Below are 117458 nucleotides of genomic sequence, written 5' to 3'. Positions count from 1 at the left end.
GGAGGGAATCCAGTCGGAGAAAGTTAGGTGTCCCATGATGGAGCAGTGTGGGGAACGCTGTGGCCCGTGGGAGGGACTCACGTCGGTGAAAATTTGTGGAGGACTGTCTCCTGTGAGAGAGGGACCAGGATGGAGTAGGGGGAAGAAGTTCCAGAAGCTACCCCCACCAAACATGGAAGAAACGGCAGCACTGCCTGCACCCCCCATTCCCAGCCCCTGCGCCACTGGAGGAGGAGGTAGAGATATCAGGAGCAGAGCTGAGCCCAGGAAGAAAGGAGGGGTGGGGGAAGGTGTTTCTCAAGACTTGGCAATGCTTCTCACTGTCCTACTCTGTTAAGTGTTGTTGTTAGTGTCCGTAATAAATCTATGTTCTGTTTTTCTTCCTCTGACGAGTCTGCCTTTTGCCCATGACCATAATGGGTGATCTGCCTCTCCCGCTCCTATCTCGAACCCCAAGCCTGGCCCTCTGTCCCTTCTTATTGCTGGAAAAGAAGGGAGGAGTGAGTAGCTGTGTGTTGTTTGACTGCCAGCCATGCTCAAACCATGACAGTACCCTTGTGCACAAGGTCTCTCTTACTTTGCATAGTCACTTGGCATGGAAGACCAAAGACTTCCCTTTTACGATAGAGCATTGCTGCAGGGAGTTTTCCCTTCTTATTGAAAAGGGAAGGGCTTGAGGTCTTGACCTTTTCTTCTTTTGTAATCTTTCCAGAAATAAGATAAGAACATATATACATGGTTTTCAATTCTACCACAAAAGGTGGTTCAGGGATGAGAACTCCCATTAAAGGCCAAAGTACGCATGCAAAGTACAAATAGAAGTATTACAGTAGCAGAGAACAGCACATTGTTACCCAGCTTGGAACTAAAGACTTGCATAGACATGCTATAGTGTGCATTGCTTTTACCAAGGAGAAGGGTCTGAGTAGCCTCATACATGTGAGCTGAATGGACTCTGGAAATTTAAAACCTTAATCAGGCTCAGATGATGCACTCAGGTACTCCAAAATGAACTAGTCAGTTTTTAACAGTGATGCAAATTTCTGACACCAAAATTTAAAAAAGCAACATACTGCAGGGGAAAGAATAAAGCTATACAGAGAGCTCTACCATGCTTCTGCAGAATCAAATGTTTAAAAAAAAAAAAAAACAACCACAAACCAAACAGATGGAAATGTAGTAATGTAAAAGAAATAGTCCTTTAATGCTTAAGCTAGCAAAAGGTTGGTTTTGAATGTTAACGCCAAAGGGATACCTACACACATACATCAGTTGTCAAAGTACCTTGAACCTCTGCTCCTTAAAGTTTCTAAGAAGCCATCTATGCTTAAAAATGTTAAGGATTTTTATTCCTTTGGAATTTATCAGAAACAGGTGTTTCATACATTTATTTTTCCTCTACACAATGGATGCTTAACAGCAAGGAGAGTCAGGGAGTCAGTATCTACTGCTAAGATAATTATCTAGTTCTTCTAGGAAAATCAAATTAATGGTGCTTTCTATGTCCTGTTTCTATACTTGCAGTAAGAATCTATCCTTTAGAGAATCAGGTTTCATAAATTTTATTAAGTATAAAAATACATAAGCTTACAGCATATTAAGTAAACTGTACAGAAGATACAGTAGCAGAGAGGGAAATGTGTCCATACAAAAGCCAAAAACAAAGTTACAAACAATTCATACTACTGAGATGTGCAGTGGTAGATTCTGAGAGGTGCCTGTGAAAGGTGCCAGCAGTAGATTCTGATTAAGACTTTACATTCTGGTTAAAAAGAAACAAAATCAAAACAAGAGCAGTAATTTTGTTCTGGTGTCTGTTGTCTAAATTTAAAAATCATATCCCAGAACACAAAAAATAACTGACTACCTGACTTCAAATATCACACAGGAACCATTTTCAAGAAGCACTGAAAAATTATGTACATTTGAAAATGTGAATACTTATTACCCAGTAAACATTGGCTGATGTTAATCTATGTTATATTATGACATAAAAATCCCCACAGTATTTTACAAAACCTAGATCAAAGCCTGAGCTGGTTCAAAAGTCAGTTTAGTTTAACTGACATACAGACCAATAGTTCAGCCCAATAACCAAAGCATGTTGCCAGCATTACAAATGTGACCTTTTTATTGCTTAAATTACTTTAATTTCAGAATATAACATTTGCCAGTACATGAAGAAGGGTGGTTGTGACCTTGATTCTTTAACCCGTTACCATTGGGTTAGTATTAGTCCTTGGAAGTGACATTTATTTTGCTTTCATTTACTTAGTCAACTGACTGCTCCACATGGCAAAGAACCTGCAGATACCAACAAACACAAGAACAGTCAGCTATAGAAGCAGACAAACAGTACTGGGCATCCAAGAGAGCATAGCCCCTAAATAAGCATATTTTAAAAAAACCATGATTATTCTGTCTGGGTTACAGTTTTGCTTAATTAGAAGACTATTGCTCCAGATAACAAAAATATTAGAAAGATGATGACTAGGCTGTTACAGAAAAAGAGTTCGTAAAGGTAAAATGAAAGAGGACAACGGAAGAAAGGAGAACTACTACTCACCTGTCAGAAAACTTATAGCCATCAAATTAAACTTAGAGTACAACGAAAGAACATAAAGTTAGAAGCTTAAATAATGCCATCATAATATCCAAATCAAAGTTCTCATACCCGAGCCTGAAGATTCATGCATCAGACAACTGAGTTTTATAAATGCTCTGCAAAAATAGCCCAGATTTAAAGACAATTCAGTTTTTATTTGCAGCCTCTGTTCAGATGGTCCAACTCAAGTTTAGTTGTATATCCTAAGGATCTGCAATTTATTCAAATATTGTGTCTAATTACAGAATTAAGGGGCAACTTCATTTAGCTATTGGCTGCTAAGAACTTTTGAACAGACTGCAAAGTTTTTTTTTATCATTGCATATTTGAATCAGTTATATTTACTACTGAACTCTTAAAAACACTCAAATACTTCAATACTTTTATTAGGAAATACCATCATAAACTAAATATCCAAGACATAAATGGTCTTTTTTTCTCTTTTCTTAAACACAAAGGTATATACAGAGTATGTAAGAAGATACTACTTCCACATAGCACTGAAGAAAGAAGTACACATTCATGAGGTGGGGTTACATTTTCTTCAATGCATTTGAACGGGAGCTCCCCATACACAAATTTTACTGCTAATTTACTGAGGAAGAAAAATCAAATAGAATCTGTCCTACTGGTCTAACAAGAATACAGACTCATTTTAGATCATTTTACTGTATCCAACATTAGCCAAATCTACAACTGATTAACTACTGTTAAGCTGGGATGTGACAACTATATTGCCATGATTCATATGTCTAAGTCCTACTTAGAGCTATTGCTGGTATGCATATTCAGGCAGCATAGTGAAGTTTCATCTGGGACTGTGAGCAGTTATATAGACAGAACTTTGTCTACCTTTCTTTCTCTAGACTATTTACAAGACGACTGTATAACTACTACTGATTTTTTCAGAGTTTTTTTGTAATAAAAAAGAAAATTCTTACTGATGTAAGAGGGGTCTCTGGGCAGTTTCATGGATAACTGAACAAGCAGCAGCCTGAAAGACATTTACATTTGATCTTCCTACTAAAAGACTTGGGGAAAGATGTGCTCTGTCACGCATCTGCACTAAATACACACGTAAATTACAAAATACACAAACTACTCTCCAGAAAGGAAAGCATAACTTTTCTCAGTTAGCAGTCTTACATGTTTAAAAACCCACTAGTTATTTTTAAGTAGCAGTATTTCAAGTTGTCCATACCCTCTACATTTGTGCTGTCACTGTGGTTCCATCTTTAATTCCACTCTGGCTCGTTACTTTAACAGGTTAACTGAACTCTTGTCTTACTAATGTTTCTAGAGGAGCACAAATGATTTGATTATAAAGAAAAAAATGAAATCGAGTTGTTCCACGGCTGTCTTGTCACAGATGTTTGGAATCATGTATAATACATTGCAAGGAGTATGTGTAAGCAAAGCCTTTAAGAAAATGCAAATATATTGTTTAATTCTTTAATATATTTGTGTCAATAAAACAAAGGAAGTTCATAAACATTTCCTTGCACTTAAAACCAGTTTCACTGCTAAACGCAGGAAGTACCCATCCTTTTAGATGGCACCATACCAGAGCTTCAGAATAGCAAAATTTTCATCTTCACTTTTCTGGTAATTACAGACTTTCAGCCTTCTTTTTATAACTATCTAGAATTCTGCTTAAGACTGACAATAGATCTTCAGACATGAATTCTTCATAGTCTCTGTCAATTTTCACATTCTGTTCATCAAGATATTTCTAGAAAAAAATTACAGAAAGTTTATTAGAACTATCATGCTCTCTCTTGTACTCACTCTGCTAAAGCATGTTAAGCAATCATTGCACAGGTTAAGTGATTTCAGTTAAATGCTTCTCTGAAAGACATCTACCAGAAGCACATTAAACCTGATGGGGTGTTACTGCTGAAATTTAATGATCAATTCTGATTATTTATACCAAAGGTTTTGTCCAAAAAATGTATTTAACTATAATACAGTCAGTGCAGCATCCTTAAATAATTAATACATCGGAAAGAGTAAGTTCTAATTTCCATGTGTTTAACTGCAGTTGCAAATGTCCTTAGAAAGATTTAATTCTGAATATAAAATTTTAGCTTACTTCTATTGATACAACATGAGTAGCAATCACTTCTAAAAGACGATTCAAGTTATCACCAGCTTTCCTGCTTTCTTCTGTTGTTGTCTGCATAACAACTTGGTATCTAAAAAAGACACCCAAAGTCATGTCTTTAGTTACAAAATTTGACATGTAAAAGAATCACATCACCAAGTCTGATGTATTGTCATGTTTAGCCATAATTTTTTCTGTTAGTATTAACTTGAACCAAGTTAGATTTGTATGTTAATACTCAATTTAGAAGAAGGATGTGCTAACCAGTAAGAAACAAAATACCTTAAGAGTCAGAATAGTCTTTACAGACTTCTGGCTGTAAAAATTTAGTTGTCATGTAAGTTTGGAAACAAACTAAATTTCTTTACTACAACCATACATATATATGAAAAAAAATTACCTGGAAAACAGGCGTTCTGATACAGCAGACAAATTTTCTAGCAAAATATTAAATGTCGAGGAAAAACATCTTTCAATTGCAATTTTGTAAAATTAATATACTGAGATGGATAGCCGCTCACCAAAGAATTTTGTTAGGATTCAAGAAAACGTCTTTATCCTCAAAACACATACAAACCGAAATAAATGACACAAACAAAGTATGGGCCTTACTGTCTTTGAAGATCATGTAATTCATTTGTGGCTTCACTGAGGCCTTCATTGACACCACTCTCAAGTAATTGTTTATGCTTTTCTAACAATTCCAGTTCATTTGCACATTTTTGCTCTTCTTCTTCTGCCTCCTATAAACGTAAGGAAAGAAGGAAAAATAAAAGTAAATTGCATAACTCAGGAAGTAATTAGGTTTTTTCTCCTTTAAATTACCTGATTACATCCTGATACTCAAATTCAGAATTCACACAAGTAACTCCAAACTCAGAACTTAAAAACCCCAAGGACATCCCCCCAAACAAAGTTTCAGGTATTTTCTGTATCATCTTCCACCCAAACCCAGCCTAATCTTCCCTTTATTTCTCTAACTGTATTTCAATGTCTGTTTTGCAATGGTTTTCCCTTAGAAGTTCATCTCAAGAAGTGTTATCGACCTAATTTAAGTATCTTAGAAATGGAACATCATGAACTATTTCTAGGTTAAAAAAACAAAATCACATTTGACTGAGAAAATTGCTTTTCCCTTTTGTGTCTGAAAGATGAGTACAAAATGTAAGTAATCATCTCCAAAGAGAATGACAGTGTTGACACTATACTTAGCACAATAGCAGACTAAATTCTACCATCAACTAAACATACAATTCTGGTAAACTACAGAAACACCATCCTTCAAAAATAATTTTAATACTGAAGTCTTATGGACAGCATCTTCAAAATTACATGAGGAATTACATGACTGTCTTTTTATAAACTATCCAGCTGCAACTGAGTATTTTATGAGCTCCCTTTGAGAAAAAAGCATATGCAACAGCATAGATCAAACAGCATAGGAGTTTTTGGAAGCAATAAACTAAATTAATTGCCTTCGGCCACCTAAGCAGGTATTCACATTGAAATAACCCAGTTTCACAGTTACAGCACAGAAGTTTGGATTTGTAAGAGCAGATATGTTAAACACTAGCTTAATTCAAAGAGCATTTTTTGCCTGGGCACCCCAGCCCCAGCAAAGCCATGCTGTTAGAGAAACTGGGACATACTGAAGCAGCTGCTTAGTCGTTAACTGAGAGGGCTATGTTTTGTTGCTAAATTAGAAGTGACCAAAAGGATAGGGACTGCTCCCCCACTGGGAAAGAAAAACAAAGCAAGCAACAATTTTATATCATTAAAACATTCAATATCCTTTTAGTTAAAAACTAAAGAAAACATTATTTCATGTGATTAAACATGTTTCCTAAAGCCTGTAAGTATATTTATTATATAAAAACTGAATAGACAAGGCATATTCTGTTAATGCTAAAATCTCCATCAAGCACATGCTTTAAGACATCCTGAGGTCTGGAGATGATTGCCATTGGTTTTACTGCTGGATGTAGTAGCTTATGATTTACAGGGTCTGCCAAATTATGATGCCAAATTCTCTTACAAGAAAGTGAAAGCTGATTCGCTTAAGGCAGCACTCAAATATTTCTGAAAAGAAAGACAGAATCCTGCAAGAGGAGTAGGAAGAGGCAAGGGCAGAGGTCCAACCAAACTAAAGTACAAACCAAAAAATTAATTATAAATACAGAGATTAGGGATAAGGATATCATTAAGGATAAATTGTCACCAGCCTATAAGAAGTTCTACCTTAAGCTTTTGATGGTAAAGATCATCCAGCTTTTCAGCTTCTTCTTTCAGTGTTTTCACACTGCTTTTCTTGTCCACTACCATTACATTCACCTAGAATGAAAACACGACCAAGGAAATAGAATTCAAAAAGAATTCCAACATATAAATCCATGCTGTCACAAACAACACATGATAGCCCAGAAATATTTAAACTGGGCCAGGCTGGGATGGCATTAATTTTCTTCATAGCAGCCTTTATGGTTCTTTGGTTTGGATAGGTGGCTAAACCAGTGTTGGTAACACACCAATGTTTCGGCTGTTGCTGCATAGCGCTTGCACTGCATCAAGGCTTCTGCTCCCTCCCAGGGCCCCTCAGTGAGTAGGGTAGGGGCAGGCAAGAGGTTAGGAAGGCGCATAGCCAGGACAGCTAACCACAATTGGCCAGAAGGATATTCTGTACCATATACTGTCATGCTCAGCTATAAAAGCTGAGGTAGGGGAAGAAGAAGGGGGAAATTTAACATTCTCCTCCTAATCCATTCTCAGCCCAGTGTTGTCAGTGATGGTAAGCCACACAACAGACTGGAATCGGCAACTTATTAAAAACAAGTCTTTCCAATGTTTATTGTCAAATATATGTAAGCTGCATAATCTTCAATGCAGGAAATACACATTTCAACCAATGGTAGGAGACCCTAATTCTCAAACAACTTTTAGGTTACATCATAATTAAAGCAATCTTCTCACAGCTTCTCCCCCACCTGCCAAAAACCCCAACAAAACCAACCCAGACAAAAAAACAGCCCATGAAACTACACTTCAACCCTGCAAAAGATCAAATGATACCAGCAGATATTATAGTATCTTAGTCCTAATCTTCATTAGCCAACACACCTGTTCCAAAGTATCTTCCAATGTCATTTTCCGCTGAGTAACTTTCCTAATTTCTTCCTCAGTCTGGTTTATGATCTCCATAAGGGGAGCCTGTAATACACATACAAGAAGATCTGGCTAACGCAATTTGTTACTTTGAACTAACCCCAGTACACCTATCCCCTCTCCTGTTTTTTATTTAAGCTGGTGTACCCTCCAATACAAAATTTCCTTTCTATACTATAATGTAGATACAGCAATGAATCACACAAGGTTTTCAGTGAAGTTTCACAGAGAGGTTGAGAGACCTATCAACAGTTCCAAAGAAACACATTTTTTTTGTGAGTGGTAACAGAAACGTTCAGTGTTAACTTTACTTACCTTGATCTGAGTTCTGTATTTGACTAGGCAATTTGGTCCTGTCTCAGGATTAAAATGAATCTCAAAGTTGTGGCCTTTGGAATTCTCAGCACTTACTGGAATTAATTTCAGCTTTCGAGCCATTTTGTGATACTCTGCCAGTTGCATTTCGATCTGTTCCAAGGAGAAAAGGGCAAAAATCATAGAAGAAACAAGTGAAAAGCTTTGCAAAAAGTATTCATATAGTACTTCAAACGGGTTTCTCAGTTGCTCTGTACAAACGTGATTCCATGTCACGTCACAGTATGCAAGAGCTGTATGTACAGCAGCCTGCATTGTTTGAATTAAGTGCTGTTTTATGATTCCTTGTTTGCCCTGCAAGGTTTCTCAGTGTGTATGACAGACTGAATGGTTTCACCTGTGGTTTTCCCTACTCATCTGTCATATATTTTTTTGCCTCAAGGTTTTGAGGATTAGTTGATAGGAAAAGACAAACATGCTTGGAAATAATATAAATAACTAAAATAACAATCAGTCATCATGTTGATATGCCCTGTCATTGGTTTTGACAGGAAATGCCACACAGCCACACATCCTAATAACAAACTTTAACTTGAACATACCTCTAGACAAAGCTTATTAAATGCTCTATGTTCTGATTAATGAGTACCATTTATATACAAACACCAAACTATGTATTTTTCCAGTTTTATGTGTTTCATACTTGCACAGTATGAGAAATTTAAGTTTATCAAGTATGTGGTATTAAGCATAACCCTGCCAAATGCAAACCATATTTAAAATTTTTTTTTTTTTTAGTTCTCCATCTAGCAAAGCTGAAATTTAAGTCTCGCCACTTATAGGACCACATCTTTTAATTCTGTTTGAGGGAACTGAATCTGGCCCTTAAAAACTATTAGAACTTCCATATAAAGGACCAATCTGTCCCTAAATGCATGCAGTGATATTTATTCAGAGCACTAATTTTGCATTACTTCCTTGCTGTGAAATCTTAACACAAGCAATTTCAGGCTAATGGTATCAAAGCTCTTGATGCTATAACAGTGAGAGCTGACAGTGGTCATATTCTAGCTAAGTCTCTTATGATTCAGGAAAAAAAAATAAAAGAATGTATCCATTATGCTCAAAACATAAAAGGGGCAAAGAAACATTTTTTTCAGAGACATTATAAGCAAAAGCCATTCTTGTCGCTTTAGCCTGTTAAGACATACCTATGCTGTTATTAGATTATTTAGTAAAGAAGTTAGTATTAGTCCAAGTCCCAAGTTTAAGCTTGCATGACAAAAACCAATAGCCACCTCTCAGTGTAGTAGGGTTTTCACATACCGCCTCTTTATTCCTTGCATATTTTAGCTCTTCATTCCATAGCTGATGTTCTTCTGCTTCCACTTCCTTAGTCAACTTGTTAATGGTTTGCTGCAGCTCATTTCTCTCGTGATTTATTCTCTCAATGTCCGCAACTGAGTACTTTTGGTTATCAAAGATGTGCTGGAGACGGGCATTCTCCTGCTTCATTGCTTCTACTTCCATTTCTAAGTTCACAAAGCATTTGTGAAAAGGATGTAAAATACCAGCTGATATAGTTAAACCTAATCTATCTATATTTTTATGAATAAATAGTATCTGTATTTCATTAGTTTACAAACAGCTATCAGCCAAAAAATCTCTGTACTAGCAATCCATTTTGGAAAGTTTATTTGTAGCATCAACAGACATTAAGTATTTCAACTCTGTCCTTAAGCTAAGGATTACAATTATTTTAAACCTATTTCTAGCTTCACTATCCCATTTGTGACCAAGGCCTTCTTACCTGCTGTCTCAACTTCCTCATTAACACCTTCCATTTTTTGATCAAGGATGGCTATATGAGATTCTAGATTAGTCAAATAAGCCTGGTATTTCTGGACATCTGCTTGAAGAGATGATTTCAGATTTCTTAGTGATACTCTACGATCCTAGTAAATGGATGGAAAAAGCAACCACTATTATGTTAATCTAAAATAATGATCTGGCCTTCCAGGCAATATAATAATTGGTTAACTTCAATAGTATAAGAGTAAAGAATTTTAATAAATTTTTATCTTTGTGACAGCTGAATCCAGTTAAGCATCCTTAAAATAAAAGCAAAAAAGGCTGAAAACGCTGTTTGTACATTAATTCTTGAATTTCAGCTTTTAGTCTTTGATTTGCATTAGACATTGCATTAAGAAAGTTCTTACTACAGGTAATTCACAATTTAAGTATAATAATACACAAAGGGCAGATTAAGGGCAAAGAAAGTTGGGAATACAAGCAGCGCATTTTGCACAGTAGGCAGGAATCTTAATTTGAAAGCTACACAGCAAATAAACCATTTTTAAACTCATGATATATTAAAAGCAGAGTCCATCTTTTCAAACAAAGTATTTTCCCTAAAATATATTGTTACCACTGAATCCCACGCTCTTGTCTCCTAAGAAGTTATCATACCAACACTTTTGGAACAGATAATGTTGAAGCTCAAAAAAAAAAAAACCAGTTCAATTATTTTAATAATATTTCAGCCAATGCAAGGTCTCATTACTGGAAAATACTTGCACAATACCAAACAAATAGTGATTGAAGACTCCACAGTAAGTGCCTTGTATTATAGTGGTGTAGTTTGCAATAACCTGGCCTAATTAAAAATCTCATATAGTACTGAAAATAATTTTTGATTTGCTGTACTGAAACATTAGTATCATTTAATAATGACAATGGTTAATAGCAGAAAATTCAACTCTACCATATAAACAAGCATAGCTACAATTTACTAACCGGCTCAGTTTCCTTTTCTTTTTCTAGTCTGGCAATCTCTTCATGAAGTCTTTTGTTGTCAGCTGCTAAACTTTCTATCTGGAATTCATCTATATTAAATAAATCCTCTGGGGAAAAAAAAATGAGGGGGATGGTTACAAATTAATCTCACTCAATATCATCACCTAATCTGATTATCTGTATTTTAGCTTCAGCACAGTAAATACCCATTTATCTAGACAATTATTTTAAACTAAAAAAAAAACAAACCCCAAAAAAACAAAGACAAACACCCAAACAAACAAAAAAACCAACCAAAACCAAACAAGAAAGCAATCAGTAAAACCCATCAAAAAAACCTTTCATTACAAAGCAAATAGGCAAAAAACTCTAAACAAACAAGAAAAAAAAGCTTTTCAGTCCTCATGTCATAAAGAGAGTTCAAAAATCACTCCTGTGTGGTCAGTTTCCAAACTCTCACACTACAGCCCACATTATAGATTAGTGTTTGTTAGATAAGATTTCATCTGTTTCAGCTTCGCAAGGTAAGTCCAATTTGTATACTTCTTTCTCATCCACACACTTCATCGCCTCTTGAGACATCTTTTCTCCTACTTCCCCTCAGTCTTTGCCAAACAGTGGCATGATTACTTTTTCCTACTAGGATCTAATAACATTCTGGTAACTTAGGTTTTCTCCCCAACTGATGGCTCCAGCTTACAACAGAAGTGTCCTTAGTCTGGCTTTTCACAGGAGGCCACAGAAAGTGAGAACTATTTTTCCTCTTTGTTCTCATACTCTGTTTTTATTTCTGTAGGTGATTGTTGTGGTTTGAACCCAGCTGGCAGCCAGACACCACACAGCCGCTCCCCCACCCTCCGCCACCTGGGAATGGGGGAGAAAATTGGAGGGGTAACGGGAGACTCACAGGTTGAGATAAAAGCAGTTTAATAATGGTAATAAAACAGTGACAATAATAGAAAGTATAAACAGGCAATGCACAATGCAATTGGTCACCACTCGCTGACCAATACCCAGCCTGTTCCCAGCTGGCGATCCCGAAATATCAAGATCCAGCAAATGCAATCCCAGAAGCAAGAGCGAGCCCCTTCCCAACCACCTCTCCTCTATACACTGAGCATGACATTACATGATATGGAATATTTCATTGGCCAATTTGGGTCCAGTCTCTGGCCATGCTCCCTGTGCACAGGCAAGGGCACGAGGAGTTGGAGAGTCCTTGGAATTTCAGCAACAGTTGAAAACAGTGTTATCAGCGTTCTTCTCATAGCAAACCCCACACTGAATCCAAACCACAGCACTATTCTCACTACTGAGAAGAACCATTACCTCTATTCCAGCTCAAACCAGGGCAGTGATGAATGAGTCAAAAAATATTAATCATTTTCCATCTCCCTGAAGACAAACACAGGTACTGTTGAATCATATATGGGAACCTTCACAAGAGTTTGGAACACTTGCAGACTGTTTTCAGAGTGTTTAGAAGCTGACCTTTCTTACTTATTAGATGTGCATCCTCTGGTAATATTTTTCTTTTTTTAATTGTTAACTTTGTCAGACAGAAACAAGAATCATCTGCATAGATGGAATTTGCATCTGAAGAACAGCATACAGCTTTTCTGCCACAAAGCCATGGAGGACAATAGGGTTACACAGGTACAGCTGACAGCAGACCATGACCTGTCTGTCTGTACCAGTGACAATGCATAAAAAGAAGAGAATTAAGTCAAAGTAACTGAGCAGTACCTGGGAATTTCTGGTTCCCTTACCACAGATTACTTTCACTTATAAACTGAGCAAAACTGATGCTAAGAGAAGAGAAACCAGTAACAATTAAACACTTCATTAAAACATGAAAACTTACTTAATTTTGACTGTACTTCTGCATCCAATTCTTCAAAAGTATCTCTCCCTTTCATGAAGAGCTCATAACACTTCACAGAGTAGTCCATGAAAAGCTGAAAACAGTTTACAAAGTTTTCATTTCAATGATTCAAAGGGCTGTAATATATCTAGATAGTCTAAATCTACTCAACCAATGGAATTAATCAGACACCAAAAATATCTTTAACTGGTTTGATTGCACTTCTGTAAAAATCAACTTTTCCTCTCTTCAAATGGTAGAATGTCGACGGATTATATCTAGGCAGAAGGAGGCATCTAGAATTCACATTGAGAAAGGCTTAGAAATACTTGGTATGTTTTTCTAGGATACCTAACAAGGTTAGTAAATACAATATTTAAGAATTTATTATCTTAAAGCATATGATCCTCTCAAGCTAGTTTATGGAAACTGTAGGTCTGTTTAACAGACCTCCACAAGAAGTAGGACCTCTACACTTCAGAGATGCAGATGTCAGAAGTGATCTAAAGAAAGTTTACCCAAAAAGAGTTTACTGGAGACTTTAAATTACAGATCTTTCAGAAGAATACAGCAGTATTGTAAATTCTGTTTCAACATATATGCGTATGTATCAGTGTATAAGCACACATTTAGTTTAAAAGCACTTTTACTTGTCAACTGTCAGGTTTGTAACCTTTAGTCCAAAACTCTGATTGAATTCAATTTTTGCTATTTTCTAATTAAATGTTCTGGCATATCATACAACCCCTTCCAAACATTTGCTTTGAGTTAACACTAAGTTAAATCTGAATAGTAATAATAATCTGTGATAAATTAGAAAGAAAGCAAGGTGCTGGATTTAACTGACTGAATTACACTGTCACCTTGTTTTGTGGCTTGGAAATTAAACATTACAACCAATTTTTAGATGGTGAACTGAGTAGGTATCAGCAGAAGCCACCACATTTATACTTAAGTCACTGTTTACACTGTACTGCTGTTAACCTTAGAAGACTCAATTACTGAAGAGAAATACACCTGAGACCCTGCTAAGACAGTAAACAAACAGCATGACTCCCCTTCTCTGAAAAAGAGAGCAGAAACAGTAGCAACTCAGAGAATAAGTAATTTCAATTTAATACCCAGTCTTCACCAATGACTGGCCATGATGCCTGCTCAGGAAACTAGTTGATCAGGCTTTTTCTACGATGCTACTATACTTCCTAGAGAACTCTGAATATAAAACTGAACAGAATATATAAATACAGTTAAAATTGTTGTCACATATTTAAATTGTGTTCTTACATCATAAGGCAAGATTCAGTTGAACAATTCTGATAAATTATTTCATGTAGTACCTTATTATGTACAATTCCATCATCTGTCTCGCCTCCCCAGCTCTGTCCATCATCAAACGATGGTGCATTTTCCCTCATGGCAGCATACAACTGAAAGGCACAGGTATAATTTCATGTTTATGCTAAGAAGCAAAGTAACATTGGATTAGGATTTCAGCAAGCAGGGTGTAATGTTGCTGCTTCAGAATGTGACCAATCACATCACGGTAATGAGCCTGTGTTTAGTTGGTGAAAAGCACAGATGAAGAGGCATTAACTGGACATTCAACACTGCTAAATTATCTTGCTAAACCAAATGTGTCTTTTCAGCATAAAGGATGGGACTTTCATGTGTGCCCAATTCAGCAATGATGACCTTCTGTCACAGATTCCAAATTTTGCTCAGACCTGACCTAGCAGCAGACTTATCACTTAAAACACAAACCAAAAAACCAAAAACAAACAAAAAAACAACAAAAAAACACCAAACCCCCACCCAAACACAAATCCCCTCACTCTGTACAACAATCACAGGACACTCAAATAATGGCTATGGAAAATTCCATCCTTAGACTTCAAATTTAATAGAAGATGGTAGATGTTACAAGAAAATCTGCACTGAAGATTCATGATTATATCAATTAACTTTTCACTTTTTTATGTATGTATGCTGTCATTCTTCCCTCCTCTCATACACAAGTTTATCCAGTGCACACAGTTAAAAAAAAAAATATAATCACAATATTAAAAACTCAGTTTAAAAGTTACTAGAAGTAAGGCTAAGGGCTAGTTCCCAGATGGCAGGTAAGAACACCTACCTTTTTATTTACATAAATGTCAAACAAAGATTATTAGAAAGCATTTAAGAGATCTGTATTGAAACTGACATTTAATCCCGAAAAGTGGAAATATTTGGCTTAAAGAAGACAAATGCTACCTTGACACAATCAATTAACCAAACCAAAGCTGTCACAATCTGAGGCCAGGTGTGTGGTGCTCCCACTGTGTACATGGAGCTTTTTGACAAAGGAAAAGGGTACCTACAAAACAAAAGAAAATACATTTTTAAAGCTGTGGCAAACAGAGATGAAAACAAAATATCACATTTTTACATGTAGATCAAGGCATAGAATGCAGAGCAGATTCAATTGTACTTTACACTGTACATCAAAGGGAGATAGGCTGAGTTCTTACAGCACTACTTTATTCACTTATGGGTTTCTCATTTTGTGATTCATAGAATATATCAAGTGGGAAGGGACCAATAAGGATCGAGTCCAGTTCCTTGCTCCTCACAGGACTATCTAGAACTAAACCATATGACTAAGAGCATTGTCCAGATGCTCCTTGAACTCTGACATGCTTGGTGGGGCAGCCACTTCCCTGGAGAGCCTGTTCCAGGGACTGACCAACTTCTCAGTAAAGAACCTTCTCCTAATGTCCAATCAGAATTTCCCCTGACACAGTTTCATTCCATTTCCTCATGTCCTATTACTGGTTACCAGAGAGATCAGCACCTTCCCCTCCGTGGTCCCCCTTGTGGAAGTTGTAGACTGTGATGAGGTCACATCAGCCTTGTCTTCTCCAAGCTGAACAAACCTAGTGACCTCAGACAATCCTCACAAGTCTTGCCCTTGAGGCCTTTCACCATGTTGGTTGGCCTCCTCTGGACACACACTAATAGTTCGATGTCCTCCTTATATTGAGGCGCTCAAAACTGCGCACAGCACTCAAGGTGAGGCTGCACCAGTGCAGTGTAGAATGGGACAATCTCCTTGCTCATTTGTCTAGCTATTGCAGAAAATATTGAAGAAAATTACTTTCTTTGCATATGCAAAGACTATTAACAATTAAGGTCTCATACAAAAAAGTGTAAAGTATTCTTTCATAAAGATCTTAACCCCTTCCTATTCAATTTAATATGTTGCTTTGGACTTGGTAGCAGCCAGATGTCTTTCTCTTTCTGAAGCTACTATGGGAGGAGAGATGGGCACTGCAGTACTAAGGAAAAAAGAGTGGGTGCCCTGTGAGCATGAGGTGATTCATGCTGAGACAAAGACCTCAAAGGAAAGGCAACAAACACAAAAGAGGGAGTAGTAGTCCAGTGGCTGAGGTTTAGGCTTCCAAATTTGTTGTACAAGCCTGAAAGATGTCCTAACATATGAAAAACTGATACACGGGAGTCCTGTTCTTAGAGGGCAAGATTCTTGCTACATGGGTCAAATACAGTTTGAAAACAGAAAAGCAGCTGACAATCAGCTTAATGTCATGCAATTAAAGAAAAGAATTTCAGAACAGCTGCATATTACAGTATTAATATTACCTATAAATACAGGACACAAAGGCTATATTGATAGTTACAGATATTCTCTCAAAAACTTCTACAGATCAAGGAACACAGAAGTGCTGATTTTATTCCATCTTTAGACTGACAGCTGCCTAAATTTATTTTAGGAACAAGAAGCTACCGATAAACTGACACTTCTAAATAAGCACTCATGGACCATTCAGCCCAAGATTTTTTTTTTTTTTTAAACATGAATTATTTATGTCCATTTTCTAACTCTTAAAAGACAACTTAAAATGAGTTCTCAAAATAAGTCTTTTTATCCATGATTACACTCTTGGTGCAGCAGCGTAAAGCTTCTTGAGAGCAACTTCCTTTTCAACATTTCAGCTAGGTCAGCAGTTTCAAAAGTTATAGGTTATAACAAAATTTTATTAAAATATTGCGAAGTGAACAGAACATACTTATACCTACATCTAAGGAGCCCTGATGCTTTGACATCATTATGGGCACAAATCTACAGAAGTAAAATATACTTCACTTTTTTCTTTTTTTTTAATGAGATTGAACATTCAAAATTATCGACAGGCAGAGGATTTTCTTCCTTGGAAAGTATTGGTGCGTTAATGATTCCAAGCACTTACTGAATAAGATTAGAAATGAAACACCCAACTACTTAGCGGTTTTCTTTTTTTTTTTTTTTTTTTTTTCCTCCACCTCAGCAGTAATTTTTGTTATTTCCACCCCATACTTTGAAAGGGGAATGAAAAATTACAGGAAAAAGTATTTTTATCTAAATGAACTTGATCCAACATTCTGAAAATGTTTTTTAGTTCTTGGATTTTAACAGAATGAACCAGAAGAGTCTGTAAAAAAAAAATTTGCGTCTGTCTTTCAAAGTTTAATACACATAAAGATAATTAATTAGATTTTACATGACAAAGCAAGCTTCCAAGAGCCTATAGCTCTGCAAACTCAAGTCTAAAATGTATAGTAGAGTTTGATAATGAGTAAAAAACTTAAAGCTAAACAAAATTGAAACAAAAGTCACACAATTGAAGTTTCAGAGTCTCGTCTGAAGAAAAAAGCCTATCCATTCCTCCAAGCTATCACGCAGAATTCTTAGCTTTTAAATTTCTAGCAGAATCATTTCTATTTAGCACAACAGACTAACAATAATGATCTTACCCAAGCTCTTTAAAAACTCTGGGAATTTCCTCTTCAAATTTTGAGTCAGGCAGTTCGTAAGTAGGGCAGAGAAATCCATAGATAAAAGTGAAGATTTTTAAGAAGTCCTTAACCGATGGAGACTGTAGTGATTTCATGGAAACATTATGGGCATAACCATTTTCAGCAAGAAACTGAGAAAAAGAAACATGTTATGTTAGTCACTAAATAAAATCTAAAGTCGAAGCCATGAAAAATAAATATTTTGATTAGTATTTTTTATACCCAATTTAGAATAAGTTTATACCTATTTTAGAATAAGTTAATAAGTTACCTCACAAAGCTGCTTGATACACTGTTGGATAAATGCCTTGTCATGAAGTGGCCTGGGATCCTTGATCTTTTCTGTACCGAACACACCATACTGGCTGTTGCGTGAGCCTCCAGCCCCACTAGTTCTAAGAACAAAAAATGAACATAGTTCTTGTGAGTATACATATAAAAAAACCCCTCTTAATGTTTAAGTCACTACAGTTGCTACCTTTATATTTCGTTTCCATGTGTTATGCAAAGGGATGCCTGAAGATTTCTCTTTATTTAGGATAACTGGAAAACATAAACCTGGAAGCCATGATGCACACATACAACAGAGGGATTACTGTATCCTAAATGAATATTTTCTTAAATTTCTTGATAGAACGTTTTATAGAGCAGAAAAATAACCCAAAGATGAAGAAACAAAATGATGGAGGTGATTGAAAATAAAGACTAAAATATTTAAGGTATATTTAAAAGGAATAGATCCCTGCAACAGCGGGGTCCTATGAAAGAAGGCAGCTTCAAGACATCAGAACACAGCAAGCTGTGAATTTAGCTGAAAGATTATAGAATTTTTGAAAGTTTGCATCTTAGAGAGAAGAAACTCAGGCAGAGTGTACTCGAGATATTGTTCTTCCTTAAACAGATCTTAAGGTCTGCAGCACACATTATTCCCAAAAGGAAGAACAGCTCTCAGATCAACTCCTTCTCCAAAGAATTATTATTTAGTGATCAAAGAGTGGAGGAAGGCAGACCTTCAGGTCTGCTGGCCTCAGATCCATTATTTCCTATAACGAAAATCTGTCAAGAGAGAAAAATTACAAAATTATGTAGGGCTGTTACTGCCTTTTTTTTTTTTTTTTACAGTACAGAGATCTAAAACTATCAGTACCTCTTCCCAAAAAAGCTGACTTTTCTGTCCAAAGTTCCAGATGTAGGTTTGCTCATGCTCAGCTTCCCAAATGTACCTCTGTCCTTCCTGAGGGATAGGGAGAAGGATTCAAGTTACTATTTCTATCGTTTCATTTTTTGCTCATGTAAGAAAACTATAAATACATGCATATAAGCCTAGGAATCTTCAGCATAACAGCATCTTAGAAAAGTCAACTAATTTTCATGCATTATTTGTCCATTATCAAAACTACTTCTGCAAGAAGATTTGTAAGTATACATTTTATACACACCTGTACCTAGCCACCTGGGTATGTAAGAAATGTGTAAGAAAAAGTATTACAATTTGAAATGTGTCAAGGGTATACAAGTAGATTAATATTTGTTTGCAGAACTGCAGCACTTGTGTAAATATCCCTGGCTGCAAGGAGCCTCCTTCTCCCTGCTCCCATTCTTTTTTTCAGTTGCTACTCACACAAATACGCTACAGTGAACCTCTTCAGAGTTAGGTTTATGTACCTATTCTTAGCAAGATGATCAGCAATACTTACATCTGAGGTGTTTGAAGACCCATCTTGTTGTTGTCCTGCACTCTCAGTGCCATCATAGATTGCCGGCTACTGCTTCCGGCAGTACTTGAGCTTCGTCTCATTGTGATTGAACTGTAAATCACAATCTGCTGGTATTGGAAAATCCAGGATCTAAGAGTATTTGCTTTTGTAACCACCACAATGACTTTCCAAAGGGTCAGAATAATCAAGTAGGAGCGTACTTTGGACTAACCAGCCCGACAGAGTTTCCAGAAATATCAGGTTCTCTTAAAAAAAAAAAATTGCATGTCAAACTCCAGAACTACATAGCAGCAGCCACAGAATTTCAAATTAGCTATTTAATTGATGAAAGTGCCAGTGCTTGTTCCAAACCTACTATTTTGCTTTTACTTATATCTAGTTGTTTCTAACCTGCAGGTTCCATATGCAGAACAGCTTAAGAAGTCTCTCAGTGCAATCAGCTGGGAGAAAGGGCACACTAACATGACTACTGTTTGTAGCACTTCAGCCATTCATCTATTCCTTAGCCACTAATACTGAGCCTGGCTATTGATTCTGCAAATGATCTCACAGTAACATACCACAATAATTGGAAAACTTATTCTGAGATAATATTATTGCTATTTTCAGACAACACACACAAAATATAAATCAAACTAGAAGTACTGAACTGTCCCCACAGAGGTATTAAGTGGGATTTTGAGGTAAATAGAATTAACTCTGCAAAAAATGCCAACTTTTGCTCTCCACATAGGATCTATTTTATCTGTGGGGTGAGCTCAACTGACTGAATTCTAGCTAATAAATAATCCTCATTACAAACATTACCAAAACAACATTATCAATATAAACTGCGTTTCACATTCTAGTTCCACTTCTCAAAAACCACGACCGAGTTTAGCTTAGGGCCACTTCATAGGGCAGATTATCCATCACCTCATTTTTTTCTGGGGAAGAAGCTGCATTCTTCTGTTATTTTACCAGGGATCCACCACAGACACAGTAAATTGTTTTCCTAAACGTGCCAAACGACTAGCCTAAGAGCAGAGTTTACTAGAATCAACACGCCAGCAATAAAAATACAGGGGCGCGGCAGACCTGGGTGCAACTCCCCCCACTTACACTAGCAGCGTGTTTAAACCGTACCTAAGGGTACCAGTGGCGTTTGCACGCCAACAGCCCCCCCGCACCCCCCCCCCATCTCCGCCGGGCCCAGCCCCCTCACAGAACCGGCGCTCCCCCGGTGCGCGGCCGAGGGCTCCCGCGGGACCGAGCCTGCCGCCCACCTCACAGACGTCAGCCCAGCCCCTCGGCGGGGAAAGGCCGCGCCGCGGAGAGACCCGTCCCATCCGCCCAGCCGTTACCAGTAGCAGCGCCGATGCCTTCCCCTCAATTTCAAATCCGCCCGCCTACTACGTCACGCAGGGCGCCACGGCTCAGAGACGCAGGATAAGGCATGAAGGGAGGCGGGGCGTGTGTCGTCACTTCCGCGTGCCCGGCCGCTCGCCCACAAACCGCCCGATTTCCTCGGGAGCTCTTAGGAGTCGAAGGTTGTGGCCGTACAACAAGATGGCGGCGCCTACAGGGGGCGGGACAGCGGAGGTAAGCGGGTGAGGCGTTCTTGCATTATGGCGAGTCCCGGGGCTTTTCTGCGCCCGCAGCGAAGGACAGGGGCGGAGGGCAGCCCCCTCTCCCTACCCACCCCCGTAACGGCGTGTGAGCCTGCAGTCCCGCGCCTGGGCTTCAGCCGCTGCTCGCCTCCGGCTCCTCGGGGCCTGCTCCTGCCGCCGCGGTGAGAGGGCGCTGCGCCGCCAGGCTGCTCTTCCCGCCCGGCGGCGGCGGGACGGGGCGGCGGGGCTGGGGGCTGGTTCCAGGGGAAACCCCGAGCGTCAGCGGCCTGGGTGCCGGCGGGCAGGGACGCGGGGGCCTGCCCTCGCTCTGCCGCCCCTGTGCTTGTGTTGCTGCTTCCGAGTGCTGCCATGTAAACTCTGGGTCTGTAGAATTACTGTGTCGTAGTGCTGTTTTCTGATTTGTTAAAGGGATCGTCTTAACCTACGCTGAACAAAATTATAAACTTATTTACGAATTGCTTGTTATAAGAGATTGAAATAGGGGTGACACAGAAGGGGAAACAGAATGGGGAAAACAGCTGAAGTCAGAAGTTTCTATCGTGTGACTTGTGTGGGTGTGGAAGTGCCTGCCAGGAGATAGGTGCTACTTTGTTAAACAGTGATAGTTCTGAAAAGTGAATTCTTAAAAAAATTTCCACAGAAGGAGTTTCATCCAGGACCGTGTGTATGATTGCCAGCTGCAGTTTCAGGGAGTTGATTTTTCTTCCTGAAAAGGGGAGCTGTGATGTCTGTGGTACATCGGCTGACAGCGGGGTGGCTCGTGGATCATCTCTCTTTCATCAACCGGTGTGGCTATGAGATCTGTGACTCCTTTGCGTACCCTGGTGGTGTTAGTCTCAATACTTCTGTCACATCTACTGGAGACTGTTGTGCTACTAATACCTTTGCTGCCACCTCCTTGTTGAGAGATGGTTCTATTCCTGGTCCTGGAGATGAAATAGAAACAGAAGGTAAAACAGCAAAAATGACATACATGTTTCGGGAGGAGTTCTTTGACATTTCTAAGCCCCATATAGCTGCAGCTCCCGAGGAGCAGCTGTGGCGGGGGTGCCCTGAGGTGAATCTCACAGAAATAAAGGCTAACAGCAGCAGAGAGGAACACCAAGAAGGAACCAAGAGTGGCATCGGGGATTCTGTTGCCAGTGCTAGGAAGGTATGTTCTCTGTAATACAGTAAAATACAGTAACGCCCTGATAAATAATATACCACTAACATTGTCTTGCATATTTTGGTTTCCTGAGGTTATGTAGGAGAGCAGGAACTTTTCCACAGTAGATTTCAAGATGCACAGAAAATGTAAGCACTCATGAGGATATTCTTGTCCCTTATATCAGTAATGTGCGGGGGGTTGCTCACAGAATCTTCTGATGTAGGTTGTGGTCAGGCACTTGAGCTGAAACTGTGGTGGTTGTCATGATCGTACAGACTAACAAGGAGGGAAGAACAGTAAGAATTTATTTTCAATACGTCAGTTGTTCAGTAGTGTTCTTTATGGACCAAAAAAAGAGTTGCAGGTCTCAACCAACAAATGTAATCATGAAGATGCAGTTAATTTTCTCCTGTTATTGGTAAACTGTATTTGGCAGCTGAAAAAATACCTTCTAGTGTGGGCCTGCAGGAGGAATGAACATCAACTGTGGCATGCCCTAGGTACCTTCAGATTCCGGCGCCATGAGTAACATAAGAGCTTTAAGCCTGTGTACTGTGAGAATGCCTACAGTAGCCTAGGTATTCTGAGATCATGTTTTTGCTTATTGGACTTACAGTTGTGACATAAAAAGAAAGGGATGGAAAATTTCTCCTGCTTTTAAAAGAGTTAATTTGTAATTCAGGTATATTTGATTTCTTTTTTTTTTCATCATGGAATAATATGAATTATTTTCTTCCATTGTTTGCTCATTCTGCAGAAACGTAAAAGGAAATGTGTATTCAACCAAGGTGAACTGGATGCTTTAGAATACCATTCAAAGGTATGTCTGAATAAAAGTATATTTTACAAGTACATGATACCTGACTTTGGCATATATGAACTGCAAGACATGACTGCAAATGAGTTCTGTTCTTGTAGCTTTTCCACTAATAGGAAGGTCGTCTCTCTAGTCCTTTAATGAATAAGTGCATACAGAGAATGTCTTCTATGTAGATATATGTGAAACAAACTAGACATGAGACTGAGACGTTTTGAAGGGCTGGAAGCTGTGTTCACAAAATACCTTTTATTGTTAGGGATAACAGCGTTATATAGTGGTGAGTTGAATATTGATTGAACAGCAAGTGACTGATTTGAAATAAACAGCGTAACCTGTTCTGAAGATCAACTCATCTTTAGTATATCAGGATGCTGTGCTCAAGTTATTCAAAGCTTCTCAGACCAAATGTGCTCCAAGATGTCTCATTCTGCTAATGAGAGATATTTTTTTTCTCTCTAACTTTTTACACTGTTGTACTAAAGCATCATGAATGAATTGGAATTCAAGCCTTTATTTAGGCTCACGTCAGTGATGGACTGGTGTTGCGGATGAAAGTATTAGCACTGTAATGGTTTCAGCAGCAAATCAAGATTTATTAATGACTAGCAGCACTTAATCATTAACCAGTGTAAAGATTTACAACATAATTCAGTAGAGTATGTTATAATTAAAATAGCGACTTAACTGCAAATTTGAAGATGACAAGATTCACACTAACTTACTATACGGTACCTTAAATCAATACATACATGCATGTGTATTCACAAATACAAGACATATAGATACGCAAACAAACAAAAGCATTTGGATCCAGTAGAATAAGTATGTACTCACACTCGTGAAAATAACTGTGTATACCCAAACACATCGATAAGCAAAGAGAGTGGGTGAAAGAGAAGCTAGCTCAAAGTTAAAATTTCCCTCTTCTCGAGTTACGTTAAATACTCACCATGCATCAGCATTCCTCAGTGGGCGATAGTTGAGACTTGACCGGGTTGACTTCACCCTGGCCTCCCGTTGGCTCTGACAGTGGATGACACTTTAAGGTTTTTAGTACTTGAGAGGCGTCCCAGCTCAGGGAAGATGCTGGTCACAGGCCTGCTGCAATCCAGGGGAGCTCAAAGGGTCTCACTTGGGGTTGGAATTTATAGGATCCAAGATAATTGAATTCTGTTAGATACTTTTCACTCCAACCCAGCTTGGATGATGAGGTGTTCTGGTGTTTTGAGCTTGATGGATGTGCAATTCTGTTATTGTATTCCTTCAACCACATCCTGGGTACGGGTATGCCAGGCTGTCAGGAGGTGATGGACTGTTACAACTGCTTCAAAGCGATAGGGGAAACAGGAACCAGGCTCATCAAAGGGGCGTCTTAACGCTCTGGTTCCCTGCTGTTAGTAGTCCTTACCTCCCCGGGTTGGTATATAACCCACGAGGGGGTTGGAATCACACCAAGCACGGAGCAGCAGAGCAAGGAGGGGTGGGGTTGGGTGGGGGGAAGAGTGTATGTGAATTGCACCACCAGAACTGCTGAAGTTACAACTGAATTACACTGAAGCATGTTAGTAAATCCTAGAAGTGTAATCTGTGGATGATGTTTGATGCATTCTTACTGCTTATCTAAATGATGATGTGAACCTGAACTAGGACCTATACTTGCTTTCTTTCCTCTGACAAAGATGTTAGTCATATTGGGCTTTTTGCTTAATTCTGTTCCTCTTGGTCTATATTTAAACAACTAAACTTCTTTTACATGGCAACAGTTTTGTTGTAAACATGTACAGTTTGCTATGATACAGCATAGAGGTCCTGTAATTATTGTTGTGAATAAGGTATGAATGTGCAGAATCACCTTAAAGGAGAGAACTTTGAAGTTCAACATCAAACAGAGGTCTCTGAGTATGAAAACCTTTAAGCTAAAATAAAGTCATTCAACAGTAGGAATAAGGGAAGAAATGAAGTTTGACATTTTGGAGGCCTGTGTAACTTCAAATGTTTTTTTGGTGAATATGCAAAAAAGGCACAGTTTTGAAAAATCTGTGATCCTAGTGTTGTGGTTTAACTCCAGACAGCAATTAAGCACCGTGTAGCCACTTACTCCTTCATCCTCCCAGTGGGATGGGGAGGAGAACTGGGGGGAAAAAAGTAAAACTGGGCGGTTGAGATAGGAACAGAATAATAACTAAAATAAAATATAAGAACAGTAATGGAATGGAATATGACAAAAAGAGAGAGAAAACCCAGGAAAAGACAAGTGATGCACAGTGCAGTGCTCACCACCCTCTGACCGATGCCTGATCAGCAATCTGCCCATTCCAGCCAACTCCCCCAGTTTATGTGCTGCATGTGATGCTCTATGGTATGGAACATCCCTTGGGCCAGTTGGGCTCAGCTGTCCTGGCCATGCTCCTGCGCAGCTCCTTGTGCACCAGTTCGGGAAACTGAAAGGTCATTAACTTGGGAGAAGTGCTACTTTGTAACAACTAAACCATGGGTGCATTCTCAACATTATTCTCAAGCTAAATCCAAAACACAGCACTGTACCTGCTAATAGGAAGAAAATTAACTCTATCCCGGCTGAAATCAGGACACCTAGTTAACCTCCAATACTATTCACAGATTAGAATGCATTATGTATTAGAATGGGCTGCATCAGGAGAAGGGTGGCCAGCAGGTCAAGGGAGGGGTAATCTGCCGTGCTACTCTGCTCTGGTGAGACCCCACCTGCAGTGCTGTGTTCAGCTCTGGGGCTCCCAACATGAGAAGGACACGGATTTGTTTGAGCAGGTCCAGGGGAGGCCATGAAGATGATCAGGGGGCTGGAGCATCTCCCCGGTGAGGACAGGCTGAGAGAGTTGGGGTTCAGCCTGGAGAAGGCTCTGGGGAGACCTGATAGCAGCCTTCCAGTATTTAAAGGGGGCCTACAGGGAAGAGGAGGAGGGACTCTTCATCAGGGACTGTAGTGATAGAAGGAAGGGTAATGGTTTTAAACTGAAGGAGGGTAGATTTAGATTAGATCTAAGGAAGAAATTTTTCACAATGAGGGTGGCGAGTCCCTGAAAGAGGTTGCCCAGAGCAGCTGTGGCTGCCCCCTCCCTGGAAGGGTTCAAGGCCAGGCTGGACGGGGCTTTGAGCAACCTGGTCTGGTGGAAGGTGTCCCAGCCCATGGCAGGGGGGTTGGAACTAGTTGATATTTAAGGTCCCTTTCAACCCAAAACATTCTATGATTCTATGATTTTTTACTGTATTTGTAGTATTAAAGGTTGTAGCTCTGTAAATCAGTTCAGATTATTTTGTCACTTATTCATATCTTTAGAATTGTTTTCCAAAAAAAAACCCCAAATTTGTGTCTGCCAGTGAAAGTAGGCATTGAATCCATTATGAATTTCAGTTAGAGGCAACATAGGGAAAGTACAAAATATGCTAAATTCCTTCAGCAGTCATTTGTTAAAACCACTGTTTAAATTGCTTGATAGTCAAGAGGCTTTGTCCGCCTGGGAATTAACACATGCTTGTAAGAAGAAAAGCCATCTGTATTAATTTACCTGTACAACTTGTAGCCTTTGCAAAGATACATTTATTCTGTTAAAGCAGTATGAAATTTTACTATAACAAACATAGGTACTAGAAAATGATGACTGTTCCCTCAGATATCTAGATGGTGGCATTATTAAAGAAATTATTAAAAAATATTTCTTCCCTCCCCCCCATTCATTTGAAAATTCTAATAAAGAGTATATTGTAAAAACATCTTGTAAAGTTGAGGATTCCATAATCAGGAGCTTTAGAAACCATAATAAGTATTTGATACCTATGACAAAGCCACTGTAACTGACAATGTGGCTATTCTAAATAAAAAAAATGCCTCATTGATAACTAAAACTCATAAAGGCTCAGTGTTTTCAGAATAAACTAGGTCTCTAAATTTTGCAAAGGGAGGGTGCTGAAATGAATGAGAGTGTATATAGATCCAAGAATCTTGTCTTCCTGGACTCACTGGCAGATTATTTGAGGTGCATCACTTAGAAAAGTTGTAAAATCAAATTGTAATGATTTAATTTGATTTACTTATTGTACTTCTGTATTACTTCAAAAATGCATAATCTATGTTTTTTTGAAGTGAATTAAAATGTGGAAAAATACTGATTTTTAGATCCCAGTATACGTCTCAATTAAAAATATGTTTAGGGGCATAGTAACTTGTAATTAGATTATAATCTTAATTTATACTTCAAATTATTGCTTTGAAATTTATGTTTATTTGGAGAAAAAATATTCCACCTCTATTGTCTGTGAAATGTTTTATTCAGTAGTCTCTCACTCTTTCTCCAGGCCTCTAATTATTGTAACTTTACCAGAAAAAACAGCAACAGAAGTTATCATGGCCTTATTGTCATGCCCTTGTAGCTTTTGAGTCAATGGTCTCAGTATTTGGCAAGGATCCTTCTCCCTCTCTGCAGATTGAAAATGTTTTGATTTCTGTCACATTCCCTGATCAAGTAGATACTTGAAAGATCATTTCTTTTTCCCTTGTTTCTTTATGACCATGCAGGTCAGGAAGCTCATTTGGGAAGGCACTTTGCATTTAGTCCAAGAAGGACTCAAAAGCGGTTTTCTTCACCACACTACTGCAGAACTCAGTTGCAGGAAGAATGTTATTCCTGGACACATTGGCTGTGGGTTGGCTGAACTATGTGAAATGGCAAAGCAGCTTCCAGCTGTGAATGAAAGTGACCATCAAGCTGTACATGTGCTAGATGATGAAACCTCCATTCCAGATCAGGATGTGCTTTCATGTGTTACAGAAAACAGCTCAAACTCTGCAAAAATAGTTGTGTTAATGGGGCAGAAGTACTTGGTGCCACCAAAAAGCAGTTTCCTTTTATCTGATATTTCATGTTTACAGCCCCTGTTGAACTGTAAGTATCTTTAAACATTAGAATTTACCACTTCTCTCCTGCCTGAGAAAGGCAGTTAATGTCAAAGCGGCTAAGGACTCAGTGAACAGATTTTAATATACAGCATCACACTGATAGGAAATGCTGCTGCAAGCTTTCGAAGTGATATTTCTAACTTTGTGCAGATAGGTGAGGGTTTTCAAATGAACCTTGAGTGGTTAGGAGCTCAAGTCATTGTCTATCTCCAAGAGTCTCTTCTGAAAATACCAGCCAGAATATGACAGTTTGTGATCATGTTCTGAGCCACTGTCAGTATAGAAGTCATGTAAATGCTTTAAACTAGCTATGCTGATGGGTCCCTGTCCCACAGGATGAGGCTTTAACATAGATCAGTCCATGCTGCTGTTGAGGTGGTGTTCCTGCTGCCTTGGTTTTTAGTTAGATTAGACCATGGGAGACGAATGAGTTTATGCACCTTAAAGCTAGGATTCTCTTATGGATCCATCCTGTGCAGTGGCGGGGTGTATTTAGATTAGCATAAACTGATTGTGAAACCAACTCCAGTGCCACCCAGAGAGGATAACAGTTTGAGAGGCTGCTGCACCCAGCTGGAGGTGAACACTGCTTTAGCAAGAACATGAGTTGACTTCTCAGCTGCTGCATTTCACAGCTGAGAGTACTGGCTTAACCCAAAATCAGTGACAGGCAAATGGTGGGATTTTAGAGATAATAACTCCTCTATAAAAGTAAATAAAAAGCTATCCAAGCCAGTATCCCCAGCCTTAACGGGCCATGTAGAAAGCTTTAAGCTAACAACACGCGGCAGTCTGCACTGTACTTCACCAATCCATTAGCTTTCAATTTAACCTTTATTATTATTATTATACTTATTGTTAGCTAAGCTTCATCAGACAGTCTTACAGGAAAGATGTTGCTTGTGAGAAAGAGCTGGGGATGAATGTTCTACCCTCTAATAAATAATTTTAGAATTGTTAGTTACATATGTTTCCTCTCTTGTAATATACAAGTTTGATGTTCACTGATTTTTGTTTTTTTTTAATTAAGAAGACATGCAGGAGGCAGAATCTTATTATCTGAATAATAATAATTTTATATTTGAAGTCCAGAATTTAGCCAGTTATTTTTTTTCAAATGTATGATAGAAGGAAGATCACTATCACTGTGCTATCACTGTGCATAGCTATGCAAGTTTGGATTCTCAGAGGCCAGAGAGCAGTCCAAGAAATTTGAGAAAATGTTTTTGAAATATCCAACAGTGAATGTTAATATAATGCCATGACTTTAGATTTTTTTTTGTTGTTTTTGAGGAAGTCTACTGTCCATTTTAATTATATTTCTTCCCTTTCACCTGCCAAAAGAGAAGTATTTCATGCTGGTCAGCCCAGTGTCAGGATAACACCTCCAATGTTAATAAAGAGATAAGATGTAGAAAACACATTTAATAAATATTAAATATTAAGCTGTTGTTCTTATTAACTATTTAAATAAGTAGCATCATAATCAATGAAGGAAAACATATATTCTGTAGAAAAAATAAAATTGGAGAGTCCTGCTTTTTCATGGATGTGTCCTGTATTTTCTATCCTCAAATAAAGTAAACCTAGCTTCTCCCATGAAAACTCTTTCAGTTCTCTTTCTCTTGTCCATTAATTTCCATTTCATACACTGGGTGTAGCTCTCTGTCTCTCTTCACTTCCATTAGTGCAAACCACAGTTTTCCAGGTCTGCTTTGGAGCTCTGCATGTCCCAGTTGGCCTGCTGAAAGATCAAAGAGGACAGGAATCTTGCATTCAGGGCTGGAGCCTTTCACTCATCTGGGTGCTTTATTGCATAGCTTCTCTTAGGAAACTCGGAGAAATTTTCACCTTTGAGACTTACAGTCTGCTGTCAGTTTTTTTCTGGAAATCCCCAGGATGTTCAAAATTTCTTGGAGAGATCTTACAGATATCACATAAACGTCCTTTCCTTAGGTAATCAGCTGAAGAATCATGGAAGTAAATGATTATCTGAATTAAAACAAGCATGCTAGAAGCCTTTTAAATTCTTGTTTGGAAAGAACAGAGGAAAGTTGCAGTTTTGCTGCATAGTTGACTCTTTAAATGTCTGTATGTGGGTAGCTAAGCCTTTATCAGTTTTAACCAGTAGTTTTATTTTTAAAATAATTTACAGGCTTTTTTTTTAAATTTCACTTCCCAGACAAGAAAAACTATGATGTAATTGTGATTGATCCACCATGGGAGAACAAGTCCGTTAAAAGGAGTAACAGGTAAATTTTATAGTAAAATAAAACAAACTTTGTCATCTTAGCTTACAAAAGGTAATTAACATTTTAATATACTGATGCAGTTGAAGACCAGTATAATTGTGACACTGTATCTTAAACTAGAAAATGTTTTGGCATATGCCTACCTTCAAGTCTATGAAATGTCTTAGGGGTTTCACTGAAATGGCTGGGTTACTTTGCATACAAAATATTTGCAAGAGTAGATCTTAAATTACCCAACTGATGAGAGAATATTAGTCCTTGAGACTTACAAGGAAAGCCTGGAGTCAACTGTTTTGTGAGGCCCAGATCATGCAGATATCAGTTTGAAATAGGGTTATTTCAGTGGGAATAAAGCTAGATAAATGTGTATTTCCAGGACTGAGGTCCTATTCAAAAGTTTTAGGCTTTTTTTTTTTTTTTTTTTTAATTTGAGCTGTAGTTTGAACTTCAGTCTGATGGGTAGAAGAAAAAGTGATAATGCAGCAGTAAAATCCTTAAGTGCAATAGGAACTGAGTACTGTAGTTTATGAAGCCATTAACTTAAAATTTTATGGGCTCCCTTCTCCACTGAGTAACATGAAGCTTATGCCAGTGGAGATCTCTTGATTACCATAGAATTGTATTCATGTGAAAGAAGGGCAGACAGGAAATATGGCCTTACAACTTTCTAGAATAGCGTCTACTGTAGCTTTTGAATCTTGTTACGAAGTAATTGGAAGATGCAGAGACTGATTAGTAGGTTTTACTTTGAAAGCCCTGCAGAAACCTCTAGAAACTCAGAGTTAAACTCATTCAAGTGTTTATCTTAACTGTGTAAGTTACTCAGAGGAAAACTAGTTATTCACAAGCATGAATTAGCCAGCAACACCCTCTCCCTTACAAAATAAAATCAAAAGGTGGAATAGCTGTCACTGCTTTTAGTTACATAGTTGATGGCTGAACTTTGTTAAGCCTTTCACATCTGGGTTGTGAATCTTGTTTTCTCTGGGCAGTCCAGGAGGTCTTTTGGATTTTGTCCTTGTTGCCTGTTTCCTACTGTTGTCACTGTTGCACTGTGTACGGATCCCAGATACCAAGACGGTGGCTCTTGATTCCAGTAGGCAGCGTGCCAATGCTTTTGATGCTGCAATGTGTAAGTTCCATGAATTGCAGCTCACTGTGTATAACAGCATCATGAGAAAAATGATAGAACAGGACAGAGTCTGAAAAGCATGCTGTATTCACTGGTGTAGCATACAGTTAGCTCAGTAATGTGCAGAACTGTTCTGATACCATGAATGGTAATTTAAAAATAATAACTTCTGCAAATAATTGGAGAAGTGATTACTATTGTGTGACCTTTTAGCTTGCCAGTCAAATCAGTGTTGCCATTTCACTTGTAAATGACTCACTTGTTATTTTAATTCGGAAGAGATACTCCTTATTACAAAAAGTGAATAATGTTACATTGACTAAAGAGCTACTTTCCACTAAATAGCTTTGTTCTGGCGTATTGAGTTACATATGATAGTTCTTAAATTACACGTGGACTTTTAGACTTCTTCAGAATAACAACTCATAATACTTTATTTGGGGGAGTAGTAGAAATATGTAGTTAAAGGTTCTGCTCAGTAAAGTACATACACGATTTTATATCAGACTCTATCACATTTGGCCACTGGGTGTCAGTCTTGATCCATTCTTAGAACTTGTCAGGCAGTAAGTCTTCAAATGTCTTGGCTGTGTAATTTGTTTATCCACTTGTGTTGCTTTGTAATATTTATATTTGAGATATGTTAACTTGCTTTCTCCCTGTATTGGCATATAGATACAGCCACTTGTCTTCGTGGCAAATCAAGCAGATTCCTGTACCAGCACTAGCTGCTCCGAATTGTCTTGTGGTCACGTGGGTGACTAATAGACAGAAGCACTTACGTTTTGTTAAGGATGAACTTTATCCTCATTGGTCTGTGAAAACACTTGCTGAATGGCACTGGGTAAAAGTAAGTTCTCAATTTGTTTTGTTGCTTTCTTGGAGACTGAGAAGGCTTGCACTATGACACTTTATATTCTTACAATTTTTTTTTTTTTTTACTACCATGGTCTTTTGTATTTGAAAGGTATAGTACTATCAGTATCTTCCTTTTTATCAAATAAAATGTCTTGAAAAATTGGATATGATAACCTTCTACTGTGTATTTTTAACTTCTTTGTGTCAGATTACTAGAGCTGGAGAATTTGTCTTGCCTTTGGATTCTTCACACAAAAAGCCCTATGAAGTTCTTGTATTGGGGAGAGTTCAAGGAGAAGTAAAGGAAACCTTAAGGTTTGCCAGGTTATTTATAGTAAATGTCTTTTTTTGAGGCTGCTAGGATTCTCTTTGTATTTATCACTTGTTCATAATACAATATAATGTCCCAAAATCTTCTCTTGGTGTCATCTTTTGGCTGATTGTGGACCTAAAAATAGCCTTATTTGCTTTGGGATAAGATACTGATTTAGTGAGATTAAAGGATGGAAACCTTTATCTGTTCCTTATATCTATCTGTGTTGGGGAACTGGCGTGTACAAAAGCTTCATGAACTTCAGCTTCCTTTGCTGACAGGTTCTCTTGGACCATGAGTCCTTGGCACAGGCTGATGCCACTTTGGGGATGCTGGTGTTTTTCTACACATGAAAACATACAGGACTACATTATTTGTTCTCAGTGGCTTTGTATGGCTATTTTTAACCATATTTTGTCTAAAGCCTCAGTGCTTTCATAAACTGTCCTTTTATATATTATGGCTGAGCAACATTTAACTTCCCTTAGTTTAACTAAGTTTGACTGTGACTTAGTTTAAGTTTGACTGTGACACATTCAGTGTGTTATCTCCCATCTGAAGTATCTCTGTGAGAGCTGCAGCATTGTATTTGGTGGTATTCATTCTCATCCTTATTTTCTTGTTCTGATCTATATGACAGGAAATCTGAAGATGTACTTCCAATTCCAGAACATAAATTAATTGTCAGCGTACCCTGCAGTCTGCATTCACATAAACCCCCTCTTACTGGTATGTTTTATTTTGTTGCATAATGTTTCTGTAGGGCATTTGACTTGGATATCTAAAATGATGTACCTAGAGTGAGATACCTTTATATATGAAGTGCCTTAATTTCCCATATGCCAAGCAATTTTGCTCAACAGGACTTGTGGTTCCTCAACATTTCTAAAAATGTTGTCAGGCACCTAAGTCTCACTCTCCAAAAATGAATATGAAAAGTAGAACTTCAAGCACTATTGTGTGAGTATTTTGGGTAGACATGTAAAAAACCTTGCATTTTAAAAATTGTTTTTTAAGCACAGCAGGAACAGTTTACAGATACTGTATGTATGAAATTATACCAAGTGACCTAAAGTACTGTGCAGCAGGCAGGAGTGAAACTTTGGGTATATATAAAATATGATGTCTTCTACTTAGTTAATAAAAGCAGAAACCTTTTTCTTTATTATGTCATCCTGAAAGAAATGTTTTTATTTCTGCATGAGTTGCTTATACACCTGCAGTATAGTTGTGCCTTTACATCCTAAAACTTCATTATTTTAAAACTGTTAATGATAGGCAACAAATAAGAAATGCCCTGCTTATTTCTGAGGAGCTGTATTTAGTTTGCTGAAATTGATGCAGTAACTCCAGCCAGCCTATTAGTGTGGGTATGAATTCAACTTTTCAGAGTAAAGTCCAAAGGATGTGAGGACTGCCATGTGATATGTTACCTTTTGCACACTGTTCTGGAGAACTCTTACTTTGACTCATTTAATCAATAGAAAGTTGTACTTCTTTCATCATTGTAGCACCTGAGTGCCTTACAATGCTGTGGTAAGAAATATATTTAATACCTCTCACAAAAATAGTTTTATTCTCCCCCAACGGAAAAAGTCATGATGAATCTGCATATATTCCAGGTGCATATGGTGTAATCACATCAGAAAAGGCAGGTAGAAGAAATGCACAATGCTGTTGGAGAGGGGAAGCATCATAGTTTGCTTCACTGACATACTTTTCTTTATCTGTTCTCAAGGAACAGTACAACTTCAGTTAGGAAGATGATCTTGACAGTTATACGTTCAAGGAGGCTCTAAAATTTGTACTTTGTGCCTGTTTTATTAAATTAACATGCATATATATATACCTGTTCAAAAACTAGTAGAAGACACATACTTTGGTTAGCTAAAAATAATAATAATAATAAACAAAGGCAATTCTAGGAGAATCTTTTTGCAGTTCTGAAGCCACATCTTTAAGAATTAGGGCTACAGCAGGAAGTATGTGTGTTGATTTAAGGTAATGAATGGTAGGGTAGTGATTTGTGAGGCAGCCACCTAGGGCCTCTTCAGAAAACCAATACTTGGAAGCACACTCAGACAGAAAAAAGGAAACTTGTGAGGTATCTAAGGGTGTAAAACAGCAGTTTGCATGTATTATAGAGCATTCTATGCCAGAATCATACTCAGAACAATTCTTTTGTAGGGCAGAATCTAGAAATCATATTGGGAGATCCTTTATAAATGATGATTCTGAATGGGTTTTGAAATAAATTGTCTGTGTTAATTTATATATTTCTTGAGTCTTTACTTGAATGCTGGGATTTGATACCATTGTGCAGCATTTGTGTTTCTATTTGAAAAATGAATATGCTGCTGAGCATTATCAGTGATTTACAAGGCTTTTATAAATATCTATGTGTATCCTACAGTTTTGGCAGCTCCATCTAGAACATGGTTATGGAATTAAAAGATAGACCATAAGACAAAAGCTAACTGCTGATGCCCTGACTTCAGTGTTGTAAAAGGGTATCACTTTCATGACTGGACAATATTCTCAAGTGGTCAGCAGAGAGCAGCTGAGCTACATCCTAGAGTGGTTCAGAAGAAAGTTGAACAGAAACAGATTTGGCAATCAGGGAGAAGAACACTTTATTTCTTATTACTACTATAAAGGTTGTATGTTGGTACATATGTAGCCCCTTAATGACTGATGCTAACAGTTTATCTCTCTGGGGGAAGAGAAAGATGTAAATTAAAGTAAGCCATCAAAAAGAGATGTTTGGGTTCCTACAGTGCATTTAACCATGAAATTGCGACTGTAGGGGTTTTGGGTGATGCATGTGCTGTGTTCAATGCTTAGAGCTTTAATGTGTCATTGTAAATGTACTTAAGCTTTTTTATGCAAATGTGTTAAATTAAATTTTATTACTCCTGGTTTTCATTCAAATAACAGCAGGTTTTCTTCCTAATTCAATTCAATGTTGCTCTTAAAAGACATAGAAGATATTCTGCTACACAGATGATGTGGAGTAATGTAGAACTTCAAACACCTTTTTTCATTTTCCTGTTTTATAGGTTCTTCTTGTTATAGCCATTTCTCCTCCAGTTTTTAAGAATGTACATTTATTGTTAGAAAATAATATTGTCATATAAGAGTATGCCTAAAAACATTGGAATTAATTCCTGGCCATGTTCTAGCCGCTTTGCATATCTCCAGCAGAAGAGTGGAATGGGAAATCTTGGGAACTCTCTTCTCCTGTAACAACCCTGGTTTGTTAGACCATGTTACAAAAGTGTTCTTGGAAGTAAAAGAAGTAAATGCCTTTTATTTCCTTATGCATCTTGTGAGCCCTTACTGTTAGACTAATCAATAGGTGCATCAACATCTAGATTTAACTTGAGGCTCAGGAAAGATGCAGAGATGTAAAGGCATCTTTGTGTTGAGTTTCAGATCTTCTGGTCCTACTCTGTTCAGGGATTAGACAAACTGGGCAATAAGGACCTCTACATTGCAAACTCTTGAAGGGTTACTATGAAACGAATACAATCATGTGCTTTGTGCTTTACATGGCTCACAAATCAGACAGTGAAAAGCTGACATTCATTTTCACTTCATGTATCCAATTTGCTATGCAGAACTTGCTGTTTAGGTAATGGAAGTTCAAAAGATAAGGGGAAACTGTTGCTTGTTTCAAAAATGATTCTTCCTTTTGCTTATTTAAACATTTTATCAGTATGCATCTTCAATATATTTCTGGGATTAAGAGTAGGCAGGTATGGCAGGTATCCTGCCTGACTGCTGGAATCTGCTTCAGAAGGAAGTGGGTTTTCTGGAAGACCAGTGTTATATCTACCAGCGGGCTTTGTGCTAGCTTCGTGTGTCGTAGAGCATTAGATGCCCAAGTGTAGGTGCCTGAGTTGCTGTCATTGTGTTTTTGACACATGCAAGTGATAAGGAATAATCTATTTATCAGATATTTAAGCTGTTTATTGTCAATGGTATCTGTAAGTGGATAGAAACAATTGTGTTTTGTTTTGTTTTTTTAAATTTTATTTAATCTTTTCATATGGTTGAAAAACTTAATATTTAATCTTTCTGCTGATGTAGATCCTCTAACCTCTTTTCAGAGGAAAAAGCTCCAGAATTTGCTTAAGGGCTGCAAGTCAGATCTATGTGTGTTAAGATAGCCCCTTCTGGTGATATAAAAGCCTAACAAAAACAAAATAATTTGTATCTTGAACACTGATTTTTCCTATTTTAAGGAAAGCAGTGTAATGAGATTTTATGCCAACAAAATGCAGCCACATTATTGCCCTCTTGATATGGTAATTTCCATTGCAGTGCAAGTTACTGCCTGATGTGATTATGTAAATATCTACAACCTAGCAGTGAAAAATCATACTACAATGTGATCTTGAATTACATGTAATCTGTCTGTTTTTAAAAAAACCTCTGACTTTAAAAAAGACCATCTCTCTGGCAGCAGGAGAGGGGGAGATTCCTGGAAATTAATTTTTAAATTCTATTACCAAATCAATTGAAAGATTGGCAGAAGCTTCCTGCTTCTGCTGAACTGATCCATTTTTGGCTACCTCTTTTTTGTTTTCTGGCAAACTAATCTTTGAGGATGGTTAAATGTCCTAAGTGTGATTTTAAAATTTATTCTCTTAGGCATGGAAGTTTTTGGTGCTTAGTAAAACTGCTTTTGATTACTGGACTTAGCACAGTGATGACATTTTTAAGAACTAATGTCAACATTACTAATGTGTTCTTAGTGAAATTTTGTCACCTAAATAACTGCTTCCTCTACATAGAAGCCTATATAGAGCATAAAATGGTTCTATTTTGTTTTTTTTTTTTTTTATGAGGGGGAAAAAGACATATAAAGCCTAACTCTGCAGTAACCTCTGCATGGTCTTATGCCCATTAGGATCAAAAAGATATCCTACAGATGTCAGGATCTGCTCACAGAGACTTTATTGAAAGCTTTGGAACTTTGCTTTCCACAGTCTCTCCTTTCTCTTATGTGGAAAAAGTGCAACCTCTTACAACATGGGCTTTCTTAGATGCTCAAGAGAATAGATTTTTGTAAGACCTTTGTTAAAGTCATACAATCATAGAATGGTTTGGGTTGGAAGGGACCTTTAAAGGTCGTCTAGTCCAAGCCCCTTGCAATGAGCAGGAACATCTTCAGCCAGATCAGGTTTCTCAGGCCCCCATCCAGCCTGACCTTGAATGTTTCCAGGGATGGGGCATCTACCACCTCTCTGGATGAAACCTGTTCCAGTGTTTCACCACCCTCATCATAAAAAATTTCATCCTTCTATCTAAGCTAGATCTACGCTCTTTTAGTTTAAAACCATTATCCCTTGTCCTTTTGCAACAGGCCCTGCTAAAAAGTTTGTCCCCATCTTACCTGTAGCCCCCCTTTCAGTACTGAAAGGCCACTATTAGGTCTCCCACAAGCCTTCTCCAGGCTGAACAACCCCAACTCTCTCAGCCTGTCCTCACAGGGGAGGTGCTCCAGCCCCCTGATCGTGTTGGCAGCAAATTGTGCACAAGAGATCCTTAACTAAATAGAACATGGAAAAAGAACATTAAATTTTACCATTTTTTTTTTTTAATATGGTGAGTTTGCAAAATGGTCTAAAAGTAACTACTGATAAGTGGTGTCTAATTAGATGAACTCCCATGACACCAAACAGCAATGTTCAGTGCAGCAAGTTTTTTGTCAGAATGTACATTTTCCTCTAAACCTCCCAGACTCTTCTCTGTAAATGTTAGATTTGTTTAAACATTTTAGCTTGCCTCTAAAAGAAGCAGGTTTTTAGAATAAGTTTCCTGCTGGTAGCAGTATTTTTTAGATTAAAAGCTGCCTTGATGATAACCCATCTGAGACATTCATTTGACATTTGTTAAAGATTGGGGGAAGGAGAATAGATTTACATGCCATTCCAAAATACAACAAAATCTGGAAACACCCATTACAAAATATTTACGAAAAAATTTCGAATGGATTGAAGCTTTGGAAGAGGCGATCATGTAAGTAGGAAATGAATCTGGGGTTGCTTAGGAGTCACTAGAAAATGAAGTGGATGCTCATCTTCCTGCAACAGGAGCAATCCATGACAGGATCAGCTGGGGTCTCACATAGGGAGTCTGTGACTGGTAAACTTAATTCAGAACTCGAATTGCACCAAGAAAACCCCAAAGACATTCCCTCTCATACTTTGATGTATGCGGATCGGATATATTTTTGCTTTCTGCAGTGATCATATCTGGAGAGACTGAGTCAAGCAACATAATGTTGGATTTATGGGCTGTATTTTTAAGCTACAGAAATTCATAAACCACTGGGATACCTGATCAAAAATGACCAAGATATCCTTTGGAAAAGGAAATGGTTTCATAGTTTTTCTTCTTTTGTCCTCAGTAACAAAAATAAAAACTTAACATGTAATTTTTAATATAGTTAAGCTTTTCAGTATTTCTGCCTCCTTTGTGTTCAGTACTCCTAAAACCTTTGATTTTTTCATGCATATTATTATACGTAATATCTTTGTAGCTATTTCCTGAAACTTAGTTAAGAATTTGACCTAGCCACAAACTAAATGGCTCTGTATGACAAGTAATGTGTTTAACAATAAACTGTTTGCAATAATAATTTTCAGGTGAAGTGCAAGATCTTTTTCTACCACTCCAAGAATACCAGTCATAATCAGTGACACAATTGATGTTAATGACCGGCATCTATTTATTTGGATTTAAGCAGTAAAAATACCCAATTGTTGAAGAAATTTGAGATTTATCTTACTGAATGAATGAACACAGTTATATAAATATTTCTTCAGTTGCCAATTTGATGTTGGGGAAAAAGAAATCCCTGCATTTTTATAGCGCTTTTAGTGCTATGCTTATTTAACTCTTGTTTCTTATGTTACCTTTTAACAGTTGTCATCAAAAAAATGCTTTTATACCCTTTAAGATGCAGAGAAAAAGAGTGTGATCTTAGTTAAGGAAAAGTTTTATTTATCTATTTTTAGAAATGTTGCCTCTGTGTTACAGAAGCTAAATGAGTCTTTATGAGATGCTTGGTTGATATTAGTGAAAAATTCAGAACTCATCTATGTAGAGCCTGAAATAAATCCTCATTCCTGTTCTCTAAATGAAAACCAATAAATCAAGGCTATTGAAGGCCTTGCGAGTATTGTTCAGTATCTCAAGGGCACTTATTTAAAATGACTTTCTCACTATAAATAGTCCAGCTGTTTGATGAAACCTCTGAAACACCCTTTTTTAATGAAACTTTCAGTTTTTTACCCACTAGCAGCACAGGAGAGGTTTTATTTGTTTACTATGGTTATTTGTACCTTTGTCACCATTCACCATTATCTTTTTTTTCTCTTGCACAGAGGTTCTGGCTGAGTTTATAAAGCCAGATGTAGAATGCTTGGAGTTGTTTGCTCGCAACTTACAGCCTGGCTGGACCAGCTGGGGAAACGAGGTTTTGAAGTTTCAGCACATTGATTATTTCACTCTTCTGCAGAATGAAAACTGAGTTGGGTGTTGTAGCTTAATTCTGAAATTCCGCACCTTCCCAGCAGGCTCTCAAAGTTGTCTTTATTACTGATGGTGCACTCAGAAGGTAACAGAAATAAAACCAACTGCACTTCAGTTAAAATTCTTGAAGTGACAGGATATCTATTTAATGGTATCTCCATTTGTATGAGCTGGTCTATTATTTTGATGATCTTGAGATATTTAAATACCAATGTTGGAGTGTAAGTCCATCTCTGTTTTTATGAAACCTCAAGAAAAGAAAGATATTTTAAACTATTCTCACTGCAGCTATCAAATCTGAGCATCATAATTGCTATAATGTTGCCCTTGTATTATTTTCAAAGAATGATAATATATTATTTTTAAAGAGTGGCAGTGGAAGTAAACAGTTCTTAATTACATGTTTCCTTAAAGAAGACTGTTTTTTACAAAACAATGGATTTTGAGCTAAAATAATTTCGAAGGCAGTGTATCCTCCTACATGTTTGTGTCTGTCTGTCTACCTTGGAGGAAATTAAAGGAGCAGTGCTTCTGTTAATTGGCAAATGAATTGCTGACTGACCACATTCTGTGTGAAATCGCACATTTAAAACAGTCAGGAATTCCATTTTTCTGTATATGACATTCATTCTTTGAATACATTGTAAATGATCAGTCTCAACATCTTACAAATTATGCATATGAAGCTGTTAGATTTAACTGAAATTAACAGATTATAAGTATTTCAAAAATTTTCTTTCCTTATGTTGCAACATGAAAAAGCCATGCCAGTGAGCTGTTTTCTTCAGCTAGCATAAAACTGATCTCTCTCTTTTTTTTTTTTTTTAAGAATGATACACTTTGTATGTCCTTTGCTGCCCTTAGATTTGCTTTGAAAAATAAAAGAATAAGACTTAATGAAGTCTCTGCCACTTACTCATTTGTAGCAGTAGAGGCAGAGCTGCTGGACAAGATGATTTTCCTGATGGCAAGCTGCTGAGTTCTGACTCTTAATAACTGGGAACAAAATGCATTGCATTATTTCCTATACATTTATTTCCCTTTTGGTAATCTGATGAGCTGTGAAGGTTTTTAAATTAAAATTTAAAATTTAGCAAATTATTTAAAAATAATTTTCTAATAAAAATTAAAATAAAAACTTGTGTCTTATTTGCAGACCCAGTTTCTCTATTACTGTTCAATTTCATGTTTTGCCTATTGGAGCAGTGGAGTTAACAGAACAAGGAAAATGCTTTTTTCTTTCTTCTTTTTTATCCTTCTGCTAGCAGTTAACCATATACTCAAAATAGGTAAGTAAAGTAACATTGAAAGTAGTTACCAGGCAAAACACTTCTTGCTGCGTGATTTTATTAGCCTACATTTTAAACTGTTAGTACGTAAGAAACCTTACCTACAACTATAAAGGATAAGAAGGTTCTTTATTTGCTTTCAGTTTTACAAGACATTCCCTACCTGGAGCTTCTGAGTTCCCAGGCAGAATTCCCCTGCCCTTCCAAGATGGTCTCATCCAGTACTAAATGAGTGTATGAGACTCCAGTATGGAATAAATTATAACTGCTGCACATACCTTGTTTTCTTTTCCTTTGTACTATATAAAACAGCACAAGAAATGACGATATTGTCAGTTCCACATCCGCTGCTACAAATGGCTCTAGATTACCTTTTAATTGCAAATAAAGGAAAGGGATGAACAATCTTAGAGATCAGGAAACCTCCTTTCTCCTTTGAGCTAAGCAGCAGGACCCTTCTAAGGGAACGACCTTTTTCAAGGTGTTTAAGAATGACCTATTTAATTTGTCTTTTCTGTGGAGTCCCTTTGCATGTCACAGCCTTCTAGCCCTTACTCTGCCTCCTGAGTTGCTGCGCTCAGAAGCTGAGCAGCTAATTCCAGGAGCTGGGAATGCAACCTCCTGAGTATGGTTTGTATGTAGAGGGCGTGTGCAGGCAGGCTGTAAGCTTCTCAGACTGGAAATCAAAATTTGAAGATTGGAGTCTAAATAATACCTGATCCCGTCATAAATAGTTACAAAACTGTGCCCTGGACAGCTGTTCGTTCTGCTACCTTTCCAGTGCTCTGGCTATGAAGAAAACCTTGTGAATATGACAGAAGTGGTGTTCTACATCTGCAGCCAACCTGAAACTACTGAGTCTTCTCAGGAGGATCAGTGTATCTCAGTTTGTTTCTAACTCTGAAATCTCATGGTGGTAGTAGCAGTTGATAGTTTCAGGCTCATCTTTTAAACATAATTATTGGCCTGTTATGCTTAATTCATAATTTAAATGGCCTCTTACACTTTTCTAGCTGTCCAAAATCCCAGCTGTCCCCAACCAGCCATTAAATCTTTCAGTGTCAGTCAGATGATTCCTCTGAGGCAGAATCTGAAGCGTATTGAAAAATCAGTGACAAGTGAAGCCAGCTAATATGAAAAGACAATTTAAGATCCAGTTTCCCTTTAGAAAAGAATAATATTATCTACATCAGTTGCTCTATATTGTCCTCTGTTGTGTCCAGCCTTGTACAAAAAAGAAAACCTGATCTGAAGAGTATACAAACTTGGTAAGAAATGAAAGAACAAGGGAGAAGGTAAAGATAGAAGAATACAGGATAGTAATGAGATGTTGAGGTGAATATGGTAAGTAGAAGCCTAAGTATTATGCACATCTTCAGTGTTCCTAGGAAATGACAGGTTTTTTTCCTCCAATTTTTAAAGAGATTTTCTGCTTTTCCATTTTGGCATATCAAAATTCACACATTTCAAGGAAAAATAGGTGAAGTGGGTATTTTACTAACAACATTGACAAAAAAGTTTTTTCCAATTCTAAATTCTTTTTGTGGCAGTTTGGTGAAGTGAGAACTGTGATTGCTCAAGAATTTTTGGAAAGTATTTTATTTGGTACATCTGCTGTTATTTTAGCGGCACAATGATCAAAATATTCTTTGGCTAGGTGTTCACCACTATTTAAGGCCTTTTAAAATTATGTCTTACTGCAAAAAAAAATCTCAGTTCATAAGGCAATAAGAAGTAATTTTAAGCTGCTTCTATACGTAGAGTACATCAAGTGTCATAATCAAACTTACTTTTATGAAGCTTCAGGTTTGAGTATGATTTTGAAATGTCAAATTAGCATATGACCTTTACTTGTATTTTTAAACTTCTATAAAGTAAAAAGAATTATACCAGTAAGATATGTTTTTGGAATAGTGATTGCTAGGCGTGAACTCCTGTGGAAACAGGAAAGGTTTTTCGCAAGATTAAACATTATTAAAAAACTGAAGTAAGTGAGCACCTCTTACCTCTTTGTAGGATTCAGCTCAGGTAGGTGTCAGCAGCAGTAGGGAGTTGACTTGGAAAATTGATTTCCAAACTGCATAAACAACTATAAAATTACGCTACTATGCCGTGAGAATTGTGTTCATTAGCCTCAACATACCAGTTAAAACTTACCTACTGCTTATTTTTGGTTGAACATGACAGTAAGGGAATAGAAGATGGCTAGAGAATAACCAAGGGATGAAGCTTGTTCAAGTTGCTGAAGAGTCTTGTGGTATCCCAGCTGGCAGGTATTTTCACAGAATCATAGACTAGTTTGGGTTGGAAGGGACCTTTAAAGGTCATCTAGACCAAGCCCCCTACAATGAACAGGGACTTCTTCAACTAGATCAGGTTTCTCAGAGCCCCTTCCAACCTGACCTTGAATGTTTCCAGGGATGAGGCATCTATCAACTCTCTGGGTACAACCTGTTCCAGTGTTTCACCACCCTCGTCATAAAAGTTTTCTTCCTTATATCTAGACTAAATCTACCCCCTTTTAGTTTAAAACCATTACCCCCCATCTTATTGCAACAGGCCCTGCTAAAACCCCCCTTCTTATAGGCCCCCTTTAAGTACAGAAAGGCTGCAGTAAGGTCTCCCTGGACCCTTCTCTTCTCCAGGTTGAACAACCCCAATTCTCTCAGCCTGTCCTCGTAGAGGAGGTGCTTCAGCCCCATGGTAATCTTTGTGGCCTCCTCTGCACCCACCTGAGTACGTCCATGTCTTTGTTGCACCAAGGGCCCCCGAGCTGGACACAGCACTGCAGGTGGGGTCTCACCAGAGTGGAGTAGAGGGACAGAATCACCTCCCTCAACCTTCTGGCCACACTTCTCTTGATGCAACCCAGTATGCAGTTGGCCTTCTGGGCTGTGAGCACTTGTGGCTGGCTCATGTCCAGTTTTTCATCCACCAACACCCCTAAATCCTTTATTGCAGGGCTGCTTTCAATTCCTTAATCCCCCGGCCTGCACTGATACCAGTGCTTGCCCCAACCCAGGTGCAGGACCTTGCACTTGGCCTTGTTGAACCTCATGAGGTTCACATGGGCCCACTTTTCTAGCTTGTCCAGGGCCCTCTGGATGGCATCCCATCCCTCAGGCACGTCAACCACACCACTCAGCTTGGTGTTTGTCTGCAAACTTGCTGAGGGTGCACTTGATCCCACTGTCTATGTCATTGATGAAGACATTAAACAATGCTATTAAACATTTTCTGAATAGTCTGACAGTCTAGTGGATCTTGCTTGACTTAAATTTTGCCACAGTAGCATGTTTGGGTTGTAATAACAGAATGTCCTAGTGCAGCACACCGCTATCCCATGCTTTTCATTCCTCACCTGGCTGGGGATTGCTTTTTGTGGAGAACATGTCTGCGGAAGGAAGCTGCTGTTTCACAGAGCCAATGTCTAAACTGCAAGACCTTAAAAATGCTTCTCTGATCTTGCTGGGTGCACCTGCCCTGGGTACACCCTGACTCCTCCACAGGAAGGACTTCCAGGATCAGGAGGAGCCTTACTGTACTTTGGTCAGGGCTGGTATTGGTAGAAGAGGTGCATGCTGTGACCTAGTGTGAAGCAAGGGCTCTGCTGTTACAGGAAAAAAACATCATAAAGTCCCTTCCCTAAAATGACTAGGTAATTTCCATTAGTGGTGGTAAGTGAATGCTGATGTTATTTTGAGAATAGTGGGAAGTTGGAAAAAGCAACCAGGAAGAAAAACTGGTAGGTGTAGATAAGCTGTTACACATACAATGAAGGGCCAGCCTTTGTCTTGTTAGGGACATGTTTTGCTTAGGGACAAAATCTGCTTTGTTGCATTGGCAAAGCCTGAGTCTGCAGTTGTTAAACAGTTAAAAATCACAATGCAGGGAGGGGTGAGTGGAAATTTTGGTTGTCAGAAGCAACTTGCATGGACCAATCTAACCAGAGACCTTTGGGAGAGGATGCTCCTGCAAATCAGAGTTCCTAAATTGTGTGTTACAGGTTGTTCTCAAGGTGAGAAGGGAGCTTCTTACAGAACAGTATGATGGAAATCTCACACAAGAAGATGTTGCTAGGGCTCAGCCAAAATTGCTCTTTGCTGCTGGAGAAGGCATCTTGGGTTCTCCAAACAAGATGGTGATAACCTGAGAAGAGAACAGGTACAATCCTGTCTGTGGCATGGTGGTCAGATGTGGTAGGGCATGGCAACAGATGCTACGTCTATGTCCTGGTTTGAGAGAATAGCATTTGTAAGTGCTGGGAGAGTGACTGGTCTGCCAGTATTTTGTAGAGAGAATCACACGCGTATGTGTATTTGTGTGTACATGCAAAACTGGTCTGTTGAAGTAGTGTGAATCATGGGTATGCTCTCCTTTGAATAACAACCAGGGTTGTACATTGCTAAAAATTTAATACCTTTTAATTTTTACTTGCCAGTGCCCTAATGTTACTAATTTATGGGGAAAAAGTACTTTTTACTTGATTAGAGATGCCCCAATAATGCACATGGTTGAAAACCTTGCCTGGGGACTGCATGATAGATAAATTTTTGCTTGGTGTTTTTTCAAAGGCCTAAGATTGACGCTAATAAGTGAACAGCAGAGCATCTGCCAGGGTAGGTTGCCATGGCCCTGGCCACATCTCAACAGTGCAGGGAGCACACAGAGGGTTGGACAGATGGGTGGTTTCACTGGTCCTATGGCAGCTTCAAGTTGCCTTAGCATCACTAAACTGTCATCAAAGCAACTCTAACCAGGCTGGGTCACCTTGCTGGGCTTAGCTATGAGGATTTTAATTGCTGGCATAAAGGAGGTGAGGCTATCACCTCATCAGGGTTGTTCTTTGGGTGGATTGAAAATTTTCTAAAAAAAAAAAAAATTAGTTTTCACTGGCAAATATTTTTTATTAAATTTCTTGAACTCCACTGGTGTGTTGCAGAGCCTAGGGTTTTAGCTTTAGATCTCAGCCTGCCACATGGGCTGTTCTGGGATTAGTTGTGGGCCTTGCTCTGTGGAGCTGAGACCTGATGTGCTTGTGGTTTCCAGGCATCCTCTCTTGGAAGCAATCTGGCTGCCAAACTGCAGGTGGTCCTCCTCAGTGGTCCTCCATTCTGGCTTTTTAGCTCCCTATCAGTTCCATAAGAAGGAGGGCTGGGAGGCACAGCTGACACTGGAATCTTGGCACTGGAATCCCAGTGTTGTTTTTCTTAAGAAATGTGGCATTTTTAATCTTTTCCCTGTGATGACAAAACTTGAAATGACTATTGCTCCTTTCAGAACACTTACATATTTCAGTTAGTAGTTTGCCATTTACTTATGACAAAATAAGTCAGACTTTCCATAAGATCTGGTTATTGCTGTTTAGCTCTTCCTTTCTCCTTTTCCATCTTCTGTTTCTCAATGGATTTGTGTCAATCAAGCATCCATTTACAGATCAGTAACTTTATTTTGTTACATCAGAGTCTCATTGGTGTTATTGGAATTACCTTAAATTTCATGTAACTGCTGGGAAGGTTTGACCATAAAATTCTGTGGTTTAGGAAAATCCAATTTGAATTGATTTATTACCTGTTCGCACAAACAGCTGTCCATAACAGAGTATAGCATGGTGTTGGAAACAAGTAGCTGCAGGTGAAGGAAGAAAGAGGGTCTGCTTAGTAAATGCAAGCAACAGCATAATTGAATGTGCAAAGGCAGGTATCCTGAGGCATCTGAAGTACTATGTGGCCACACTCCTGGAGCTGAGGATTTGAAATTGTGGCATTAGCGAAATTGGCTGCTGTCACAGGAACGTAAAAATGTACAAGCCACGTTAGAGAAAGCTGTGTTTTCTATGTTAATCCTTGTGTTGCCTAATTTGTAGGAATGAGGATAGAAAAGAATCAGCAGTAAAGAAGATAAACAGAACAACAGTACCATAACAGGATTGTTTTCCACAACTAGAATTTTATTTATCAGTTTTCTAGTGCTACCTGTGTGATAACAAAAGAACAAAGTGAGGCCTCATTTGATGACCATAAAGGAAATTATATGCCTGCCTCTGCATATAGGTAACTTTTTTCAGATCAGCTAGGGTGATAGTATCAATGGTTAACATACTTCTAATAAAATGCTATGAAGACAAATATTCAAGTAAGATTTTTTTCCTCTGACATACAATATGCAGTGGCATGTCTTCTTTTCTCCCCCTGTCAGTAAATAAATTGTCTTAAAATATAATAGCAGTATTGCTTATCAATAATTGGATATTGGACAATCTTATTCAGTTTTCCTTTCCTTTTGTAAACGCAAGCAATATCTGCTGAGAGAGAGGGAGGTCAGACATTCTTGTTTTGCCTGTAACATTGCCTCTATTTGCCTTAGATGAAACTCTGTGGACCTGACAGTCCCATAGGCACCCAGAACTAGTGGGATATGCCTTACCTTGGCCTGTTTTAGACCTTCTCTTTTTTCCATTTTCTTTCCTTCTTTGAACAGCATTTCTTTAACCATTAATGTATAAGAAAATGAGGGACTATAAAGAGGAAATAACAGACAAAGTGGAAACTGATGCTCAAAATGCAGTAGAATAATGAGAAGGGAATTGTACACTTTCATAGTCTAGTCCACAGCTAGTGCCACTGCAATGCTCCCTAAGCCACTGTTGTGGACTAGCTCATACAGACATTTGAGACTTTACAATCTGTAAAGATCCATCTCTTTTTTTGGAGGTGGTAGCATTTTTCAGCATAGAAGAGTGAGTGCATTCCCCTGGCTGGCATCGTTAGTACAGTGGACATTGTACACTGCTGGTTACAGGTCAATTGCAGAAAGTACAAAAATATGAATTCCATTTCTGACCTTTTTTTCCCTAACTTATTTTCCTTTTTAAAAAACTATTTTGCTTAGAGAAGGATCCAGGTAAACAATTGTGTTATTCATGCAAATTGCAAGATGAGGGTCGAAAAGAGAAAGATGTCATAGTTTTCTTGTTTAGCTAAAGGAGGCAGAAATTATTATATATAAGTTGGAAACTGAAAGAATTGCTAATAATGTAATAGACTAAGAATATCATCAACACAGGTCATGATTTTACAGGATCATTAACTGAATTAGCTAAATTTTACTGTTTTATTTTTTTATTTAATAGTATTGTCTTGTAACAGTTCTACACTATTAATTCAGGAGACAGCTCATTGAAAATATTTTTATGACACTGTTACTGCCCTCAAACTGTTCAATGTGTGGTTTTAACTATGTGACCTTTGTATCTTTCATTACTCTGTGGACTATAAAAGTTAGGCTGAGTTCAGAAAGAAAGTATGTGTCCTTTTCTGAGGTTCATGGTTCATCTATTGGTTCATACAGTTTCAGAGGGACAGTTCTGACATAAAAATCACATTTTCCCACATGAAAGTGACGCAGTCAAAACTTCCATCTAAAATTTTATGAGGCCTACAACCTAACTCATTAAAAAAAACCAAGAGGTTTTAGATTATAAAGAGCTATTTCTGACCAACTAATGGGCAGACAAAGTTGCAAGGATTTATAAATTTCTAATAAGGTCAAGGAAGTGCGGAACATAAGAGGAACCTAAATAGTTATAGTTTTCACTGAATGATGTAACTCACAGATATATATTATTTTTTTGGTCCTGTGGTCTTTAAGGTTAATTGTGATAACCCTCAAAGTAAAAAATGCAACAGAAATCAACAATGTTAATATTCCTCCTAACATTATAGGAGTAAACCTTCTGTTTTTTTAGTGTTGAAAAGCCTCATTTACAGAGACTGGAAACTGTCCTGCACAACAATTTCATTTTGTTGATATAATCATGGCTTTGTATAGCCTTTTAGATAATGACATTATAGGTCTGAAAGAAAAACAGGATTATATTACTCCATAACAAAGTTACTGAGGTTTTGGTATTATATTAATACTAAGACTCTGTTTTTACATATGATTTTCATGAGAATGCTCTTTAAAGGAAATGATTTACCCATTATCACACTGCTCTTTTAGAGGTCTTAAGTAGACATCCAAAGCCTAGGCCATTTGCTAACTGTCTGTTGGTAATAGCTGGCAATTTCACTCCAAATCTCTATGGTGAACAAACTCTTATTTTAAATGAGTAGCTTGACTATTCTTGTCCCCTACATACACATAAGGGAAGGTGAAGGACAATAAAATTGAATATCTGGCTTTGTCACATTTGCTTCTTTACTGGAGGATTTGATTATTGTACAAAGCAGTGTGTGTAGAAGAAGAAGAAGATATACCACAATTTGGAACAGGAATGATGGGCAGTGAATATTGAACCGAGTGGGATTGGTCCTCTCCGTGGGGCATGTGCTTTGTTGTAGCTGATCCCTCCATAGTGGTGAGTACTCTGCTTGGAAAGGTTGCATCAATGACACAGGATTCACTTAAAATGATGTTGCCTCTGACTTTTTAATTCGCAGTCACAAATCTTTGCCAGAAATCTAAATAGCTTCAGTTTTCCAGATCTGATCATTATGGAAAGCCTTTTTGATGATGGTAGTACAAAAGCAAGTGAAAATAAATCCAAATGCACTGCTAGAGTTAAAGCTCCCTTTGCAGCCCAGAGATGTGAGATATCTGTTGTCCTCACCATTTTTTACTGTCTAGCCATTTATGAAATGCTTACCCAGTGAAGATGTAATAGTTTTCATTTAAAATCTTGGTACTAGATATTTAGTCTGAGGCCAGCTGTGACATGTAAGTATTTCCTGCTTTGATGAACCAGATGATGAAATAATCTAATTAGTCTCCTTATGAGAAGCAGTCAGAAGTATGAGAGCTTTCCTATTTATGAATCAATAAAATGGCAAGATGGTAAAATCTGTCAGTGCATCTTAACATGAATGTTTTATTATGAAAAAATGGAAGCTTCATACAGATCTGATTACAGAGGTTTAGTTATCTTCCTTTGCAATAGTCAGGGATTAGCAAACAGTCATCCTTTTGCATACTCTATGTATTTGTGTGTTTCTGAGAGAAGGGAGTATGTGAGTAGAGATTTACAGATACAAGTATTTAGTTTTCTTTCTCCCAGTGGGTATCGTAGGTGATGACTTCATTTTTGCAAGATCTTTATTCTTTCTCATCTTTCTGAATAGCAGTTCTTGGAGGTACATGTGACAGTGCTCAGCTGGCATGGACTTGGGAAGTTGCACTGAAGTTGATGAAATTGTGCTGGTCTACACAAGAAAAGATGTAGCCCTCTGCCTGACAGTTCCCGGTGTCCACTTTCCCTATCACAGATGATTCTTTCTGTGAATTTCTCAGCTTATTCTGACTGTAGAAAACAACAGACAGCTCCCTATAAGGCAGGCGTAGTATTTTTTAAGCCATCTGTGACTATTTTTTGACTCATCTTTTTCCACGTGACCCCAGCCTTTTTACTCACTGCATCAGAAGTAGCTCCTTCCATGTCTTGTAGGGGCATCAAACCAAACAATAATTACAGGCTGCATGTGTTTATACTTAATCCTTTGCCTTGAAGGAACTGAGCTGCTGCTAGCAGTTAAGGGTTTTTACAGTTCCCTGTCTTGTGGACATTGCAGCCTCATGTTATAATCTGCCTTTGTATCCCACCTCCTGTAGAAATGAACTACAGCAGCTTTTGCTATCTAACACTTTTAACATATTTTATATCTTTTATCGACCCTTAGAAACATTACAGACCACAGTTTTAGAAATACTGAGCTAAGTATCTGGCAATTTTTGCTTCTAGGTCACATGGTGTGTTGGAACTATGCTCACTCTTTTATGGTAACACCTTCACCTGCAGACATTCCCTTTTATCTGCTTGTCCTGGTATAGCTTGTTCATGTTGAGCTATAAATCTGTTTAGATTGAAAAGAAACAAATATTTCAGGAGGCTTTCTAAAAGCATCCAAAACATTTATCTCCTCTGGTTACAAGTGTTGCAGCTCTATTTAACAGAGCTCTATGTCTGGGGAAAGCTTAATATCATATATAGTTCTCCCACTGGATTGGGACCTTTAATGTATCATTTGTGAGTAGACAGAATCTTCTTTGACATTTACAGTTGCTGTTTCCGTTTCTTACCTTCTAATGGTTCCAGGCAGTGAGTTTTCCAGGAGGGCCTAAGCCGTCTCAGGCTGAGGCTCACTACCCTCCTCTGGGAAGTTGTTTTGCAGTTTCAAATACCTCAGCTATACATAAGAAAGCAATGTGACTTTCCTAGCCCTGAAAAGTACATCTGTCTCACTGACTCATCAGAGATGTTGAAAACAAATATATTTGCCAGTCCTGATAGTCGTGCTTGGTTGGTCGGCTATTTCATGCAGTTGGAAAGACAAAAGTAAGCCTTCTTGGGAAGGGCTTTGGGCAGACAGGTCATCGTGGCAGAGGCACCCGGCCAGGACAGAAGCTCAACAGGAATGAGAGCTGGACTGCTGCATCATCTAGTTCATTAGAGGAGGAAGCACTTAACTGTCGCAGGTGGTGTCAGACTGAATCTCTAGCACCTAGGAGAAGACAGAAAATTGTTGAGTATGACCAACAGGGACTCAAGGAAGAGATTGCTGGTCGAATGCAGTGAGGGAGCTTTTATGAGGATCCCCAAGAGAAAAATAAGAAGTCTACATAAAGTCTGAATTCCAAAATAAAGGATCAGTATAAAGGTTAAGATTCCTGGTGAAAACTTGTAATTCATGCCAAGCTCGCATTTAAAAAGGAAGTCTCCTTTAAAATATTTAAGGAATCTTTCACATATTTCTTGAAAATCTTACCTATGATGAAGATTCTGTTTAGCTTGTGTGGTCTGAGCTCATTTATGAGTTATTTTCTCCTTCCAGTTTATGTTGTGAGTATGCTTAGCCGTGCATGATGCAGAATTCTTAGCCACGTTTAATGGAAAAGATGGGAAAGGCAACTCAGGCCTTCAGCTGTTGTTTTTTAAAAACAACCTTTCACATGCTCGTTACTGAGTAAGAGTCTCAGAGCCTTCTATGATAAGTCACTTTTCTGGTTTACTTACTCCTTCTCTGGGAGCATGATTGCAGGTGAAGAATGAAAATGAGAGGACCAGAAAAAGATGAGAAAAAGCAGAAGTAATGGTTTCAAAACTACCATGAAGGATAACATCTAAAATAATGTAATTTAAAGGGATAGCGTTCTATTAGACAATGTTGTGGTATGTTGTGGTGGTCACAGCAATTGATCTTGTGTCATGCTAGACCTAAATTTGCTTGAGGTTTTATTTATGCTTTCACGTGATTTTGACTGCCACATAACATAGTCATCTGACTCTTGAAAATCCAGTTGAGATAAGAGTATTGTATTTCTTCAGCTCTAAATAATAAAAATGCTTAGCAGGTACAATTGGTACTTCCTCAGCTAATTAATAGAACAGAATAATACTTATTTTGCTTGAGAACTTTATTTTGCTTAACAGGTAATATAGCCATCAGTCACTTATTGCCAGTCTAAGATTATATTTGTAGTATATATAAGTTTTAAAATGTGGTCAATATCCAGAGGAGGTTTTGTCTTGCCAGACAACCAAGATGGATGGGCAGTCTGTTATTGCTCAGTTCTAATCTGACTGTTGCTTACAACAACAACAACAAAAAGTTCACAGCAAGGAAAACAGTCCACCGTTGCATGAAAGAAGATGTGCTGGTTACTGAATGAACTGAAAGCAGTTCCAGACATCACTGCTCATTCTTTTACTCTGTGCTTGAGATGAGTATCCATGGTCTCCTGTCTTACCTAGCATACTCTTCCAAAACCCCTATTCTGTGACAAAGCTGGCTGTCAACTGAAGGAAAGTAGCAAATACTGAAAACCACTGATGGTGGCACTAGAGGCCTATCCCTCTATTCTCCCAGAAAGCTAATAAAGAACATCAAAAATAGATGCTATCAGGCCATCAAGAATTAACAACATGCAGCAGATGGTAACACCTACCCTTTGCTATATATCTAATTTTAGCCCAGACTATTTACCAGCAAGTTGTGGCAAAGGTTAAGGAATCCAGTGCTGAGGAGTGGGAAGCAAGTAGAGGCAGGAGGGAGCAGAGAGGTTCTCTCTCACTTCTGGCCCTCTTTCAGGTTATCATTGTAATCAGTGGCTTTGCACACCATGACTACTCTCAGTGAAATGAATAAAGGTGATTCTTTCAACCCCAAACTATACAGCCCTTGAAATCTATGACATACCCAAGAGTCTGGAGCTGTATTTTATGGCTGAAATTGAACTATCTCTCTGAAGGTGTTATCAGGGGAAATGCAATTATGTTATGCAGTGTACGTGTGGGGTGTGCACATATGTTTATGGATGTACATATGTATTTTCACTGGTTGTATTTTGTCCTTACCTGGTATTTTCTCTCTGCTTTAGTTGTTTTCCTTTCTTGACACTAGAAACAGTGTGATTTAGGACAGTAGATGCACATTGTTGCATGCTGGATCTGCCACTCTTGTGACGAATAATCTAGACTGAGAGCATGTCTTCAATGCAGGCTTAACTCAGGCTCCCACACACATTTTAGTGCAAATCTCTCTGTCAGAAGCACACTTAAACTGTTTACCTGGGCTTATCTGAGCTCTGAACAGATATCTGCTGGCCCAGTGGGGGTCACAGGCTAAATCCAAGGTACTGCTGAAAGGTGGTCTCTGAACATCTGACTAGGCAATGTAACCATGCTGTGCCCAGTCCGGCACAGGGAATGGCTGCAAAGTGCTGGGAGAGAATGAAAGACATCAGGATTTCTCCCCCCAGGAGGAAGGATGCCACCAGTGGGGTTGGCAGGCCCTGTACCAGATGGGTTTGAGACCAGGTGGTCTGGTTTCTCAACCAGAGCAGAAGCTGGTGTCACGGCTTCAGGTGTCCATCCTGGAGGCTGCAGCCTCCCAGTAAGTCACAACCAGCATTTAACAGCCTCATCTTTGTGCTCCCTCCCCACCGCTGTGCACGGGGGCCAGACCACACTGACTTTGCTATAGACTTAGCTCATGGGTGTGCACGCTCACCTCCTGCAGTGCAAGATCGTCGTCTTGATGCTGGCCGAGGGACTGACTGGATTCTCTGTCCCAAACTGCACCATTTTCTGGGCCTTTTCTTGCTTGATCGCTGCTAGGTCTTTTGGCCATAGGCTTAAATTTGAACATGAGTCTGTATTGGGAAGATGCAGGGAGGTCTACAGATTAGAAGAGAGTTGAAAACTGGTCAAGTAGCATGCAAGCAATGGGAGGATTTTCCCCAAAGCACTGGAAGACCAAACCTTCCTTTGCTCCTCCTTTGAGAGGGTCATGTATAGATTTAATTCCTTTTTTGTTTAATTGACATATCACAATCTTAATGGGAAGACTCAAACACTAGATGGTTAAAATGTTTCTCTGCTGTGGATGCTTTGTATGAACAGCACTTTAGTGAGAAACAAGCTGCTTTAAATTGCACAAGTGAATAAAAATGGCTCAAATTCCCGGTTCTGATATACTGACTAACTACTGTGAGTTTTCTGCATTTTGTGCCTGGTTTGAAGTGCCTGAAAGTTATTGGGTTTTATATTTATTATTTAACAGACTTCTCCTGGGAAGACAGCTCTGGCCTCTCCAGTTGGTTCAGCTACGCTTTTCAAGAATAAAAAGCTCACAGACCTGTTCATTTTGAAAGTTACGTTAATGGAAAAAGGACTGTTATTTTTTTTAAGGTTCAGTTTTCACATTTACAGTTGGAAAGATCATTCATAAGGAGTAGTTTGAGGAGTTTTGCCTTTTCCTTTATAGACTTGCTACAAATTTCACAGGTACATGCATTAAATTTCTGCGCATATTTCAGCATGAATATTTTTTGAGGGATGCAAATAGTCTTTTCTGAGTAGTCATAATCTGAAATACTTGTCATATTAGTTAGGTGAAGCACAATTTGCTACTCCTGAGTGAATCTAGTAGCACCGGTGATTACAAAGTATGCAAGAAGCCCCAACGATGCCAGTAATTCTTGTAAGTGCTAGCTCATATGAGCATTTAAGAAGGACAGACAATTATTAAAGTAGCATAACTATGTATCCCAGGATTCCCAGGGCTTTAATATCTCTTCAGCTTGTATTAGCGTATCATCAAGTAAAAGCAGTTGCTGGGAAAATACTGTTGTTGCAACTGAGATTTCTGGGTTTTTTCTTATTACTTATTTAATACAAATAGTTGAGAAATCAAAGGAAAAATAACTTTAAGGTTTCTTATTCCTATGTCCCTGTAATTAAGTTCTCAAGAAGTTAATAACTTCTAATAAATTCTATAAAAAGCACAGAGAATGTCTGGCATTTGACTTCATAGCAAACCCAGAAAACAAAAAGACACATTTTTGCCTTTATCCAGCTGACTGCAGCATCCATGGACAATGAGCAATGAGCCAGAGTCTGATCTGCTTCCTCAGCTGCCTTAAACCTCAACAGGCCTTAAAAAGAGACTTTCTAGCACTAATAGTGTTGAAATTAAACTTTCAGAGGATTCATTCAAGTTGAAAGTTTGAATATGTTGACGCACAAGAGGCAAATGCCCTTTCTCTAAAGGACTTTATTCTGCAGCATGCTCAGGAACTAGCAACAGCCTTGAGTTAATTGAATGCGGCATACGAGAGAAGTATAACATAGCATCCAGATGCAATACAATATATTCAAGTATTTGTCGATATGTAAGTAATTAATTGGTTGTGTTGTTATGAAGCACAATTCAAGGTTATTTATTATCTTTAACACAAAGCTATACAATTACAAAATCATACAGGTTGCAAAATACATTTAAGGGCAAGGTAGGCTTAACTACAATGTTGCAAATGACAGGAATTTTTTTGCTTGTTTCTATCTCACTGTACCTTTCATGGCTCGGGGACAGCATCTGGTGCTCAGTGAAATCCTCGTTCTATTTAGCTTTTCTGCTAGGAGGAATGATGGTAGAAAAAACTGTGTGTGGTTTCCAAGGGCATGCATTCATGCTAAAAATGGTTCACATTTAGAGTTCTGATTCTTGACCAGTCCCAATTGTTTATGTATTATGATTTAAGCCTCTCAGAGATATGGAGATGTTTAAAAAAGCATACAGAAAAATCCTATATAAGGGTTACTTTCTTTGTCCTCTCTTTCTAAACCTTTTAAACACCTTTTCTCCATGACCATGAAGTCTAGAAACTTATATAAAAGCTGAGATTCTCCTGGAAATCATTATTCAAAGGTCTGGGGAAGTGCTGAGATTTCAAGACTTTTAATGAAATTGGGAGAGCTAGATAATCCTTTTTCTTCTACCCAAGAATCCATCTAGACTGTGTGAGGCTAATGTGAAGATGTTCGTGAAAATAACAATCCATTTTATGTTCCCTTTCTTTAGGTCCAAATACACAAAACTGGAGAGGTCTTGCTAGGCTAGAAAATTTTGCATTTTTGGATTGGATTTCCTATTTTTTCTCCTGTCAGGCATCAGTGCAGCTGCAGCCAATGTTACACTGGATGAGGAACTACCTGGTGCAGCAGGCAGAGGGGAGATCAGACCCCAGGATCTGTGGATACTCCACCAACCTATGTTACCCTTGGGGTACAATGGTGAGGAGTGGTAAAAGCATCAAAGAAAGGTTTTTGTATGTTCAGGAAAAAGCTAAACTTCATTAAAGGCATGCAGCATTTCTACTGGCCAAGCAAATGGCACAAGCTTTCTTTAATCCCATTCCTGTGCAAGCACAGATACACTTCAAAATGTACAATTTTTGTGCATGTGTGTGTGTGTCTGTGTATATCTGGGAGAAATGACATAATGTAAAATTTATAACTGTAGCTATAATTTAAAATGATGAGGTAGCTACAAATGCTGTTATACAGTATTTGGCATCTTAATTCCTTGCTATTTAAGGCAGACAAAAATGTTTGTGAAATCTCAAAAAGCTGTTATTTTTAACAAGTGACAGCCTGATCCTAGAACATAATGGTCAGGAGCTTCTTAGGTAAATAAATAGCACGATGTTCTTAGGATGAGTGCTAGATAGGAAAAACTTCCCAGGCACAAGTATGTGAGGGCTAAAAATAGGATTTAATTGGAGAAGTAAAAATTACTGTAAATTATGAGTAGCATTGGGAAAGTAATTTCCATGGAGAAGTGTTACCTTGTCTACCTTATTTATGTTAGATATAGTCCATCTGTGTCTAAGGGAATGAAAACATGCCCTCTACATCTTCAGTTATAGTGTCTGTATCAGCTAATCTCCCTGAGAGTGCCAACATCATGGTTTCCTCTAATACATTAAAAAATAATATGGATTGCATATTACTGTATATGTTCTTGGATTTTTTCTTTGAATTTGATAGAAAGATATAAGAGTTTTCACATTAGCATTGAGACCCTAAAGCACTGTACACAAGCTAAGAAATGCATCATACTTAGTAAGAAAGGAAATCAAGAAGCTGAAACAGAATACTAAAGGAAGAAAAGCATTGATGCCTGCATGATCCTGGAAAATGACTGTTAATTTCTGTTACAGAAATTAAAATAACCTCAGCAAGGATTTATTATGGAAGACAAGTAGATGTGAGACTAAAACCCAGGAAAAAAAGCAAAACTAAAACATCACCACAAACAAAAAGCCTTTGACAGAGAAAAGACACCAGTGAAGACACAAATGAGTTTTAAAACTATTTCCAATTAGAATGTTTCATTTAATATGAACAATAATACAAGGGAAGTATATTCAAAATTCAAAGAAGTTTTATTACCTATAGCAGAGCTTCTAGATGCTGGTTAAGGAGTTATGATTTATAATATCCAAAACTAACTCATCTATAAAGAAGTCTATTTGTTAATAGTTTTGCTAATGCACCTGCCATTTTGGTTCCTAAAGCATCATTTGCTCTTTTTATCTGTGGTAAAAAACAACAACCAAGAACCTGTAGAGAGTTCACATTGTTCTAGCCCAAACTGTTTTGACACAGCCACCTGCAGTAATTTCCCAGTTTGGCTATTCATTAACCATTTGTTGAATTTTGTTTCCATGACAACTTCCTATATTATACTATCTTATAAACTCAGTAGAATTCAGCCAACTTTAAACACCTAAATGTTTCTCTGAGTTGCATCGCTTGTTTCCTTGGCAACTTCCTCTCAAGTCACCCTAGGATATTTCAAGGCACCCAAGACAAATTCCGTCGCATTGATCTTTTTAATGAATTTACACTGACCTGCAGTATACACATTGTACCAAACTTAAAATATTAGATGACAGAAACTTTATTGATTTCATTCAAATGCTGCTTCTTAGCTGAAATCCAATTACTTTGCCCCAGTGAGTACGTTTTCCCCATTAAGGCTGCAAAAACAATGCTGTAAGGCACTATCTATACATATGCAGACCAATCTGAAGATTAAAAACAATTTTGCATACTAAGTGCAGAATTTCTGACAGAAACAGGGACACATTTTTGCTGCTCCAGACTAATGTGTGATTATTAAGATAAATTCTAATGAGAAAAGATAAATGCAGAAGAAAGCACAAGAAGCATTGACACTTGCACTCTTTCTGGTACATTGCAAATGCAGTAGTTAAAAAATCATAACACATGTAAAACATCCCTGATGCTAAATCCCCCACCCTGACTGAATTAAGGAAAAAAAAAAAAAAAAAAAGAGAAAACCACGTAACACTGGTTCCCTGCTGGTGACAGAATATGGCAAAAATTCGTGACGCGATATGTCTACCCAAATTCTGAACAAGCTATAAATTGTTCTGTCTCAAAGCAGTGTAAGATGCTGAAACAAACCAGATGAGTCTTGTATCTTGGTTGCAGTCTCTTCTTTCAAAGTCCCTTAAGGAAATAGTGGCCAGTTCTAAGCCAGTATATAGTCTTTATAGAGGGTAAAAGCCATTTTTATCTCCCACTTTTTTCCTTTCACATGGACTGATCTGTGATCTTTGAATGGAAAAGTGGAAAACAGATCAGACCCTAAAAATTAATCTTTTTGGAGAAAAGAAAGGGCTAAAAATCTAAGATCTATGCACTTGAGTCTTATACCCATCTGCTTTATTTAATCCTATCATATTCCGTTTTCCCAATGTAAATCCATATGCTATTATTTCTAAAACCGGCTTACCTTCTTGCATTGGCATCTGTACTTTGCTGACCTCAACCCTAGTTTAGCACCTTCCCATTTTCCCGTTGTCTGGTTTATTGAGTATGTTTCACTCTAAAATAAAACTAAAACCAAAATCAGACAACACAGTGAGGGCACAGGCTGATTTAGCCCATGTGCAGAAAAATATGAGAATATATTTACAAAGCCATTAAATTTAGCACTCGCAGCATCCGTTGCTGACATCTTTTTCAGATCTCTCCTGCAAGGCTAATTTTCTGCTTTCAGAGATGTTCTGGAAGCTTTTGCATGTCAGCTTTGTTGATAGTTGTAATGTCTCCAGTTCACTGTTTTTCAGAGGAAGAGAGAGATCTGAAGTCAAGAGAGCACTCTGCAGCTCCTGCATGTACTGCTTCGCCAGCCTTTAGCAGCATCTGCTTTTGGAGCCAGAAGAAAATTTATGTTCGTGCTCATATCCACTGAGGTTCAAGGTTTAGGAACAGGTGTTGACTCTGGTAGGATATTTCAATCTTGTTCTTAAAATTTCTTCACAGGGGTAAAGTAACCCTTCTTACGTGGCAAGAACGACTTCCTCTTCTGATTACGTGTGACTGAGGTGAGCTAGCTCAAGCCAAGAGCAATTTTCTGAGCATGTCTGAATCTGAGGTTTTAATCTGAAGCAGTCAGCCTCACCCAGGAAAGATGTCTGGGGTAGTCTCTTTTAGTGAAGATCCTTTAAGTCTAGATCCAGTCTGGTGCACATGAAATCAGAAGGAAAGGAAGAAGCAGTGGAAAGGTAGAAGGACTGTATTTTGAGTGCTGTCTGAACTGGCTGTCATAGTGTCAAGAAATACCAATATTTGTGCAAAGGAAATAGAATTGCTGCTGACACAGATATGAATGAAGGATGTTTTAAGGGAGAGTGATTTTACTGATTTGAAGTTAGGCTCAGTGCTGAGGAGCAACCTGAGAGGAAATTAACTACTTTAAGCTTTTAAAAAGCCTATCAAACAAACAGAACTTAACAGAGCTCTGAATTACATTAATGTTAATTGACAGATGTGCAACACTTGAAAAAAAGATTTGAGACATACAGTTATATATAAAAACTAAGTAACAATGGCTTTGTAAGAGGTAACTGGAGATGATTAATTCATACCCTCAAAAAAAGAATTAGTGAGCTGTTTGTCTAATCCAGAACGATCATTCCTCTACCTTTTGTCTGTGGCTTTCTTACTTTCGCCTGTCAGGAAATGATGCGTTGAAGACATCCTGACTTGTCTAATTTTCTGCATGTTAGAAGTCTCATTAAGTGTAATAAATTATTAATGCCAAAGAGATTATGGTGAAGAACATTTGTTGGATCAGAGCTACAAGTGTTAAGCCTCTCTGGAAAAAGCTGTGGCTTGTCTATGTCTGTAAAGTACCAGTTTATTGGGACTCCAAGCTTGATAGCCTGATAGCTTTGGGTAGGACAAATAAGAACATTTGTAGGGACCAGATTATATGATGACTATGTAATTTCATGCAAACTTAAAATGTTGGGCAAGTTGAATGCTATTAAACTTCCTTGTCTCTTGAGCTAAATTACATCTCTTTTTTAAAAGAATTGTACATGTTTTTTCCAAATCTCAAATGCATTTCATAGTGTTTGGTAGATGACTTGCACTGCCAAGACTTGCTGTTGTGCAGAATGCAATTTAATTAGGATTTTAATGGATTTCTTATGTCACCATTCAGGGTTATAATATGCTGTTTTCTCTGGTGTTTTAGCCTAGTGGTAAAATGTTAATTTTAAATTTTTAGTAAAAACTGTTCTTTGAAAGTATTATTTTGTTCTTGCTTTTCTCAGGCTAATTGTTTTCTGATGCACAAATATTTCAACTTTATTTAGGTGAACGTATCGATACAAGATAGACGCTAATTGCTGGAGGGGATTAAAGGACTAGGGTCAGGAAAGGCTGTGAAAGTCTTGCCAATGATTTCAGCTAGCTTTAGATCAGGCCAGAGCAAATATTTTAAGATACTTCTCTCAGTTCCATATTGACACTAGTGCTAGGGCAGATTCTTAGTGAACTGAGGTATGTACTTTGTCCAAGTATATGATGACAAGATGTATGACTAAAAAGAATGTGATCACCCATTTGTTTTAGTCATAGTGTAGTTCTGAGCAAGCAAGACAAATGTATGAGTGTCTGAAATAAAGGGTGTTTGTTGTATGTATGGAATCAGTTTTTTGAGATAATGTCTTACTACATCACTACTTTCAAGTTGTTGTCAGAAATGTGGATATTTTTGAAAAGAATGAACAATATCAACAGCAGCTTTATTTACTCTGGAGACAGCTAAAAATCCCACAAGGTTAGAGAGAGGATACTGATCTGTGCTTGTACTTTTTGTGTAAAGGAGTGTAAAATATATGGCCTTTGTTACATTTAGTTTCATTCCTGACTTAAATTCAAAGGGATTGCCAGAAACAACAAAATGCTGCAAGACACAATGGTACCTCTTTTGCAGCTGGGCATGCGTCAATGGCCTGAGGGTTACATCTGCTTTGCATATGAATTTGCACAGTATATTCATCAGAGCCTAATATGCAGGGTTAGCCTTTATATATTTGTATGAATTATAAAGCAACTGCATAAAATATGTTTCAAAGGCTGTAGGGGAAAAGGGTATAAAAAGGAAAACTGACACTTCTTGTGTCCATCCCTCTCTTCATGCATTATTTAACATGCCTTCCACTGCCAATATCCATCAGGCTGAAATTCTTCAGGAAAAAAAGCTAAAGCTTTGTTAGGAAGATAAAGAACCTCACAAGTCAGATGATATTTGTCCTGAAGCTGAACATTCACACTCCTAGGTGCAAAGCAACGTCAGAATAAAACAAGAGTTTGGTGCCAGCAGCACCCTCAAGTATATGAAGGAGTGCTCGGAATCTCTTCTAGAACTGCCCAGCCTGTGAGGTGCACCATTCACCCTCTTTCTCTATTTACTTTTGATTTCCCTAGGTGAAGTCTTAAAGCAGTGAAGATTTTGGGGTGTAGTTTTCAAATTATGATTGGCCTCAGAAAGCCCAAGTTTTGGCTTCTCTCATGCCTGCAAAACCAGAATGGATTTCCACCAAGAAGTTCCTGGTGGCTGAAGATTCTCCTCCTTCTCTAACCCTTACTTTGGAGAGGGACCGTTTGAGAATGTATGTTGAGGAAGAAGTGGCTATTACCGTTTTAAGTTGTGTTCTGGTCACTTGAGGCTTCTGCAAAGATTTATTTGGGGAACTTCCTTCTCCCTCATAGCATCTCTTGTGCTCAGAATGGGCTCTAGGGATACCTCAGGGAAAGTCTGTTCTTTGACCAGGAAGCTCAACAACATCAAATCACTTTAGAGAATTTCACTTCAGAGGCAGAAAATGTAGACATTTCCTTTTTTTTTTTTTTTTTTTTTTTTTTTTTTTTTTTTTGTTGTTTCTCTTTATCTCTTTTAAATGAAAGCTTAAATCTGCCTCAGCTGAGGTCATCATAGAGTGAACCATGGAAAAAAATTATTTTCTAATAGTACATTTTAAGGCCAGTGACCAGACAGACAAAAGGTCATCCAGTCTAACAACAGGTTAACAGAGAGGGACTGAATCTCTCATTGCATTGGTACAGCTGATGTGAGTGGAAAGCAGTGCACTGTCCTCACATATAATCTCTTCTGTTAAGAAATTGTAACAAAAGTAAGGTTGAAGTGTCAGATTCTGTGCTTGTGTCTGCGTTAGAGCTGCCCTTATCTTTGTCATGGACACCTGTTGGGTGTGTGAACACTCATGCCTGGTTGTAAGTCAGACCTCAGCCCCAGGTGAGACCTCAGTTGGAGACCAGCACCCCTGCCCCAGGCCCACCAGTCTCATGAGGTCTGAAGAAATGAATAGGTATATTCATCACAGCAGAGTCCTGCTGCTGTTAAGGCTGCACATGGTTTTCATTTGGAGAGGTCTATTTGAGTCTATTATAACCTTGTCAAATATTTGCCTTTCACTTTGAAATAGTGCATGCCTGTTGTCAGTTAAGGTCACTTTTTTTCTTTTTTTTTTTTTTTTTTTTTTGTCAGGAGGTTTGAGCTGCAGCAGATCTTCTTTTCTGTGAAGGAAATGACCTCCCCCTAAACCACCCATCTTATTTTAGTGCTAAAAGTAAAGCCTTAGCAATTTAAACGGGAAAGTGCCTCATGATTTGGAACAGACACTGTAAATCTGAAGGGAATCAAAGGTCTTGGGTTCCAGGCATGTTACCCAATATCCTGATGAAAATCCATTTTGATTAGTCTACTTGTAAGGGTTTTTACATCACACTTTCAACGCAGATGTTCCTTTTTAGAAGACATAAAGCTTCTTTATCTTTAAACCAGTGATGTAACAATATCGAACGAACTTGAGCTCTATTTATGTTTGACTGAAGTGCTTTTGTCATGGTCTGATCAATCCTTCCTGAAGCTCACAGAAGCCTTCCAGCCAGCTTTGCTGAACTTTGTACTGTCTTTTGTGTATGACTGTGGTTTGTAGGGGAAGGCTCCAAAAAGCTTTGCCTGCCTTAGATATTATTCCCCTGTTTAGATACCTTAAGAGTTATTAATCCACATGACTGTTATGTAATTGTTTTCAAATCCTTGCAAAGATTATTATTTATGGTAAGTATGGTAATAGAACAATTTTTTATAATATAACTAACAAAATTGTTGAAATTGAGTGCCTTGTTTTTGCAAATACTCTGGATAGATATTGCTGTGCTTGCTATACTTTTTATTACACAAATTAACAACATGTAAAATGATGGACGGTATAGACTAGTGACTCTATATGAATATTTGCTCAGTCAGGGTCTGTAATAATTATAGAACTCAGAGGTTTTCTTCCTGAAAAGTTACAACTAACTTCTGATTTTTATCTGTTTCTATTCCATAATTGTGTTTGGAAATCACCTATTGGCTATGGAACAATTATAACTGTATAGCCATGAAATTCTGTTGTAATAGGTGGTAGCCTGCAGTGCTACATCTACCTTCTCATGTGCCCAACAGCTTCATGTTTAACTCGCAGCAGTATTTTTTCATTTGTCTGTCTGAGACAGATGTGGATGTGTAACTAATATCACTGAAATATATGAATGTATTTCCATAATTAGTGTCTTGTGAGGATAGATTTGGATTTAATGGGGGATTCAAGTCTTAAGTATCTTGCAAATTGCAATATATTGATTAATACTATCCTCTCAACCAGAACTTAGTTTAACAGCCACCTGTTTTCAAAAAATCCAAAAATCCACAACTGGACTAGACTAGCATTTAAATTAGAAAAATAAATGAAGTTAGATGGACTGCACTGCAATTAAACTATCCTTACAAAAGAATATTATTGAAGCTGTGGTTCATAAATATTTAGAAATAATTTTGAATATTTTTATGCAGGATGTATTCAGTAATTAGAATTGGCCCTCCAGGTAACATTTCATACAGCACTAATATTATTTCAAACTGGAAAAGCTGAATTATTAAATGACTTAAGGGCATGATATTTACCGGATGTAATCAAACAGAGTTTAAGAATGAAGAACAACTAAGGTTTGCTTTGCTGTATAATTGCTTCCTGCAGTAATCATGTGAACTTCTAAAACTGAAATCAGGGTATGTGTGCTGGGCAGGGGAAAGTTTGCTTCCATAGGTCCTCCTTCATTGAATTCACCATGTATATTACACTGAAACACTGTAGTCACACAGAAGGAGCAAACTTAAACAAAAGGAAAGTAAGAATGCTGTGGAATTTAATATCAGTTCTCCTGTTTCTATTGGGCTTGCCTTTGTACGGAGTGCTTGGAGCACCATTTTATCTATTTCTTAGGGAGAATCCAGCAGCTACTATGAGAGGATTGTCACTTCTGAAAGAGGTATGCAGGAGGAAGAAAAATTAATGTTAGTATCAAGAGCTTGGGTTTTTGGTTTTTTGTTTTTTTTTTTTTTTTTTTTTTTTCTGTGGGAATGGCAGGAAAATGTTGGTAGCCTTTTACTCCATAATGAAGCAGCTGCCCAGCTTTCTTACCATTGCTTTTGCTATGTATCTCTGTGTCTTGGTTTGCTTTCGGATGGAAGATTTTTCTCACCTGTTATTTCACTAGGTGAGAGGAAAGTCAGAAGAAAATAATTACAGAGATAATGCCCTGCCAGGCAATATCCAGTTGATTTATTGATCAGGTCGGTGAGGGCTCCACTGGACCAGAATTCCTTTGATGCCCGAGTTTGCTGCCGGAGGACAGTGTCTGGAGCAACTTCCATCTACAGTAGAAGACAACATTACTTTCTTCTTTTAACTAGGTGTCTGCAAATCAAAGGGTCTGTGCAAGTCATGTCTACAAAGTTTATCCACCTCCTTGCACTGGCATTATTTGATCTAAAGTGACTGATTATGAATGACCAAAATTTCAGAAGTAGAAACATTAGGCATTTCCCTTCTGTTTTGTTAAAAGCACATCCGAAAAAGGTCTGAAAACAAATTTGTAGAATTTAATTTCAAAAAAATTTCCTAAGTAGTATAAAGAAGCAAGCATGTGGTGTGTACAAAGTCTGCAGTAATTGGCTCAGACTTGTGATTCTCCTTAAGCAGTGACTGAGTCCCCCCTTTTGGGGACTGCAGAGCAGTGAACCCTTCCCCTTGCAGACATCTGGCCTCCCACGCTTTATCTGATTGTCAAGAGAAAAAGAAAAGGAGAAAAAATTGCAAGGAAGAACTAGTATTTCTCAGAGATAGAGATTTCTGTGTCCTTTCATGCCTTGAACTTTGTTTATCTTTACTGCAACACCATCTGTGATCCTGTTGTTAAATACCAATCATCAAAGTTCATACACAGTCACAACTCTTGTACTGTCTGTCACCTCACACTGGGAAATGCCTTCTCCTGTTCTGCTATCAGCCAACTCTGAACTGTTATTGCACATCATTCTTCATCATCTTTGTGCTTTTTCCAGAAGTTGAGAAGACAAATATTGGTGTCTTTCTGTGCATTATGCAATTTGCAAAGAAAACCATAGCTTTATGTCTTTGTACTTGCAGCTCAGGAATCAAGGACCTTGACAGCTATCAAAAGTTGTGTCAGGTAGTGTGTTAAGTGTGCAATGGAAAAGACGCTTTGCCCCAACCATGAAGATCCTCCTGGTATTGTTACAGAGAAAATGAAACTAAACCGAAAACATTGCCCAGACTGCAGGCATTTGTGAATCTGCTTGGATGTTAGCTTTGCATGTGAAGGTGACATTGCTGGTGGTGTAGAGGTAGGAAAAAAAGAGAAATAGCACAGGACTCTCTAGTCACACCTTTCACAAACATTGGTACAGCCCTGAGACAAATGTGAAGAGAGGGCATAGTTTTTGTTCAGATCTTGAAAGAGGCTGGAAGCTCAAGGAGAAAAGCTCTCCTGTCCCCGTCTCAAACAGCTCTTCATCTGCACAACAAAACTCCATCCTAAGATGCTTCTCCTGGTGAAAAAGGAAAGGTTTAACAGTTGTTTGGACTTAAGTGGACAACAGTACCTTTTTGCATGTATAGTCCTAAGTACATGCATGAAATTAAACTTGTTTTTTGAGTATTTATTTTACACTGATGCCAAAAGAGTCAGCCACTATGTGAATGGAATGGCAAAGAACTAAAGCCCATCTCCTAGTGTTGTGCAGGACTCCTATTAGCTAAAATGACCCCTGGAACTATCCTGCATCTCTCTACCTCATCACCGAGTCTCAGCTCTAAACTTTGCCTTTGATCCTTCCATTCTGGTCCTCATACAAGTGTGAAGAAAAAGTACAAACCCAGTTTTTCCAAGGAACATATCAGGAATGTACTGTTTTCAATTAAAACATTATGACCCCCACACCTTATATAAGACTTTTTGGGTTTTTTGGCTTGCATATGATCAGCCAGTGGAACTTCATCCATAAGAAGAGTAATAAATCTGCCAGGAAAGCTCATTAGTTGAATTTATTCTGATTAAATACAAGGATTGTTCACTTCCCTGTTTCATCAAGGATTATAATCAAGAATTTAAATGTGGCCAGAAGGGACATTTCAGCTAGTGACTCAGTCTGTAAGACAGAAAGCAGGTTTAGTATAGGAAAACATAGTTAAATATGCAAGCACAGTTTGCCTGTGTGTGAATTTGAAATACAGTTGCATAAGGATCTTGACATTTAACATGAAAATATTCTAGGAGGGATTAATTTTGGGGTGGGGGTTGAACACCACTATTTTTCCTCTTGTTAGTACTGATTTAACATATAACCTTTTAATAGAAATATGAGGAAAGTAAACAGTTAATTCTTTGTGATCCAGAACTGACTGGACAGAGAGCTGGGTTTTAGGGAAGATATTTTTTGTGTATTACTTAAACGATCTAAAGTATTTCCTAAAGCAAATTAATGTTTTGAGGGACATTCCACATAGAATTTCAACTAGCAAACAACCATCTCTCCTAAAATTACTGCTTATAGTGCCTGTGACTCAGCATGTGTTTTTTAGCAGTGACTCGTGAGAGAAATGATCTATTGGCAGCTTAGACAAGCATCCTTCTTCCTTACTCTGTCCTTACGCATTCCCTGAACCTGTGGATTGAATTCACTCATGGTTTTGTCCTAACTTCCTCCTTTCTTGCTTCTTATTTTCATAAAACTTTCCCAAAGTAATTTCTAATTCCCATCTCTCCTGTGGGTGGAAGCTATCAGCGAGGCAGCTGTACACCAAGGACCAGAGTTTTACTAATTGCTTGCACATTTCAGTAGAGTAACAGAGGAAATACAGGAATTGCCAGAATGAATCAGACCCATGATTTCTCTAATCCACCATTCTCTGACATCAGACATATATTGCTCTGAACCATATAAATTCTCTGTACTTGTTTCCTGTTTTCTCTTTTTTAAAGGACGATTTTGCACAGTCTGTGGAAGTATGGAAACAAAGATGTAGTAGCAGAATACAACAGGATTTCAGCTGAAGGAGCAACATATTTCTGGGCTGTTCCATCTTCATAATAAATGCATGAAAAGGGATATCCGATGAAGCCTGAACTGTATAATGAATAGTGCACAACACTCCTTCCACTTATAAAGCCAGTTTGGGCACTTACCACCAGTGAGTATATGAGCACAAGGTCATTCAGGAAACACAAAGCAAAAGAAGCACAGAAAGAATACATTTTGATCTGTAAAACTCAAAGCATGTTTCCAGAGTTGAAAATCAGACTTAACCATATTTATATGAGGAAAATATGCTAGAAAAAAATGTAATTACTTGTTGAATGTTACTTAAGAAGATTTAAGACTGAAAATGAACAAAATTTGAAGAAAATACCCATATGGAAAGAAGGGATATATTACATTTATTATCAAATGGAGCACATTAAACATAATCTGTGTTGCAGAGGAGAGCTGGCAGACCAAAATCCAAGAAAATAACAGTTTGCTGGAAAATGGCAGTTTGTGAAAACTAAAATTTGGACGGCATAACTTAAAACCCTGCTTTATCAAGGCTGAAATTTTTGTTCTAAACTCAACGAATGTCCCCAGATACTGACTTGGTGATTAGGGTCCCATGAATGGAACTTCAGGTGCAAATCTCTGTGCTGGCTGCTTGGGGCTGGGGGCTTCAGCCCAAGTGTGTCACAGGCCGAGGAACGTATATTCCGTGGAATGAAGTGACCACAGGAATGAGGTGGCCACTGCTGCGGAGGTGACTTCTGGGCAGCCAAGAAGAGTGTGATTGCACCACTCCCTGCCTCACCAGAGACCTGTGCCCTGCAGCAGTGCGTGGGGTGGCCTGCCAGAGGGTATGGGGACATGCTGCCCATCCATGACCAGCTGTATTGTATGCTTCTGCTTGGACTGTACAACATCAGTATCAGGTCCTGTGCTCAGCCATCTGTCTCAGGCCCTTAGGACTGGGAAATGTGGTTGCATTACTGTAGGCTTTTTATCACATGGAGCCAGGTAGCATGCCTTCTACTGCCATTAAAATGCAATTCTCTTAAATGAATACTTGCATGCATGCAGGGGATGCTACACTAGATCATTTGCAAGTCCTGCCACCATCTGGGATTTATTCAAATGCTGCACGGTGGAGCCTCAGGAAAATAATGGCAGTGACAGAAATGTACATTGAATGCATTCATTGACCCTATTCCATCTGAAGAAATGCAGTCATTCCCAGACACAATTTTTCTATTGCCCAGGAGGAAAAAGAGAATCCATTAGACTTTTTTGATTATAGACTTTTTTAAAATAATGATTGTTAAAAAGGAATTATGTGCATTAAAGTTCATTTTACAAGGAAGAGAGAAAGTGTCATGAATGTATTGGTGAATTATTTTCAGGTTTAGGCCCATGTATCTGACTGATTAAAGAAAGCTTGAGTTTTTCAGGCAGTCTCACATGTGATGAGGCGGTTGTTATGGCAACAATACATTTTTTATGAGTTATAATAATGACAGAGCAACATCTTTTAAATTATCAAGATTTAAAGTTACAGCTGCTTTATTTTGTCTTCCACACACTACTTGAAAATATTGAAATATTTTCATGACTATGTGGTACCATCTGTATGCTTTTCTTGAGAATGTGAAAAAAAGGAGCTTTAAGAAGGGGCATACATTAAGAAAATAACAACTTTCGAATTGCCTCATGAATATTCCTTTTTCCATCCCCTCTGTGATTACTTGTTACTATTTTTTTAAACAGATTTGTTTCTCGCAGTGTGACAGTCTTAAATGTAGCCAAAGTGCTGCAAGGTTTGCTAGGTGTTCCCAAAATTAATATTGCTGCTACAGTAACTTTCAGTTAATCTTGAAGGTAGTAATTTTTTGGGGTGTTTCTGGGAAGCTCAGGAAGCAATGGACTTCAGTGATCCTCATGACTTTCCTAGATATCCTTGCTGGAAAGTTTTCATCTGAGCTGTATTCCTCGGTCCAGCCTGCCAGGACATGGTGCATGTGCACCTGCTCTGACCATGACCTCCGCTCTCACCAGAAGTCCTGATGATACTACAACAGTGCAAAGACAGACTTTTTTACAAGAGAGGAAGGATTTTTGTCCTCTTCAACTGAAAAAGAAAAGGAATTACATTCACACATAACTTGCATTTGTCACTACTCATGTATTAAGTAGAAATACCCAGATATTTCAGTCTTTAGGTTTCTTTCAGGCCCTGTTGCCCCCAACACATCCAAGTTATCCACTTGAACAGGCCATCCATCTGTTATTATTGACCAGGACAATTTTATTCCTTTGGATGAGCTAGGCTGTACTAAAGAGAAATCATGAGTAGTAGCTTCAAACAAACTAACCATGGTTCGGATACTTCTGGGGTCAATTTTCAAGGCTTTATTGTCTGTTCTGGATCATACTCCATTTATACACAGGAGCACATGTGTCTTCTCTGCACTGAATAAGTGGCTCCTCTACTTGCACCTGAAGAATAAACGTTCCAGCTCAGTACTTTTCTACTGGTGTTATTAATACCAGAAAATGGGGTTGTGGAGGAGTAACACAAATGTGAATTATATGTAGAAGTGGTTAGAAAAAACAAGTGGGATCTAGGAAGAATTTATTCAACCCTCACTTTAAGGGAAGTCACATAAACTATATAAAAAAAAAATACAGTGCATGATTTGCTTTCTGAACATGTCTTGTGTGTCTAAGAAAATATTTTGCTTACTCCTGGAAGTGTTTGAAATAATATTTGGTCCTCTGTAACTGGCAAGCTTCTTTACCTTCTTGTTGAGATCTACCTTAGGCCATTTGCTGGCAAGCATCCATGTATCATTGCTTCTAAGCACTGAAGAGTCCATTTTAAATGTTAAAAAAGTCCTTGCCCATCTGTCCTTTGCATACCTTTCAATGAAAAAGAAAGGCTTTTTCATGTAGAATTTGTTGGTAAGTGGACTGTGCTTTGTCTAGCACTGATAATTAGCTTTTCTATTTATTTTTCTATTTGAAAGTGAGGTCATCCTCAGTACTCACACTCCTCTTGGTATTTCTCTTAAATTGAATGAGGGGTGTTTGAAAAGGATTACTATTACAACCTGAGACCCATCATCATATGAATGGGAAAACATCCATTACATGTTTTTATTATGGGAGCTTTTTCTTTCCCTGTACTTTCAAACAGCTACTGCATCAGTACATACGCTGTTTGAAAATAATAATTTTCTCATTGGCTTCAAGGGACTGTCTGTCTGACTGAAAAATATCAGGAAAGGCTTTTCTTTATATGTAGTTTGGGGATGGAACAAAATACATCTTTGCCTACATGGCTCTGGTTTTAGATTAGTTCTCAGAACTGAATCAATAAGTATTGTTCTAGCATGCCTGAATATTTAATTTGGTGCAAGTATAAATGTCATATTATACACACATGCAACATCATCAGTTTGGGATTTTTTTTCTCCTTTCCAGATTTTTTGAAGGAGAAGAACTGTTAAGAATATGAGACTAAGATCTGGAAGGAATCCAAAGGTTTATCTTTGAAGGAGCACTTCATAAATTAAGGAGTTTACTAAATCTGGAACTCCTAAGGATTTCAGACTTGTTGAAGGATAAGACTAGAGGTTGTTTTTGTTCATTTGCTTGTTTGTTTGTTTTCATATTAGAGGAATGATTTAGAGAAAATAGAATATTACTTAACAAAGAGATGCAAACATAGCTAGGAATAGACATGTACAGATGCAGAATGGAGAGTGATGGCTATGCAGAAATACTGCAGAGAAAGCTGTTGCCTACAATGTCTCACAAGGTGAACATGAGTCATGGTGTTGTGGCAAAGCAAACAGCACGTCATGATGTACATAAACTAATGCACTGCTCTTAAGATATATGAAGTAATACCATCCTGTAGTGTACTGGCACAGCCTCTGCTGCAGAGCTGTGACTTGTATGGGTGTTGAATTTATAAGAATATGAATGACAAACAAATTTTAAAAGGATATGCATAAACTGTAGAGTCATGTAGATGTAAAATGGACCAGATAAACACATGGAAGTTACTGAATATTTGTCCTTTCCTACAATCTTAATTTTTTTTTCATCTTCCCACAGCTTACCAATTCAGAACTGCAAAAAAGAGCTACAAGAAAGAAGTTAAAATTCTTTTCCACATCTGCTATTTTTCTAAGACAGGGAATAATAAATTGAGGAATTGACTTCAGGATGAGGAATATTCTTTTAACAAAGCAGTGAAGCACTGAAGTAGATTGCCAGGAGAAACACTGCAATCTGTCAGACTGCCTATAAGAACAGGTTGGAGGGACATCTGTCAGGAAAGACAGTTGATCCTTAGGGTGAAGAAATAACCTAGATAACCTCTTCAGCTCTGTTCTATAGATTTCTCTGAGCATTGCAGCGTGCTGTTTTGATTTACAACACAATGCCATTCATGGTCTGTACAAAGCTAACCAAGTCTGTGTGTTTCGATTTTCTTCCACCCTCCTTTTTTTGTGAGTGTTCAGAAACAACCAGTACGTCCTGTAGCTGGTATTTCAAAAGACTGGGTAAGTGAACCTTTCAACAAAATGCTGTTTGAAAAATTGTACTTATTAAATGACACTAATACTTTTGCAAAGAGGTGATGCAGTATAGCTAGACTAAAATATTCTAGTATACAGGCATATTAGCTTTAAACTGTATCATCCTGGCTACCCCATGGAGGACATTAGGCAAGTGAGGTTTGGCTGATTTCAAGACTCCACCCTTCTTAGTATCTAGGCATGCATAAACACACAAATTCCCATCCCACAGTTGGAATGCAATAAATTGCAATAAGAGTTTCTTTAGGGTGCTGAAGATGTGTTGTGAAAAGTCCTTAAGATGAGTGCAAATACCTTATTTCAATTTTATCTACAGTGCCTGTCAGATAGGGCCAGTCCATTGCATCGTTTAGTGAACCCTTCAGTCACTCTCTTTGGCAACCAGTTTATCACTTCCACACCTTTCATTTTAGTAGCATTATTTTGTCAAGTAGCTCTTCAATGTTTTGGGCAGGTATTAAAATCATGACTCTTGCAGCACCTGGAGGGCCAGATGTCGGTATCTTCTTGCAGAACACTTTCATCATCATCATCCTTGCAATCTGTGAAATGAGATACACTGCAAAAGTAGTGAGTCGATCTCCAAATTTCGGAGCTGGGGAGCAGGCTAATGCCTTGAGATAACTGTGCGTCCACCTGGGCAGGTGTAGGTGGTGTCCGTGTAGAGCATACGACACCAAGGTCTCTCTGGACAAGACTAAGGCATTGGTTTGTCTGCTTGACATCAGCCATACACTCACACACTATACAGGTGACTGTAGAGGGTGGCAGAGGCTGTGTAAGAGCAGCTGTTGCTGATTTCCTGGGCTAGAAGTGAAAATCCATTAGGTATCTGCTAGGTGGGAATAGCATCAAGTGACAGTTTCCACAGACTCCCTTCCAGTGCAAAGGTTTGCTCATACATGGTGGGAATGTGACAGGAACTGTCCCCAAGGACTTGGCCCTTCCTAGGAAGGCAGTGGGCATAGAAGTGCCTGTGTCTGGCCAAAGCTGTTTCTGTTTTCTTCATCTATTTTGCAGTTATCTCTTATCTGGTTTTCCTCTCCATCTTTCTGATTATGCCTAAAGATACTTTACTCCAGTTCACTTTGGTGTTTGTATTTTTCCTGCAAAAAAATCTTTCTGCTTTGATTAGTATTTCTCTAATAGATATTGTTTATCTTTTTCCTCTTTACACTTTTCTGTTCTTTTTCCAATTACCTCCTAGTATTTAATAAGATCCTGGAAATTCAGACCATAACTTTCATTTTGTATGGCAAAGCTTTTGCTCCTACTTAATATAAATGGCTTTTAATATTTTTTCTCAATGGTAGTGATATAAATACATGGTTTTATGGAAATATTGGTTCATCTCAATGAAGATCATGTGGAAAAGATTAAAATAAATGTTTCTCACTATGAAAATATTAGTAAGAGACTGTTTAAAGATGGTGATACAGTTCTGTTCTACATTGAACAGGAAATCCAGCTCATGCTGCTACCTGATAAAAAGAGTGCATACAGAGGTTTCTTCTTATCTAAGTTGTGAGTCAAAAGGGATCAAAATTGACTTGTTCATTATTCCCAATGTTTAATAGTCAATAATGTCCTGTTTTTAGGTTTATCTTTTTGAAACCATAAGTAACGAAATTTAGAATTAGCTCTCAAAATCTTCTTTCATTAGTAAAATAAAGATGCCATCTTAGAACAACTTTTCTCAACAGCCTGAAAAACATTTCTACAGTCTGATTTTTCTAAAAGCTTGTAATAGTCTTAAAAGTTCTGATGCTAATCCCGTTTCTTAATTTTTTTTCTCCTACCTGGGACCACTTTTTCAAAGTAGCTCCAAAATACTGGGTCAGCCCAGCTACACATGATCTCTGATACACACTGAATTTAAAATCTCAAAAAAACCTTCCAAGTTCCTGAAAAGCAGTAAAATCACAATAGTTTTTTTCAAATTGTATAATTTATCAGTCTCACTTTTAAGCCTGCAGGCAAATGATGAAAAATGTGAGTTTTGTGTACGGCTGCCTAGGAACTGCAACTTGCTGTTCCAGTTGTCTCTAGCATGTTTTACCTGCACAGCTTATATGTTTTATAGAAATCTCTTATTTAAAAAGCTCTTTCTGCTTGAAAGAGCTTTGTGCTTGTAGACTCCTGGTAATTAGTATTTTCAGAGATATAAGTGAAAGGGAGATTTTAATCTTTAAACACTTGAGAATATTATAGTAGCAAATGTGTTACTGAGGAAAAAGAAGACTAAAATCCAATGTGATAGTCAAGAAGCAATGCCTCTGGGAAAAATAATCTGAACTATCATAGGCATTGATGGATTTATTAGTTACTACCACTCAGGAAAAAAACCTTTGAGTTGCTGTGAATAATTTCCTGAAGATGTCTATTAAGTGAGATAGCCTAGGTGCAATCAGTTTTTCAGGAAGACCCTAAAGCTGATGGCCAAAGGGTAGAAGTATATCAGAGGAGAAAACATTCAGTATTTTCTTCAGTTTTTATATACTTTTCCTAAACAGCCACAATTAACCACTTAGAGAATCGAGACCAAATAATTTGATAGTCCATCTCTAGACATAACCACTTGATATGAGAAAACTTGCAATAATGTTTCTTCACACTGCTTGTAATTACATTCAGGTTTTGTTTTTTAGTGCTGCCTTTGACTTTTGAAGGTGGAAAGTATCTTTATATGTCTTAAATGTATATAATGTGACAAGAGAAGAATGAAGAATAACACCAAGAAACTACTGGTGCTTATAAGGGATGTCACCTCTTGGGCACAGGTATTAAAATGGCAAGTTGCAGCCCATTGTTCCAATGAGTACACAAACACTTATTTAGGCACATAGGTGTGTATTCAGCCACCTATTACTATGTGCAAATATGTCATTTTTTCAACTGTCCATACATTTGGCCCACACATCTCCGATATCTTCAAAACTCCAACAGGATAGTGTATTTTTTGTGAAGAATTTTAGATCTAAGCACATTAAGACGGTAGACTTCAGTGTGTGCACCTGAGGTTTTGCACAGCCCTAAGGATGAGATTGGTGGTCATGCAAATAATCTATGTATTGTTATACCTTTGGCTGCTGCTGGGTTTGCGCAAAGTAAATCTTGTCTTCCATTCATTACTGCTTGCTTCTGAAATGCTTTTTTTTGCAGATGGCTGCATTTGTGTTTCCATTACTGCAGCCATCTTATATTAGTTTTGCCTCTTCCTGGTTGATGGATTGCAGAGGGAGGTCCATTTTTCACTAACCTTCAGTTTGACACTAGTTTTTGCAATAGTTCATGTTATTCTAGTGAGCGTGTCTGGATTGCACCATGGTGAGGCAATGGGAACAGCAGCCTCAGCCCAAGGCAACCACACTACTGAGAGTTCATAACACCTGCCAGCCAGTCCAGTTCAGGTCTGTCTGTATGATCTAAAATAATCTCTTCCATACAGATTTATGGAAGTTCCTGGGATTGACCTGAAGAAGCAGCAGTCCTTCCTTAATTCTCAGTGTTCTGATTTGAGTTGGCTGCTCACTTCCTAGAAACACATCATCAAGTGAAAAGAGTGAGCACATTGCATGCAATGGTATGAAAGGCCAAGCTGTTGATTTAATGAGATAATGGTGTGGTTGTTTGCATCTCTGAGAAAAACTGAGGAGCTTGCTGAGAAGAAGAGAGGAAAGGTATTTTTTCATTTCCAAGTTCCTGAATTAGTTCAACAAATATCTGTTTTTCTGAAGTTGTTTTGGACTACACGATAATTTTGCACTGTCATTATATTTATTCACTTAAGAAACACCTTGCTTTTTGATTGCTTTGACATATAGCTAGATCTAAGCCTCAAAAGTCATATTTAATGAATTCCATCATTTTAAGAAAAGATGATTTCCATAATTTGTTTTAAGTATAGTGAAGAACAGAACTAAAAAAACCCCACATAATGTATCAAAATAGATTTATGTTTATTAAATATCTAGGCTCAATTTCTATCCTTTCTCTTGCATGAATAAAACCTTCTACAAAATTATTGAAATCTGGCTTTTATATAGTACTTGTCTTTGTAAGATGGTCAAATGTTCTATAAACTTCGTTGAAGGAAGTGTGACTGCTCCTCTATGAAGTATCGGATCTACTTTGGTGATGATACTGGGAAAGCCTAAGGTGCTGCAAATTGTGATTTGGATGAAACTGCAAAATGAGTATGTAGCAAAGTAAGAGGGAATGTCTATAAATTCTGACCTGCAAGCCCCTTCTTCAGTTAGTGGATAACATTTCTTTCCAGCTAGTGACACCTACCAGGTTCAGCTAAGGTGTAGTCAGACAAGCTTTTGCAACATGATTTATGTGGTTTAGGAAATTCTTATCTTGACTTCCACTTATTTATCTTTTTGGTGCCAGTTACTATCATATCAATTTAATTCTGGTAACTGAATATGCTAAACCCTCCCTAATACTAGACTGACAACTTCTACTTTCCACTGTTATGTTCCATCTTCTGACTTTAGCTTCTCCCAAAAATCAGAACAAACCTCACCAGCAATAAAAAGGTCCTCACAAACACCTCTGTTATGAAAACGCCATTTACATGTGGTTACCCACTGCTGTTTGCATAAGTACATGATGTGCCCTGCTTATCAGTTTAAGTCCCATATGTATCTATTTTTTCTAGCCATGCTTGTGCATAACAAAGAGCTGATGTTTCAAAAATTCTTCAAAATAATAAAAATTTTTACTTGAGTATGATACTGGGACACAACCCCTGGAAGATTCAGTGTTCATTTTCATTTTGACCAAATGCAGCAGTGTGTAGAGATGCAGAAGATGAAGATTTCAGGTGACTTGTTTAAGGTAGACACAGACAGTATCAGAGAAACTGTATTTAGAGAGAGACACCATCAGAAACTCTGGCCAGTAAGTTTGTAGACATTTCACTCTGTCCTCCACTGCCATGTAATTATTTAATTGGTAATTTTACTTCTGGTTGGTGAAGCGTTGTGGGTAGCCATTCTGCAGTAGACCAGTAAGAATGTTCTGACTTTCCTGAATAGAGCTGCTATCTCTTATCACTGGTGCAGCTGTGAAAGCAGATCTAGGTAGAATGTAATGTTCTAGTGAAAGAAACAGGAACTGACTTTCAAAGGTGCTGAGTAGCTGAAAATCAGGCATTGAGAGGAATCATGAAAACAAAAAATATAAAATATAAATCTGAATCAATTGTCACAGGAAGTGTTTTTTTATGAAACTGAAAATGTTGCTGTGGTAGTCCCAGTGTGCTGGAATAACAGAACATTTAAAAACTGCTGTATTGAGACGTGACTTGTGGTATGGAACCTGGAATTGCACTATGGTATTGCCTTTATAAGCATGTCTTTGATGATCTGTCAGCTACTGAGGCTGTGGGCAACCCAAAGGACACTTCTTGCTGACACTAGAAACACTGAAGAGTAATTAATGAAAATCTCCAAGTGCTGAAACAATACAGCTAATAAGATTTTGAAATCTTGCATGACTGGGGTCAATACAGGTTGTTTTGACCTTCTTCAGAGAGCTAAGAGGAAAAAAGAGATTAAAGCTGTAAGGAGTGAGAACACTTGACATGAGCAGACATGAGGATTTGCCTGTCCATATCTCCCAGGGGACCAAGGAGAACGAACTAACAGCATCAGGTTTTAAGAAAAGGTTTTCTGTAAGATACTAGTCCTATGTTTTGCATCAGGTCTGGGGGGTGGCTGAATAGTAATTGACACTGAAAGAATAGACCAGGACCGAGCTAGTGTCAGATCTCTTGCAAAGATCATTGCTACAAATTCCAGGGTAGTTGCAGCTCAGAAAGTCTGTGATCTGACAGGAGCAGACCAGGGGGCACCATCCCTCTACCTTCCCCCAGCAGCAAGAAGGAAGATTGCTAGAACCTGAGAAATGACTGGGATGCTTTTCAGAGGCTGTAGAAAGATGGGTAAAAATACGTATTTTGTCAGCCTCCAGTTAATTTCAGTATTGGGTACTTGTGCTACAAAATGACAATGATTTGCTTGAATGTCATGATAAGAATATATTGTAATCATAAAGCTGACCATAAAAACTACTTACGATAAAAAAAACCCCCCTCTACAAAAAGGTTAGATAATCACTTACTAGAAAAAAAGTGTGACAGCCATAAAGTCAGATGTTGAAAAAATAGATGTGTTTTAATAAAAAATATTAGTTTTGGCATAATTTGTTATACAGAGCTTTCAGCCAAAGACAAAGGGCAATTTATCCATAGATAAATGTACCTTCATAATTCAAGTAGCAAAATCAAAGTGATGAATGTATACATGAATTCCAAATGCACTGGATTCCAAATATTAGGACCTTGAGTAATAGCTGTAACACATTTTTATTACAGAAGTATACTGATTCAAGAGAATAACATCATGTCACCACAGGTACTTGTTCTGAAAATCTCAAGGGATATAATTTCAGTCACTAGATAACTTGCATTTGTAGATTCTGTTTATGTCTAAGTTGTTTCCACCCCTTTGTACCAGTTGAGAGTCCTGTACAGTACTGAGAACAGCCTGGGATCTCTGACAAATATCTGGTAGTGACAACAGCTGGAGTAGGCAGAACAAGATCTCCCCGAAGTGGAAGTTCATGCAAAAACATGCTTTCTGGATCCTGACTCTCCTTTACTTTCTAGTAGTTAATTAAATATTTGCCATCAAAGTGAACTTGTAATGGTAAGTTAAAAATTAATGTTGATGATGTGCTTCATATACTTCTCTCTGCAGGATTTTGTATCTGTCCCTTACGGGCAAGAATCAGCTGGACCATCTATTATTTCCACAGTGATTTTTGATGTATTTTTGTGATATGACAAATATTTGTTGGCAGTTTGTAACATCTTGTCATTATGGTCCCCTGAACTTCCCACAGAGCCACAGAAGAGGGCCTGAGGATTGAAACTGGAGATCTAGAAAATGTGACTTCTGTGGAAAGATTGAATAAAGTTGGTTAATTTACAGAGAAGACTTGGATGGAGATTGCAACGGTCTTCAGGTATATAAAGAGTCTCTGCTAAGAGGAGGAGCATTTTCTTGTACTTAATTTAAACTATAGCCATGGTGATTCGGTTTAAGAATTGGTAAGACTTACATTTATTAAACATATTTAAGCTCAACAATAAAATGCTTAGAACTGGAAAATCTCCATTTGGGGGGTTTAATGAGTAGTTTAGAGAACAGGTTGTCAAGACTTCTGTAGGTGATTTGGACTGGGGCAGGGGATGGACTGGGTGACTTCTCAGAGTTGCTTTGAGCCCCAAGTGCTGTGATATTCCTCTGTGATGTCCACTGAGCAGTTATGTGTTATCAATATCAATTAATGAATTGAAGAACTCAGTGAATATGGAGATGAAACTTTGTCATCAGTAGCAGCAGATCAACATCAGATAAGAACTATGTCACTCCTGTTTCTATTTCTTAATCTCTTCAACTGTTAGTGCCATCAGTGTGCTGCTTACCATGTGTGGTGGGTTGACCCTGGCTGGGTGTCAGGTGCCCACCAAAGCCACTCTGTCCCTCCCCTCCTCAGCTGGACAGGGGAGAGAAAATATACTGAAAGTCCTGTGGGACAGGGAGAGATCACTCACCAATTACCATCATGGATAAAACAGATTTGATTTAGGGAAATGAGTTTAATTTATTACCAAACAAATCAGGGTAGGATAATGAGAAATAAAAACTAAATCTTAAAACACCTTTCCCTCACCCCTCCCTTCTTCCCAAGCTCAACTTCACTCCTGATTTCTCTACCTTCACACTCTGAGCTGCACCGGGGCAGTGGGGGGAGCAGGAGATGGTGGCTGTGATCAGTACATCACACGTTGTCTCTGTCGCTCCTTCCTCCTCAGGGGGAGGGCTCCTCACACTCCTTCCCTGCTCCAGCATGGGGTCCCTTCCATGAGAGACAATCCTTCACGAACTTCTTCAACATGAGCCCTTCCCACAGGCTGCAGCTCTTCATGAACTGTTCCAGCATGGGTCCCTTCCATGGGTCGCTGTCCTTCAGGCTGCTCCAGCGTGGGCTTCCCATGGGGTCACAGGCCCTGCCAGCAAACCTGCTCCAGCCTGGGCTCCTCTCTCCATGGGGCCACAGATCCTGACAGGAGCCTGCTCCAGTGTGGGCTTCCCACGGGGTCACAGCCTCCTTTGGGCATCCACCTGCTCTGGCGTGGAGTCCTCCACGGGCTGCAGGTGGAGATCTGCCCCACCGCTAACCTCTATGGGCTGCAGGGCACAGCCGGCCTCACCGTGGTCTTCACCACGGGCTGCAGGAACATTTCTGCTCCGGTGCCTGGAGCACCTCCTCCCCCTCCTTCTTCCCTGGCCTTGGTGTCTGCAGAGTTAATTCACTCACATACTCTCACTCCTCTCTGCAGCTGCAATTGTTGAGGCTTTTCTTCCCCCATTTCTTAAATACGTTATCCCAGAGGTGCTACCACTATCACTGACGGGCTTGGCCTTGGCCAGTGGTGGGTCTGTCTTGGAGCCAGGTGGCATTGGCTCTGGCGGACATGGGGGAAGCTTCTATCAGCTTCTCACAGAAGCTACCGCTGTAGCCTCTAGCTACCAAGACCTTGCCACACAAACCCAATACACCATGGTATTAAAAACATAAAAGAAAAATGCAAGAATAGTATGGGACAAGGGATGCTTCATGGAAGACCCACAATTTTCCATTGCCTCACTGCTTGGCATATCACAAATCAGAGCCCTTAAACTGTAGGAGAAAAAAAAATGTTCAGTCATTTTTATAGAAAGAGAAACATGAAAGTTATAAACAAGAGTTTTGCTGTTATGTTTACTCAGGGAGAGAATACATGGAACATAAGTTTTCTTCCTTGGGTGATAAGGGATCAACTTGCTTTGTGTCAACTACTTTTCTCACCACCTAACAATATGAAAAATTTCACAGTACTCTCACCACTAGATTCACTGAACTCATTGGAGCCAATGGCTGATTTCAGGCTAGTGTAATAATTAGAGAACATCATTATGTTATCATTTTATTTTAATCTTGTGAAAAGGTGAAGCAAATGTATGCTCAAGGCTGATTAGGCCTGCAAAATTCTTTATTATGAAAATGAATTGAAATGGGGAGTGGAAATGTATGTTTTTTTCAATATATTTCAATGTGCGCTGTGTGTTCCAATGCGATTTAGATTATGTATATTTAAAAAGTATCACTATTAATTTTAATACAGAAAACAGTACAATCTCTTAGTCATTTGAGCAGTTCATAATTTACAGAAAGGATGGTATAAATTAAGAAAACAATGATATCAGAAAGCTGACTCATCTCTTTTACACAGATGTGTAAGGAGGCAGAAGTCCATGGAACTCGATGGATATCTCCAGCAAAAAACTTGTGGAAGATAGAAGAAAATCAGACCTCAACTTCTTAGGAGATGCTTGTTGACCTGAGGACTTGTGCAGGTACTTGTCAGCTTATGCAAATGGATGTACTCAATTTTCCCAAAATGACAGTTCATTTGTGTGATAAATCTTGTGCTCAACAGACTAAATGTTCTAATTTCATTCTATGTATTAATTATGTACTTACCTATTTGCATGACAAATTTTAAAATGCTAGAATACTATAAGGAAACATTAAATGGTAAAGTTTGTTCCTGGAACCCTGGGGGAAATTTCTGTCTCTTCTACCCAAAATAGCAGCACACTCTGTTCCTGAGAAATGGTAAACACTTTTCTCCATTGCTGAGGACCCATTTCTTCCATCAGTTCTTACTGGATTGCTGCATGTTTTGGCCGCCCTAAGTGAGCAGAATGGATTTATCAGCTACCAAAAGACAGGAAGTGAATGAATCTTTTAGATAACTCCATGTTTCTTGTAGCCTGTGAGCACTGATACATTGAAAATTCTAACTGAATTTTCTTTATTGACTAAAACATCCCAAAAGTGGAACCCCTAAATTTATTTCCCATTCGGATGCAACAAGTAACCACAGTTTACTCCCTGTGGTGTTCCGGGTTGTCTTAAATACAATAGGGCTTGTTTGTTTGTTTGTTTGTTTGTTTTTCCCGCAAGAGCCAATACTGTGGTACTTAAGTTGTTGGTATACTGAGTACTTCTAACTGTAGCTTTCAGCATGGACTACCTCTGTCAGAAAGCCTTAGTAGTATTATAGAGTAACAACCCCTTCAGAATTTTGTAATGGTTGAAGTAACGTAGAAGATTTTGTCATTTGTCATTATAATCCAATACAGCAAACCAGTTACCTTATAGGGATGAGGATGGGAAAGGCTTTTATATGATTACATCACAAGATGATAAATGAGAGCAATTTGTGCTCATTATGAGAACAGCATCCCAAAGAGAATGTAGTTATAAATTTTGTCCTGCTCTCCCTTCCTCCACCACAAAACTAGAATACCAGCTTAGAAATAAGCAAGCAGGCTCTGACAACAATCCAGATGGAAAAAGCAAAACCAGTGAAGATTTGTCTGCATTTTACTCTAGCAAGAACACTGAGAATTAGAAAAGTAAAAGAGAAACACAGAAGGATACTTAGGACAAATTCTTAAAATATAATTTCCCCCTTTTTCTTGAATAAAGAATATTTTTCTTTAGTAAAATATTCATCCTATGTGGAAAACAAGTGACTTGTTCATGAAGTGGAACAAAATTATATTTTGCAAATCAGTCAATGGAAATATTTCATTTGATAAACTGAAACCATTTAAATTTGAACATAAACCCTGAATATTTTAGTATGTTAACTACGAATTTGAAAGAAAAATAATCAAAAAGGATGATTATTTCTAAATTTTTTTTTAATCCAGAGATGTCAATCCCACCAGCAATTTTGGGTTGACTAATTTGCATTTTCAAAAGAAAAAACATTTGATGGATAGGTTTCCAACCCACTCTGTAACCGAATAAGTACTGAGGTCAGCAATTAGCTAATCCTTTCTTTCTTTTCCCGTATGCATTACTGCAGCAGCAACAGGCTGGAATGAAATCTTCTGATGCATTTGCTTTCTCTGGCCTGGTAGTTGCCAACTCTTCAGCCATGATGCGTTAGTTTGTGTCTATGTAGTCTGGATTTTGGGAGCAAGGTCATCAGCATTCAGTCTTGTATTTTTATGTACATTGGCAAAGATCTTAGCAGATCTGTTTGCTTCTTTCCTCCCTTCTTTTTCATCTCTTCACTACTATAATAAACTCTCTATTCTCCCTGTATCACCCGTGATATTTAACAAGTTGGGTGTGGAAAAAACAATGCAAACACTCTTTGTGCTGATGAAGAAAAAATGAAAGGTGAGCTCAAACATCTGTGTCCCCTAAATCCTGGTGGATGTGTGATCAAAAGCCGATTGAAGTCATTACTGGATAGTGACTTGTCTGCGAAAGTAAAAGGAAGGCGTGTAAATTGGGTTGGTACTTTTGTTGAATAGTCAACATTAAAGCTCAAAGGTCTTGTGGTACTTTGAAAACCCTCCTATAGAAGGGCTTTTTACTCAAATTCAGAGCTTAAAAATAGGGCTGAGGGACTCTGCAAAGAGAGGAAATCAGGAGGATCCAGAGCAGCTGGCAGAGCTATAGGAATCAGGTGGTTCTTGGAAGACAACAACGGGGGGCTTCCTTTCCACCCCATGATCTCACCAGCAGCTGAGGATGCAAAGAGATTTAACTCAGGCTCCTGTATGGAGATGATGTGAGAGGAAAGGCCCAGAAATATCTCTACCATGAGTGCCTGGGCTCAGGGAGGAGTATGCAACAAGGTGGTGTAGTAATGTTGATTGAGTGTTAAAGCAAGATCTGGCATAAGACACCAGGCTAACAATAAGTGAGAGAGCTATAGGGTATAGGCGGGTCTGTGGGTGCTGATCTCCTATCAGGAGAGGATGTAGAAAAGTAAAATGAAATATTTCTGTATGGAAACCAGGCAGAATTCTTGGCTCTGCTCTTCTGCTCTGGGGCTCTGCCTGCCCCGTAGCTGAGATGGTGGGCGGGAGAGGGTGGCAGGCTGAAGGAACTTGCAGCTCCAGGGTATTCACATCTGTAGGTGAGCACCAACGTAAGCACCAGAGCAAAATGACAACTTGTACTGGAACTGGATCTGGACACTGAGGTTTATTTAAGTACTGATGAGATTAGAGCTTTTACCCTTCTTGACTCTCTCACACACTCACTCACTCACTCCCCCTGCTCAACATTAATGCTCCCATGGCCTCATTTTTCCTTTTCCACAGGGAGGTTTCTGCTGGTCAAGGAAGGCTGGACAGAGACTCATGTTGGTTCGTGTTGCATCTCTGCACCACAGATACCAGTCTTGAACATCACTAGCCAAGGGACTTTGGCAGCCCCCAACATTTGTCTCTATGCATCTTCCCCATCTCCAGGATCTTCTACACTTCTAAGATCTCTCTTTCGCTCAGGAGTTTCCTCTCCTTCCTATGACCACTTTTTCTGAGACCACTACTTCAGGCTTCTCTTCTTGGGCCCTGCTTTTCCCAGTCTGAATACTGTGTATGCAGAGGACTCCCGATAAGTGTTTCTGTCTTATGTCTCTCTATAAATTGGAGGGTTTGGGATGTGTGACTTGTTTAGTTCAGTTGTTATCAAAATCTACAACCAGCCCATATCAGTTTCAGTAACAAGTAGCCAGCTTAAGGGTGCATAAGTTCAACCCATTGGATGGACATTCACTCACCCACCTACATACACCCAATAATCTGCTGCCTTTTAGCATTCACAATTTAATGTTCTTTAGCTATGAAACTAAGCTTTGAAGGTTTTGAATGATAGTGTTGGTACTTATGACTGAATATGGAGGATAGAAAAGCACTTCTATGGCTTTCCAAATTCACATCTCCTGTTAATACTGAAATCTTGCTTCATTTACTGAGTAAAATTGGTACCTTATAATACGAATGAGCTATTATGGGTTGATTCTTCAGAGGCATATTTAACTTCCCTATGTTTCTGAGTGGGAGTATGAGATGATTTTATGAGTTTAAGAAGAAACCCTTTAGCAAAAGAATCCAGCCCATTTTGTTGCCAGTTATGTTTAAGAGAACAGCTGCAAAAGCACCATCCCCCCTTCCTGCTCTTCTGAATACACAGAAGTTGGGAAAGATGCTGCCAGTAGTGAGAACAAGTAGTAGCACCAGTGGGAGAGAGAAGACTTGTTTTCTGACAGTCTCCTTGGCTTTGTTTCATATCTACTTCATTACCAGAATGATCCACCCATCATCTTTTTATTGAAAGAAGTATCATATGATCAGTTGTCCTCCTGGTTCAATAATGTTTTCAAAACCCTATTGGCTGATGTGTATGTGTTATACACCAGGGGCATATCTAAAGCACAGAAAAATTTATCAAGTTTAATTTTAGGAGAGTTACAGGATAAAACCTGACAATTATTGACACATTTCATGCAGTGAATTTCATGTCAGTAATTATGATGATATAACAGTATTAATGAAATCAAACCCTTCATTGATTTAGTTGTATGGGTGCAAGAATGACATCTAGACTAGGTTTGATAAAAACGCAGCTCTTCCAGTGCCTTCCCGATAGCTGCCAAATCCCTTTATTAGTATTTGGAGAGGTGACTTGTGATATAGGACAAAAAATAAAAAAGATGTTAAGAGCTGGAAGGAGTTCACGCATAATCAAATTATTTCTTCTTACTTTAGCTAAACTTACTAAACCTAGTAATACTGCACTCCAAAATTTTTTCTGTGTTGTTAGAGCACACACCAATGCATATTAGGAGCTATCCTCCTCATAGTAACATTCTAGAAATAGAATTTTCTATTTGACAGGTGGCAAGCAGAAAATTGTATTAATTATACAGCTGTGAATTCTTCGAAGCCTCTCATCTCACTCTGTTTTCTTTTACCTCCATTTTTCAACAGAGTTCTACAGAAGGACTTCTCACTTTCTTGCTCCTTAAATCAGCAGAGCCCTCAGCCTTGTTTGCTACTTCAGTTATTACTTTAGTACTGTGACACTATTAACATAGGTACTCAGCTGAAGATTGTTTTCTGAAAAATCTGTCTTTCTTCTAGATTTTGGTGAATGAAAACTAGTCAACTCTTCCTCCATTCCCTGTAAATCTAACCTGATCATGAAGATGGAGAAATAAAGAAGCATCAGTAAAGAAGTCCTTTAGTTAACACTGATGATTGAAATCTGTAGAGGCAGAAATTAGCGGGTGCCTTAGGAAAATAGGCAATTTGCAATGGTGCTTAGTTGGTTTTTATTCTTTTTTGAAGGTATGTCTGGAGCTCTTATTTTCAGTAAATTGTTTCTAGGCTTATTCTTTCATGCAGTAGAATAGTTAAACTTTTGTTTCCTAACTTGTTCTTAACTGCATGGAGAGGAAGGAGAGAAGATTTGAGCCTTGGTCAATATTTCTAGGTTACTAAGGCATAATCTACTGATGTTAAAAAGGTAAAAATTGTGAACCACATCAATATGATAACCTCAGAGATGGTAATTCATCAGTTTTGCTGTGCTGAGCTCTGTGAAAACTTGATGCTGCTCTGGATTACACACATATGAAATGCTAGTGCTGTCAAGAGTTTGGGAATTCAATTTGTTCAGGTTTGTGCAGTTTTTCATAAAACCTGAATTCCTTCCCATATAGTTATTAAAATTATTCTTGTGTTACTTTAAATATATTGCTGTAAAAGCAGTTCTAGCATTTAAGATACCTAAGTTGTTTCAGGGTTGTTCCTGTTTTTCTTTAAATATTCCTCTTTTGTATTATTCCCTTCTTATCTTACCTGCCACTCATGTCTCTGCCTTAATCTTTCTAAACAGATTGATTAAGATTCTTGTTATTATAAAGACATGATTTTGGAATATGCCTTAGAGTTAGAAGCTGGGGGTCAGTAGTCCCAAAATGTTACAGCTGTTATGTCTGGCTTCAATCAACAGCCAGTAATAAGCAACAGAGAAGTATTTTTAAGTTGTTTTTATCCTGTATTATTTTGATCTATAAGTTGATATAAACTCCAGTAAAGATGCTTCCTACACTAAAGAATGCCTAGTTGTCATCAAAAATTGACAGGAGACTTTTATGTCTTACTGAAGCACAACAATCATTTATAAACAAGTTAGGTATGGAAAATGGCTCCAAGTCTAACTGAGACTTTCACATTCGTAAATTAAAAGAAAAAATGTAAATGAAGACTATGGCTGAACTATTATCTATCTATCATCTATCTATCATCTATTTATCTATCTATCTATCTATCTATCTATCTATCTATCTATCTATCTATCTATCTATCTATCTATCTATCTATCTATATCTATTTTCGTTCAGAAGAACAGAAAACAGTTTTAAGGTAAAAGAATGAACTGGTCAAACCCTTCGCAGAAGTCTCAAAAGGGGAAAGTGGTAACTGATGTGATGGTAGGAGGAGGCAGGGCAGAAGCAGAAACCCAGCTACCACCTTGTCAGAAGAGAAACACTGTGTCAGCTGGCTGTGGGAAAGAAATCTTTCTTACCTGTTCACGGTAGGCAGATTCAGTTCAATTCTTTTATTTCCTCTTGTGTGTTTTTCATATAGATATAGATAGATATAGACATAGATATATATTTCCTGTAAATGGTATGAACATGCTTGTTTTCTTTACCTTAACCTGGGTTGAATCAAATGTGATTTGAGGTAAAAAACCAAAGCTTTCTTCACCCAATGCAGTGGCAAGACAGTAACTGGGTCCCTGAAACACCTGAATCCTAAGCATGTCCACCGCTGAAGCCAAGGGGCAGCAGAGTAGGTCCCCACTGAAGGGAAGCGGGCAACACACAGGTCAGTTGAATCAGAGTCCTTTTACGCCAATTTTGGAGCATTAAAGGCTTTCAGAAGCGTGATAGGAGGTGCATGCTTGAATCTCAGTGGTCAAAAGCAGAATGCCATATTTGTGTATTGGGTAAGAAGGTACTACTGAGAGGATCAGATTCAACACTAGAGAAGAGTTTTTGTACAGTAAGTCTCCAACTCTAGGTCCTGTAAGCATAAAACAGAAATTGTTTTGAAAAGAGAAGCAAAAATAAATAGCTCTACTTGGTGCAAGTTGTAAAGCATTTTTATAACATATAATTTACCCTGAAGTAGCACCTGGTATAAGGGGGCTATCCCTGGAGCAAGGCTGTCTTCTCCTTTGTGTTCCTACATTCTAAGACTAAATACAACTTATATGGTGGTAGAGTCTTGTGACTGATACCTGAATGAAGAAAACAGGAGATTGTAATTATAACTAAGAATAGGCTAGCTGTGATACACATAATATATTTTTAATAAGTAACAATATTCACAATATAAGGTAAATACAATATTTATGGTTATATACAGTATAATGTATATGTTGTTACCACCATTGTCTTCTTGCAGTCCCAATCTCTTTCTTACTTGTTTGTTTCATCCATAGAAGCCCGTTTTTGTTTGTACTTCTGTGTTGCTGTTTATTACGCCTCTATAGTGCTCTGCACAAGACTGCCATGACCTGTTGGGAAGCCTCAAGGCTTTATTGCAATTTGTAATAAGATAGAATTAGAGTCCAAAAATAAAATCAACCAGAAACTATCAGTAAAAGTGAAATGGACTAGTCTAGTTTTATAGTGCAAGCTGGGAGCAATGCAGGATGCAAACACCTTAGCAGGAGAGAGTAAATTAGATTCTTTAAACTCTTTCTATTTTAATAATCTTTTTATAACACAGACAAACCAATTTGTTAGAAAGTATGATATTTAATCTGGCAATGTTCCTTTAATAATCTACCTACACTTGCTGTTGCTGTCATGGTCTCTTTGCTGCTCTTAAACGCCCCTGTCCCCAAAATACCTTTGCTCTCTCTGCTGTATTGAGGATGTTGCCTTCTCGAAGACCATTTGCTGCAATTTTGGCTGCAAAGCTCCTGCTTCTCTCCCTCTCTTCCAGAAAATAAAATGGCTGGGATAGGCACTAGAGCAAAGCTGATCTGCATTGAAAACTCATGGCCCGATGTCAGTAGCAGTGGCCTCAGGGGTCATCTGTCAAGGGAACTGATGAGCCTGGCACTTCATCTGCCTCTCCTGTCACATCCGTCTCTCGTGGGACAGAAGCACCTCCCTGTGTCCTGTTGGCTCTTTTTCCTGTCTAAACTGGGTGAGAAGTGCCTCTTGGGAGGGCCTTCGTCCTTGGGGATTGCTGCTGCTTCGTGTAGCCTCTCTCTCTTTTTTTATTTAAAGCTCATTAGACCTTTTGATGTGTTCTGCTAGCTGTGTACTTTAAAAGCTGCTGGAGATGTTTTACAGCAGGATCTTATTCATTCAATGCAGCTTACATCTTTCTTTCTCATTTCTGCAGTAGCTTGACAACACAGCTGTCAGAACAAATCACTCAGCAGAGCCACCTTTTTTAATGTGTAGCTGGATGTATGCATACACACACACAGAAGTACTTGCAGCTTTTGTAAGTATCCCCCCAACATCTTACTAATAAAATCACAGAAGAATATGTGATAAAGCACTGAATGCAGGCCTAGGAAATTGTGCCCACAATCAGAATATATGTCTGTTTTCATGAGGGAGGGGAAACAAGGGAGAAACAGAAGAACTCTTATCTCAAGCAAATATTAGGAGTAGATCCAAGCACCAGTTCAATTAAACTGTCAAGCATGTACGATGTGTGTAATGATTTTTTTTCCTCTATTATTTTTAATGAACAAAGTATTTTTAGAAAGGTGACAGATTTACTATTTGAATGTCATTTATTAGGAGATTAAGGTCCCATTTTGTGAAGCATTGTAAACATGTATCATAAAAAGCAATTGCTGCTCTGCCCTAAGGACTTTACTGCCTACAGAGCCAAAGGCTTGCAGGAGGGAAGTGTAGCAGTCAAAAAGAAAAGCAGAAATGCAACTGAGGCAAGGAGAGAAATCTTAGAATCCTACTCCCATTACAGGAGTTTGGCAACAGCTATAGTTCAAAATTTCTCCAAACTAAGCCCTTTCTCTGACTTGATAATGAATTTCTCAGTCTTTCTCATTTCCCACATGAATTATTTTGGTGATTGTCCTTTTGCAACTATGAGTAAATGTCCTATTACAATGTGGTGAAACTCCGACGTAACGCTTGGAAAGACTGGTCAGTAAGTTGGCTTCTGGGTGCTGGAAGACAGATGTCCACTACACTGAACCTGATTTTGGTGAGTGAGGAGCACCTGGGAAAATGTACCTAGGTCATGCACAGTAATATTTTGTCATTCTGCAAGTTCTGTAATAATCTCTTGGTATTCTAAATGGAGACTCTATCTAGGGACTACTGGTTCCTCTAAATGTCTCACCACTCCACAGGGAACAATTGGTGTAAAGCAATCAAAACTCCTAAATGGAACTTGTGACATTGCAAACTTTTGATTGACCAGGACAAGCCTTACAGTGGCCTAGGGCCTTTAGAGACAAATTATTTAAGCAAAAGATGTTTTGAAATTTGTAGGAATTTTCACACAGAAGTATACAAAAACCCATTTGATTTCCAAGCAGGAGGTCAGGAAACACCACCATTGTTCTATTGGATCCCTGTTCCATGCAGCAATGACCTTCTTTAGTGCTGTCTGTTTAGAGAAAAACAGTGTTGCTGGAACATAATTAGCCTTGTAAATCTTTCTGCAGAGTGGGTGAAACATGACATCTCCACTGAAAACAGTGGTGACTTGTCTGTTGATTGTGTGCATTTTCACCCTGAGGAGTACAGCCTATTATCTGAGGGAATTTGATCTGTAGACAGAAAGAATCTAGAATAAAACCAGAACAAAACTTGAGAAAGAAAAATACCAAAATCCACTGAGAACACAAGGAAATGGCCCTTCAGTAAGTTTCCTTTCTCTCTCTCTCTTAATATTACATGGTTTTATTTGCTGTACTTTGTACAGTCTGAGAAATCTTGTACTATGAAATATTTTACACATCCTCTACTTTCTTCTCCCTCACTGCTAATGCCTCTTCTACTGCCTCACAAATAATATTCAAATTATTTAAATATTTCATGTTGTAGGACCTAGCAGTACAGTGCAGTATATGTAGATACCATTGGGAAATACATTTTAATATAACTTTTAGAATCACAAATTATTCATGCAGTGCAAATAACAAACTCGTGGAGAGCATAATCTGTGATAAAAGCACTTGCCTGTTTTTTAACATTTTCTGGTGTAGTTGGAGTTGACAGATCATCAGATGTTTAGTGCATTATTTATTAAATGTTTTAGCATAACTTTTATATTCAGTGAACATTGAGCCCACAAAAGTCATGGCTGACTGAAGACGCAGTGATGCTGATGATGGAAGCATGTTGCATATTTTTCTCTACTCTACTGAAACTTGCATCTTGTGTTTTATAAAGGACCATTTTTCTCTTGCTTGTATTACTCATTCCATCCTTTTTGGGACTGTGGTTTATGCTTCACTGTGTTGAGAATGCAATCCAATAATTTATGGACTGCTGTGCATGGCTTTACTGTATTTAACTAAGATTAGAAAACATTGAAAGAGTCGCACTGGTTAGTATGTCAAAACTAAAGTTGAAGAAAATGCATGTTCTAGTCTAATTTGCAGTTATCCAGGAAAGCAAAATGTGAACAGCCAACAACTTAAGTAATTTAAGATAATATAAAAATACATAAGAAAGTAAGCAAAAGTGGAACACATTCCTCAGCTAAGAAATGTGTTCTATCCGCTCATTCAATTTGTCCAGGTACATTGAAATTAATAGACTGTATATTTCTGAGAACAAAATATCTTTAATTTAATCCGTCTCTGAGTTCTTCAATGTTTTATGGCATTTGGAGATTGTTTCAGAGCAATATTTAAGAACTACTTCAGTGTTTTAGGAAGCCCAGATCCCAACTTTATCCTTTACTTTTTTTTTTTTTTTTTTTTAAAAAGGAAATCCCCCATTTCCTCCCTTTCCCAATCAGATTCCTTGTTTAAGGAAGAAAGATAAATATTACACTTTATTTTTGAAACTAATACGATTTTTATTATGTAGCTGTCAACCTATGACAAGCCCAAAAGCTTGATAAGGAACATTAGAGAGGAGATGCAACCACAAATAGCAGAAGAGAAATCCTAGTATAGCGAGGTTTGTTCCTTTTGTGAGTATAAACACTGTTGTAACCTGAGGCTCCAGGGGTCACTAACTCAATTCCTAGTGTTGAACAGAAGATGATACTCGACGCGGAAGTCTCGGACACAACATACACGATCAGTGTGATCAAGTTAATGCCACTTTATTAAAGGATACACAGCAATTTATACACTAGCACAAAGCGCCCACGTTACGTTTTGGTTTCTAATAGGTTAAAGCTGCTTGTTCACACGCCTTCTTATGCTTGGTCTTGGTGTGGTGTCCATGCACCTTGCTCTGCCATACCTACATTCTGTTTCTACATCTTGTTATCTTGTTTTTTACATTCCAACCTCCCTACCTCTTTGCAACATAGGCAGTTTCTCAAAACCCCAACTTCCTTATCTCTTTCGACCTTGCATATGTCCTTCACAACAGCTGCAGTTGTGAGGCCCCTCGGTCTGGATTGCTCATAATATGCCTATTTTCTTCCAGCCACTCCACAGGTACTGGAACTGCACTGGATGGAAGGAAGCTTTGGTCTGAAATGGTGCACGTGCCTAATAGCGAGGCACATTTGAGGGATGCACGTCTACATCAAAGTTGCTTATATCAGTCACATTGAGTTACTTTCTACCAGGGAACCTCATACCTCATGACTAATATAATTAGACACGGTATGCTGCAGCCTGGGAAATTAAGAACCCTGAATCTGAAGCACCAGTCACTCTATTTAACTGTTAGTAGAAAAGGCATTAGAGCTAACTCTCTATATCCAAGGGATTTTTTTGTTTTTACCTCAGGAACAATCAAGTTTAAATTATCTTTACCTGGCCAGCATAACCATATCAAGAATAATGAATAAATTAACTCCCTCAGAGAAATAACAGTCACAGCAACACTATAAAACACTGCTGTGGGCCTTCTCTTACTATAAAATTTGTAATTTGTGAATTGAGACTTTAGTCTCATTTCCAAGGGGATGTATGCCTAAATCAAGGCACAAAGTATTTCTTAGTAGCTGTACCTCATCTTAAAGCCAGTCTTCTTCAAAGCTTTTATGTTCTTTCTGATGAGTATTGGTATGTCAGGACCTTGTAGGGTGATCCTCTGTTAAAAGAAAAAATCTCAGTGATTCAGATTGATGATTTGTTGGCATAACATGCTTAATTTCACCTGTTGAGAGTCCTTGAAGTGAGGTTGTCATGCAGTGTATAAACCAATCCCAGTTTAAATAAAATCAGTGAAAATGCCACTGTTTGATTATCGAGAAAAATTCTGTGCCTAATTATTACATGGAAATAAAAATAAAAAAAATCACAGGGCTGAAAGGCTTCAGAGGTCACTTAGTCCATGTCCCTGTAAAAAGATGATCAAAAATACAGAGAATGTCCCTGACAAGTGTCAGTCTAATTGTTCTTAAAATCTCCAAAGGAGAAAAATTCCTCAATCGTATTGCATATCTATATTTCTCTCTTTCTATGTATATACATGTGTGTGTGTGTGTGTATTGAGATATTGTCCTAGGTTCAGCTAGGATAGAGTTAATTTTCACAAGAAGCTGGGAGGGGCACAGCCAGGATAGCTGACCCAAACTAGCCAAGGGCATATTTAGTACCAAATGATGTCACACGAAGTATAAATACTGGGGGAGCCGGCTGGGGGGAGGAGAGATTGCAGCTCAGGAACGAGCTGGACATTGAATTCCAGGTGGTGAGCAATTGCATTGTACATCACTCACTTGTTTCTTGTTTCTTGTTTCTTGTTTCTTGTTTCTTGTTTCTTGTTTCTTGTTTCTTGTTTCTTGTTTCTTGTTTCTTGTTTCTTGTTTCTTGTTTCTTGTTTCTTGTTTCTTGTTTGTTTCTTCTTTCTTCTTTCTTCTTTATTCTTTCTTCTTTCTTCTTCTTTCTTCTTTCTTTCTTCTTTCTTCTTTCTTCTTTCTTCTTTCTTCTTTCTTCTTTCTTCTTTCTTCTTTCTTCTTTCTTCCTCTCCTTCTACTTCTTCTTTTCTTCTTCTCTTCCTCTCTTCCTCTCTTCCTCCTCCTCCTCCTCCTCCTCCTCCTCTTCCTCCTCCTCCTGCTCCTCCTTCTCCTCCTCCTCCTCCTCCTCCACCCCTCCTCGTCCTCCTCCCCCCCCAACAAGTTTTTACTTTTTCTTCTAATTCTCCTCCCTACATGGCTGCATTACATGGCTGCATGATGCTTAGTTGCCAGCTAGGCCTAAACCACAGCACGTAAATAACTGTATTTATCATTAAAACTCTTTTGCAGCAGGTAACCTAAATCTCCTTTGTTTTAGATGCAATTAGTTTCTTCCTGTCACATCCCCAGTAAATTTTAAAAAAACAAGAATTTTCTTCACATAGGTTTTCAAACATGGGAAGGGAATTAGTGTGCTTGCTTTCTTAGTGTGCCTTCTCTTTCCTCACCTGAGTAAACCCAGCTCCTTCAGCCTTTTTCCTAAGCTGTATTTTTCAAGCCTGTTGTCAGTCTTCCTCTTCTTGTAGATAACAGACCCTAGGGATGGGACCTAAATAACACCAACTAGAGCAAAATGATGACTTCCACTGCATTTCAGATGTGCCAGCCCTGTTAATGTATCAGGTCATTTAATGCTTTCATAGGACTGTTGTGCTGTGAAAGAAGGGACAAAGTCGTTGCTTACTGCAGCTCCCACATCTGCAGATCTGCTGCTTGCCTGCCCATACCATGTCCTATGCTTGAGCAACTGGTTTTGGGAGGAAACTGACTCAGCCTGACCCGTTGGTTCTTGATGACCCTTGACTGGTGGATTTCTTTAACTTTATTATTGTCTCGAGGATTTCAGGCCTCACAGTTTCTAGTGTTTTGTACCTAGTAACTTGGAATTAGGCTGACCAGCATATTACTTCTTTTCCCCTATTTTTACATGTATGTTGTGCTTGGCTGTCTCAAGTTCTTTGATCAGTCCATGTTCTAATCAGGCTCCTAATGATATTTGCTAACATCAGCTTGGGTAGCATTTTAAACAGAAGTGAATTGGTATAGTCTGTGCCGTGTTGAACACATCTGTTTTTTTTTTTTCTTTTTTAATATTTTCAAAACCATTTTAAAAGATTTTTTAGGCTATTAGTCTTTTAGTATGCCTAATCCGTTATCAAAATTAAGTGCATTCACAATTTATATTTAGTGGGAATATAGAAGCAAAGAATGTTTCTATACAAAGAATGGTCTATGTTTCTTTAAGCTCTTTAACAAGTTACTTACTCTCATTTCCTCTTTTGTATGAGTCCATTAATGCCTTCAGTGCTTAGAAAATTTCTGATACAGACATTTTTGTCTCCTATGATGATTTCCATCTTTTCTCCACATAGGAATGATTTACCCTTATAGTTGTAACATAGTCAGCATAGCCTTTTTTTTTTGTTTGTTTGTTTGGCTGTTTTTTTTTTTTTTTTGATTTGCCAGTTTGCCTAACATGTTATATCTCTCCGATTATCTTTCCATCTCTTCTTGCTCTCTCAGTTGCCAAAGTCCGCTTTTTTAGAAGACCATTATTTTAGTTTTCTATTCTGGCTTCTTATTATGTTTAGCCTTTTGATCGAAAGCAACCTTCTACCTGCACCCCCACTGCTTGCAACACCTTGTCAATAATTACTGTGCCAAAAGAGTAGCAATAACAAAAACAAGTTCTTCTTTCTTCGGGAAGAACTATACTAGCCTATTAAAAAACCCCCACACCTATGAATCTATTTGTGGTTTTGCCCCTGGTCATTTCTGCCCTAAAATTTTACTTTCTTTCTTTCATCTTCCAAATTCTGTGTGCTCCATGGGTCTCTGCTGACAGTATGCATGTATTTTGTAGATGTTTGCAGATATTTCTGGGAGTTTTGGTGACCAGGTTGGAATAGCTGGAATCATTGTGCAGACTGGCATTTTGATTTGGATTTTGGACTGGAAAGGCAGTTGGGACTCGAGGGATGCAAAGGGGGAGACGTCATCAAAATTGAGAGAAAACAATGCCAGCAATCCTTGAATACTACTTCTACCACTCATTCCTCCTCCTGTATCTCCCATTACATCCAATAGCAAGCAAAGACCTTATATGATTTTTCAATCCCTGACCAGCAAGTAAGATGATGCATATGGAAGGCAGAAACAAACATCAGGAAAGGTTGGCCAATGTCATGGGACCCGAAGCCAACCAGAGCCTTGAGGTGACTCTGCCCAAACAATTTATTTAAAACAAGCATGTTAGCAGCACCAGATGGGCTTTGAACAACAGGAAAAGAGTTTTACTGGAGCACACACATTTTAAGCCAGAGAAAATTCAGGCTAAATCAGAATATGAATAGGAGGGGGCTGTACAGAAAATTAGTGCTATACCAGAGACAGAGACTTACCTCCAGCTTGTTCCCAGGCTGGTGACTGCATGACCGTCTGCAGTGAAGCAGCTGTTAGATGTTACAGACACCACAGAGCTCTTGCTCTGGGTCATGAGGACAAACCTTTCCTCCCACAACCAGGACCTGCTTGTGTGTCGTCCCCATGCTCTGCTTAGGAGTCTTCCAGTCCCTGCCTGCCTCATCCTTGCTCGAGAGTAGGGGGTTTCTCCACCAAATGGAGCTTGGTTGCTTCCAGGAAAAGAGGAATCTTTCGTCTCTGGCAAGGCAAAGGCAGCTTTACTCCCTGCTGCCCGTGCACGGCATTTTGGCAGAGCAGATGCCGGGCAAATGTTCTCCTAAGCTTAACTGATTGCAGGACACAGAGCAGATGCTGTCCATGCTATTCAGCAGCAAAGATGCTCATAGCAACACAGATGTTGGTGTACAGCTATGTATCAAGTAAACAATCCTTTACAGGTTTGACATTTTACACTAGCAAGTATTTCATTAGTGGTCAAAGCGGCACAGATGTCTTACACATCACCTGTGCAATGCTCCCAGCCTCTCCTACCTGGTGTCCTGTGTGAGGGGTGCCTTGCTCTCCAGATAGCCTAGAGCACACTGACTGGCCAGTCAGTGTTCACATGCTGGTTAGCCAGCTGGATGCTGCCATCCCCTCAGTGGGTGCTCCAATTTGGTACCCACTACTGATTTTATGATGCCATTTGTCAAATTTGACTGAAAGTGGCTAGTGGGCTCAAAAAATAATTGAGAAGGAGGGACTGACAGAAAGCTCAACAGATGAACAGGCAGATGGGCAGTAAGTGTGACTGCTTAAGCTTCCTTTTTCTAGGAAGTCAGTCTGAAAATAATATAAAGTAAGACAAATGATTTTTTCTCCCTTAGAGATCTTAATCAAAATGAACAACCGTGAAAATCTTTCTCTATTCCTACGGTATTTTTTCTGCAGACGGAAAGATAACAGAAGAAAGAAACAGATATTTCAAGCCAGATTAGTACATTAGTTTCCAATGAAGTTGATAAGTTGCTTTTGAGTTGCCACAAATTATACTTTTACACTGTGTGTGATCACAGTGTAAAACACTGAGAAACCTACCTTTCTTACCACTCTAGCACTTGCCACTCTACTTCTGCCTAGGAGAACTTCAGTGAAGCCTTAACAGTGAGGCAGGGAATAGAGGGGAGGGGTGGGTGAATGATCAGGAAGTATCTGAAGAGAGGATAAAGAAATATAGTTTAAATGGAAAACCCCAGAGTCCTTGAAGGTTAAATGAAAACCTCTGTGACCTAACAGAATGAGTTTGATACTCCAGCATGTAGGTAGCCTGACTATATTCCTGTTTTAGTTATTTGTGCCGTGCTTAAATGCCAAAAACAGTAATTAAAATTCATATAAAGATTCTGATCTTAGCTAACAGGGATGATTCACCAGCAGCCATGGGACCTGTCAGAGAAGATTGATGGAGAACTTTCAAAGACCCTGAAGTACCCTGAGCATTGTACAAAGGACAGACTGAGACCTTTCATCTGAGGCAAAGGAAAATACATTACATACTGCCCATTCAGTTCAACTGAATGCTTTAATCTATGGGAGTTCTGGGTTTGTTTGGAGCTCCAGGATTAAAAATATCTGCATTTATCAAAGATCAAGGTTTATCAGATACCAAAAATTCTGTCCATTCAGCCTATATGCTTAATTCCACATAACTTTTTTCTTTCATCCAGTGAGTTATCTGCAATACAGTAGTCAGTAAGCACAGAAAAGTCTTTTGTTTCAGCATGTCCTTCAGCAGCACCAGGTTAGGAACTTGCTTCTCTGCCCTGGGAGAGGTGAACACACCAGTTCTCTGCTTGGCAAAACAGGTAATAGCAGTAACACTGACTACTTACAATATGAAATCTGTAGTATAACAATAATCATACAGAGGAAGAGGTAGTAGCACCTGGCTTTTCTTTTGCCAAGGCCCATGTGAATGAACATACACTACTTACACATGGGATCAAATTCAAGTGGAAATTGATCATGGTAACATAATTGATTGCCACTATCTACACACAGATCTTTCACTGGCATTTTCTATGCAACCTCTGGACAACAAAGGCTGGTCGCATGTGGAAATGGGCTGGTACAAGTTCTTTATATAGCTCTGTTAGGATAAAATTTACAATCCTGCAAAAAGCTTTGGAGGTGTCAAGCAAATCTGTAGGATGAGAAAAAAGAAGTCACTCTTGGGGATTTTTAAAAAATTCTCCACTAATATATGCTATTGTCTAGGGGAGCACTGCACCAAGGCCGTCAGCCTGACAAAGACAACATTACTTCAGTTAAAGTTGCTCATAATTCTTTGCTAAAGAGAGATTTTTGTGCAGTATGTCCAGGCAAATAATACCAGTGGTGCTTATTATGCACAGATTAGTTTCTTCTTTGAACTCCTCCTCTCTTTTATCATATTTCTTTCCATTGCCTTTCTTCACTTTGATTTTCCTTTACCATCACCTCTTCCAATTTTCCCATGTCACTTGATTTATGGCATTTCAATAAATCTTTGCTGACTGGAGTATACTCACAGTGCCTCACAGATTCCTGCTGCAGTTTGCAGGGCCTTCATTTTGCAAACACAAACCTGGTGATGGAATGAGCCATCGGATATCATGTGCCATTGCTCCTAGGCCAGGAGGCAGGGCATGGTTTGATTGGTACTATATGCTGCATCCACTGGAGACCTGCTCAGCTCTGTGATAACACATTTTCCCTATTTCTTCATGGCAATTAAGACACTCAGAATTGTCTGTTCAATCATTTGTGTGGAGACTTCATGACAACAGTTGGCAAAGAGGACTGTAATAAGTACTTTTTTCTTTCTTTCCTTCAGGAACCAAATATTGCAGAAATGCCATGCTGATGATGAAACTTCATATTTTTATAAGCATGACCCAATTTGACCTCCTGAACTTTCAGAATGGTTATAGAAAATACATAAGATGACTTAAGACACCAGGCAGAGATTTTAAATCAGGAAGGAAGGAAGAGGTATATTGTTTTTCTTACAATTTGAACATGTTTCATTGTGGAAATTCTTGAGAGACAATAAACATAGAAGCTCATTTTTTTTGGACTGGAACATTTTGGACCTGATTCAAAGTCTATTAACTTTATTTGAAGGAGTCTCATTGATCTCAATGAGCTTTCAATCAGACATATGCAGCGTCATGACAAGGGGGAATTGCCTAGAAGCTCCTCATGCAGGTCAGCCCAATGCTATCTCCAGAGAGGGAATTAATAAAGCTACAAACTCAGACAAAATGTAACACAAAGGATGAGCTGGGAATGAAGAGTCATCAGCTCTGTAGCCATTCAGGAAAGGAGATAACAAAATAAGAAAGCAGAGGAATTAAGTTTTTCCTCATTTTCTTCTGTCACCAGTAGTTCCTGCTGAAGGGAAAAACCTCGTGCTATTTTCATCTTCCACTTTCACCTTCACTTATTTCCCAACACAGCATATTTCCCACCATTCAGAGAAAAGGACATGTTGCTGAAAGTCAAAGTAAAAGCAGGATTTTTTCTCATCTACTTCCCTTGCAAAGCCTACAAACTCTAAGAGAAAATGGAGTGAAAAAAGATACCAAACTGGATTTTTTTATCTTTTGACTGAAACAAAAATGTTCTTAAGATTGTAAAAAGCAAAAAAAAGTAGAAAGAAACTCCTGAAATGTTCAATTAATTAAATCAATTATAATTCGGAAATTTGAAGTGGACTTTTTTAAGGAAATGGGTCATATTGTCACTGTTTCAGAAAAATTTACCCCTCATCATGAAGTTCAGCCAAAATTAGAAAAAACATCTTGTGAGAAAAACCTGGTAGGAGCATTCATTGAAGCAAAAAAAAGGCTGAATTGACTGTCCTCAAGTTTTTTAAAAAAATTAAGTCTGCACAACAAGAAGGGATAGTGAAGGAAAATGAAAGTTCCTATAGAAAACAGAAAGAGAATAAAGACTTATTTCTTTTCATCAGAGGTGGATCTGTTTAAGAACACAGGAATCGATCCCTAAACCAAACACAGTTTCCTCTAGAGTTCTCTGCTCACATTTCTGCAGGCTAAGACTTCTGAAACTGAGATATACTTTTTAATATGTATTTTTTTTTTTTAATGGAATCAGTTTTGCATTCTTACTGTTATTCATGGAGCACTGTTGCTGTTAGCCATTTAGCTACTAGAGCAATTGTAGCCATCTACATACCTTATTATGTGGTTCCCAGGAGCTGCTTTCCCCTGGAGGACTCTGCTTGTGACAGGAACATACCTGAGGCTGCCTGTCCACTTGGGTTGCAGCTCTGGGGCATTTTTGGCCTGAACCATGCCAGGTGGCCTGGGAGTGGGCATTACCTTGTGATCCACAGGCTGGAGACTACTAAAATAAATAGATTCAAAACAAGACAGATTTTGAACCAACATGATGTTTCCACATTGTGACACTGTTTAAATTTCCTGTTTAAGATACTCCCCCCCTGCAGCAGTCTGTGAGACCCAGCACTTCATATGTTGAGTTTTTCAGGACAGGAAATTCCTCTCTATCTAAGCCCATGTTAGTAACTTTAATTTGCTGAGAATTGCTCTACAATCTAAAGTGAAACCCTCAGGAACAGATATAGATTCATACTGGCAAAACCTCAGCATCCAGAACAATCTGGCTGCTGGTGGCATGCCTTTTGGGACAGCACTCAGCAGTACTCATCTGCCTTTCTTTACCAGATCAGATGTAGCCACATTATCTCTTAGGGCAAAGCCCAGGGCTTTACTGTGCTCCTGTAGCTCACAGTGCTGCCATAGCATAAATGGTTACTATTATAGCAGCTTCAGGTACAACCTATCATATAAGGTTTGCACCAAAGCCATGTCAAGTATATTTAAATGCATTTTGAAAGTGTAATTAAACACAAAGGGGCATTACCAGTGTGAGAAGTAGTTATTTCTGCATGTGTATAGATACCATAAATGCTGCTGGAAACGAGCTATTCACAACTACTTTTGTTGTTCACACACATCATACCCGTTCATTTAAGCTGTAGTAGCTGGGGTAAAGGGCTGGGGATGATAGGAGAGAATTTACAAAGTGACCAGCATGATCTTTACGGAGTGGTCTTTTATACTTGTGTTTCTAAGTTATTTTTCATGGCTTAAAATGAGACCTATATTGAAGATCTGGAATTTTAGAGCTTTTTGATAGAGAAACCTCACAGTAAATATTAGTCTGAAAACAGGAAAAAAATGAATCCTCAAAGGTTAATTTTTATAACTTGATCACAAGAAAGGAATCTTCCAGTATCTTCTCACAGGTGTGTTTTCTGGGGACTATGCATCTGTACTAACTTTAAGTCTCTCACGCACGTGCCCCAGTTTGGAGGTGAGTGTCCCTGGGCACTGAAGGCAGTAGATGGAGGGAAATGGACTCTCCCTTAGGGCAGCCCAGAGACTTGTGTCCCTTCTCTGGGGAATCTTCTTCTTTTTTTCCCAGAGAGATGCAGGGAAACTAACCTGAACACTTCAGATAAGTGTTTAACAAACAGCGGCACAAATGCTTCCCATGCTGCTAATTAGCAGTACAAGTCCAACACGGTCTCCCAGTTTTAAAATCTTCCATGGACCTGTTCTTACTCATCTTACATATCTCCTCTCTTTCCCAGCTCTTGCCCTGTCCCACTCTGGACTTTGCCACGCTTCTTTTCCCTGCATCTTGGGCAGCTTTGTAGATCATTTTAGCAGCTCACTGGTGCACTACTTGCTGTGAGGTCCCTGGCTGGTGCATCTTTTCAACTGTGCTTGTGCCTCTGTGACTCTCAGTTTTTTGTTATTATTCATTTCTGAACAAATCTGGGAAATCAATATGAGAAAGTTTACATATCAGATAAAACAGCACTGTATTGCCCAAGCATTAATATATTGTACTATTTGGTTTAAGAGACAAATCTCTTTGACTGATATGATGAAATGTAGTTAGAAGGAGGCTTGAATGCAAAATTCAAACTTTATGTAGGATAATATCTTAAATAAAAGGAAAAGAAGGAAATCTTAATGCAGGAGGCAAAGGTGTCCTGAGTTTGAGTGAGTTGTTTTTAGAAGAACTGCTTAGGACAAGTCATTTGATACCAGAGGTATTAAAACACAAGTCACAAAATCTTACAGTAGGTTGTTTCAAATGGAAATGATAGGAGACAAAGAAAACTTGTATATTGATGGGGGAAAGGATAAATGGTTGAGAGGAGACAATAACTGACACAGAATTTCAGCCATATCATGGCTTAACTTGCTAGCACTTCCTTTTTTATTTTTAAAACATAAAAATAAACCAGATATTTCCTTTCCAGCTCCCACCATGCCCAGGCCTAGTCTGGGAAACTTGTGTTTAAAATACTATTATTTCCCCTCTGAAACTTCAGTCTTTATTGCTTTTTTACACAATATTTCTAAGGAGGGTCTAGGGTGGGTGCATTTGTCAAACCAGCATTTGCAGCCATAATATGGAGAAACTAGAGCCACCATGTCTAATGTTAGGAAGTTGCACTGGGAAGAAGAGCACTAATGGACTAACTTCTGTCTGACTGGTATTGTTTGTTCAAAGTCAGGAACTGGCATATGGGAAACGAAGAGACAAAGACTCTGCCTTTTGTTTTAACCTTTCTTTTTGTGGAAGAAAGGTTATTGTGTAGTGGAGCTCCTAGAGCTAGGCTGCAAATAGAACAACATATACCCTGGGGCCCTCAACTGATTTTAACTTCCTTTGTTATTCATTATTTCCACTTTCAAGATACAGATGCAAACTTTAAGATGAAAATCCAACATACGGCTCAAATTTTGTTACACTTGGGGTGTCCCCTTCAATGTCATGAATTCCCAGAGAGTTTTCCTGTTGCTATTTTCTAAAGATTTTGACTACTTCTCCTTATCATAGAATCACAGAATTCTTTAGGTTGGAAGGGACCTTAAAGATCACCTAGTTCCAACCCCCTTGCCATGGGCAGGGACACTTTCCACCAGACCAGGTTGCTCAAAGCTCCGTCCAACCTGGCCTTGAACCCTTCCAGGGAGGGGGCAGCCACAATTTCTCTGGGCAACCTGTTCCTGTATCTTACCACCTTCACAGTAACGAATTTTTTCCTTATATCTCATATAAATCTATCCTCTTTCAGATTAAAACTCTTACCCCTCATCCTAAAACTGCACTCCCTGACAAAGGGTCCCTCCCCATCTTTCCTGTAGCCCCCTTTAGGTACTGGAAGGCCACTCTAAGGTCTCCCCAGAGCCTTCTCTTCTCCAGGCTGAACAACCCTAGCCATCTCAGCCTGTCCTCACAGGGGAGGTGCTCCAGCCCCCTGATCATCTTCATGGCTCCCTCTGGACCTGCTCGAACAGGTCCATGTCTTTCTTATGCTGGGGCCACAGAGATGCATACAGTACTCCATGTATGTTTAATAACTATTGCACATTTTACTAAGAGCTTGACTAGAGGATGTGTAGGGTTTTTATAGGAAAAAGTGGAGGAGCTACAATTTTGTAACTTTTTAGAAGATCTGATTTTATATTCTTTCCAAGGACTTGTAGAAAATTTTTGTATAACTTGCTGAAAGAGTGTTAATATTCTGGAACACAGAGAATGGAAAAAAATGCCTTTTTTTTTTTTTTTTTTTTTTTCTTTCAGTTCAGGATTATGAAATAGTGCTGAGAGACAAGTTGGTGCAGCTGAATTTTGGGCCTAATTGATGCAAGTTCTTACCTGCAGCACTACAAATTATCTGGGAAATTACACCTTGTTGATTTTCATGTTTTTATTTCATGCATCTTCCCCTCCTGCATCATTTTTACTCATAAATTAACACCAGACTGGTGTTTGTTTAGCAACTGAAACATGATCAAGAGTAAATGATTGTTTTGGGTGGTCAAGCATCCAGAGAAAAGAGAATAGACATTTTCAGGCACAGCTATAATCAAAAACCTGATTGTCTAGAAATGAGGTAATTTCAAATGAAGCTCAGCTATCTGTGCTCGTTGTGAATTATGTTACTCACAACACCAGAGTTTCTATTATTTTATAAAGTGAACACATTGCTGAATCAACAGTGTTGTGAAAGGCAAGGAAAAAACTTTATTGGTTCGTATTTCTTTGCCGTTATTCCAGCTGGAGGGATTTAGTCATATGTGGGCAGAAGAGAAATATTGTGGATCCCTGTTGTGTCCTGCCTTGAGAAGCGACCCCATGGCTGGGCAATGTGGGTGGAAATTACTGCTGATTGGGCTGGTAGTGCTTTACATCCAAGTCCAGAGAAATTGTACTAGCTCCACTCTGTCCCAAGTGATCTAAAAACAGCTATGGACATGGCTGCATGTGATGAAACTGCTTTTTTGTCTCAAAGAAAACCTGTGTTTTATAAGTAAGGAAGTGGATGTCTGTGTTCTGCTGCTGAAAAAACTATCTAAAGAAATAGGTGTTATTTTAATATATTATACTAACAAATATGTAGAAATATGGAGCCATCAGAATTTTTCAGCAGCCTCAAGCTGGCGTTGATTGCTCTATGGTTATGAACATACATTGTGTCCCAGCGTGATGCAGAGGGTACTGCAACTTCCCTGTGCCAAAACAGAAGCGTGGAAAGCTTAAGTGTAGAAGAGCTGTCTCTGTTATCTTCGTGTATTTTCAGATCCAGCAGTGCCTCCATGGAGCTGGGACAGTGCTGGGAAGCAAACACCTCTGTCTCCTCGGGGCTGCTTTGTGCCCCATCAAGCCCCCGTGAGTGGTTTCTTTGACAGCCTCGGAGTGGGATGGTCTGCCTGGACCTGGATATCTGGCCAGGCCTGTTAGGCTGCTTTATTCCCTTTACCACACAATATATGTCTGGCTTTGCTGATAAGTGAATAATGTCTGCTACAGTGATCCTTGCTGAATAGCAGAAAGGTTTTCACCGCATCAAGCAGCTGTAGATATATGGCATTAAAGTAAGAGAGAAAACTATGAACATTAAAAGTGTAAATTGATAGTGATAGCCTTTATTATCCCTTCAGACACTAATGGCAATTTTTTTAACAGCTTCTTCAGTTGGCTGATCACATGAAGTAAAGCAATTACGAGCTAGGTAACATTCATTGCACAAACAAAAATCTCAGGGAAATGGTTTGTTTATTGTTTTAGCATCTTTATAGAGCATAGCAATATTCTCAGTAGAGCTGAAAGATGGAGTACTAAAGCCAGAGTCAGGGAGAAAACAAGTTCACACTGTCCTGAATATGCATGTTGTTGGAATAGAAAAAATAGCCAAGCTAATATTTAATTAGTAGGCATTTGTGCAAGGTTTGTGGTTGTCAGGAAAAAAATATAATCAAGGTGTGTGCATACCTAAAGAGCATGGACAAGGAGAATGTCATGTAGATACAAAACCAAAGCTTGTAACATCCCACTTCAATTTGTAGTAAACACGATTTAAAAAACAAAACCAGGAAGAGGTCTGAACTGCTGATGTACGGCTGTGAATAATGAGAACGGTATCGTTCAACAGCGATTTAAACTTCCCTGCACCAAATTGACCTGACCGCTTCCATGTCAGCATGGAGGAACAGCTTCCAGGGGGAGCTGCAACCAGCAGCAGGAGGTGGCGAGTGCTTGAACCTGATCCACGAGAGAACCTGATCCGCCTTGGAGAGCCCACTTTGCCCACTTGTGCTAGCAGCAGGCAGTGCTCTTTAACCCCATTTGCTGCCATCAGGTAGGCCACGTTTTTATTTTCACCCATTCTGTGTCCATCAATTCTCTATCAGTTTTAAGTTGACTGAGGACTAATTTGCTTGGCCACATTAGTGATAGATCAGTGCCTGTCATGCTACTGTTCGTTCTTCACCTGCCCTCAGACACGAGTGGAATAAACTCTAGTGATGATAAAAGGGACAACAGGTTTTGCAGTGACTGAGCTAAGAGAGGCTCTGAAAGAAAATGGCCTTAGACGTGAGCAGAGGGAAGTCCAGTCTGAGGGTTTGTTTGGCGATGGGGGGAAAACAGGCTGCTGTAATTAGTTCTAATGAATTATGATAAACATAGAACAATATCTCCCTAGCTTCTGGAATTGAAGGAGTAATTAAATCTGGAATAAGCCACAGCTGAAATTCTGATTTAAATGCAAAAGATTATTTATTTTGTGAAAGTTGAGCTATGTCAGACTGTGCAGCTGTCTTAGTGACCAAGGAAATGGTCATTAAATGAGCTAATACTAGCAGAAAGGGCAAGGGAATCAAATGTCATATTTCCTTTCAAAATATGCTAGGAATAATAAGTTGGTGAATCTTATGTTAGTATCATGTAAATAAAGAGAAATAATAATTAAGAATAGAACAACAAAAGAGCATGATATCTTGGAGAGTATCAGTAGGATTTCCATGGTAGAAATTTATGCCTGGTTAAACACTTTTAATTCCTTGAACTGCGCAGCAAAATAATGAAGAATGGCGAATTAAGCTTTTAAAAATCCTTGGGCAAAAGCTTTCATAAGAAGTCATTAAGGGCACTAATTACACACAAGGTGAGATGTAAAGATTTCCTGCTGGATTCAGTACTTCTACTAAGTTGTTGAAATTTAAGGGAACTTTTGGGGAAAAACTAAGGCAATAGTATACAGTCAACACTAACCAGAAGAGAAGCAACATGTATCAGCTAAAGGATCTTTTTCCCTTCTTCTAGTATAATTGCATGACATCTCTGTTACGGTGGGGAAATTTATTACACCTGTCCTGTAACTACTTGCAATACTTGCAATTATTATGCTTTCATTTATCAAACTATATGTACAGATGCTTTTATCTTAGTTAAACTCTACCTTTCTGAACTGAATTTCTTCATGCTGTTTACGTACCTGAGGAAACGTCGTTCTGGAAAATTTGTGCTGTAATGTTTTTTTCCTGTGAGAAGAAATGAGGAAAAAATACTTCCTTTCTGTACTCTAATTTTTAGCATTTTTTTTTCCTGTAAAGTTCTAGAAGCCCCATGCTTTAGCACCAATAATTACAGCTTGTCTTGGCAAGGGGTTCTTGCTGGTCCATCATTGCTCAACTTTGGGCTAATTACAGCTCTATGAGGGAAAAAAATGGGAATGCTAATTGTTGCAGAGATCAGACTGTCTGGTGTTTTTACAATCCAGCCCTTCTGCTCCCTTGGGCTGTGTAGAGGGGAGCTGCCTGTGCTGGGGAGAAAAAGTACTTTGGCATGATTAACATAAATAATCTTGTAAAATTGTACTGCTGCTGTGACAACTCTACTTTTGTTTTTCTGGAGTGTTGTAAATGTATTAAATAAAAACAATATTAATACAAAAATCTTAAGACATTCTTGTTATGATGAGTTGTTTGTTTTTTCTTAATCTTTATTTTCTGCCAACTGGTCAAATTCTAAGACAATTCCAGTGACTATTGATATTTCTTTTTTTGACATTCAGTTTTGAGTACCTTCTCCTTCCCACAAAACAGAAACAAAGACCAAACCAGACCTCACAGAACACCCACTTCAAAAATTTTAGTTATTGGCTTTCCTTGGGTTGGTTGGCTTATAAGTTTAGGGTGGATGTTTTTTATTTTTAAGGAAGCTTCTTTCACAAGTTCTTGGGAAAACTAATAAAACTAATAAACCTTCTGCAGTGAATTTCTAGAGAATCATTAACCAGAGGTTTGTTGCCGTGGATACTGAGACAGGTAGGTAGCCTACTTAAAAAATGAAAAGAAAAAATAGCCACACACAGACAGAAAAACAAAAAATCCAAACCAATTTGACCTCAGCTCAGAAGTGAGAAGCAAAAATTTCCTCTTGTAGCATCAGATGTTCCAGTTACAGAGGAGGTGAAGAAATAGGAAAAACCAAAGTGGTAGTAGGGTAAGTCTTAAGGGTTGCTTCTACCCTAATATAAAGGCTATAACATAATCCTCACAAAAAGTAGACTTTAACTGTTAAGTAAGCTATAAGTAATGAATCAATCTTTTACAAGTCCAGAGATTTTGGGACCGTTGTTTTGTGAGGAAATGCCCTCATACATGCTGTGTTATGCAAATTTAAGTTACTCTGACAACTTTAGGGGTTTCCTTTTATTTTTTTGCTTGTGTGTTTTATGGGTTTTTCTCCTAGGTTTTTTCAAGCCGTCATCAATACAAAAAGACAGAGCAATGCACAAAAAAAGAAAAGACCTCATGGAACCAAATTCAGTTACAAATACACACAAATTGCAGGTGGCACCTGAGCTCTGCATTGAGGCTCGATACCTGGGGTCGGTGGGACCTGCACTGACAGTGGCAATGGCATGAGTTATTTGTCACTGCATGGGGAAAGTGGGATGGAAAATGGGGGGGATGGCATGGCCACTTTGGGCAGGCTGGCGTGATTAAGGGCTCTTTCACATCACCCCATAAAACCATGGTCCTAGAAGTGGGGTCTGCATTCACCCCTGGCAGAATGAAACAAAACCAGGAGAGGTTTTTTTCCCTTGCTGCCAGCCTTTAATCAGGGGTGAGCCATTAGTGAGTCAGCCGGGATCTGGGTTGCTCCCCTTGCAGTGGGGGCAGGCAAGTTCCCTCTGTGCCTTGTTGCAGGTTTCTATAAAAGTCTTTCCCAATTCCAGTTCTCACCTGAAGAGTTAATTAGGGAGACAACCATGTTTCTGCTTTCAGTAGCACTTAACGATCCCCAAAATGCAAATAAAAGAGAGCTGCAGCTGTTTAAAATATTCCTGCTGCTACATTATTAAGTACAAGGGCACAAACATAAGGGCAGGAAGCCTCTGATTAAGAGCAGGGTTGTATGATGTACGCGACTCAAACATCAACGTTGTTTAAACTCAGCGCTGGCTCAGTTTTACCCCTGTACATGACGCCGAGCTTGTGCCTGATTGTTTCATACATCTGTGGACTTTGAATCCAACAGGATGCAAGATCCATCTGAAGTAAAGATAGATTTTAAGGCTGATATTTATCCTACTGTCATAAAACTATGTTTGTTAGGAAATACCACATGGTCCCATAGACTCAAGAAAGTATGGATGAGTGAGAGCTACTGTCTGGGACTGAGAACAAATGGAGTTAACTTACTGCCTCCTCCATATTTGCTGTATGTCATGTGGAACAAAGAACCAGACTAGGAAAAAAAGGTGTTTTTATTTTTGAGCATAAGTCTTTTTCATGTGTCTTCGTCATTCCTGCTAAATAATGACAGTAACAGGGCTAGTGTCCTGAGAAAGAGGTGTAGTATTCCTGTTTAAAAAAGAGAAATGGAAATGGAGAGCTGAAGTAATACAGGAGCTTGTCTTGGGCAACCATGTTTTATGATCCATGTTTGGATGCTTACATGCTATCAGACTACAAATACTATAAATCCCATGTTTTCCATCTTCTTGGTCTTTCTGCTCACATAATATCTATATATCTATATATCTATATATCTATATATCTAATCTATATATCTATATATCTATATATATAGATATCTTTGCTAACGATGATATAATATCCAATTCAGTCAGCCACAGGCAAGAAAGGTGAGAAAGGAAGATTTTGCCTTCAGCTAATCCATATATGAAGGCCTGGAGAAAAGGATGCCATGTTTCATCTTCTTAAGGCTAGTCTGTACTATAATATTAAAATATAACTTCCTCTGACACTCCAGGTTATCCTGGGAGAGTTGGGCCTTAGAAGACTCAGCTCCCAAAAGACACCAGCAAAAAGTGAAGCTTGTTAAGGAACCAGATACTGGAGAAGGGTGGCTCCTCTCCAGGAGCTGCCTGTTTGGTCTGTCCTTTGGCACTATTAATATTTATTTCCATTGCAAGAAAAACACCTCCTGCTGCTGGGATTTATGCAAAAAGCTTTTGTATCCTTTCAAGGCTTTAGCACAAGGGTAGTTGCTTACATTTCTTTTTTATTGTGTGTAGCAGTGAGCCTCATCTTGTCCATGACCTTGAGTGACAGAACTGATGTGGGTGGTGTGATCTCTGGTCATTATGCATGTGTCTTGTGTTCTGGGTCACAGGTATGACAACATGGTGTGTTGCAATTGCTGTTCAGGAAAGTGCCAACTACCTGTCAATATAGCTAAATGTAATCTAGTTGGCAGCTTTCTGATGAAACTTGGATTTCCATTATGAAAAAGGCTGACAGCCACTTTTCTACACAGCTTTCTGCACTGTTCCTGTGAGCACTCCAAAGTGTTTGCTGGAATAAGAAATGAGCATGTTTTGACAGTGTCAAAGTCAATATTAATGTTGTAGAAGCCCTTATTAAATGTAGCAGTTCCACGAGGCATGCACCGGCCGGTTAAGGCAGTTTCAGGAAGGCAGATCTTGGTGGGGTTTGCACAACATCTGAAAGCAGGTTCCAGCAGCCACTGGGCATGGCTTGGCCATACAATGGCAGCTGCTGCTGAATAGGGCCAGTGCTGCCCCTATTCACATCTTGGCTGCAGTGCCCCACAGCACAGTGCAGCACCCCACAGAAATACTGGCTTGTACCAGAGCACGTTGCAGTCATGCTGGTGGGGTTCTCTGAGCTGGGCGTCTGCCCGGGGCACTGCGCTGCATGGCTGCAGCAAAGTTGCTTGGGCTGCTGTGACCTTTCACCTTTCTGTCTCAAGTGCAGCTGCACAGGTTGGACGCATATGTCTCAGCCCTGCTTATAGAAGCATTTAGATGTGAATCAGAACATGTTACAGCAGGCAACTAAAGTCACTGTTACCCTGAAATAACGAATTCCTAACAGCATAATATCTGTGAAAAAGTCACAGTGAGTCATACTGAGGCCAGTAAAAGGACACAATATGCTAGCATAAAATGTCAGTCTATAATATAAAGAAAATCATGAAATTAGGAAAGACATGGACCTGTTGGAGCAGGTCCAGAGGAGGGCCACAGAAATTACCAGAGGTCTGGAACACCTCTCCTATGAAGAAAGACTGAGAGAGTTGGGGTGGTTTAGCCTGGAGAAGAGAAGGCTCTGAGGAGACCTTACTGCAGCCTTTTGGTACCTAAATGGGGCTTATAAGAAAGATGGGGTCAAACATTTTAGCAGGGCTTGTTACAATAGGACAAGAGGTAATGGTTTTAATCTAAAAGAGGGTATATTTAGTTTAGATATATGGAAGAAATTCTTTATTGTGAGGGTGGTGAGATGCTGCAACAGGTTGCCCAGAGAAGCTGTGGCTGCCCCCTCCCTGGAAGTGTTCAAGTTCAGGCTGGATGGGGCTTTGAACAACCTGGTCTAGTGGAAGGTGTCCCTTCTCATTAAAGGGTGATTGGATTAGTTGACCTTTAAAGGTCCCTTTCAACCTAAACTATTATTATGTGATTATAGATTAATTAAAACTCTGAAGAAAAAGGACTAAAACAGTCTCGTGTTATTCTCTGGAAGTTGTTTCCTCCTTATGTTTCTTTCATTCAAATTACTTTTGTGTGCTACTTAATGTTTTTGCATTGGTGGTATAAGTCTAAAATTTTAGTACAAAGAAATAAAAGAAATAAAAATACATCCCTTGGTATCCTGACATATAAAAATGGAGAAAAAACTGCTCTGAAGATTCGTTTTACTGCTGGGCTGTTAAATCAAAGCCAGTCCAACCTGTAATTACTTTTCTTGGTCCAGTTCCAAAGCCCACTGAAATCCATGGCAAGGCAGGGGCTGAGCTCTGACAAGGCTGAAGAGAAGTTTGATGGTTCATCTGGAATTGATTTGATGGCCTTAATCATGGTTCTGGGTGACAAGTGTTCAGAATACAGTGTGGGCTCATATCCAGTGTTGCTTGACTGGACACACTGGCCCATTACCTGGGCAGTACAGACACTCACTGGGGAGACTTTGCAGTGGGGAGAACATGCACTCCCTTCTGGGACTTCCTGATGAGACCTAGCTTGGGATCGTTACCCCTTCTTGAAACACTGTAGAAACTATGGAATCGCAGGGATATATATTGTTCTATATTGTGCATTGTCTAACATATATCTGACATGCATTAACTCTAGTTCCTTGATAAGTACCAGGCTTCTTCCATCTTCGGCTGTCTGCTTATGGCAACAGAGAGCTCTGAGGACCGAAGAATCTGTGTGGAAGCAGTTCCTACCTGTTTAGGAATCACTCTGGTGGGTGGTTCAAGGTGGTTCATAAGGCACACGAGACTTTTCTACATCATTCAGGACTTTTGCCGTGCCTGGAAACACCCCTGTGTTTTGATGCTGTTGCAGTGGGGCCAGCAATCTCCATGGCCTAGTGAGTTTGGTTTATATTTTGGAGAAATTATCACTGTGGTCTTGTTTCTTGTTCATGCTTTTTCTCTGCTAATTTAGCTCTGAGTTCAAACACGCTATGAGGCTGCAGTGAATTTTTATAACTGCTTTGTGGGGATGAGGGTCATCATCTTTGTCAAGAAGAGTGATGTGGTGGGAAATCTGAATTTAACTCACAAGGCACAACAGCCACTACCTCAGCTCTGCTGATGTCAAAGTGAGGCCGAGGCCAGGCAGGAATTGATGGCTGCTCTAGCCTTGTCTCCAACATGTCCAGGAGGATACACAGCTAAAAAGCCGCTAGACAGGATGGGGTAACAACACTCATCATAAAATATTATTTCACAAGCTGATAAAAACTGTCTGGTCTTGGCTGAACCTGAAATGCATGTCCTTGCTGAATCTGGGTCTTCATCCAGCAGCAGATTCTCCTGCAGTCTGAGCCGATGAAGCTGCTCAGTCATATTAAGCGTTCAACCAGGATTACCTGTGTGGCAGGATTTTGTGTTGTAGCTGACCTTTCCCTTTCTTACCCTCACTTAAGATAAACCATTGTACAAGCAATTTGTCTGTGAACCTGAAACCCATGCAGGCTGAGAGTGCAAGAAAAAATTTTATCTGACCACACTCACATTTTTTGATACAGCAACTGGGAAAAAAATTCCTCACTGCAGGTTATGTACCAGTCAACTTCTGACAATGCTCGCTATGAGGAGGATTGGGCTGCTGAAGACGGACAGTAAAAGCAGCTAATAAAGGACAAGAACCCTTACATAGTTCCATCATCCCTTCCATCAAAATGCATCCCACAGGCCTTAATGAATCAGTCTATAACATTTTACAGGCAGACAAATACTTCAGCAAGGCTAAAGAAGGAATTTTTGAAGGGTCAGTCTTGGGGCATTTGGAGAGGCCAGTCTGGGCACTTACGTAAGACAAGAAGATGATGAATATGTGAGTGCTGAGAGCTCACGCTGAGTCCTAGGTTTGTTCCAGTTTGTGACTTCAATGACCACTGCTTAAGTGACATTTCTGAACATTTTCTACACATCAGTCCTTCCATAAGGGATGGAGCTCAATGGCTTTTCTCCTGTGGAGGAAGGAAATGTGAACATGTTACATCTGATATAGCAGTCACTTGAAATATGTATTTTATGCCTGCTTTTGTAATTTTGGCACACCCTTCTTCCAGCTGATTCTTCCTGGAGATTTAAGACACAGAAATTTCTAAATAGGGGTAGACTGAAGAAACTGTGTAGCTCCACAGGATGCATGAGCAGAATATGCATCTGTGACCAAGACTTCTGCTGAATCTGGTTGCCAGCAGGGAGAGCATACCAAACTACATCCAGGGTGACTCTCCAGAGGCTTGTCACGAGTTTTGTTGCCACGGAGGCAGGTGTGACAGACAGTCACACCACCAGTCCCCAATGCTGGGTGTCAGGGAGGAGGATTCTGTGTGGACAGTGTGAGGGTGAACATGCTGTCCAGCCCCTGCTCCCACGCTGGGAGCTTCGTGACTCTTTTCTGGCTTGCAGAGATCTCACTTGTCTCATAGCCTGAATGCCATGAGAGCATTTACTTCTACGGGGCAGGAAGGGAGAGACCTGTGAAGGCACGAGCACGGCAGGGTTGTTGTCACTGCCCAAGACTCTGGTGCTGCTCCTTGTAATGTTGCATGGAGGATTTGTCAGCTTGGCAGCTGATTGGTTTGACTCTATTTATCACCTACGTGCCCTGGGCCCCAATTCCTCAGGGTGTCATACTGAGCCATGGCAGCCTCGTAAACCTTCTTCTGAAGCATCTTAGGGACAAAACTTCAGGCCCACTTCTTTCATGGAAGGTCTCTGAGTCTATGGGAGGGTCTGGCTGGAAGCAAGCTAAAGATCCTTTTGAGGAAAAATAAATCATGACCTTCCCACTGCAGTGTAGGCACAGTTAAAAGTTTCAGGTACAACATCAGCAAATCCTCACAACATGTGGCATGAATCCTATGAATGTCTGCCACAGATCCCAAAATAATGCTCCCAGAACCCTGCCCAGACCCCTTTGTAAGCCCTGTGACACTCTACAGGCACTTTTCTTGGCTGGGAAGACCTCATCAGTAGTGAGTAGAAGTCCACTGATATCCTACAGTGTAAAGTTCACTAGATCATCTTAACACAATATTTTTCTTTTGGTTAAAAACCTCCCAGGTAAAGCAGCTAGTTCATCACTGGACCTGATTCAGATCAGCCACTTGAACCCGAGGCTATCACCACTAGCCTCATCTGAGAATCTCATTAGTGAGATACCTAAGCTAACAAGCATATTTGCTCTCTCCTTTTTTTTTTTTTTTTTTTTTTTTTTTTTTTTTTTTTTAACCCCCTACCAGTGATTTCTTCTTGTGTTTAGAGCCACTTCTGTGAGTTCATGATCCTTTGCACTTGAAGTCACAGACTGGTAGGAAACTATCTCATTTACTTAACAATTTAATTTCTTCCTTTTTAGTCCAACAGATTGAATACCTTAATGAAAAAAAAACAAACAAACAAAACAAAACACAACAAACAAACCAAAAAAAAACAAAAATCCCTCCCCAAAACCTCAGATCATGTTTTCATAATGATGATAATTTAAAACACACATTAGCATTCTGTATTATATTTTAATTACAGGTGCACTAGAATAAAATATTTATACTTGTGTGCACTTCTTTCCTCTCCGATAGCAGTGTGAATATGATAAGCTTTTCTGAGACTATAATAAGATGAATATTTTTCAACCTATATTTGTATACATATAATATATATTCATCAATACCGTCTTATTATAGCCACTGAAGATCCATCAAAGGTGAAGAAAGTCGAAACAAGTATATGTCTCAAGCATTTCTCAAGCTGGTGGACGCATCTATGAAGGATACATAGACAAACATTGCCTGGGAAAAAAGGATGCTCCAGAAAACCAAAATCTCTCTGGCTTTTTCATTAAATCCAGTCATCTTGGGCAACACTGCCATGTAATTTCCCTTCTAAATGGAAAACCTCTTTTCCCTCAAAATTCTGTGTAGTCTCATTTTCAGCTTCCTAACATCGTCAGCATCTGGAGAGACAGATATATTTAATTGTCATTGATTTTCAATGCTGTATCTCACTACTGCTGGTAAAGAAGAAAGACCCTTAAAGTTTGGAGTTTCACCACATTGCCTCCTTGCTTGCAAAGGAACTGACTCTCTGCAGCTGGGGGTAGTACCCAGAATCATTAAAGAAAGACAGCATTGCAGTGCACAGTGTCATTTAATCTGTGTACGATTTTCTTACTCAGTTTAGAATAAAGATCAGAGAAAAAGCTCTAAAACCTATTTATTTATAAAACCTATATATTAGCACATTAGAATTATAATTTTGCATCAGATCCCCTGGAGTAAATGCATATGGTTGCAATGATTTCATTTGAGCCTTGCTGAGTTACATTGAGTAGAGCTCTGAGTTCTTTTATTATAATGTATATTATTTTTCATAAGACCATCAGATCTACTGAAATAACTTAGGGCATTGGAACTGTACAGGCCTGACAATGCTTTTACTGCCACTGGTGCAAATGAGAAATATCAATCAGTTATAACAGAAGTAATGGTGAAAGGGGGTGAAAATCAGTTCAGCATGATTACTGACAGCCCTGCAAATTTTCAAGAAAAAGCAAAAATAT

The 117458-nt window shown here is 38.6% G+C and overlaps 2 protein-coding genes across 13 annotated transcripts; one reads left to right on the top strand and one right to left on the bottom strand.

Annotated features, from left to right (window-relative positions):
• Window positions 1-1180: 1180 nt before the first annotated feature.
• Window positions 1181-20778, bottom strand: NDC80 (NDC80 kinetochore complex component). Of its 2 annotated transcripts, none has more exons than XM_042797898.1 (17): window positions 20738-20778; window positions 19374-19639; window positions 18824-18910; window positions 17948-18071; window positions 17635-17807; window positions 15097-15199; window positions 14181-14270; window positions 12844-12937; window positions 10980-11086; window positions 9994-10138; window positions 9510-9715; window positions 8184-8336; window positions 7824-7913; window positions 6948-7040; window positions 5322-5452; window positions 4698-4800; window positions 1181-4337 (listed from the first exon to the last, which is right to left on the bottom strand). In XM_042797898.1, exons 2-17 carry the CDS (start codon window positions 19472-19474, stop codon window positions 4215-4217), a joined length of 1923 nt encoding a protein of 640 aa, XP_042653832.1. In that variant the 5' UTR covers window positions 19475-19639; window positions 20738-20778; the 3' UTR covers window positions 1181-4214. The 2 variants fall into 2 exon arrangements, with proteins under 2 accessions (XP_042653832.1, XP_042653831.1); XM_042797897.1 differs by having other exon boundaries at window positions 20660-20743.
• Window positions 20779-20854: 76 nt separating this feature from the next.
• Window positions 20855-108784, top strand: METTL4 (methyltransferase 4, N6-adenosine). Of its 11 annotated transcripts, XR_006165776.1 has the most exons (12): window positions 20856-20975; window positions 21645-22157; window positions 22912-22974; window positions 27527-27893; window positions 30090-30159; window positions 31967-32141; window positions 32358-32464; window positions 33103-33191; window positions 79884-80006; window positions 82321-82444; window positions 106179-106267; window positions 107031-108784. XR_006165776.1 is itself a non-coding variant. In XM_042797902.1 (10 exons), exons 2-10 carry the CDS (start codon window positions 21729-21731, stop codon window positions 45344-45346), a joined length of 1368 nt encoding a protein of 455 aa, XP_042653836.1. In that variant the 5' UTR covers window positions 20855-20975; window positions 21645-21728; the 3' UTR covers window positions 45347-45419. The 11 variants fall into 11 exon arrangements, 8 of the variants coding, with proteins under 8 accessions (XP_042653836.1, XP_042653839.1, XP_042653837.1 ...); XR_006165775.1 differs by having other exon boundaries at window positions 106179-108784; XR_006165777.1 differs by lacking the exons at window positions 106179-106267; window positions 107031-108784 and adding an exon at window positions 100356-100396.
• The last annotated feature ends 8674 nt before the right edge of the window (window positions 108785-117458 follow it).

The sequence above is a fragment of the Tyto alba genome, unplaced genomic scaffold (assembly GCF_018691265.1).
Source record: "Tyto alba isolate M040663 unplaced genomic scaffold, T.alba_DEE_v4.0 Super-Scaffold_27, whole genome shotgun sequence".
Classification (NCBI taxonomy): Eukaryota; Metazoa; Chordata; class Aves; order Strigiformes; family Tytonidae; genus Tyto; species Tyto alba.
The sequence above is the reverse complement of the archived record's forward strand: the minus strand, read 5'-3'. Positions and strand labels throughout refer to the sequence as shown.

Bases quoted from the DNA above. Each gene is read 5' to 3' on its own strand.
- NDC80 (XM_042797898.1), bottom strand. From the start codon at position 19,474: ATGAGACGAAGCTCAAGTACTGCCGGAAGCAGTAGCCGGCAATCTATG. The intron at 10,139-10,979 runs GTTAGTAAATTG...TCCATTTACTAG, and splicing joins AAGAAAAGGAAACTGAGCCG to GATCGTAGAGTATCACTAAG. The intron at 9,716-9,993 runs GTAAGAAGGCCT...TTGTGAACTTAG, and splicing joins TGAGGAAGTTGAGACAGCAG to AAATGGAAGTAGAAGCAATG.
- METTL4 (XM_042797899.1), top strand. From the start codon at position 21,729: ATGTCTGTGGTACATCGGCTGACAGCGGGGTGGCTCGTGGATCATCTC. The intron at 22,158-22,911 runs GTATGTTCTCTG...CTCATTCTGCAG, and splicing joins CTGTTGCCAGTGCTAGGAAG to AAACGTAAAAGGAAATGTGT. The intron at 32,465-33,102 runs GTTTGCCAGGTT...TCTATATGACAG, and splicing joins GAAGTAAAGGAAACCTTAAG to GAAATCTGAAGATGTACTTC.